At 36.7% G+C, this 144,179-nt stretch overlaps 5 protein-coding genes across 8 annotated transcripts in view; 2 read left to right on the forward strand and 3 right to left on the reverse strand.

The window, feature by feature from the left end:
- Window positions 1–1,240: 1,240 nt before the first annotated feature.
- On the reverse strand, window positions 1,241–78,348 carry LOC117414986 (protein NEL-like). Of its 3 annotated transcripts, XM_034024880.3 has the most exons (20): window positions 77,788–78,343; window positions 77,400–77,522; window positions 69,076–69,226; window positions 65,002–65,175; window positions 64,811–64,907; window positions 61,164–61,236; window positions 60,973–61,055; window positions 59,766–59,894; window positions 58,467–58,569; window positions 56,863–56,954; window positions 55,023–55,125; window positions 53,657–53,785; window positions 43,344–43,469; window positions 27,879–28,001; window positions 27,004–27,099; window positions 12,316–12,456; window positions 10,858–11,051; window positions 9,280–9,456; window positions 4,786–5,010; window positions 1,241–4,005 (listed from the first exon to the last, which is right to left on the reverse strand). In XM_034024880.3, exons 1-20 carry the CDS (start codon window positions 77,837–77,839, stop codon window positions 3,964–3,966), a joined length of 2,433 nt encoding a protein of 810 aa, XP_033880771.3. In that variant the 5' UTR covers window positions 77,840–78,343; the 3' UTR covers window positions 1,241–3,963. The 3 variants fall into 3 exon arrangements, with proteins under 3 accessions (XP_033880771.3, XP_058883491.1, XP_058883490.1); XM_059027508.1 differs by lacking the exon at window positions 12,316–12,456 and having other exon boundaries at window positions 77,788–78,348; XM_059027507.1 differs by lacking the exon at window positions 27,004–27,099 and having other exon boundaries at window positions 77,788–78,345.
- An 18,346-nt stretch (window positions 78,349–96,694) lies between these two features.
- prl2 (prolactin 2) lies at window positions 96,695–99,870 on the forward strand. The gene is made up of 5 exons (XM_059027510.1): window positions 96,695–96,823; window positions 96,928–97,106; window positions 97,754–97,861; window positions 98,125–98,304; window positions 99,408–99,870. Exons 1-5 carry the CDS (start codon window positions 96,814–96,816, stop codon window positions 99,603–99,605), a joined length of 675 nt encoding a protein of 224 aa, XP_058883493.1. The 5' UTR covers window positions 96,695–96,813; the 3' UTR covers window positions 99,606–99,870.
- A 2,647-nt stretch (window positions 99,871–102,517) lies between these two features.
- LOC131737651 (homeobox protein DBX2-like) lies at window positions 102,518–104,889 on the reverse strand. The gene is made up of 2 exons (XM_059027894.1): window positions 104,248–104,889; window positions 102,518–103,133 (listed from the first exon to the last, which is right to left on the reverse strand). Exons 1-2 carry the CDS (start codon window positions 104,500–104,502, stop codon window positions 102,816–102,818), a joined length of 573 nt encoding a protein of 190 aa, XP_058883877.1. The 5' UTR covers window positions 104,503–104,889; the 3' UTR covers window positions 102,518–102,815.
- Window positions 104,890–106,311: 1,422 nt separating this feature from the next.
- On the reverse strand, window positions 106,312–109,782 carry LOC117414799 (homeobox protein DBX2-like). The gene is made up of 3 exons (XM_059027875.1): window positions 109,336–109,782; window positions 106,980–107,075; window positions 106,312–106,349 (listed from the first exon to the last, which is right to left on the reverse strand). The coding sequence occupies exons 1-3, from the start codon at window positions 109,661–109,663 to the stop codon at window positions 106,312–106,314; spliced, it is 462 nt and encodes a 153-aa protein (XP_058883858.1). The 5' UTR covers window positions 109,664–109,782.
- Window positions 109,783–121,041: 11,259 nt separating this feature from the next.
- Window positions 121,042–144,179, forward strand: part of LOC117415412 (anoctamin-6-like) — a 33,846-nt gene continuing 10,708 nt past the window's right edge. Inside the window, exons 1-10 of one of the 2 annotated variants that reach the window (XM_034025720.3) lie at window positions 121,042–121,293; window positions 133,103–133,182; window positions 137,423–137,551; window positions 139,023–139,088; window positions 140,345–140,623; window positions 140,893–141,006; window positions 141,484–141,599; window positions 142,708–142,842; window positions 143,325–143,430; window positions 143,984–144,044. In XM_034025720.3, the coding sequence (XP_033881611.3) occupies window positions 121,239–121,293; window positions 133,103–133,182; window positions 137,423–137,551; window positions 139,023–139,088; window positions 140,345–140,623; window positions 140,893–141,006; window positions 141,484–141,599; window positions 142,708–142,842; window positions 143,325–143,430; window positions 143,984–144,044 (1,141 nt within the window). In that variant the 5' untranslated portion in view covers window positions 121,042–121,238. Of the gene's footprint in view, window positions 121,294–133,102; window positions 133,183–135,765; window positions 135,998–137,422; window positions 137,552–139,022; window positions 139,089–140,344; window positions 140,624–140,892; window positions 141,007–141,483; window positions 141,600–142,707; window positions 142,843–143,324; window positions 143,431–143,983; window positions 144,045–144,179 lie in introns of those variants that run through there. The other variant, XM_059027511.1, reaches the window with a different exon arrangement.

A 144,179-nucleotide genomic window follows, 5' to 3' on the forward strand; every position in this document is an offset into this window, starting at 1 on the left:
CAGAAATGTAACCCATCAAAATAACTGTTTATTTTCAAAAAACGCTGCTTCAGGATGTTATGTGTGTTGGAAGAAAGGAAGTGTAATGCCAGATCTGTTCATGTCAACACTTTATTTTCATTGGATTCTGCTACTTGCAATCGAGGACGTCATTTCTAATGCTGTGGATCCATTGACTGGAAGATGCTGCTCAGCAGGCATTCTGGCTTGATGGCACCTATTACACAAAGCTCTAAAGCAAGACATAATTACATGTCTAGAGTGAAGGACAAGGGGCATTAGTAATGCTGCTTCTATTTTAAACCCTTTATGCGAAGAATCAAGGACATTCTCTATAGGTTTGGCACTTCTTATTGAAGATGCATTTATTATGTTCTGATTGACACAAACTAGAAAGATAAGGGCAAATAGAAAGTGGGCGGATTGTCTAATAAAAAATTTAAATCTTGTGGAAGACAGAAATGCAATTAACATTAGTTTATTGTGTTACAATGTTTGCTACGTTTGAATCATTTTGAAACTAATTTCACTTATAAAAAATGTACTGTAGTCAAAGCATAGCAAAGAGTAATAACGCATAGTAAAGCCCAGAGCGTTAAAGTAAAGCACATTAAAACATGGCAAAAGACGGTAAGCTATGGTAAATGCTTAGTATAGCCATGGAAAAAGCATTGTAAAAGTGCAAAACTACAATAGTAAACGTATAAGGGTTACTAGAGTGGTTGAAATGGTAGAAAAGGCAAATGTTTGTATCTGTGCACAATATATTGACTAAGTGTGCAGCGCGGCCATGAAATAGCTTGGTTTTTTGAGCAGGATAACAAATGCCTATATAATTTGATAATCAGGGTTAAGTGTATTTGCAAAATGTGAATGAAGTGAAAAGCCGTCTCTGGAATTCAAGAATAATTATGAATCACTGAATCATGGACAGTGACACAGGTGGCAGTAGGAAAATCATGTTCCTACATGGTGATTAGGTGTTACATGAACATGTTGCAGACAGACAAGATCTGTTTTTTTTTTCAGAAAGATCTTAGCTCCCTTCGCATTGAGTTACTCAAAAGTAATGTTTTATTTTGGACATATGGTGCAGCATAATGAGAAAATGTGGTGCTAGTGGCAGACAAAATCCCTGTTTCTGCAGATGAATTATTGAGTTGCATGCTGTTGAATCTTGAGTCTTTGTGTTTCCATGACCACTCACATTTAAAGTCAATATAATTGGGCAACAGGAGTGTTTATGGTACAAATGGGAAATTGAATGGGTTTTATTAGAATGAACATCATAACAGACACAGCAAAACATTACATGAGCAATAGGTCACTGTAGTTAAAATGTCAAAGCAGTAGATCAAAAAAAGGGTTTCAAATATACAATATGAACACACACATCGTCTACCAGAAAGGAACTAGTGCATTCAATTACTTGAGTTCAATTTACCTCAGTAGCCTTGTTTAAAAAACAAATGAGCTAATATATACACACCATCAGTGGTCATGTCTTAAGGAATATAGAAGAGTTTTTAGAGTGCGTGACCAGTCTCGACTCAATATCAACAATTAAGCGAGGTATGCATGGATGGTTAGTTAAGAACTGTTTTATGACTTTGTGGAGACATTCTTTAGTGTATAAAGTGCCTTATATTGGTCAGCACCATTTTTTATAAAAAAGCTTTGATGTGCACAAATGTATTCATGATTAGATATCTACATACACACACACAATTAATATTGCATAATGTTGGCTATTACCTAGTGGCACAAGGTTTTATTGGTCCAACATTGAGTTATATTTATTTTTTCTATAAAATTTGCCTTTACCAGGCTTTGAGCTTGTCTGGAAAATCCTTTGTGTGTAGACTGAACAGCCTTCCATTCAAATCATGACAATGTGACTTTTAAACTCTGCTTTGCCCAGCCTACCCTTTGTCTATATACAGTAAATGTGGTGCTGGCAGAGATGAAAGGTCATATAGTCACATGATTTGAATAGAATCAAGTCTGCTGAGTTTCAGCAGGATTCTCCAGAAGCTCAAATGCCAAGTAAAGGCAGATTTAGAAGAAAACTGATAATAATTTTAGAGCAACGAAACCTGGAGCCACCCAAATTGACATCAAACATCATAGAACAGTAGAGAAATGCAAATAAACAATTATAATTACATTTTAAGTTAATTGCTCTATAACCATTTGGGCCCTGTTAAAAACGTGTGTACAGTCCTTTAACACTACTAAATTAATGCCAAACAGAGCAAATTAGAGGTAGGCGTAGATAGAAAATCTGAACAGGAAAAGAATAAAAAAGGACTTGAGTTAAATTAATTACAAATATGTATCTTTTTATAGGCATACAATCTGTAGACTTGTACAGCCTCTTTAAGTACTTACAGCTAAGAAATAACTGAAAAAAAATTATACTGGATTGAATAAAGCTAATTGCAAGCAGAAATGAGCTGTCAGATAAACTGAAATGCTTCAACAAATGAAAACAGTAATAGGTATGCTTATAATAAGTATCAACTAATCCCTATTCAAACTATTGTTTTGCTTGGTAACTGTTTTGTATTCAAGTATAATAAAACATGTGTTTGTAGGATTTGGCTTATTTTTCTTCTTTGTATTATTTGTAAAAGGATTTACAGTAAATATCAATTGGAACACACTGTAAAAATCCAGACGAGAGGATTAATAAATATGTTGGCTTTTTTTGTGATAAGCAGTAGTGAAAGAATGTAACCATCTTCTGTTGTACTGCAAACTCTGCACAAGTTTAATATTTGTTGTAAATTATTTAGTAAACTAATGAAAAAGGCGCCTTTTAAGAATTTTAAAATAAATACTTTGCTAAAGATGCTTGTAAATATGCCATGCTAAAACCTCTAAATATATTTAAAAAAACCAAAAAACATTATATTCCTCAGATTATGATTGTATTGCCTGATAGTTCTTCAACGCCACTAAAAGGAGTTCAGATTTAATCCAAGCCCATTTTTCTGTCACTGTTCATGAGTTATTAATGTTAGTTTTGGGGTTTATGTTGAATGGTGTAGTATGTACCATTAATTATTGTGTACTTTCTATGAAATCCAGAATAATACCTTAGTACTTATATTACATGTAATATTGTTGAACTTCATGTAAAGCTTAACCAATATTTCTAACAATGTATTAAAATTGTGCAAATTGTACATATAGATCTGGCCACACATCACAAAACTTTGTTACTGTACAGAATGGTTTGTTCGGTAGCACTGCAGATTACCTTGCATGAATAACCATGTAATTACATTGTAACAACGTGGTTATCAACAGTTCTCTGCTCTCACACAGTAAATACAGTATAATTACATGGGCATGTTTATCTATCCATGTAATCTAAAGTGCTGCCATTTCATTTATCCTTATATGGGTTTAGCAACAGAATAAAAAACAGAGCCAACATAGCCTGTCAATAGTAAGAATCTTTCTTAGGCCTCTCAAGGATTACTGGTCTGAATGAAAGCAAACAATTGGCAATGTGAATGAAAAGGTTTATTTCACAGTCGCACAATAACAAGCCATTAAGTAACACATTAGAAATCCAGAAATTAAGTTAGTGCTACCAAAGAACCAAATATAGAAGGTTTTTTTTCTGGAAATGTAAAACACAAGTTTCTTCCCCTTTCACAATAACATGATCATTTAGCATTTAAATTAATAAAAGTAAGTTAATGATAACACTGATTACAGTCATGCCAGTATATTTATGTTTTACAGTATTAATGTTTAAAACCCATTTACTGTCCTTAATGAACACAATAATCTGTTGAATGTTTACAAATATTTAGGGGTTTGTCAGACAGTCCATGTTCTGTTTGGTATAACACAAGTTTGTATTTGGTATAAAGTAGTTTCTGGAAAGGATATTGTAGTTCTTGCAGAGATCTCTGTACAAATACCTTTAGAGAGAGCTAACCGTTCCTAAAGGCACATGGGATCCACTAAGCAGCAGACATGTCCATTCTAAAAAAAAAAAAGAGAGAGAGAGATGACCTTTATTAGTACTATGTAGTAGAGGTCTTCACGGGTCTACCCGGACCCAAGGACCCGAGACCTGACCAGTACCGAACGGGTTTTCGGGTGCAAATATGTCACGCAACATGCGGATTAGGTTGGGTCCGATTTTGTTTACTCAGTAATACACAAACTGTCGATTACTATTGAAAAGGCTCTCTTTGGTACTAAAAATCATTGTTTATAATTCCTGTTGCATAGATTGGCTTCCCCCAGTAGCACATTACACGGCTTGCAGAGCACAGCAGCAGACACGTGACCCATATCGAAGGAGTTTCTTTTAGATCATTCTTAAAAGTCAGAGTAATGGATTTGTCTATGAAGGACGTGAAAGAAAAACTTAAGAAAAATGAATTCCAGGAAATATATATATATATATATATATATATATATATATATATATATATATATATATATATCTTCCAATGAAATAAGGAAACATTTGGAAGCAACTGAATAAAAAACACATCTGGGAAATGGAACTCCATAATATGGCTGTTTTGATTTAGAGTTTAATGTTGAAGAAAGTCAGTCTTTTTTTGCTGTTTGTGTTTCTTCCCTGGTCATCAATTTGGCTCTTTTAGTTTAAAGGAACTATATATTTTGTTTTGTCATAGCTGCCCCAAAAATATATAAGATAACACACTGAATTCCATCTTTCTTTGTGCATGAAATATAACAAAAATTGTCATAGCCGCCACATAAATCTATAAAAAGCTTTCCCCTTACCTTGCACTGACAGAGGGTGCACTCTGTGCCATGTTTGATCCATGAGGAGCCGGTGAAGCGAACCATGTTGTGCTCATCGGTGCACGTCTTGGTGATGTCATTGCGCACTGTGTCTGCCTGACAGGGGTCACTGACACACCGCGGGCAGCACTCTCCTTCGGGGATCACAGTGAACTCACATTCAATTTTAGGGCAAGAGAGGGGCCAGCAATCCACTTCTCCTTGCTGGAAACCAAACAACACATTTAATCAGAGAAGAGCCAATACCACTGTCTTTGTAAACTCGACGGATGAATGGGTGTAATCCCATCTCCGTTTTAGCTTTATTACTTGCTTGATTTAAACTCCTGTTTTCTAGACCCCTGAATTATTTTCATATTATTTCTTTGCTCCATGTTATTCTCAACACACAAACACACACACACACACACACACACACACACACACACACGCACATTCTGCTGTGATTGCCTTATTGGATTTCACAGACTATATCAATACTTCTGAAGGCAAGGGCCATATATTTTGGACCGCTTTTATAGATCTTCGCTAGGCTTTTGATTTAGTTCACCGTGACCTACTTTTGCTAACATTTTCATCTCTAGCTGTTAATGCACCTGTCTTAGTGTGGTTTAGGCTGCGTGTTACAGAGACTGGGAACAGCTTTACTAAATACGAAATGCACCATTACAGATCCAAGTCAGGATTTAACTTGAAAATATATTTGTGTTAATAATCTTCACTTTATCTCTAAGACGATTTCAACAATATATTTATTTACAATGCTAATTTGGTTGTACAGTAATTGGTTGCGTATCAGCCTGTCACATATTATCTGCCATGATCAAGCTCTTCAGCAATGTTAGTTTATTATTGAATAGAGAAGATTAGTTCAGCAATTGTAGATCCTACCACAGTTTTCGTACACTGTGTTGTATGTGCTCCCATTGCTGGTAGTGTCAGGTGAGCGGATTAGTGTGTTGATAAGTAAATAAATCCTGTTCGCCTGCGGGGCGTATCAACTTAAACCTCCGTCTCGATCTCCTACCTGTCGCTCAGCAGCGAATGCACACAGCTGTGTATAATGGTATTTAAAACAGGATTCATTCATCCACCTTTTTACATATCCGCCCTTACTCTGGTCCCACGGCAGTCGGATATGCGACGGATTACTGTATAATTAATCAGAGTTATAAGAACTTTTAATTAACACTGTCTGAGGAAAAAGAAATTATCATAAAAGTCAGTGTCATTTTTTTATCCCTCCAAAGTCTTAGACCACCAATTAATCATGTCTGTGTTATGCAGGAGTTGACAAACGTATTCAGGTCAAAGATATTAAACTCATTTGGATAACCATCTGGAGTATGACAAACATATTGATTACTTTTCAAACAATACTGCTATCAGGCCAAGTCTTCAGTCAGTCAGACTGAAGAACTAATTTGAGTGTTGCAATCAGTTAATTACTTAATTATTTTTCTTTTGGACTTTACAGTGTCATTATAAACCTTTCAAATCTCATTAACCTTCAGAAAGTGAATGTTATTTACAAACATTTCATAAGATTTGCCCTAAATTCAATCATATCTAGATGTCGAAATGGTGAACCTAATTTAATTTGAACAGTTCACTGTATTTTCTATAGTACATCATTAAATAGTGAGCATAGTTCTGAATGAAATCATTATTTTATGCCACCAGCAACATTGTGGAATGTCCAACAAGACATGTAATGAATACACTCTTGTCAGTAACCCCTATTACTCTTCACTTGTACTTCAGCTTTTGCACGCTCAGCTTCCAGTCATTGCAAGACTATTGTAGAGGGTCTGTGTCTGCATAATATACAAAGCAAGCTAACCTAAATACTGATGCAGCATAGCTGTCAAATAGCTCCCACTGTAAAGCAAGCAGGAAAAGTAACTACAGTTTGGTTTGCTCTTTTGTTTTCACCCAATCTTCATAAAGTTTGTTTTGGATCATATTTATCTCTGTGACTTTGTTGTCATAACTTTGGTATTTTCACAGTCCTAGTGGAACAGCTGTCTTTTGAGGAAGATGTGTATAGGTGTAAAGTGGAGCTACCCCCAGTTCTAATATGATGTAGTAAAAAATGAGCTTGAATAAGTGGGTTATTGTAAACTAATATAATATATAAAATGAAGACGCGATAATGCATGGATCTATTGATACTACCGTAATGCTCACAATATAAAAGCATCTCGGTGTTATATCCAGGATACATGTTATATACAAGATATGAGTGCACATGTGTATCATATGTTTTTCTTAAAGTGAAGCCTTTAATTATGTTACAGAAAAAAAAGTTTTTTATAACAAGTGTACAGTTTAAGTTTAATATGATCAGAGCTTCTGATTTTCAGTTCTAACCGATACAAACCCATGAAACACACCGATACAAAAAAAAAAATTAAATCAGTGTATGGCCAATAAACACTGGAAAAACACTGGAAAGGTTTACTCAATTAACATTGACTTCACCCCTTTCCCATTTAAAAAAACAAAAACCTACTACAAAAAAACAAAAACAGTGCAGTTGGGCAATGTCCCTCCTTCCTGACTTGTATCTATCATTGATTCATTCTGAATACTTTAAACCCACCACAACTACTGAGTGGCAGCAAATTCCTACATTTCTGTTGGAGACTCTGCCTGCATTTAAAATGAGATTACAATTAGAAGGCTTGTTCACAGGATTTAAAGCTATATTAGAGTTAGATAAAATACCTCGACACACAAAACCCCCAGAAGAATGTGCCCGTGACCATAAGGATTTCGTTGTGGATGACAGCAAAGGAAAGAAGGTACTACTTAAGTGTGCAAGTACTGTCGAGTTACTATACATATTGTGACAGAAAAAAACGCCTAAGCATTTTGGAAAGTAACCGAAAACAATAATTTCCTACAGTACATAAAAAGTGAAAGCCCCCCCAAAAAAAAAAGATTTACATAAAACTCGAATATAGCTAAAAATAAGCACTGAAAAATTAAATTAATAAAAAACAAAAAAAGAATCCCTAATTATGATACATTGTTAACATATTAGGTATATGTTGCGGACAAACCCCGAAACTGGGGAATTGTGTATAATAATAATTTCTCTACAGTACATCTCTTCCTACCTGCATCACCCCCCTCCCCCACCCAACTGCGTCTCACGTAAACAACTCTGTGCTATCCAATTTGATATTCCCAATGTTGTTTTATTTATTTACCCTCACCTTGAAAAAAACCAAGTGATCTAAATGAATGTGAATACATTCCCATCTCATCTCTGTTTAATAGCAATGAGAGGCACTGGGGAGGGCCCTGGTCATGCCTCTCATTAGCTTTCCTCAGTAAGGATAATAGTTCCTTCTCAAGTACTTTCTCAAGTGTAGATTCCATTATTTGCAGCATCTGGCAGTTTTAGAATCGTCTGCTGTATAAGACTGCATTCCTTTGAGATATGCATTGTGTGTGTTGTTTTCCACAAACATTATTATCAGGCTGTTTTAGCCTCTCCCCATTTATAACCACTATTGTAATGCCTTTTTAAAACTTTTTACTGTTTTTTTCTAAAGGATTTTCTTTTATTTCCCATGGAGCAATCTCATTAAAACCAAATAGATCAATTGCAGATCAAGCAGATTTTGGGCACAATCCACACTTCATGTACCAAGCTGTATAAAACTGGTATACTTAAGTAACCCAACTATATACAGTTCTGTTTCAGTTCCTTGTCATAAAGATTTCAGAGGAGCATGGATGTCACAGACAGCATTAAAATGATGTACAAAAACTGACCTCATATCATCAACTGTAGGAATCTGATCCAGATCAACCTGAAGAAGGTCAGCTAGGAATGCCTGAATATGAACACTTTTAAAGGATCTGTATCTTATAGTCCTTGGAGGTAGTTTTACTCTAGGTGCCTTCCTAATACTAAAATTAATACAACGATCACTCAGCAAATTTGCAATTACCCTTTTGGAGGCATAGCAAGAGAAATTTTTGGTTAAAAAAAATATCAATTGTGGTAGCAGATTAATTATTCCTAGTATAATGAGTGAGTTAATTTATTAACTGAGTTAAATAATATTGACTAATGAGATCTCTTAATTTGTTACTGCTAGAAGAATTCCAATCTATATTTATATCTCCCATTATAATTACTTCCTGAGTTGGAATTACTGCATCTAAAAGTGTGGAAAATGCATCCAGTGCAGTAATAGATGCATTGAGGAAACTTTATTACAAAGTACGGTCATTTATTTTTCATTAGATTCTGCCATTTCTCATCACAAAACAAATACAAATATTTAGTCTTGCAAAACATGTATTCATGGGTAGCTAGCTACGGAAGACTCCAGGACTGGATGTTGAGTTGCAAAAAAATAGCCATGGCAATCAATAATCGATTAATCAATGAATCGCTGTAAATCCATATTTCTAATGCCCCCTCGACTAATGTTGTTGTGTGTGTCTTACCAGGCATTGACACTGTTGACAGTTCTGAACCCAAGTGTCTCCACTGCTATAAGCCATCTGTCCACTTTGATGAAGACACTGACTGCTCAGCCGCGGGTCGCACTCAGGGCAACAGAACAGATCAACGGTTGGATTCTCACAGTCACACACCATCCTCCGGCACATCACCAACCCACTCTGAAACAAACAGAGACCAGGACTGAAACTCAGTACAGTATCGTGCGCCATGACAGCAGAGCATCAGAGGGTGTCCAAGTGAATTTTTAATTTCCAGCCATGCACTTCTGACAAAAGAGGCTAGGATAAACAAATCACTGTCATCATCTCAGGGGACCACTGATACGATACACCACCACTCTGTCACTGCAAGTGCAGGCCTCATGAATCTCTGTGGCGTATCTATTAGCACTGCCTTCTGCACGTGGGGTTGGGCTGTTCTTCCACCCAGGAATAACTCCTCTACCGACATTACATCCCGGAACACATTCTCGCAGTGGAACAATAGCTCTTCTGAATCAGCGTTGTGTTGCAATTGAGAATGTGGGTCCTGCCTCAGGTACTGTTATTGACATTTCTTCTGGACAATAAGATGGTGGTACATGACGACGAGTTTTCATTTTCAGTCCTAAACTAAACAGTTTCCTCTTTCTTTGTTTTGACATCCTACCTTCTTAACGTATCCAATATTATACATTTTATAAAACAAAGAACATGAATGTACAACATGATAATTTTTATATATATATATATATATATATATATATATATATATATATATATATATATATATATATATATATAGCTAAATAACATATATTTTTTTATATTGCAGGCCCTTTAAACTGGGATATGTAACTTAAATTAAGTACATTTCAGCACTTAATATGTCAACAACATGACCTACATGTACAATTACATACAAGAAGTTCCTATGCATTTTCATCCAATTCATGCATGAGGTTACAAATAAATACTGTTTTCAATAGCTCAGTTATTAGGGTGTGACAAAGTATGTCCTCAAAATGTACAGAATATGCAACAACTTTAACAAATGTACATGTAAAGTTTCATTACATTTGGGATAACTGTCTATTTCAAGATGTAGCTAAACATGTTTTGCTATTCAGAATAGGAATAAGCTTGGCACAAAATAACATGATCTCTCTAAGACTGCATAAGCATTATGAATTGCCTTCTAATGGTTCTAGCCTGTTAATATGCTAGAGCCCATCCTTGCTAGATAATTTTAAACATTTAAAAACTATTAAAATAACTTTAAAGAAGGTGGCTTTAAACAAATGTAACTCCTGTTTCAATGATATAATCAACTTGATAATCGACTTACTACGTTTTCTAACTCAATTATGTAGATCAGTTGTCTTCGTCAATGTCTATAAAAAAAAAGTTCAACATACAAACTATTTTAACAAAAGTCCTTGTAAAAATCATTCAGACTAGACTGTGTTTAAAGAAGCTCTTACCAAGTGTCCCTGGCACAGTCTTGGCAATGAGCTGCAACAAAAAGTCTGGCTTCAAGCTGTGTGAAACATTTACAATATTTACTGTTGTAACACTCACCTGACATGAACAGACAGTGCACCTGTCATTCTCTAAGACCCAGATCTGGCCATTATGCTTTATTTTGCTTTCATGGATACAGTCCCCAGTACAGTTTTTTCCATGAGGACACCTGCAGTCATATCCGCCATCCAAATTGAAGCAAACAGTGTCACTGGCACAGCCGTGCCTCCCAGTCGCGCATTCATCAATGTCTGTAGAAAGAAAATGTAATAAATAAAACTTTAACAGCACATTTAATTAACAAAATGCTCTCCCGAGTTGGCATAAATTATTCTCTTCATAAAAACCTGACGCACTAAAATAAATATCTGTCTTCATCTGTTAACCTTGCTAGCCCTTTACAGGATTTCTGGGAAATGGCTTATTTTCATTTCTTTAAATTTATCTTTTAGAGAACCATTTAATTCAGAATGTGGAATCATGTAATCTAACCAATTTTTCTCCCCAATTGTACAAGGAAACTAAAGTAGCGGTGCTTTAAACCGTGGAGGTGAAAGTTCAGCTTGATTGGTCTCCGTCTTGCCTCGCCTAGCGCCTGACCAGCAGGGGTCGCTGTGTTTTTCCCTCCCCAGTCTGCATGAGTGTAGAGGCCAATGCAGAACCCCCGATAGGATCCTAGATTGGATCATGACACTGCCTTTACTGGGAGCACCCCCTGTTGATTAACCTAAACATTTTGACACAGGGGTGAAAATAGTAAGATAAGGAAAAGAAACTAAAAAATTGAAAATATACCCTTATAATGGCAAAAAATGGTAAAACCTGAAATAAAGTTAGAGGAAACCAAAAATAATATATGTTTTTTAAATTTAAAATACCTTGTGTGTCTTTTTTGTACTATAAACTGTATACAGGAAAAAAAGTTACAGATATTGTATTTTTCTACAGTAGACGGAAAAGTTAGGAACATTGAAAAGCAACTTGACTGGGACAAACGTACTGTTTGTTTCAATTTTTTTAATTTTTTTTTTTATACAAAGCAATATATTGCTTGTGATTGCACTTAAAAATATATATTATTATTAGTTTTACAGCACATTTTCTGAAACTAAAATAACTGAATATACAAAATATAGGTAGTTTTGAAGAAACTGTCAACACAAAATCTCTGAATCAAGCTAGAATGAACACAAAATCCTTGCCTTTTTGTTTACTTGGTTTAGTAATTGCAAGGAACCACTTTGTCATTTTGAATGCCTGCTAATGCATTTGAAAATACCATTAAGCAAAACATTCACAAACTGTACCTGCTAAATTGAACATTTAAAGCTTAATTTAAAAATGACACTAGCTGAGCTGATTCACCAACACTATCATGCCCCTAGAAGTGTGTTTCCTGTATTTAATGTCTCTGGCTACTTTGATGAGAGAGAGAGAGAGAGAGAGAGAGAGAGAGAGAGATAGAGAGAGAGAGAGAGAGAGAGAGAGAGAGAGATAAAAAGACTGAAAAGCGACCTTCACATGACTCTCCATTTGGTGAAAGCATCCCGTTGTCGTGGTAGCCGTCCCTGCACTCGCAGTGGTACCATCCAGGCAAGTTGATGCAATTAGCGCGGCTGTCACACTCAACAAAGCCATCCGAGCATTCGTCAATGTCTTTTTATCAGCCAAAAAAGGAAAACATAATGAAATGCTGTCAGTGGAAAGGACTGCATGTTCTTAAGGAAAATAGATTGCTGAAATGCTGCCGCAGCCCTAATACCTCAGTGGCATTTTCAGTGTATTTAAGTCTTGTAGCTGCAAGGAACACTTCTCTTTAAAAAAGAAAAACAAATATGCTAATATTTTTAAATAATAATGCCCTTTGGCAAGCTACATTTACTAAGTGATTATACTTATACATTTGTATCGACTCTCCACTGGCAGCTATAGGATAGATTAGCAAAGCATGGCACCACATTTACTGTATTACAGACAATACTATTATGTAGGCCACACTCCACACAGGTGACCAGGGTACTGATTCTACTTATTTGGTAGCAATAGACGGGGGACAAACCTATCATTGATTATGGTGACCTAGGTTAAATAAATTATTGCAGAAGTGTGGATGTTCTTTACAAGTTCGTCCCCTTATAGGACCATTGTTTAAGGTACAACACATGTGATTAGCTGTATATCCACGGCAACTGGGACTCTGTATCTTAATCCCTAATTTCAGTCACTCTTTATCTGAATTTGCAGCAGTTACTAAGGTACCATCCTGAACAAAGAAAGAATTTGGTTAACGTGTTTCCCCAAAACTTTACACCAGTTTGGTCTTTATACATTTATTTTTAAAACTGCAGTAGTTGACAACTGAGGACTCTGTGTTGCAAATGATATAATACAGCTTATTTGCAGTCTTGTATTCTTTTGAGATATATGGAGGCCTATATGTGTATGTTGTGAGGCACGAGGCAAAACCAAACCAAGAGAATCGTGTATATCTCATACCCCTGGAGTGTGTTACCTTACTATATGTCAACAAATATGAGAAGCATCAGTGACCAGACCAATAATGTATATTAATAAGGAAATAATCGCACACCAGTGGAATGGTGCTAGCCAACAAGGCCATTTTATAATTGTAATGAATATTATAAATATAAAAAAAAAATACCAAAAAAATTGGCCAGATGAAAGATAGTCCATGATTAAAATAATAATAATAATATAGGTTTTTAGAATGATTAACCAGCTCCATTAAGTCACGGAGAGCTGCTCTACAATAGTATTAAGGTCTCCACACACCAGATGCGATGCGATTGGTCCTGCGATAAAATGGTACTTTCGCTGTGACACTACCTTTCACACCAGTGGTGACAGGCACACGTGATGTGATAGCTGACTCTCCTCTGATTGTATCATCAGCTGTAAAAAAGTATGATAGTCCTGTTATACAGCTAATAGAAATGTAGAATACATAATAGCTTTTCAGAATACTTATTTCAGTAAAGGTAAACGAATCATATACACCCGCTATATCCAGTTCCCTGGAAATGAACTGCCAGTTGTTCTCCCTCATTGCCGTGTCTTTATAATTTTCGGGTCCTTTATTGTACAGCTCTGGGTATTTTGATACTGCAAAAATGATCTTTTCTTCCAATCATTGTTTACTGACGGCGCGCAAGGGAAGCTGTTCCTCATTGGTCAGTTCCCCATCTGCCGCACGACACATTTTTCGCAATGCTTCAGTGTCGCATCAGTGTCGCCCATCATATCGCAAGCAGTGTATACATGTTTTTTTTTTGGTGCGTTGTGTTGTACGACACATTCGCTTGTCACATCGTTTATGCAGTATTTTCAAAGCCTTCAAAATACAAATTGGTTTGTGCAGTCACTGACCTTCTCCTACCTCTACAAATTGTCGTTTTAAAGCAGAACATTGATTGTAAATGGCTATATAGTAATGGGATTAACATCTAATGCCTAGTGAATCATCCAAATTTCACTCAAATTATCCAGATAAATGGTAATCATATTTTCTTGTGATTAGTAAAAAGTGATCCTGGGATCCACACCCTCATTTATAAATCTATTTGCAAGGAGTGCCCATAAGTACTGACACCCTCTACTTATTTTCAAATAATTTCCTTGAGTTTCTGAATCCAAAGAGCACCATTGGATCCAGTTGAAGAGTGGTTATAGATAGGCTTGATCCTTTTCGATGTTTATCACAAGATACTGTAATAAACCACTCACATTTTAGAGTACCTACAGTATCTGACTGGGGTTCTTCATTGGAACACCATAAAACCTTTTATTTTATACAACGTCGAGATGGAGATACTCTCATCCAAAGTCCAACAATAGGAAAGTGTCAGGTATGATTGACACCCATTTCATTTGCTGTGATTTTAGTTAGCTTGGAAATCACCGCCCTGACCACATTCGGTAATATGCTAGTCAGAAGCAAAGAATAAACTGAAAAGTCTTGCATTAGATAGTAAAGACCCTGCAACGTACTGCACAATTACCAGAGTTATTGCAAGGACCAGAATTGCGCGCCCCTGGTGTATTGTATTGGGGCCCAGGTGCTGGTTCAGCATGCAGGGTGCTTTAACCCTATACGGACAGCCCATTACAATTTCAATCGAATTAGATCGATGACGTGATTGCATGCAACGCAGTGACAAGGGTGCTATTCGTTTTCTTCACATTAGCATAAACACCTTCGTCAGACTTCAGACAATCAACCAAAAAGCAGCTACCGAAGAAGTTGATGGGTTCACAGATCACTCGGAAGACAAACTTCTTCACACTGATTCACATTGTTTTCTAATAATCTTCAGACCTTTAGCATTTTAGAAAGGTATAATACTGTATATACTTTAGGTGGCTATTTGCACTGAATCAAGTCCTACAGTCGTCTTGTCAGGCACACCTGAAAAGGGTAGAATTTTCAGTCTGCAAAGGGTTAAGCCTAAAATGCAGCTTCTTGTAATGTCATCTATTTTTTATGAGGATCAGCTGGATAGAAAGAGATTAGAAGGTGTCAATTGTGCCCCGAGCAGGATTTCACATTGTGATATTCTGACCCTCAGTAAAATTCACATTGTTCAGATCTGTACATACTAGCAGTTGTTTTAAATAATAAACCACTAGCTATAAAAAAGAAAGTACCGAGGACCACAAATTACAGAATCACCCACAACTGGAGCCCTGGAGCTCACCTTACTCTGCACATACAAAATCATACATTTATATTCATTACAGTACTATTGTCTGTCTGTAGCAGATTCATGCTCCATCTGCTCATTATGGCTTCTGATTTCTTGGTAACTCAAGTTGCAGGCTTAATGATGAAAAGTGACCTACAGCCTTTATTGTAGCCCTTTACTGCATGACATTTGAAATTAACTGTAATACTGTTTCAAGCTTTTCTGGAAACAAAGAGAGATTAACTCTTTCAAGCACCAAATAAATACACTTTACAGAGAATTTAAACCACATTATATTTTAGGTTATAAAGAATAAGTCTGCTTTGTGTCATTGGAAGTCAAAGTAAATTAAGGGAAATTAGTTGAACACTCAAAAATAAAATCATATCCATGATTTAATTTGCATATTAATTGAATTCAATTCTTCCAGAGCTGCTGAAAGAAAATAAATACACACTAATGTTTCCTGACCATTGAATACAAATCACCGAGGCTGGTTTAAGAAAGAATTAATGTTTTTCTCACATATCCAAAGTAAAAATCTGCTGACAGAAGTCAAGTAAAGAAGGATTTTTAAGACGCAAAACATTATTTTCTCTGAGTGACGTACCAAAAAATTCCAATGGATTCCTTTCCGTCTTGTTACAAGCTTTGGAATTAGTGATACTCTTCATTTCTGTGCCATATTGGTCAAGAACGTACTATTTTGAAAACAAAATCTTAACTTAAAAATAACTACTCAAAATGAGACCAGATCCAGTCATTCTAGGCTGTCTGAATGCTCAGGCATTCATTTCCAAAATCAAGCTATACTTTGCAATTTAAACATTTTAGATTTCTGACTGTGCACCTGGTGTGCTGTGCAGAAAGGATGGGCAACAATATTTGCTATGTGTTTTCATCTGTTTTATACACCAATTTTGAGACAAGCAGATTAAAATAGATTATCTATAATAGTTATACGAGAGGTGTATTGTAACTATGACCACTATTAATATAATTCTAAAGCACAGTTTTTGTATTCCTTCCCTGAGCTACAGCAGATCTTTCAAGTGGCATTTATAACTGCCTCCTGTTGTATAAACATAATAGAGACATAATGGTAGTAAATCAAGGCGTGAGGAAACTTGTGTGCCTGCAATTAAAACAATTGCTAGGAGACGTAAGCAAACCTGAAACAAGGCATGGAAAAGAATGCAGAGAAGGCTAAACTCAGACTGTGTCTAAAAAACAGAAGATTTCAATTTGAAAAATGAACAAGACTGTGGTACATGGCAGCTTTTAATCTTTTATGTGATCCCGTAGTCTTCCCACATTTTGTTCAATAACATTCAATTGACTTTGCTCATTTTTTTCATAAAAGCATTATTTCAGGATCAAAAATAGATTTTAAGCAACACATTTTAAAATGAAGGCCTATCTGGTCAAATGTTTTCCATCAATCCCATGTTTAATGATTGAACACCATATTGATCCAAAGACAAGAAAATTCTTCTGTTGAAACACTACAGTACCTAGATCTAGAGCTCTACAGTGGAATTTAGAGATAATTGATAAGGCATATTAAAAAACATGTCAAGCCATGGTAAATGTAAATGAAAGCATGCATATTTTAACATAACTGCAAAATGGCTGCACATGTGCTGTGTTAAAGCATTCTAAGGGGGAGGCCAAAAATATGTGAAATATGTTTGTATATATATATATATATTTTTAAAATACATTTAAATAATGTTAATTGTTGAATAGCAAAACTGTGTACACTAGAGGGAGCCAAACTTTCTTAGGTTAACTTAGTTCAGATGACCTTAAAACAAATGTTTTACTGTAATTATCAACAGACATGGAGGAACTTACATCAGCTTAAAAAAACCAGACCTGTCAACTCTCCCGTATTCACTGGGAGTCTCCCATATTTTGGACCCTACTCCTAGACATCTCCTGGGCCAGATTTTTTCCTGTATTTTGCTCAAAACTCTACTGTTAAACCCCTTATGTCAGCAAACCTTTAATGTCTGCAAAAGTCATGGCTGGTTTGTGGTTACTGCAATCCCCGTGTGGCAGGGTTTAGGACCCAGGGCAGCCCTTTGGCAGGCCGCCGCTCTACAGGGGAAACAGTAAAAAAGGTATCACGGATTCCACCTATTAGCACCGTTGTCAGGTTTTATAATAGATGCATGTAAGAGCTTGTTTCAACATTACCAAAAGGTATCATTGATGATTGTATTATTCTGTTAAAAATTGGTACTGTAGTAATGCTTTTAATCTATACAATATTAAAAAGTAGGTGGCAATAATATAAAACACTATACATAGATGTTTTACAGAGCTGGAGCTAAATTAAAAGCTAATAAGATTTGTTAATGCGGAATTATAGCTGCTGATGTCTCAAATGATGCAATTTTCCAGAGCAAGTTGCTCGTTGGTTTTTACATGTACCCCCGATGGAACTGTTAACTGGCAGATGAAGGAAATTCAACAGTGCAGGGAGTGCATGCGTGACTGAGCCGCTGCTTAGATAAAGGGGGCTTGGAAGTGAATTTTCATTGACCTCGCTGACATTCCTGATGACATTTCATTGTTGTCACTGTTCTCATCCATCACAGAGACACCAGTTCCTTATTATGAAACAGTTCCTCATTATGCATCCCCTACCACTGGAGCCAATGGCTGCTCCAACAATCAAAGGTGATAATTCAGCAACAGCTAATTAAGTATGATGAATTGCATTCATGGCTCGGCAGTAAAAAACACATACACACACACACACACACACAAACACACACAAAAACTACTGATTCAAATATTAGAAAACCTTAAGGCTAGATTATTAATCATGGATGAATAATATTTTGAGGTTATGAACAAAAACAAAGAAGCCCCGGGAGCATAATGTGATCTCTGATGGAATAGTTTGTAATCATGATATAAAATGGATATGAATAAATAGCTGAAGAAGAAGATCTTTGTAGTTTGTGATTATGGCGTCTGTACCGTGTGATTTTGACGTCATGCAGCATGGCCGCCATACCACACAACCTATCAGCTTCTTACGAATACCAGTTAATATTGGACTATCCCTCAACAACTATACCAACTTTCAGCACTCTGCAATAAGTCGTTTTTTGAAAGACACATTTTTACATTTAGGCAATTTTTCAATCCAATATGGCGGCCAAACCATGTGACTTACGACATACGTTCTTTAGCATTTTCCATCTTCCCATAAGCATCTACCAACCTACCGAATCTGGTGAGTTTTCAAGCAACTCTGGCAGAAAGAAAAATAATTATAAGAATAATCCCAGCAATAACAATAGGCTTCCCAGCCTATGGCCTGGAAGCCTAATAACATCAATAACACAGGCTAACCCAGATGACATGTCAAATGTTATTTCCAGTGGGAAGGTGCTTGTCGCCAGTATTCCTTCTGTGTGGCCTGGAGCACAAACAAGTGAACCAAGAGCTCCCCTGGGGTCATATAGTAATGCAATGGCTGAGCTTGTATTTAAAAACACGATTCCATGCTGGCTCACTGGTAAGCTTCTGTGTTATCAAATAATATTATATACTGTTAAAACCCTAACCTACTTTTAATAGTACACTGCTGAAAAAAACAAAAAAACTTGAAGCTGCTAATGAAAGGTCCAAAGATTTACTTGGGAATATTCTTTGGTCTTTTAATGGGTTCGTTTTAAAAAGGAGCTCAAATTAGATGCAGCTGCAGGTCGCAAGTGAAATACATTGAGACCTTTTTGGTAAATTAGACATGGGTTTAGGTCATAGATTTAAAGTCAAGTGAAAAATGTCACATATATAACTGGGAGTTAAATTGAGTTCAAAATGGTAACAGTGTATGGAACATGATCTGTATGTTGATTTGATATCAGCTCAACTGATCTGAATAAGACTATTGACAGTTTATAATATAAGGAATTTCTGGACAAACCTTTATGTGTTTTGGATTTTATAAAACCACTACTTCTTTTAACATTACTGTATACTGCCTAATATGACTACACTTTTGTACCTAGAACAGATCATTGCACCCACAAACCTACAATATTGCAACTTCCAAAGAGGGTATACTAAAAACTGGTCTTTGTTTTGCTTCATGCATTGTGGCCTGGGTGGAAGGCTTGCTAGCAGAGATAACACCAGTGTAATAGCTAGTGCTGTTGCAATGGCCTTACTACACTAACATGGAGTTTTTTTTTTATTATTTTCTTTTAATTTGGTCTGTCTTCAATAACTAGAAGAAAGTAATTTGAAAATATCATCAAACTGGGAATAGAAAATAATTAAAATGATATTCATAAAAACTTACTACGACCACCCTAAAATGTATAAAGCATTTTTTTGTGTTACTTCACATTTGTTGTAGGAATGTTAATAAATGGCTGTATTAATATACAGTAGTTGAAGAGTGGCGATACTACCTTATTAAAAAACAAAACAAAAAAAAACCTTGACTTAATGACATAATTGCATACTTAAATTTCATGACATATAAATCCTGTACTAATCACTGGAAAATGCAACAAACTAATATTCTTTCCTTTTTCCCGACATGTACTTATTATATAAACAGTACTTTTTAGCATTGTTGTGTTAATACAATCCAGTATTTTGGAACTGCTTTTGTAGTGAGAAATGATTTTCTGAATCAATGATATGATCGTGTTGAACAACACAGTCTATACAGGATCCATGCACATGCGCACAATGAGTAGATGACATAATCGCACAAGAGCCTTGAGTGCCATCTGCTCCAGTTGCAGTAGGGTGTTACTGTAGGTCGTCAATGCCTTTTGGAGGCTTCACTTAGTTTTCTAATTGTCACCAGCTGCCTTCCAATCTTTTAGTGAATTTTCAGTGGCTGTGGCAATATAAAAATAAAAAACCTGCATGCATGCGCTGCGGCATTCGTCAGTCTGCCACTTTATCAAAGAGTGGGTCCATTATAAAGTGAAAGCTTTTCTGTGTTCAGAAACACATATAAACCTGCATCAACATCAAGCCATTGCTGCTTTCACTACAAATGAAGCCAATATCGTTTAAATTCGTGTACTTCAGATTACTTTTGGGCAATACCAGAACGAGCAGGTCAATTAACTTTTCAGCAGTATAAACAATAAAAATCTGACAAACGTCGATTTTTGACGATCTACAAAAAGCCTGAAAATTTCTAAAAATAAACATGACAATATGAAAAACAGAAACCCTAATTATACATAACTTGTTAATGTCTTTCTATGTTTGCAATTGAACATAACTAGGCACCTTATATAAACCATGTTCAGCAACAGGACACCTGATTAACTGAAGTATGCATTTTTTTTCACTGCTGAAGGGCCTCATTTATTGAGTTTGCTTGAGGTACTGTCACAGCACAATGTTTTGATACATTTTTAAAACCAGGCTGTCAGGGACAACACATTGTACGATATAAGGTCTCAGACCATTTTATTTAATTTTTTTCAAAAAGGACACTATGCTCAGTAATGTGTTTGACTTTAATTAACAATTAGCTCATTAGGAATGCAACCTTTCATCACCCTTTGCTGAGTGTTTTGTAGGCACACTAAGCCTGAAACTTGATGATGACTTTTATGTCCCTTCACTGCAGCAATTCCCCACAGCTCAGGAGAAGTGAAGGTTGTTTTCACTGCAGTCCCTGCCAGTTTTCCCTCCCTTTCCCGTGGGAGCGCCAGGGCCTCAGCGAAGACCGCCGACTTCACACAGCCAGGATGCAAACCTGCGCCTCCCTGACTGTATGACTCACCCTGCACACCACATGGCTGTGCTTTTACCAGTTGAGCCACAGGGTATGACTTTTCAAAGCTACCAAGCAAATGTTCAGTAGAAATTCAGTATGAAAAAATACAGCATGAAGAGTAGGCCACTATACATCTTGTACATTTACAAAATAACTGCTTATTTAATGGATTGCCACTTTAAGTACAAGTTCTCTCTGTCTGAATAAATAAACAATGTAGTGCTTTCTCTACTGGTTGATTATGTTTTCATTGTGACATTGTGACTCAAGTTTCAATTTTGTTTAGAAACTGCAGTTAAAATTCACAAGTAAAAACCACAATGATGATAACTGCTGTTCTTTTAGTGTTTAGTGAATCATACTGTATATAATACTGTATGACATACAGTATGTGTAGGAAGACTACCTGTTCAAAAACTAAGATACAGCTGGTTTAAAAAAATAGCCTTCAATGGACAGTTTGTACACATTAGGAAATCTCCACACTATGCTGCACAAATTGGCTTTGAAGAGGCCCAGGACTGAATGGCACAAGGTTTTCAGGCCAAGATAGGTGGACCAAGGCAATACACATTTTAATCCAACAGTCCCAGTTTACAATGGCCAATGTAAACCGTAACTATTGATAGTCAAATGTGACAGACGGATTCTGATCCCTGTCGGTGAGATGAGGTTAAAGGCTCTATAACCACAGAAGAGCCTGGCTATTTTGCATAGAAGTCGCACACTGGAGCCATGACCCAGACCCAATACTTGATTTTCTTTTAGATTAAAGGTTAAAGGAGCATATGCATTGGTGTTACAGATTCGGGTCCCTTAACAAAATAATACTACTACTGCTGCTACTACGACTACGACTACTACTACTGATTGTACTCCCCGCTGGTCTCCAGGGGAGCTGGGGACTTGGGATGGAGGGTCCTGCACGGAGCGCTCGCGTCAGGAGAGATCCTGCGTCACTTTACCGACTCGGACGCCGCGTGCCCTTTCTGCGGTCAGTCTGAGTCGGTAGCTCATATTTATTTTTGTGTGCCAGGCTGCAGCCATTTTTTCTTTTATTGAAGAACCTCTTGCTGCAGTTCTGGCTGCATTTCTCCCCCACCCTCCTCATTTTCGGGCACCCTGTTCGTGGCTCCACCAGGAAGAGGGACCTCCTCGTGAATCTGCTCCTGGCTCTTGCTAAACTCGTCATTTACAAGACCAGGAAGCGTAAGATGATCAGGGAGGGTCTCTTTGACTGTGAGGCCATGTTCAGGGCCCTTCTCCGTTCAAGGATTAAGTTAGAGCACGCCCACGCGGAGTCCGCCGGCGACATGACCACCTTTGTCGACCAGTGGGCTCTAGGGGACGCGCTCTGTACCACCTCCCCTTTTGTTCTCAATATTTAATTTACAGCTCTTTTGACCGGTTCTTCAGTTAATTTAGTTAAGGCTCATTCCTGTTAGCACTCTTGAAAAGGGTGCTAAGTAGAATTTTTTTCCAGCAGTCCTTTGACAGCTGGTGTAGTTCCCATTTTATGTGCCTTAAATAGGACTACTACTACTGATAATAATAATAATGTGGTAACTAAATAAAAAAAAGAGTGTGCTCCTTCAGCCTTAACACTACAAACTAAGAAGTCTACTTGCACCATAAAAAGAATATCCCCCACGGCTTTGAAAACCTTTCAATTAATGAACTGAGCCTGTTAGATCAATCAGTAAGTCAACAGGAGCTGGTATTGATATCTTTACATTAATCTGATATCTCTAGTCATGTATACTTTACTACAAGATGACTTACAATAGCTCTAGTAGCAGTCCTTTCACGAGAGAATGTGTGAGACATAACTTTATTTGTGGATAGAGGTAGCCTTCCAACACATACTGTATACTCAGGGCTTCTGTTTTTCGGGTTTTATTAATTGTATTTTTCGTTGCTAATTTTTAGCTGTTATCGAGTTTTTTTTCAGGGCTTTAGTTTTTGATATACTGTATGAAATTGGTGTTTTTGGTTACTTCCAGCTTCCTTTGGGGGTATTAAAGATCCCATGGTGTCACCTAAGACATCTATTATATAGCAAACAAGGTTAATCTAGCTTTTATATGGATATTAACCCAACTCAGTTAGAAAACTGTTTAATGAATACTCATAGTACTGATAAATTGTTGTCTCTGACCGATGTGCTTTACTAATTGACTTAAAGAGTGTGGGATTTAATAACATCATTTAAACTGTCCTGTTTTATCAGTGTGTTTTGTTTGGCTCCTGAATCTCAGGTTTTGACACATGGGTTTGTTGCAGTTACCAATATGATATAGTGGAAGAGATATGAGGGAATCATTATCCAGAGTTATCTTATTTCTAAGAAAAATAAACAAAATTGATCTGAACATCACAATCATCGGCATTAACCTTCCTGACCTGAGACGATTTATTTATATACCGGGCCTTACTTTAAAATGATTTCCTAATGTATCAGCGTTTTAGCATGGTAGAGGTAGAGGTCGTATTTCATCCTTTATTAAATATACAATACGTGTGGAATGGATCTGGGTCAGTTCTTACTGACTGATAAGCTCTTCAATCCAACGGTACCCTTTACTTTGATGTCTGACCTAATATGGCTGACATATTGAGATAATGTGGCTTTTGAAGCTACAGCTTCATAGAGACAGTACATGTTTTGTGTCATTTTCTTAATGTTTGGTACACAGGTATATTCTTAGATTTTATATTATTTACTGTTGTTCCATTACCAGTGTTGTCTAGTAAGAATGAACAGTGCCACATTGCTTTAACCTCGGGAAAAAAATGTATTTCCATTTTATTTCATGTCTACAAACCATTCGATGTGATATGAAATACCCCTTATATTATGCTACTGGGGATCCCATTTCTAGCTTTGAGAATTTTTTTTTTAAAAAACAATTTCTCTAAACTTTCTGATATAAAAGAGTGTGTTAAAACCCAATAATAAACTACAAAACCTTTTGCTAAATACAGTACACTAAACACCAAAACATATTTAAAGCAACAAAACAGGCTTTTTGATGAACGGTTTGTTATGGGATTGTTCACCCTTTAAGTCACACAAGGAATGCGGCTGCTGTTCAAACAGTTTCTTCTTAAAATACATTTGGGAGTGACTCAGTTATCACAAGGAAACTGATCATTTGGATGACCAGATCCAACCTGTCAGTATATTTTAAACCCTGTTTATCGCACCTCATTGAAAACATAAGAAAGTTGGCATCCTTTTATTTGTAGGACACATATGTCACTTGTATTTGAAAGGGCTTACTCCACTGTCTGGTTTAGCCTCGGATTTACAAACAGGAAGCAACAAAGCAAAAGAAAATCCAAGTGGGTTCACTCTTCACAGATATACAAGATTTAAGCTTGCGGATAAAGTTTAGATTGAACACAAAGCAAGCAGAAAACAAATGTCGGAGTGCATGATCTAATGGCTACTAAAACATTGTGGCTCTCTTAAAATCTAATAGCACAGGACAGATGGAAGATGTAGCCTGGCTTTGACAAAATAAAGTGATACCATCTTCATCATGGAGTAATATGGTGTAAGCAAAAGTAAAGCGTATGAAACTCTTTTGAAAGAAGCAATAAATGGCAGTCAATCCTGTTAAATAGGACGTGTATAATCAATAACTCTGGAAGTCAGAATGACACAGTTGAATAAGGAGACTATGCTGCCTCACTTTATGGAGAACCTCTCTTGTCAGGGATGGACAGAGCCTCTCAATTATGTTTAATTTGAACACAGAATGTAAGAGTCTGATGAAGTGATTCCAGCTGCTAGTTTTTTTGTTTGTTTGTTTTTTAAAAAGGAGACTCAGCAAACATAAGCCTCTGGAAACCATTTTTGGACTGCACCCATTGTAGCTGTAACATGCAACTAAACAATTCTTGGCAGTAAATCAACATCTTTAACTTTGTTTCACCTTGCTTTTCAATCCAAGAAATCAAGGATTGTTCAGTCTGCTTTAAAGTAAATCTCAACATTTCTCCAATAACTATTGATGAGCTCACTGTTTTGTTATTAAGGTGGTTTGAAGTTGAAAAAATGTATGAGTAAAGCTGCCTGCGTTAGTCTGTCACTGTGTGGGTATGTGCTCAAGCAATTAATGGGAATTGGGAGGAATGTGCAAGCCAATTATTACAGCGTCGATATAAAATGGAGAACAGTTATGTTTTATTATTTTCTTGGATCATTTTTTTTTTATCAATTGTACTCCACAATTCTCTGTCAAATTCGAATGTCGTTTCACCACTGCAACCCTCTGACCAATCAAGAGGACTGAAGATCTGTGATTTCTGCTCTCCAGTTGTCAAACTAATCGACTCATTTCATCTGGCAAACCTGAGTCACAGATGTTACCAAGCTACTGCATGGAACATGAAAGTAAGGGCACAGTCTGGAAGACTATTCAGGTGTCTCAACAGTTTGCTGCAGCGTGATGAGATGATCTCTTTGCCGATTTTCCACTCTAACTGTTTTCATCCTTATCTGATTTTCCTCTAATCCCAGCAGGGGGCTTTGTGTGTCCCTGGTCAAGATTGGCACCATGGTGCAAAGACATTTTTAATGAAACTGCAATGCAACATACAGGCACAGAGTTATCACAAAAAGAAATATGGGCTAGGCTACCAGGCATTAATAACACTTCAATGACTTACACCAAACATTTATGAGAAATAGAGATATGATATATATTATATTGTGCCTTACAGTATTTGTCCTTCAATGACTCTCCGTTCTCACAGCCTTAGCCCCTGCATAATCCTTTATTTATCCTCCAAGGTGGATGCATTTCAATTAAGTGACGTTCCTTGCACACCATAAAAAGTGGGAAGATATCCTTATGGTTAATAGTATTTAAGGCTTTTAGCTCAGATATGCTGAGCTGGCAGAAGGTTCAGGCATTGTTATGCTCTACTGAGCACCTCTTTGAATGTGCTTGGAATTTTTCTTTCCCTTTAGAAACTGATGCAACCCAAGGTCCTGCTTCTTGGAAATAATAATTGTTTACATTTGCATGCCAGTAAATAACTATAAGAAGTCATCGTTTTAAATTATGTTATTTTGATATTTTACTTGGGTATATATTTGTTTATGTATAAGAAGGAATTATTATAAAAATAATGTATATTCTTACCTAGTGCTGGGACAAATATTCGAATATTCGAACAAATATTTTTTGACATGTATTCGGATACAAAAATCATATGTTAGTATTCGCTACAAATGACAAAATACCTTATTTACCACCTCACCAGAAGATGTTTTTTTGTTATGTGGAATGTAACAAACGAGAACCAAAACTGTGATTTTTTCCCCCTTCATTTTACAACGCCATTTCCACGTTTGTTTTATTTGAAGTGTTTCAAGTTAAATTTCAGTCACAAGTAACCTCATGTTATTACTTTATGAAAATATGTCTATGGTCACTGTTTACTGTGGAGAAATAGCAATGGCAAGGAATAAAAAAAAGTAAAAAAAATAAATCAAATGCAGTGTAAACTTTATGTACTATTTATTTTTCGGGAATAAACAAAATAATGTTTAACTTGAACTGCTATTTGGCATCCTTTGTTTTGTAGTTAATTCACTGGGGTAAAGTAAGTCCTACACAGCTTATTCTTTACTCCTGGGATATTTTTCTACTATAACGTGTTACATATTGTAATGTCTTGCTGTGTTCGTCCCAGCACAATTCTTACCTGTTTCACACCCAGGGCCAGTAAAACCTTGAGGACACAAACACATGCTTGGAGTGATACAAGTACCTCCATTTTGACAACCGTCTTCACAAAAAGCTGAGGATTTCATAAAAAAAAAAAAAAAAAAACAATGGTATTATCTATTAAAGTACAGCAAATATATACACGAGTACTACAATCCTGATAAGCAGCTTAAGAGCTTATAATATTAAATATTACAAATATTGAATACAACGGTTTTCTTCAATGATTCCCACTAATCACCAAGAACACCAAATATGTCCTTAATGTTTTTTAAGAATATGAATAATTTTGATTAATCTATTGTTTTACAGTTATTTTAGTATGTCATTAGTGTAAATTTTCAGTCACCATTACAGTTCTGCTTACTTTTTTTTCAAACTTCTTATCTCAAGTCGTACATACAGATATTTCTCACATTTGTTCTGTGAAATGTAAGGATGCTTCAATAAATGCAGAACACCTGAGTATGAGTTTGCAATACCGTTAATTAAATCTCAACCCTATAATTACGAAATATATATATATATATATATATATATATATATATATATATATATATATATATATATATATATATAACCCTAATATTTAGCAGTATGGTATTTATTGTATCCCAGAGATGATGAGAGTTGCTATGCTATTACTGAGACAATAACTTAAATATTTAGAAATTGGTTGTGGTCAGTAGGTTAGTAGGCTTAATAAAACAAGGGATCAAATGTACCTTGTTTTGTGTGGTATTATAAAAAATATATATATATACAAAAAGCAACAAAAAACAATTTGTATTTAATGAACGACAAACCATTACAATGTAAGTGGATCCCTGAATTACAATTCAGTACTCTTACCTTTACAAAATGTGCCATTCCCTGTGTAGCCAGGTTTACACATACAGTTATGCCCTCCCACTGTATTAAAACACAGAGCATTTTCATCACAGCTGTGTTGTCCTGTCATACATTCATCATGCTCTGCAGGAAAAGAAAAGAAAAATAGCATCTTTAATCATGCATGAATCATGGTTTTGAATTAACTACAGACTTTAGAAGATATGCCCCCCACCACCACAACCACAACCACAAAAACCACAACTACCCACAAGCCTGCCCTGGATGGACCACCCTCCCAGTGAGTAGTTCGTTCCCCAAGCATGTCCAATCCCTGGTATATCTTTTTGAAACTACCTGAAAAGCAGCCCAGTGCCTTATCCTATTGTGTGAGTGGTGTGTGACGTGTACAACAGTCTATCAAGCTGAGACCATTTGTTATTTTAACACAGCGTTTATAATGCTGAATAATGTAATGCCTATTTAAATTTGTGGCCTCACTTCCATATAATGATTTGACATATAACTCCTGCCCATACTTAATGGTCAGCCACAGATAGAAACATGTGCAGTGGGAAAAGGCACTTGTATAGCACCTAAAGTTTAGCTGCTGTTTATGTTTTGTATATACTTCCACTTTGTGAGATGTTTGTTCGAAATAAAAGTGTGACCCCCCTTGGTCCCCCTACTTTCAGAAAGGCTCCGGCGCCATTGTCTGAGTAATCGGGGAAGCACTTAGTCAATGTCTGCAATAACCCCAGTATAACAGAACAGCTGTCAAGTAACGTTGCTGTAGTGCAAGATTATCCAAAAACAAGTACTAAGCATCCTGATCCAGGTCAAAGAGTGAAGCTGCTTACTTATTTAGCAGTGCAGCACTTTTCTGGACTCCTTTTAACCTCCTACACATTTTCTACTGGAGTCTGACATCTGAAAAGTTTAACTTGCAATTTCTGAATGCCTTCCAAATGACCATGATTTCAAAGCAGGATCCTAATCCCACAAAGGAGGTAACATCAATCAGGTTTGGTTGGTGCTGTGCACATGCTTTCATCAATACTGCTGTTTGAATTTTGAGCCGAATAGCCTGCAGTCAATTTATTTTAGATTTCAAGACAGTATATTGTATATATTTTTTTGTTCATAAATGTTAAATATATGTAGGGCTTCTGTTTTTCGGATTTATTAATTGTATTTTTCGGTGCTTCTTTTTAGCTATTTTCGAGTTTTATGTAAATCGTTTTTTTTTTCTGGGCTTTCGGTTTTGATATACTGTATGAAATTAGTGTTTTCGGTTACTTTTCAAAATGCGTGAGCGTTTGTTTTTTTTCTGTCAAAATATGTATAGTAATTCGACAGTAATTATACCTTCTTTCCATTGCTGTCTTCCACAATGAAATCCCTACGGGCATGGGCACATTCTTCTGGGGTTTTTGTGTGTAGGCATTTTTGTACATTTCGCCACAATTCTGTTTTAAATCCTCCGTACCTTAACTGTAATACGCTTGAAATCCAGTAACAAGCCTCCTGATTGTGATCTCATTTTAAATCTCGCAAGTGGAGTATCCAATAGAAATGTAGGACTGTGCTGTCCTTCAGTAGTTGGGGCGGGTTTAAAGTATTGAGAACGAATCAACGATAGATGCAAGTCAGGAAGGCGGAACATTGCCCAGCAGCACTGGGAAATGTATTTATTATTATTTTTGTAGTAGGTTTTATTTTTTAATGGGAATAGGGTAAAGTCAACATGAATTGATTAACTATTTCCACAGTTTTCCCAGTGCTTTCCGGTGTTTATTGGCTATCCACCGATTTCATTTTTTTTGTATCAGGGGTGTTTCATCAGGTTTTATCGGTTAAAACCGAAAATCAGAAGCCCTAAATATATGGCTTCACAAGTAATATGGAGCAACCTAAAAACTGTGGACTTCATTCATAAAGCTTTAAGGTTATTTTGTAGAGTTTTTTTTTTTTTTTATGTAAATGTAACATTATTTAATCTATCAAAACTGACGTTATAGTATGTAGTGATGCGTCAAATCTCTGTGAATGACTCTGATAGTGATACAGGCAGTTCAGTAGATGCCATTTTCCTTGTTAAAATAAAAGCTAAAATGTTTATATTCCAGGTTCCATCTCTTCTATCTATATAGTCATGAGTGTTGTTGCGTGTGGCAATCGCATGGCAAGTCATCATTGACTTAAAAACAACCTATTTGCTGTCTTTTAAATCAAACTCATAGATCCATTGGCTAAATACCAATGAAGAAACTCCCTCAGGACTTTATAAAGCTGTCCTACCTGGAGGCCAGAGATTTAATTGTCTTCGTGTAATGAAATTCAAAGCAGCAAATTACTTAATTAACCTTACAGAATGGTTGACAATCTCATTGAGGAGTCTTTTAACACAATAACACATTATTTTAACATAATGTAATCATGTTTATACAGACATTATGAATATCTAGCAAGCACCTAAAGAACAGGAAGCACCTAGCTATTGACAAAAGCAAAGGGTTAACAGAACAATGACACATTAAAATTTTCTGAATAGCACTTTGTAATCAAAGTGCATGACATGATATATATTTTCAAGGTTGTGGTAAATTTTATTATTTCTCTAAGTGTACAGATATGAGTATAATGAATTACAGATAATCATTTCAGTGTTCCCACATCACAATGTTCTTAACATTAAACTCAAGTTTTATTTAAACATCTTTTTTTAAAGTCTATTCTGAATAAGGTCTGACATTATGCATATGTTATTGCAAAATAAATAACAGTCTATGTTTTAAATTTCGTGATTCTACCTTGTCTCTTTTGATTGTAAACCAGCAAGCAATCAGCATTCGAAAATTGAGCCGACCCATCCATGAATCATAAACCGCATGCTTTACAATCCAATTGCCTCGGACAGTAAAAAATACAACTCATCTTCCATCAGCTGAGCCCATGGAAGAACATACTTGATTAAACCCATCCCTCATGTGCATCCTGCTGACCAGATAGCTTCTCGTTTATGCAGATTATAACACTTCAGAACCTCTATTCACTTTTTAATTGTATCTTTTCTGTTATCATATCACATGCTGGAAACCTCTTGTGTTTCTGTGAGCCGTGGCACTTCAAAGCTAACAATATAAGACAGGCAGTGTGTCCTGCGTCCATCACAGTCACCAGGCTGTGATGGGGTAAATGACACCAATTACCTGCTGTAATTACTGCTTTTGACAGGATATCATCCCTTGTGAACACCTCATGGGTTTTCCAGATGCTTGTTCTGTCAGCTGTGCCACCATCTTGGGATCCATGTTGTCTCCCTTCATTGATTACATTAGCTTGTTTCTTGACAGATAAGCAATAGACCCCAACACTAAAGAGAACCCTGTGGCAGGAGGATGAGCCTCGCATTTTGTTATGTTAAGATGCATGGGATCTGTAGCTCTGAATCAACAACAGATTGAAGATCTTCATACATAACCAACCAGAACTGGTTAAATCATAGATATTTCATGTGTGGGCAGACCATGTCATCTGTTTGTCGCTGTTGGTTTTGTTTTGTTTTTCTGTTTAGCTGCTATCATGTGTAGGTGTATTTTTTTTTCCTTCTGATGATCTAAGAAGTAACAGAACACAGGGAAGCAAATGATATTGCATAGCTTTGGCAGATGCAGAATAAAAACAGTGCTTGGTTGCCTTGAAATAAATCCCTTATCGCTTGCATAAACAGTTTTTGCCCTTTCTTTTCTTTTTGTGGAAAGAAGTTATTGAGCCATGTGGAATCTACTTTTACAATGGCTTATAAACACTGTAGCTGGGGGTTTGTGGGATTTATCAAAAAGGTCTTAGCTTCCTGGTGGCCATCAGGGACCTTTAATGTTTTTGGTATTAGGATTTTGAAATCAACACGCTACCCTTAATTAGCTTCAATAGCTTCTTGGCTGTTCCCTATCAATATTTTGTTCAATGTTATACTTAATTTGTTTTCACTCTGATGGCACTACAATATTGAGCAGAAATACGATCTTGATAAAATAGAAGCTTTTTTTGTTGTTTTTTAATTAACAATCTACAGTCTTCCGTGACATTCGAATATCCTTATAAAATTATCAACCTACCTGGACCAGTTCAATAAGTAGACACCTGCTAGGCTCTCAGAAACAAGGGAGCAAAAATAGGAACAACCAATATAAGAACGGTATTAAGAAAAGAGCTGTTCAATCTATATGACTGATGGTTGATGTTATTGGTCATTGCTGTATCACTGGAACTGCTCATTGTATTGATTTGAAACCTAAAAGGTCGAGCAACCACCAAGGGGTCTGTTGAGTGCCCTTGACCTCCTGACTAATACCACGATTATTCCAAAATGGCAGAATAACATTTGAATAAGTAAGGATGGCCCTTCATTTAAACGTGTGCTGTTCAGATGATCACAGGTAACTTACTAGTAACCTTAGAGTTTTTATTTGTCAGATGGGTTTGTAACTTTGTATCCTACTGTATATAATCTCAAATAATTGATCAAACAAGGAAGTAACGTGACTCTTTCCTTTAGTTGTTGGAAGCAATGTCATAAAAACTCTCATCTCCGATACACTCTTTTTAGAAAACAAAACAGACAATAATTGAACATCATGTCAAAACCAAAAACAAAATTCCTTCGTTTGTGAACATTTTAATGCAGTTTCAGCTTTGATTTGTTCCACAACACCATTTTAACAGCTGTGAAAACCATTAGCATTCTTTTGGAATGAAAACTTCTCTGGCACTCATCAGCAAATCCTTTCTCAATCAAAAAACATTGCAATATTTTAAACAGCAAATACTTTTTCTCTTTGGGATTTGGTAAATTATTATTTAATGAACAGTCCTTACAGAAATGAGGAAACAGTAGTGGCAGACAGGCAGCCTTCATATACACCAAGATAACGATAAAAAATGTCCTTACCAAGAGTATTCACAATAAGACATTCTCTATATACATTGGCAGGGTGTAAAACAATAAGCACTCATTTCTGTCTGATAAAATGATGTATGAGGATGTTGTTTCAGGGACTCTCTGTCCTGATTCCTTTACTTAATGTCACTTTGTAAGTCCCTTTAAATGGTTCTGGGCTGGCTGCTACAGTTCAGTTCAGTATGACAGAGTGAGAGCTGGGATACAGTAAGGACCGAGTAGGTGAAACATAACAAGCTTTGTTAGGCTAAGGCTTATGTGCCATATGTTTGTTGTATGAAACCAGAAACTATGTTGGACTATGCATAGTTCGGAAGGAACTAAAATGTTTGTACTGAGAATTGCTGTGCAGTCAAAGCCTACCCTTGCACCTCTACAAAAGAATATCAGACCTTACATGTCCTTGTGGTCTATTCTTTTAATAATTTTGTGACTAGGACCTGTAGACTACTGGCCATGGAAACCACCGGAACTGAAAAGGAATCCTACTCTCAATGATCTAACCCCAGTCAAGATGTAAGCTTGCTTCCTGCGGGTGAAAGGCAAGTGTTCTCATCAAAGGATTACAACAACTGCACCACCCAGTATTCTGAAGCAAACCATTCGAATAAAAAACAGATCATAGAAATACTTTTAAAAGCCCTTTTAATGGATTTTTTAGAGACAGTAATCTCAGCAGGCTGCGAGCTCCAAAGGCGCATTTCTAAACCGGAAAATAAAGCCTGATATTCTGGAAGAGGGAAAAATGAGATCTGGTGATGACATCCTCCACGTTCTCTGATGAAACTGCATCAGTCAGCCATTGCACATGCAGTTTACCCCAGCCTCTATAATTGATCATCGCACCAGTGCTTTCCTTTAGATTACATAAATAATGGAATATTAAGTGACTGTAAACCCAGTATTATGTGACTGCTTAAACAAAGATTTTAATAGAATAACATAAAGTTGCCATTTTGACCATGGCACAGCACAGGAGAGGTTGCTTTCTATTTAGCGTTGCAAAGAGAAGGTTAAATCGGCATTATCCCTTTCAGTCAACTAAAACTGTTGCTTTTAAATGTCACTTCACATATTGGTAGCCCTTGGACAGATGCTGACTATATCAGATAGTAATATTATGGATACTGGTACTATAATAATTGATCAAGTCTATATCACCCTAATAAAGCCTTTGGGAATGGGCAATTCTGTAGGATTATGCGACAAACTAAGCAGATGTCACATTGCGTTTAAGTTATGTGTGGCTCTTTAATCTATTCTACTAATGCTGACAGGATGTATGTTCCAAATCTTCACTGGGAAATAAAACTGTTTTATCCTCACAAAGTAGAAAAGCAAAAAAAGAGGTGCACAAGAAGTGACGTTACAATGCTGCATAGGTGCCCAAGACTTATGTACCATTATTTACAGTTGCAGCTGCCTGTAGTTGCAATAGCTAAAAACTAAAGTTGCCTATAAGCCGTCATGCGCTGCTCCCATTAAAAAATGAGAAACCTAAATCCCCTAAACTAAAACCACTATTCATTGACCCTGGTTATGCACACAGTGGCCGGTACTCACAATGGTTTGTAGTTTTTTGTCACACAGACCGTCATGCTCTGGCTCATGAGCCCTGAGGTGCATCAACAGCTCCCTTTTATAGTGAGACCGGGACATGCCCACCTGCCACTCATGGATCTGCAGCTGACCGATCCCTGGCTGCCATTCTCTTTAAACACAGCTGTCAGCGCGTCTCAAACAGAGCGTCTATCTCTTTCCTGCAGACAAGCGTGCCCGAGAAGCCGGTGACGGTGTCTCTGTTACAAATTCCCTTACAAAGTTTATTAACAATTGGAGACGTGGTCTCCAGACACCTGGGAGACCGCACTTTGGAACAGATTCAATTCTTGACATAATGTTGAGTTGACACTTTTTGTTCCTAGTTCATGTCCTCATTACTTAACTGACGTCTAATTGGTCTCTGAGCCATTAAATTTACTTCTGGTCATTGTGACTATTTAAAAAAAAAAAAAAAAGACATTTCACAAAACTCAGTTTGGAGTGGGTCTAATTAATGATTGTATGAACCCTCCTTTTGTCATGCCTCATTTTCCACAGGTTAAACTATATTAACCCAATCTGTCATTCAATGAATGGCACTGTATGACTGTAGTCCTCTATGTTGAAAAGCCTTGGTCAGCATATAAGCACATCCATGGTTGAAGATGAGTAGAAATGCAAGAAATTGGGGCTAACATGTCAACTTTCTAAAATAGTCTTGCATACAAGCCTTACCTCGCATACTGTACAGAAGCACATACTATTAAAAGTATTGTATTCCTCTCTGAAAATGTACTTTTGGCTTTATACCTGCATCAACTTTATCTTCACACTGGGTACTATAAATTATACAAATTAATATCTGGCTGGACCCTTATAAAAAATGTCCTGGTGTGTATAGAAGAACGTGTATATGTTAAATATAAAATAAAACAATGAGTCTTGACAATTATGTGTTTAAAAGGCAATAATAAATTCTACATTAAAACAAGTGTCCAGTAAAAAAAAAAAAAAAAAATCTAGTAAAAAAGGTACCAAACTCTGTTTCGTCTGCCAATCCATTTAATTGGGCCTGAGGGCCTAAAATCAATTTTAAAAACACACATCTCATGTTAAACAAGTCTTAACATTGCATTGACACTTCTGCTAATTAACTACTCACACTTGTCTCAAACTTCTTTCACATTGCTTGGATGAGCAAGCCTCATTCAGCTTCAAAAACATCGATTTAGAGTTCTGGATTGTGTACAAACAAGACAGTAATAGCTAATAAAACATGTAGGTTTTGCCACCGTTTTTTTTTCTTCATGACTTTAAGGATTATGTTTCAAGATTGGTGATCAAGCTGTGATCAAACAGTTATGAAGCAATCAAGTTTACAAAGATATTGGGGCTGCTTATATATAAAGTTTAGATCTAAGCATCGTCCTTTGTTTAAGCTGCTTATAGAATGCTTAATGTGTTAACCCTTTATGGTACAAGGGACATCTGAGTCCCACAAATAAAAAAAAAATCCTGCTAACTTTCTTATTTTTGTAATGAGGTGCACGGAACAGGGTTAAAAATGTACTGAAAGGCTGGATCTGGTCATCCAAATGATCAGTTTCCTCTTGATACTTGAATCACTCTTAAATGTATTTTAAGAAATCATGCTCAATTCCTTGTGTACCTTAAGGGGTTAAACGTAATGCCATTCTGAGAGCGAGACACCACTCTGGAAATTATAAAACGAGTTGCTAGTAACAGGTTCCAATGGGGATGTGACATATACAAGGCAACAAAGTGTTCTATACAACAGGTTTAAAAGGAAACTATTATGAAGCAAGGTACATTATGTCAGATAAGGAACCAAAATGGTTCTAAAAGAACACCAAGGAAACATTTCTATGGGAACCCAGTGAGTATTTCTCAAAAAGCAGATCTCAATCCTTCATCAGTGTGTTCCAATGTCAGAGCCCCTATTTAAAAACACCAGCTAATCAATCTAATAACTAATTCAAGTGATGCCTACAGATGAAGAATAAATTCATTTGGAAAGGAAATTACTACATAATTAAAGGATGAAAGAGGGTTGAAGCGGAACATAAAAGATAAATGAATTCCAAGGATAATGAGTACAAAAATAATGAAGTAAAATGCCAAGTACGCCTACAAAAAAAAAAAAAAAAAAATGACTGGCTTACTGATAGATATAACCAGATGTACATGGATATATGTACATGCGTAACGCGTTCAGTGTCTGTTACTGGGATGAGAAGCTGCTTGATCAGACTATTTATATATATACCACCAGGGATGCTCATGGACTATAAAACGCAATCTGAATTGGCTTCATGAGCTAAAGCACCTCCATCACTAAATATTACCATTACTGCTCATATAATAAAATAGGCTTTACTTTTTTTTATTTGTGTTGTGTTTAAATTACTAAGGATTTCAGTAAATATCCCAGTTTAAAGATCATGCAATAAGAAACCAAATGCAATTTAAGAGAAACGGGGAAAAAAATCAAACAGGAGTAATTATAATTATTATTGGTGTAACTTTTTGACTTTACTCAAAGTCGTCATGCCTTTTCATTACAACACAGTAGAAAATAGAGGCTATCGTTCCCCTGGCTTAGTCCGTATTTGTTTTTATCTCCCTGCTATGCCTCTGTTCTGTGTGCCAATGTAGTTCAACCCCAGAAGAAGAAAAAAATAATTCCAGCCTAGTATGACTCAGCAATAATGTGTCATACTGTCACTTACGTGAGCATATATTCACAACAGACAACGGCCCTTGTATTGGACTCATTTTGAAGGCAGAACTTGCCAGCTGAGTTCAAATGTCCAAACATATCCTGAAAACAAATGCTTCTAAGACTTGAAAACTGCTTTTATATCAAGATTTCAGGTACGTTCTACCATAGTCACCATGGGTATAAAGAAATTCCATTCCAGCTACTTTCATTCATAAGCATCCAAAAATAATTGTGCCAAGTTTTCACACAAAGTGCACAATTGTTCCTCTTAGCTGATGGGGATTGCTAAACAGAACATTGTGGGAGAACAGAAACAGAACAGTTTGTGATAACAAACAGTACAATGGTGTAATTTCTTACAGCACACACAGCTAGAACTTCTTATTAAGGTAGACTGGGTATAGTATTATTAGTCTTAAGTATTAATGACTCAATCCACAGAAAATCCGATTTATACATTTTAAGGTGGCGGTATTAAGATCTGCCACTGTTTTGATTATTAAAATAGGCCCCACGTACTCTCAAAGTTGTTTGTTTTTCATTGAGCATGGAATTAACGTGGAATTTTCTTGGTTAAAAAAATAAAAGCTTCTAAATCATGCTTTATTTGCATTGCTGCAGCTCACCGTGTGAAGATCACTTGAGTTAAATAAACATTACATTAATTTTAAAGTCTACATTTATTAAAGGTTTATTGTTATAATGTTGTATACGGCTACTTTTCCAATTCTCCCATCACAATGAATACCAATTACAATCACCTTCATTATAAAGTCCACCTCACTTTAGCACCCGCAATGATTGTTTCCTAATTAGACTGTTATAATGAAGATGGTAATTATTTTCAGTATGCTACAGACATATTGTAACAAAGATATACATACTGTAGGTATTTATATGCGCTGATATTTTTTAAGCAGATTTTTTATATAAAACGTTTCCATGATCATTCAGTAGCGTTATTAAATTGTATTGTTATCATGTAATAAGTAGTGTGTTTACTAAACATACAAATATTACCTGGCCATCAATCTTGAAAGGGAACACAGCTGTTGTACATTCCACTGCATGTACTCTGAGATGTACTCTTTACTCTGCCATCCCATAGACTCACAAAGCTTTAATCATGAGTTAATTCAATTCAGTTTTTTTCCGGTCAATTTTTATGAATAAAGTTAGATATTCCCAAAACCTTCCAAAATTGTTGTTAAAAAGAGCCAATGACTGAACAGTTTCATGAATATCACTGAAAAGGCATTCTTTAAATAACTCATGAGTTTTGTGAATAAAAGCTATTCATACATATATGGGTAAGGGGACCGAATGAACCTTTATAAGTGTTATATATAGCAGATTGTGTTCTTCTTCTTATTATTATTATTATTATTAGTAGTAGTAGTATGTCACAAAGACGGCCAGAGTGGGTTGCGTCAGACCAGAAAGGATTTCAAACACAGAGACGGTGGTTGTGATGAGCTGAGTGCAATGGCTGCACTCAGCGTTTAATAACAAAATAAAAGGTTTAAACAACGGAATACAAAACAGGACACGGCACTTGATGCCAAAATAAACACACAGACAAAACGACTGACACTTAACAAACGGTGCACGGAGACAAACAAACACGGTGAGAACAAACACTTATATTTACGATCTTTCGCTTTTAATTACTCCTCTCTCTCTCACCCGTTCTCCTCTTCCGAACACCCAACCCCCGACTGAGTGCTACGTGTCTATATATACTGTTGTGCTGGGATTCAATTACTAATTAATTATTCACTTGAATCCCAGCACGTGAATTAATTCTGTGCAACCCCGTGCTCACATATTACATTTAACCAGCACGTGAAGTGATTTGTGCTCTCCTCGTGCCTAAATACAAATCTACACTTTTTAAACACACGTGAAACACAGACCCGTTTATATCCCGTGTACCAATCTATACACCAACATTAACACACGCACGCAACATACAACACAGATCACACAAATGCACACAGGGGCGGGGCACTTTGCCACATATACCCCCCCTTGTGCGCAGCACACATGGCCTCAACGGCCACCTCCCCCCTTAAAAACCCAGCAGTCCAGAACAAAGTCTCGGGCTGGGAAGGGAGGCTTCAGTGGGCCCTTGGCTGGCAATGCTGTCAGCACCCCTGCCGGTAGTGGCACGGCTGACAGCCTGTTGGTCCCGTACTGCAGCGAAAAAGCTGCGGGGGCAGGTGGTCCCCCGACCTCCCCCTTCTTCGTAGCCGGCAGCTCCCTCCTGTGGGGCTCCGGCCACAAGAACTCCTGCAGCGAAACTGCTGCTGGGGAAAGTGGTCTCCAGACCTCCTCCCCCTTCTTCGTGGCCGGCAGCTCCCCTTTCTGGGGCTCCGGCCACCGTACTCCCTGCGGAGGTACGGGCAGCAGAGGCAGCTCCTGCTCCTCTGCTCCGGGCGGTGGTGGAGGCAGAGGCAGCTCCAGCTCCTCTGCTCCTTGCGGTGGTGGTGGCGGAGGCAGAGGCAGCTCCTGCTCCTCTGCTCCTTGCGGTGGTGGTGGCGGAGGCAGAGGCAGCTCCTGCTCCTCTGCTCCTTGCGGTGGTGGTGGCGGAGGCAGAGGCAGCTCCTGCTCCTCTGCTCCTGGCGGTGGTGGTGGCGGAGGCAGAGGCAGCTCCTGCTCCTCTGCTCCTGGCGGTGGTGGTGGCGGAGGCAGAGGCAGCTCCTGCTCCTCTGCTCCTGGCGGTGCTGGAGGCAGAGGCAGCTCCTGCTCCTCTGCTTCTGGCGGTGCTGGCTCCCTCTGCTGTGGCGGCTGGGCATGTGCGCGCCGTGCTGCCTTCAGCAGCATAGCGAGAGGCTGCTGGGGGACACCAGCATCCTGCCCTTCTCCCCCCCAAAAATTTTCAGGGGGTTGAGCCTGTAACCCCTCCCCTTCTGGCTCTTGGGGCTGAACCAGCAGGCATTTTCCCTCTGCTGGTGGCTTGGGTCCCAGGGCTGTGGAAGCCCCGACTTGCCTCCCTTTGGGCTGTGGACGCCCCGACTCCTCCCTGTTGGGCTGTGGACGCCCCGACTCCTCCCTGTTGGGCTGTGGACGCCCCGACTCCTCCCTGTTGGGCTGTGGACGCCCCGACTCCTCCCTGTTGGGCTGTGGACGCCCCGACTCCTCCCTGTTGGGCTGTGGACGTTCGGGCTCCCCCCACTCAGGCGTAGGACGTTCGGGTTCCTCCCACTCAGGCGTAGGACGTTCGGGCTCCTCCCACTCAGGCGTAGGACGTTCGGGCTCCTTCCGCTTGGGCTCCTCCCATTTGGGCTGTGGATGCTCAGGCTCCTCCCATTTGGGCTGTGGACGCTCAGGCTCCTCCCGCTTGGGCTGTGGACGCTCAGGCTCCTCCCACTTGGGCTGTGGAGGCAAAACCAGCAGGCATTCACCCTCTGCTGGTGGAGATGGGGACAGCAGGTACTCACCCTCTGCTGGTGGAGATGGGGACAGCAGGTACTCACCCTCTGCTGGTGGTCCTGCTACCTGGGCTGCTGTTCCGTTGATGGTTGCCTCCAGGTAGCTGAGGACAAACTCCACACCTTCCTCCAAGGTGTTTGGGGTGTGTTCCTCCTGAAAGGCCTCCCATCTCTCACTGTCCATCATCCACAGGGCCCGGACGACCATGGGCAGAGACTGGGCCTCCCGCCCAGCATTCTCCAGGAACCAGCACCGCAGTTTGATGGCGTCTTCTGCCATAATATAATTTTTTTTTTTTTTTTTTTTAATCCAGACCCCTCCTGGTCTGACGCTTGGAGGCGCGGCTATCCCACGATGACACCACGTGTCACAAAGACGGCCAGAGTGGGTTGCGTCAGACCAGAAAGGATTTCAAACACAGAGACGGTGGTTGTGATGAGCTGAGTGCAATGGCTGCACTCAGCGTTTAATAACAAAATAAAAGGTTTAAACAACGGAATACAAAACAGGACACGGCACTTGACGCCAAAATAAACACACAGACAAAACGACTGACACTTAACAAACGGTGCACGGAGACAAACAAACACGGTGAGAACAAACACTTATATTTACGATCTTTCGCTTTTAATTACTCCTCTCTCTCTCACCCGTTCTCCTCTTCCGAACACCCAACCCCCGACTGAGTGCTACGTGTCTATATATACTGTTGTGCTGGGATTCAATTACTAATTAATTATTCACTTGAATCCCAGCACGTGAATTAATTCTGTGCAACCCCGTGCTCACATATTACATTTAACCAGCACGTGAAGTGATTTGTGCTCTCCTCGTGCCTAAATACAAATCTACACTTTTTAAACACACGTGAAACACAGACCCGTTTATATCCCGTGTACCAATCTATACACCAACATTAACACACGCACGCAACATACAACACAGATCACACAAATGCACACAGGGGCGGGGCACTTTGCCACATAGTAGTATTCGTGTTATTTATTTGTTTAAATGTAATCTGAATAAAAAAACAAAAAACACCTTGTACAGTATATGAATGAATAATGAATGGGATGTAGCTTATTACATTTGTTAAATTAAATAGTCTTTGCTGCCTGTGTCCCATTTTGGATATAATCAATATCTTCAATAGCTCAGCAAATCAGTGTTGTTACATTAAAAATGTACATTATAGTGTACTATGTTTACAGTACCTTTCAGTATATTTTACAGAAAAATATCCAAGCAAAGTGGCATCAGATTTGCATGAGCCTTTGTTATCCCAATCAATCAGATTCATGCAAAAGTAGGTCATAATGACCTACATTCAGACACCCTAAAAATCTGAATTTCCATGTAATTCCATGATGTGAGAGACACATACTAAGTGATGTCTTTCAGCACATCTTGATTAATTGAATTTACAATAATAAAGAAATGATTAAACAGGTTTGCAAACTTCACCCGAGCCTTTAGCGATGCTGGTGAACACAACAAAGAGCACAGACCTCTCCCTCAGTACTGAGGAGGTATGTCTCAGCTTCTCCTTTATTCATGTGGTCAGGCTGAATTGGCATTTCAGTTCAGCCTGACCACATTCTCACAGGGTATTCCCCAGGAAAAGAGAATTTTAGCCCTTTCCCTGTCAAATAAAATACAAAGTTTAATATTTACTGCTCTTTACCCCGTCACACATGGATAAAATATTCACTGGACCTCACTGTTGAAAGTAACTGTAAAGGGTGATCGAGGGGGGATCTCTGCTGATAGTGATCTCTATGGCATCAAATGTATAGTAGATGGTTTTATACTGTATTACATCAAAATGTTGATTTGTTGTATTAGTTTTACTCTGTACACTCATAAGGTAAGGTGGCTATAAGAGATGTATAAGGATGGTCGACATTAAGTTTCAGCAAAATTGAATGAGCAGTTCTCAAGATGTTGTTATAAATCTATGAATGACATACATAAGGACGGCTCCTCAATATTCCTCATGCGGGACATGTCGTTCCCTTTCTGGGGATAGTTGGGGGTAACATAATGTAAAAGAATACACAAATAGTAAAAATGATTCCTATAACAACGCAATGTAAAGAACCACATTTAAACTGTGTTAAATATTTATAGCCTTTCATGGAAATGGTTGCCACAATCTTCAGTTTGACCCTCAAGGAAAATCTTCCCCCTGGTGAACTGCTTAACTTAAACATAAATGAATTGGGGCTCCTGAGTGGCGCATCTGGTAAAGGCGCTCCGCGTGGAGTGCAGGATGCACCCTATAGCCTGGACGTCGCTGGTTCGAGACCAGGCTATTCCACTGCCGACCATGGACTGGAGCTCCCAGGGGGCGGCGCACAATTGGCCGAGCTCTGCCTGGGGGGGGGGGGGGGGGCTTAGGTTGGCCAGGGTGTCCTTGGCTCACCGCGACGCCTGTAGTCTGGCTGGGCGCCTGCGGGCTTGCCTGTAAGCTGCCCAGAGCTGCATTGTCCTCCGACACTGTAGCTCTGAGGTGGCTGCATAGTGGGTCTGCAGTGTGAAAAGAAGCGGTCGGCTGATGTATATATACATATATAGTTTACTACATAAAAAGACGTGTGATGTTTCTTTCTTTCATTGAACTTATCGCGGTGACCAGTCGCAACTTACTCGTGAGTTGATAGGTCATCTTTACCGGTGAGATAAAACAGTATCATGCAGGCAGTGGTACGCAGACAAAGGGTTTAACAAAAAGGCAGACACTAATGCATTTTTTACGATTTTACAGTTTTATGGAGGATTTAGAGTTATCACTGCTTACCTGTACATGAGTAGTCATCAATTCGAATGTATCCAGTGTTGCAGATGCATAAAAAAGATCCAGCGGTATTCACACACATGGTGTTTTCTCGACAATAGTGACGCCCTTCTGCACACTCATCTATGTCTGCAAGTAAAGGAAATGCATACATCATGGTTTGACACACCTAATAATGTCTAAACACAAAAGGATACAGTTAAGTTAGGATAATGAAATGTTTAGTTTCAAAACAGTTTCATACTTTTAAGGAACAAAAGAGTGAATCGCATTACTATACATTGTTCCATTTATGTTGTTCTTATATATTTACTTTTTTCCATAATCAGTGATTAAGGCAAGATGCTGCATTTGGCATATTTGTGGTGGGACTGAGAGCGAGCTCCCTGTGTAGGACAGATAACAGCAGATTGAAACTCACTGCAAGCCCAACATTTGCGGTATGTCATCTTTCACAGTTGTGAAACTAGGTCAACAAGCCCAGGAAGGCTATACTTCTCAAACTGACTCTGCTTCACAGTGAAAGTAGATGGTTGCATCATATGAACATCAATTAATGTAATAAATATCAGCTGGATGTTTACAGAATGGAGGAATGTTAAAAAAAATTACAGAACCTGCCTGTTTTTGTATTTTTGTTTTCATATTGAGCTATTTTAAAGCTTAATCCCACAAGTAGCTAGGTCTTCCTCTGTGGTTAATTGAAGTGTACTGAGAACTAGATTAATGCGCCAGGTTTACCTGCTTAGCTCTTTTAGAAAACAGCATATTTATGTATATGGAGTATATACCATGGCCTATCGGAAAATATTTGATTCATTTTAGCCAGCCTTGACCTTGTGACATTCATAGGTTTAAGCGATAACTATTGGTCACATTCAGTGTACAAACAGAAAACAGTCTCCTGAGTGGAAAAGATATGTGACAAAGCAGAGGATTTTATACTTGCCATGAAGTACACCAGATGCACCCTGTAGTTATAAGTACTACTGTATATTAAAATTGCTTTGTTCTCTTTTTGTTGTTTACTCAGACTGTATCGTTTAATCTTGGGTAACATGTAATCACAATCGAAGTAGATGGCTATGAGATCTTTCATACAATGTGCATTAATGCCCTCTTCCTTTGACATTGTGCATTATCTTACAATGACAGTGACATTTGTAAATCATTTTTTTCTCAATGATTTTGTGCTTGGCTTAATGTGCTTGGTTTTCAGGCTGTTATTAAACATGTATTTTTGTCAGATGCAAATTATCCTAATTTTCACTGCAAGTAAATAATGTAAAATGCAAGTATATTTTAAAAAGTATTTGTTTTGCAGGACAACCTGCCATATGTCAATACTCCTTGGCACCAGTTTCTCTGATATATATTCAACTAAAGAGTTGATCGCAGATTAATTTTTTTGTAACCAGAGCTGTGGTGGACACTGTGGTAAAATCCAGCTTGGCGCATGTATCCAACATAATAAACTGCAGGTTTAGTTATAAACCTTGGAATGTTTTTTTGTTTCCGTGTTGGTGCATTTTTAATAATTTTGCTGTTTTAATGGGTTAAACAGCACGCTTATAACTGTGCTGCTCTGGCCCTTGGGGCTTGTGTGACTGAGTTATGAGGTGCCTAAATCTTTAGGGTAATAGGACAGAAAGGTAACATTTGTTACATTTACTAACATAAAAATAATAATAAAAATAGTTTTAAAAAGACCAAATTATTCTAATTGATTTAAGTACTGTATTATTATGCAGGACAGCTGCAATAAGATAGTTACCTTTATTCAAAATGTGCACGGATTAACCTACTGATTAATCTACCGGTTAATCAACTAATGCCCGTAAAATATATATATATATGAGTTGCTAAACACACTTTACACAATTAGGACAAAGCTGAAAGACGAGCTCCGAAGGATGCTATTGTATTAATATTGCACTGATCTGAAATTCACACTGACTGGTACTGGTGAGTTGATTTAGGAGCTATTAACTCCAAGTACCATCGGTTACCAGTGACAGTTAGTCAGACTAGTTGAGGCTATACATTATAACTTGTCACTATTTGGATTACAGGCTTCTGAATTTAAATGGCTTGTAATGATGGTGAGGTGATTTTCATCTCCATTAACGGACTGCATTTGTGTGATTGCTCTGCCACATAGCAGCACATGATAAAGCACCACAAAAGAAAAAAAAAAAAAACGACGTCTGCTTTAATCTTCAAATAAAAAAAAAACTTCTCAAGCCTTATATAAAGCATATTAAGAAAGACTTGAGCATATTGAGTCCTACCTACCCAATGGACACCACTCAATGCAACAGTAATTTATTTGTGTACTTATTTATTAGAAATTCACTTATTTAATAGTCAATTAAAATAAGACAATTTGTTTTACAGAGCACTAACTGAGCCACTATCATTAATACATCTTAAAGGTATCATTATAAAAATCGAAGAAGATACAGCAAAGTACAAGACATGATTTCCAATTCAAACAGCTGATTTACTGACTGAATTTACTGAAAGGACTGAACGGACAAGCTAGGCAAGGCTAAAATAAGTGTGTTACATTTGCCATTTAAAAATCTGTTCTGTTCCTTCTAACTACTGGATCTGTTTCCTCAACAAAGAGAATTGAAATACTGCTGGTGTACCGTTGCTGGTGAAAGGTAATAACTAATTCTGGTACTGTACCTCTGTTTAAGCTATGTCTCTTGCACACAAGACTATACATCTCAGCAGGTCTGACTCTATGAATCAGCAGGGTACAGTTTGGAGAATGTGAATGTGCAGCTGAAATCTGTAGGGTACTGTCCTTAAGTTAGGACTAAGCTGATGGATAAAATCCTCGCTTTAGAAGCCCCATGCCAGACCTTACAATGAAAGACAGCTGGAAGGTACACACAAATCCATAACAATCACTGGCACTGCAATGTTTCTGTTGTGTGAAAATGGGTGATTATAAATTTACTTTGCTTGTGTTGCTGCAGGAAAAAAAAATCCTAACAAACAGAAAGAATGATTGATATCTGTCTTTGTGTGTACACCCTTATAAAAGTTTACCACAGTTAAGGCATTGCATAGTGCATGGTAAAGCCTAGGTAAACATTGTAAAGAGTAGTGAGGTGTGGTAAAGCATTCTGCTGTTTAATGCTTGCCAGGCGATGTAATTAAGTAATTAACACATTATCTTCTGGTTATGAGGGACAATTGTGACTATTATGCCATTGATGTGTAGTGCAGGCTTCAAGCTTCTTGAATACTAATCTTTACCTCTTTACTTTTTTATTTTTAATACTACTACCCCTTTCCTTTTCTGTAAACTAAAGGCCAATTACATATTTCTAAAGTGTAATTATGCCAGTAGCCATCTAAAGCATTCCATAGTTCAATGACCAATTCACAAAATGGTGGTCCTTAAGTAATGGGATGAAGTATTAAATTGACATTGTGTGCCTGTAGGACTAAAAAGTGCTCTTTTAAAAATGCACTGTTATTCTGTTATGTCTACGTAATCCTCTGAGACCTCCGCTGACTGAAATGTTCAAGCATACCAAAGGTCTCAAAGCACAGTTTAACTACAGTGTATGGAGCACTGTTGCAACACAGATAATATACCATTGCTTTCATGTGCCTTCCTGGCACTCTGCAGGATTATTGTTATTAACACATGACTCATAAAACAAGGACATCATTGAACAAACAGGGAATATAATGTTGTATTCTTTATGACAATAATGGATAGATGTTTCAAGGAGAAGCAAAGTAATACTTTGACAAGGATATAAGCCGTCACCAGAGATTGTTTTCAATGTGCGTATCTGAAATTATTAACAGCCCTCTCAACATTTTTAAAAGATAGATTTTATATTCTTAGCCTCTATATGAATCTCTGAAATAACATACCAATTATTTACTAGTTTATTATATGTTAATAATTAATTAACAGAACAATCATTATTATTATTATTTCAAAACATTTCGATTTTAATTAAGCGTGTGTCTTGGCGAGAATACAGATACTGGTTATTCTGCATGCATCTGACCAGTCTGCAAGCATTTCACCAAAAACTACATTTCTCAAACACAACAGCAGACACTTGTATTTATATTAGAAAGTCAATTAACTATATCTGATTATTTGTTCACTTCATAAAAAAAAGCATTTGTCCTAATGTGCTTTATACAAAACTAGTATTCTTGTTTTAAGGCTGTAAGTAAACACTGTGCATGTTACAATTCAACTACTACCTTTTCAGAATGTATAGATCACCCAATTTTCTTTCAATAACATTGGAAGGTCATAGAAGCTGGATTCTAAACTGAGTTGCTCTGCTTTTTTTTGGAGCCCACAATGCAATTCTTGACACTGGACTGCTTGATGCATTTTTTATTTAGTTTTTACTTAGCAAATCTTACACAGTCCTTTTTTTGCTTTAAGGGTAGTTTGCCGTTACTCTGCCATTAGCTTTATCTGTTTTGACAGTGAAACCCAAAGTAGGTGCTACACCTGACCTTCTTTTGACATTGATTAATTGTCTGTAATGTGCAAATATATCTGTGCTTTATAACAATTCAGCCTATAACAATTCAACTTTAGACCAGACCTTTTTATGAACAGTAAACAAAAAACAGCAGTAGGTAAGATAATGAACAGCCTTTATTTTTACAATAAACATGCTTTTTAAAAGCAGAAGCCTTTATACCAGTATTCACCTATACCAGTATACACTTGATAGCTATGCTAAACCAGGAAGGTTTGACCTGCCAAACACAGGGTCAAATCTATGAATTTCTCATGCTTGGAGGCAGACTCACTTTGTGGAGCAGTAGGATGACTTAATGCCATACTCCTCAAATGACACATACATACACTGGAAATCGTGACAACCATTGGTCCTCAGGGTTAGAATCTCAGTTCATAACATTCACTTCGGGTGCTTTGGTCAAAGAGAAATATTACATGTTACAAGAAGAAGACCAGCACTCACTTCCCAGCTTTTAAAAAAAGATGACTTTATTTATTTATTCATTTTAATTTTTTTTTTTTAAACGGCAGACACGCAAGCAGAACCGTGATGTGAAGGGAGTGGTGTTTGTCTTCTTGTAACATGGACCAAAGTCCATACCTAAAGTATTAGTCCTACAGTATTGCACTGAAATACACTTTAACTAAGCATAAGTGATCAACCAATAACTTTGATCAGATAGGTGACTAAAACTCAATCATATCCTGTCAGTTTCATTCAGCTTCATCTATGATTGCTTGGGGCCCGAAAGGATTAGTGTGTGTCAGGTATTTCTGGTCTACTTGGGGCTTTATCCATTTCCTACTATAGAAAATCTATTGTTGGAAAACCAACACATCGAGGGTCAGAACTGCTATTCTATAGAGAGATAAAATATCAAATCTAGAAAGAAATCATCTCTAAAAGAAGGTTAACAAAGCAACAAAGGAGGGATAAAGTGAAAAGCTGAAAATATTAAAAGGGGAAATGGCAACAAGGATATACACTAGCAAATAAAGGTCAGTACGCAAAAAAACCCCATACATGGTCAGATAATTTAAGGATTCTGATTGTGTTTTTGCAGTCTATTTTTATTCCTATTTTATCTCCAAGTGCTTTTACCACTTAATCAATCACAAAACAGTAACTAATAACACAATTAAGGCTAGGCAGAAAATGAACAGTAATGTAAAAAATGGTTTAGTGGAAGGTGGATGTTGCACTGTGATCATGTTAGGAATATTAATAATAAAGATTTTGGAAGAACAATGAAATTTGTTTTTCTCAAGCAGGCTCTGATTTACTGCAAAAGAAGTACAGTGTTCCCCAGAGCCTCATGTCATCCTTTGCTTTCATAAAAAATTGAACACAGATGATTTCATTTTCTATATTTAGTTCTGAGAGTACTTGTGCTTTTAAAAAAAAAATACCAGAAGCTTTAAGTATGTCCCTGGTTTTAATTCCTCTATCCAGTGCATATGCCTTAAGAGTTTATTTATTATTTTTTTCAGTTATTATCAGAAATGTTGTGATGTCATTTCTACCTAGCTGGTTCTGCGTTTATACTTCCTGCAGGGATTTGATATATATTTATACAATAACATTGTCATTAATTCCTTCAAAACCAAGATACAAGGTTATTTGAAATACCACTTAGAGGTAAACATTGACAGTGTTTATTGTTGGTGCATTGCTTTTCTTTAAAAATAAATAAATAAATAAATAAATAAATAATTAAACCACCAGCTTCGAAAGGAGATGAACAGGTGTTGTTTCAATTTATGTTTGTTCAGCATCATTCTGATAGGAAGTTAATTTACTAAGAAAACATACAGCAACAAACAGAGCAGCTGCAGTTTTAAAGCAGTACATTGAAGCAGCGTCCTGAACAAACCTTGCTCTGCAGTGTACCCGCACTGTGGCAGTTTGATTACTTAACACACAATATTGGTCCATAATGTCTCGCCAAGAGTATGTCTGCATTTCTTTACAGTGTATTTCTTTACAGGCGCAATCGACATTGGCAACGACTTCCTGTCCAAACCGTTATCTAATTGTATAACTATGTTTCTATTAAACTCTTCTGGGTAGTATTTCAGAGTAGCATTTAACTTGAATTATTCACAGTTTTAAACAAAGAGGCCAAAACAAATGGACAGGGATAAGCAGCTTGTAGGATGTGAAGCTTGTATTTATTTTATATATATATATATATATATATATATATATATATATATATATATATATATATATATATATATATATATATATATGTATATCTATATATATATATATATATATATATATATATATTTTTTCTTTCTTTGTTATTGCTGCTTCTGCTGCTGTTGTTTCAACGGACTGGTTTATATTCATAGTGGTTGATGAAGTTTTTATGTAGCACTAACTCATCCTCTGCAGAAAGGGATTATGTTGTGTAAATCTACATGAATGTGCTTTTTGAAGCATTTTAATAAGAACACATTTAGCTTATCCTGTCTACTCTTGTTTGTGCTTACGTGATGTGTAATACACACAGTTCAGAGAGTGACATTATAGGGTGTGATAGGCATTGCAATATATATATATATATATATATATATATATATATATATATGGTAGCAAGATAATACCGAAAGTAATGCACTGTCGCCACTTAAAAATATACATTTCTGACCACATAGTATACCTAAAGGTGACATACAGGGTCAAAATCTAGTACAATGAATTTGTGCCATTTGATAGTTGCTTAGCCTTGATAATAAAAGTACTGGACAAGGTGCCCTATCAATGCAAGCACAGGGAATGACAGCATCTTTAATTTAACTGATGTTCTACAGCTCTGTAATTGCCTGGGGCAAGTGTTGACCAAGGCATGTTAAAAACTCCCTGTGTTTAAGATAAACAGTCTTTCATGTTACCCAGCCCCCTTTCATTTTGGAGAACAGCAGTTAGAAAGTTTGCAAGAATCTATTGATCTGCTCAAGGACAACTGCAGAGTTTTTAGTGCGGCATCTTTAATGACAGCAGGACTGGCAGCTTTACTGCCTTTCGAACTGTATTCTGAATGTAAGAACCTAAAGATATGAAGGTTAACTGAATGACCTTCAGTGCTGGATTTGCTGTAATCCAAAAGAATCAAGACAATTTGAGCTGCCATTGAGTTTTATGAGCTTGCTCATGTTAAAAAAAAAAAAAAAAAAACTTTTCAGCAAATTGTTAATGTATAAAACCTCTGTCATCCCTGTAGCACCCATCAGACATTTTAGTCCTTCCAACTTTTGAGCAGAAACAGAAGGCTGCCACACATATTTTACCCCATATATTTAAGAGTAAGAAATTGAGATATTGAAAATAACCATGGCAACTCAATATTGGAGTAAGAGACCTCAGAACCTCTCAGAATGATTGCATTCTACATACAAAAAAAAAATAATTGAAGCTACTTATTCTTTAACTTATCACTTTTTGGTTGTATTCTTGTATTTATTTTCCTACCCTAATCTGCCTGACCAGTAGTGGTTGCTAAAGCAACGCGCAGGAGCAAATTTTGCCTGTAGGCCCATACTAGTATGATTAACCCAACACTCAAAGCAGCAGTGCTTTTACTAGGTGAGCCACTGGGAAATAATTAAATACAAATGTAAATATATCTATAAAATTAATATTGTGACAAACTTTCTAATGGTAAAAACTTAACAAGCAAGGGCCAAATTGATGAAAGCAGTGTGGGGGGGGGGGGATCAAAATATTACAGAATATGGAAACAATGGGAACGGACATATATGGTTATAACCACTGGGTCACGAGCATTGATGTAGAACAATCCAATTCTAAAATCTATCTAACAAAGTAAAACATGGTTACTGTATGTTATACACTGCAGTCTAGTTTCCTTATATAATGCTTTACATTGCCACTCACCAAGTATGTGCCCTAGGGGTTCAAGGATGGCATATTCACTTTGGATGGAAAGGCAGATGTCAAGTGTCCTCAATATCCCTGTCCTGAATGATCTAGTAACAGCAGCCATTTAATACTTCAGGTTCAATCATGTTTCTTGGTTGGTTCCCATTCTGACATGGAAAGTATAGGTCCCCCGTTATGGGGGAAGACGGCTCAATGGGCAAACCCCATTGCCACAAGACATGCCTGGAACATCGACGTTTTGATTGGCAAAAGCAGGTATTGTCCAGTGGAACATGGTCACGCAAGGTCTGAGACAAGATTTTATAGAAAGTGAAGGTCGTGCAAGTACAAGTTTTGATAGGAAATATTATGGATCAACTTCCAGACCTTGTCAAACAGTGTATATGTTTAAACAGCCAACATAGATATTAATTCATTTTATACTTATTATTGTAATGTACAGATACTGGATAGAAATGTGTACAGTCTGCTCTATTAAAGAATCGCAATTACATTTAAGTGCATACTTTACATGTATAGTAAGTAAAAGTATATGGTATAGTATAGCAAAAGAAGGAAGGAAATATTGATTTTCATTATATAACATCCTTTTTAAGATTCATATTAAACACAGTACATGTGAATAAGCTTCCCAGGGGAACGAGGACTAGCTGTGCAGGAACAGATCAGAAATACCTGTCAGGCAGAGGCTGGATAAAATATATGCTCACAATCAGGTGTTCAATTTACCCTATGCAAGTGACTGCATTATTGTACGAGTTATGACTGTAAAATGAGTTACAATGGCAAAACGATGGCTTCCGCCATTCCCTCAGGGTTTTGTGCACGAGAAAAAGAGAGATTTGTGAAAGAGGCTGCTTGTATAACTATAATATTCAGAACATGATTGTGGACTGTTCTAATCCTCATATACATGCCTGTATTAAACATGTCACAATAAATCACAGGACTATTCGTTTTCTCTTTATATTACTGTCTTTTTGTTACTATGTACATTAGAGATGGTAACAGTTTAAAGATTAAACATTTAAACATTTTCCATTTTTTTTTCCTAAATGTTCAACTATTGTGAAAGATATACATGTTATCTATGGAGGTCAACTGTAGTGTTTATATAGTTCAATGTGGACAATGTAAGGTTATTTATTCAATATTTAAGTATTTTCCAAATGCACGTTGTTGTAGTATATAATGAAGGCAGCACTCTAATGGAGGGCTCAGGATGGCAATCCCAACATGTTCACTAATCCGTAGTTCACTGCCATACATACTGAACCTAAGGCAGCAGTGTGGAGTAGTGGTTAGGGCTCTGGACTCTTGACAGGAGGGTCATGGGTTCAATCCCAGGTGGGGGACACTGCTGCTGTACCCTTGAGCAAGGTACTTTACCTAGATTGCTCCAGTAAAAACCCAACTGTATAAATGAGTAATTGTATGTAAAAATAATGTGTAAAAAAATAATGTCATTGTATGTAAAAATAACGTGATATCTTGTAACAATTGTAAGTAGCCCTGGATAAGGGCGTCTGCTAAAAAATTAATAATAATAAGACAAACAGATATATGTTTAACCCGGTCTAAGTCATTTTATTATAGAGAGCATCCAAATTCACATATTGGCTACCACTATACAGCATTATGCACCCTGTGGTCACAAAAACCTTACTAGGGGCCCTGCACCCACCAATAAATAGTACAGTATGTTATACACAGATATACTGAATAACATCCAAATGGGTTACATTATGGGTTGCAGTTACTAATTACTTACTTAGTTCATCAAAACCATCTATTTGTGACAATATGTCTGGCCCATGACTTGCCATGTCATTTCTAAAGGTGTCCCATGGCTCTCATTAAGATTTCAAATTGGCTTACCTTCACAGTAGGCATTGTCTTCACGAAGGGCCCGGAATCCATCTCTGCAGCTGCAGCAGGCTCCAGCCTCCAAGTTCACGCATTCAGAGTGATCCATACAGCGGTGTCCATCAGCGCAAAAGTCATACCCTTTGAATGGGGGGGAGGTGTAGGAATAGCTTTTAAGAACCTGATTAACCACACTGAAATACAGGTGTTTATGGGTAACATGAAATGATGTGATCTAATAATACAAAGATGAGTGTGTGAGGATGGTTTGGCTTTCCCACATTTCGCTGGGACCACCCTCGAGAGGGCAAGGAAACACTTCAGTCTCCATGCCCAGATATAGCTTTGGCTACTGTGTGTCGGTGGGGATAATGAAACCAATATAAGAGAGGGATTTTTCAGAAATCCCTAGCATTGATGCTTCATCCTTGGAGGAGCTTGTAATTATTTACAATAAATGGTTATACACAGCTAACAAGCTGGAAGGAGCATCTTTATTTTCTGCATTATTGAGTATTTTGAAGAACCACAAATAGTCTGATTAATAATGTGTAATGCTAAAAAGCAGTTCTGAGTCAGTAATCAAAAAATGTTTTTACTCCTCATCCACAAATAGTAATGAAGCCTCTTGACCAGACAAAAAAAGAGTACGATACATAGATCCTAATTAACAACAGTTCAAATTGTCACTCTTTTATAAGTAGAGGCCAAGACTAAAATACAGTAGCATGGAGAATGGATTGCTTAATTAGCATGGCAATGCCTGGAGGAAGGTTAAAGCAATCCACTGGGCACTGTGGAGAAGTTACTGTCAGGCTACTTTTGAAAAAATATGTAGCTAAGGCTGATTATAAAAAAGGGCATATATTGTTGTGACTTTGTGAGTGCATGTGTCCCATATTGTCTTTAAGGATTTTTTCTTTTTTTTTTTTTAAGAAAAATAGTGTGATACAAGAAACATGTATTAAAGCTTTTTACTTTTGTAATATTGTTACTATGAAAAATTATCTTGATTGTAATGAATACTTGTACCATCGGACAACTCTGCACACTCCTATTAAACACTTTACATCATAATCATGTTTAATTGTAAGAAACAAGTAAAAGGCTGTTACCAGAAAAAGTCATGCTTAGCATTTTGGATCTAAAGACATGTATCATTTACCCTCCAAACAAAATCACTTGCAGTGCAGTTTTCAACAGATATATATAAAAAAAACAGATTTAAAGGAAATGGTTGTCAATATACTGTATACTTTAAATATACTATCTGCCAAGACATATATTCGCTGAAATAACAGTATTGGATGATTCTCCAAGTCTCTAATTTATAGGTCTATGAATTTGATTTTATACAAGAGGCTTCAGTGTGTCCTACCTTTGCAAACCTTGCAGCAGCTGTTGCCTAGTGTAATTTGCTGAGATGTTGCGCAGTTAAGTTCTGGACAACTTGGATATGTTATACGACGCATGGTCCTATCCTGTTAATGAAATAATATTTCTTATATTGTTATATGATTAATGAAAAATAAAACTTAAAAAGAACATCGACAAATTAATTTCCTTAGACTTCTTAGGATAAAAACACAAAACAGCCTGTTTTATTTCTGCCAATGACAAATTAAAAAGAAAAAAATAATAATAATAACCTTGCAAATATTATTTTGAAATTGGAAAAAAGTGAAATAAATGGCAGCTACTGTATAACAACAATTAATTCATTGCAGTATTTTATACAAATCTCAATAACGAAAATCCTTTTTTGGTTTCCCAGTTTTCATTTTTGCAGTCACTGTACACACAGGTGTTTGTAATTGTGAATTCCCACAGAGATAAATAGTGTTATACTCAAATCCCAACATGATCGTTCAGGGTACAACACTGCTGATCTTGAAGCTTCAGGCAGTATCTGATTTCTCATTACACACCATGGTTTCTAAACATGATTTTATTTAGAGAGCCACAGTTGTTTTGTTTGTCTTTTTGTGTGATTTTTTTTTACAGTATATATGTAGGACTGTCTGACATACAGTACTTTCTCATGTTCTCATGTATTTAATAAAACAATTAATATATTAGCTGTATGGGTCCAAACCAAAGAAGCAATGCTGAAATTGATACATTTTACTGGGCCAACATGAAGTACAAGCTTTCAAGACCATACTGGTACCTTCGCTAGTTAAAAAGACAATTTAGGATTTTGTTTTTAAGACAATGTAGTTTTAGGTGGTTTTTTTTTTCTTCTTCTTCTAATGTTTCATTATAATGAACTGGAATTTCAGTAAACATGCAAATCTTATTGAAAACACGGTTGATAAATTAAAAATTATTGATCACCTACGTGAATTGGATTTCACAAGACAGTTCCAGGCAGCGAACAAGGCACAGGGAGATACAGCAAGACTCCCAAAAGAGACACATTTAAAATCAATGTGTTCATACAAAACTATATATATATAGGTAATTAAAATAACTGGCACTTTGAAAGTCAGGTTTTCAACCAGCCTTGAAATGTTAACTTTAATTCCAGTTTTAGTTTAGCCTGTGCTTTTCTGCCTGAGATTTAATAAAAGCTGCAGCTAATCTGAGTCAGTCTGGCCCTGTCATATTTTAACCTTGCTGGCCATTCGGTTTCTATCTTGTCATTTCATAACACAGTGAATGACAGTTCCAGTTAAATAAATAAATGGTATAAATTCAGCTACCTTCCTGAGTTTCTTGCTGACTTTGGGCTCTTCATCTCAGGAAAAAAAATACTGTTTTCATTTAAATAAAAATATGCATATTAAAAAATATTCTGCCAATTTGAGAAATGAATAGTGTACTTGGGTGTTGGGTAGCATTATGGATTACACATTGGCAGGGACCAAATCAAAACTCTGACAACCCGCTAATCGCACTTAACAAAAATGTATTTAATAGTGTTTTCTTTTTTTTTGTATCTTATTTCTTCTACTCATAAAAAGAAAACACTATTAAATACAGTTTTGTTAAGTGAGATTAGCGGGTTGTCAAAGTTTTGATTTGGCCCCAGCCATTGTCTGCTAGAATTAATAATTGCACTTCAAGATTGTGATCAGATTTATGCCTGGCAACATTTTTTACATTTGAAAAACATCATTCCCCAAGAAAGATTCTTCCCCTAAGTAAAGAAAGCATATATATAGAAAAGATTCCACTGAAAGGAAAAGCACTTGCATTTAATAAGAAATACTTACCCTGCATTCATGGAGAAGGCAGACTCCAGAGGATGTGAACATTGCCTGTCTTTCTTCATCTAGATAAACCCTGCCACTGAATATGCACATCGCTGGTAACAGAAAAGAACACGGCTAAATAAACACCACTGCAAATAACAGATAGGAGACACATAACTTGTATCAGAGGGATCACAAAGTGAACTGTTTGATATGGCATTACTACATACAGAGGCATGCTGGGAGTAAATTGACACCTAGAACCTAGAAGACGTATGATATGTTTATTCTGCCTGAAACCGAGCAACGAAGGCTACACCTCTCATATTTGTTAATATCTGCAGATCCAACCTTAAGTAAAACATGGACCCATTTGGGTGACACCTGAATGAGACAGGCAATCTTCTCCTGGGACATTTGAGTGCTGGGCCATTGCTGGGACAGGTAAACGTTCTCGAAGGTTGACATCCATCTAGTATCTAACATCAGTGATCAGATTTATATCCTGTGATTGACTTGGCGACAACTGAATGTTAAGTACATGGAAAACTACAAAGCAGTATGTATGTAATTCATATGTATGTTGATGTAACATTATTCAGCAGGTTTCATTCTATAGGGTGATGCAAAACTTTGAGTCATAGTTGTATTCATTCAAACCCAATGACAGAATGACTAGGTGAATCACAAATTACGTGAAGTTGCTAAGGTGTGGCAGTGTGGAGTAGTGGTTAGGGCTCTGGACTCTTGACCGGAGGGTTGTGGGTTCAATCCCCAGTGGGGGACACTGCTGTTGTACCCTTGAGCAAAGTACTTTACCTAGATTGCTCCAGTAAAAACCCAACTGTATAAATGGGTAATTGTATGTAAAAATAATGTGATATCTGTATAATGTGATATGTTGTAACAATTGTAAGTCGCCCTGGATAAGGGCGTCTGCTAAGAAATAAATAATAATAATAAGGGTTTAAATTTGACTTTAAACATGCTTTCCATACATTGTACTTGCTATATAAAGATAATACGCCAATAAGGTTTATGGAGTGCTGTGTTTATTTCACTCACAAGGATGGACGAATAACTGTCGAGCCCCCAGAGGGCTGACAGAGTATCCTCTATTTATAACAATACCAGAAGTTTTGACAGGTCTCTCTGGAATGATATGTATAATAACTCACAACTGTACAAATGTGTGACAGTATAACAACAATTAATAACAGGTATAACACTATGACTTTGTTTTACATTTTAAAGCTGCAAAAATCTGTACATTTGCTCATTGCTTAAGTATACAAATTTCTTCAGATTAAACAAAAGAAAGCCCCCTTTATAGAACCATAAGAAGCAGATCATGCAGAGTACAATGCAAGCTTGTACTGAGTAAAGACTTCGATCTTACCAGCAAAATCAACCATCTACAAATAATCTGAGCCAGGAACTGATGCATAATATATAAAAATAGTATAGATTATTGACAAACATCATTTTTTAAAACTGCTGTTTTCCTTGACTGACAGATGTACCAGACGGTGCTGTATGTTGGATGGTTAAATAAAAAAAAAACACCCAGTTCCAATCAGTTGAAGAGATTGATCTTTTTTCTTTTAATGGATTGATGTACTTACGCTGACATTCCTTGCAGCATGCTCCATTTACATAAGCCAGCACAGAATCAGGAGCACATTGTAAAGGTGGACAGATTAGAGTCTCACACTGAACAGTACCATTCTAAGAGAAAACACATAAGCTTAGTTACTTACAGTAGCACATGTAGAGAGGCCATTCATTAACGCTTCACATTGTAAAGGCTGGTTCCACAGACTCGGATTAGCATCTTGGACGTTAATATGACACAACAGACTGCAGAGGATCTTTCAACCAATCAGAGTGCCAGTTTAGCCCTCAATATTGGCACAGTTTACATCACCAGCTGTAAAATCCTACCTGAGGCACCTCCTGGAATTCAACTGTAAAGTCAATACAGAAATCACAATCTCTCTTTTCAACCTTTTTCCCTTTTTTGAAAGAAAGATATATATAGTTGGATTTTGTGACATATACAGTATGTTAGAAGTAAAGCAGTATATAATGGGAGTTATAGACGGTAAGCGTCTAAGTATGGGTTATACTGACACTCATCAGGCTGAGCGGAATCTGTGAAACCAGCATGTAATGTTGTTGAAAGGAAATACTTGATCAGAATTATTTTGTTCCCGATAACCTTGCAATGCAGCACATTTTATTTATCCCTTCAACTGTTTCAGCTTTTTTTGAAATACTTCAAAAGAGCTTAAAATGGAGCTAATGAATGCTAGTGTGCATTTTCAATATTATTTTAGGGAAGTTATGTGAAATACCAAAACGAGGATTTGAATGAAATAATACTAATCTTTGTTAATTTTCAACCTGGGTGAGACTTGCAACTTTTAACATGTTCTTTTGTCAGCAGAGTTCAACAGACTTAGTAATATACTACCATATGACAGAAATTTGACTTCCCCTATGTGGTCATCACTATTAGTGAATAGTCCCAACTCCAATTCTGTACAACAGTTGAGACAGGCATGGGCTATATGTAGTCATGGAGTCTATAACACTTTGGAAGGTCTCCTGAGGTATCAGGGACCATTTATCTTAACACTTACAATAGAGCACACACTGTGGTAAGATGGAGTTGAGACGTTCATTCCATATGGCCATGTGTATAAAGACATAGCCCACCAAATGTACAGGTGCAGGAGCTTGCTAATTGTATCCTCTAATCTAGGCATAATGTGTGAATGTGATCGAAAGGGGTTCTGCATTATTCATCTTATTGCCCTAAGGAAATACTTAATGAATCTGTGGTTCTGCATTGTGCCATTCAATTAAACATTTACACAAAGAGGGGATTTAAATCAAATCTACACAGAGGAGGCACATACCATGCAAGTGCAGTTCTTACAGCCATCTGTCCATGATTCAAACGCTCTGTAGACATTTCCCTTTGCATTGCAGGTCCTCTCACAATAGCACTGATCCAAGCTATTCATCTTCTCCTCTGCTCGGGACAGCTGTGTGTACATTTTATAAAGAAGGGGCGCTTTTATACTTCTGAATGTAGCATTATCTTAATGAATAATCATATTAGGAACAATATCTATAGCACACGACTTCAGTGCCCTGCAGGTGAAGAGATTTTCTGTAAATGACGCTTGTGCAAATCAACCGATAAAACCAATTAGGCGCAGTTTTAATCCCTGCATGTTTTATTTAGCACTCATTTCAACCAAAGAACTTATTATTATTATTATTATTATTATTTCTTATCAGACGCCCTTATCCAGGGCGACTTACAATTGTTACAAGATATCACATTATACATTATTTCACATTATACAGGTATCACATTATTTTTACATACAATTACCCATTTATACAGTTGGGTTTTTACTGGAGCAATCTAGGTAAAGTACCTTGCTCAAGGGTACAGCAGCAGTGTCCCCCACTGGGGATTGAATCCACAACCCTCTGGTCAAGAGTCCAGAGCCCTAACCACTACTCCACACTGCTGCCCCATCTGCGTTAACCCATAAAATGGTTGTATTCCAACGAACTATGTTCGTTTTTTTATATATAAAATGCATTTTTTATGTTATTTCTACGTAAGAAAAACATTTAAAACCAAAGACACACACACACACATACACACACAACATAACACCCAACAAAAGCACCAAAAATACCAAAATACTGAATTTAAAATGATTTCATTCTAATTTCTTTATTTTACAGTGTGCCAACCTCTAAACACTAAAACCATTATTAGTGTGAAGACAGATACATATTGTGTAGCACTCTATCTTTTATACTTTAGGTAAGGCATCATTTTCTCTAAAAAACAAAAACAAAAAAAACTAATGAGTGACTGAGCACAATGTCCTGTGAGCTACCTGTATATGTATCTTTTCCAATCAACAACTCCTAATTACTGAATTTCATTACACCTGTAGACACCCTCAGTGAGACTGCAAACATGACTTAAAAAGAATGCAATCCACACATGTTGAGAATATAATTGTGAATAAAAAAAATATATGTATTTTGATGATAGAAATCAATGAAGAGATGGATACTTTGCTGACGGGTTACCTTAGCTGAAGTTTTAGCCAATATATCTTGTAGTTCCATTATTTTTTGTACGAGGCCATGAAAATCATTGCAGGTGGGGCACGCTAAATACAATCAAACATGTAATATATTAAAAACATTGTAAACATCTGAAATGATATAGCATGCTGTACAATATAGTATTATGTACAGTGATACATGTAAAAACTTACTGCGGTTGAGATCTGGACACTGAGAAATAAATCCTTGTGGCATCACGAGCAACTGAACGTCTTGCATTATACCCTGGGAACAAGGAGAAGCAGTCATTGCAATTTGTATCTTATTATTATTATTATTATTATTATTATTATTATTATTATTATTATTATTATCTACTGTACTTTAAAGAACAAGAAGTTTTTAATGACATTTTAACAAATTTGCTTGAATAGTGATTTATTTTCATCAGAGCTGGGTTGGAGCTTTAAACAGTTTTGAAAAGCATATCAACTTATTGAAGTGCCAGAACTTCTACACTATTTGTCTTTCAATTCCTCATTCCTCACTCCCCTGCTTTTTTGTTTCTGAGTTTTCTACATTACTGTTGAATTTTCATCTTTAAAAAAAGTTAATTAAAGACTGGAGTAAATGCTTTAAAAATATGGCGCTTGCTTTTCAACCCTACTGGACTCTACATGAGTGCTATTTTTAAAAAGGAATAGTAATACACCAGCACTATTTTTGAAAAACAACGACTGCATGCAACAGAAAAATACATTTGGAAAGCATCCTGGAATTTTTAGAATTAGAGAGTCTTGAAATTTACTGGAAACAAATGTTAGGCCCCTGGCTGTTTGATTTGCTCTAACTGCTTTCATGTGTTAATCATCCGCTGCAATCTGTTCCACAGATAAAACACTGAAAAACATGAAATTCAATCATCCACTGCTGTTGTGAATATTAAACAAGCATTTACAAGTTTTGCTGGTTGTTACCCTTCGACAAGACTATCATTTATGTAATTTAATATAGATTTTTGTGCGAGATTCTCAAAGCTTTATGTCAACAATACAACAGCTAATGTCAACTTATAGATTAATAGTTTTGAAAATAATATAACATGGAACATGGAAAATGAAAATGCCATGTAAGAAATTGTGTTCAATGAGCCAATTGCAGTTGGTATTTGGGAATTTCCCAGGTACCAAAAGTAGAAGCAAACAAATATTATATTAAAAACTATTTTGCTGTTAAGACTCTTATGTTTGGCACCTTCAGTTCAGATTGTTTTCTTTATGATGAGAAAACCCATGCACGATGTGATCTCATGTGTGACCCCAGGGCATGAAGGGGATATAAAACCCATGCATGATGTGATCTCATGTGGGACCCCAGGGCATGAAGGGGATATAAAACCCATGCATGATGTGATCTCATGTGTGACCCCAGGGCATTAAGGGGATATAAAACCCATGCGTGATGTGATCTCATGTGGGACCCCAGGGCATGAAGGGGATATAAAACCCATGCGTGATGTGATCTCATGTGGGACCCCAGGGCATGAAGGGGATATAAAACCCATGCGTGATGTGATCTCATGTGGGACCCCAGGGCATGAAGGGGATATAAAACCCATGCGTGACGTGATCTCATGTGGGACCCCAGGGCATGAAGGGGATATAAAACCCATGCGTGATGTGATCTCATGTGGGACCCCAGGGCATGAAGGGGATATAAAACCCATGCGTGATGTGATCTCATGTGGGACCCCAGGGCATGAAGGGGACATAAAACCCATGCGTGATGTGATCTCATGTGGGACCCCAGGGCATGAAGGGGATATAAAACCCATGCATGATGTGATCTCATGTGGGACCCCAGGGCATGAAGGGGATATAAAACCCATGCATGATGTGATCTCATGTGGGACCCCAGGGCATGAAGGGGATATAAAACTTTTCTCAATATAAAGCTCTCATTATTCTTTACATAATTCAGATTTTATTGTTTTGTTTTTTTTGTGCTTGTCTGTGGTTGCTGTCTACTAATGTCCTGTTTCAGCTACTAAACAATATTAACTGCAGTTTTATTAGTTCAAAAACCTAGATTTAAAAACCAGAAACCAGTAATGTTTCATTTTCTTTTTCCTTTACCTTCCCATTTATGCATTCCACTAAAAATCACATAAATAAAGTTCATGATGCCACTACTAATATGCTTCTTATGGTGCTAACAAAGATACAGGAGTAGTGGTAGCAATGCATATTAAGTATGGTCATCAGAATAGATGACACCTGTAATAGATGAAATACATACTTCTATACTATTACAAAGATAAGAAGCAACCCCTTTCCAAAGTCTTTACTGCAGTACACTAGACAAGGCTTTGAGCTGGAAAAGCTGTCAGAAGTCACCATTAGTAACAGGGGAGACTGCTTTATAGCTGCCTTCCCTGGCAGTACTGTTGCTTATTATATTCTTCCTGCATATCTACTGAGAATCCAGTGTGTGACTTTTGATAAGTGCTGAGATTAGGCTGTTCAAAGTCTCCTCATCCTAAAAATGAAATTAACAACATGAAAGGGCATCTAGGCATTTAGTTCACATTTTATACGCAATTCTTAAGGGTTATTATTATTATTATTATTATTATTATTATTTTTTTTTTTTTTTTTTTTATTATTATTATTATTGGTACTATCAGTTGTAGTAGTCGTTGTCGTAGTGGAGTAGTTAAAAATAAACCTGAATCTCATGTTACATGTATTCAGTCAGGACAATCTTGCGTTAAATAACCACCTTTATTATAATACAAAATCTTACAGATTTCCAAAAACATTGAACCCAAACAATGGTTGAAGAAAAATAAAAAAGTAGAATAAAAATAGTTGGCGCACAGCCTCATCCTTCGGAGCTTTACGGTGCTGCCTGCTAAAAAACAAAGAATAAAATAATAAAGGTAATTCAAAGCACAGCAGCGAAGTAGGTTTATAAACCTAATAGGTAATTGGCTTGTAGATTGAATAAATCCGATGTACTAGGAACTAGGAACTGTATTAATGATACTATAGATTTCCTGCCGGAAAACCTTGCAAGCTTTATATTATTTGCTGTGAATATTAAGGTTGCTGGGAGACAGCCAAGTGCCTAACTTCTAGGCACCAGCACATTCGCTGTTCTGTTGCCAGCACACATGCAGTATAGCAGGTTTACCTGATTCAAGGGAGTACCTGACGTCTAGAAGATAATGCTTCAGGCTGTATAACAGAAGCCCTGAAAAATGCTCAGCAAATTCAGCAACTATACTGACTTTTTTGCAGCAACTAATATATTTAAAGAGCAAGCCGGTTCAAATTACATGTTAACTGTTTTAAAAAGCCCTGCCACCTTTCTAAGTTGCTAGGACTTCTATTTTGACTTATTCCGGTAATGCTTTCTCCACGGCTACCAGTAATGTATCTTTAGTTTGACCCCTCCTTTTTTTTCGAAAATGAGTAGTCGTCCCACTTTGTTTAGACAATCTAGTTTGGTGTCCACTCTGCATTGTGCTTGTTGAATTAGATACATGAAACTGAAAGAATCTGATTGGTTAGGTGTTTTGGAGCAGCATCATTGGTTGCAATAGCATTATACATGAGGAAGTGCAAGAGAAACTAGTTCCGGCAACTTGGAAAAGGAGCTCTTTTCCAGGCTATATTGAAAAATAAATAAATAAATAAATAGAATAGAATATCTGAGCAATGGTACTTACACCTACATCCTTTTTAAACACATACACACACACACGCACACACACGTTATACCCAATTTTAAGTATACATTTCACAACACTAAAACAGAAAAAAAAAAACATGCATTCTGTTTTTCATATTCTTACCTTGAAAGAGCCGTGTGCATTATTCCTTTGCCCAAGCCAAACGGTGGTGTCGCCAGGCATATTCATCGAGGGGGTTTCCACAACCCTTTCATATATCCTAAAACAAATTGTTAAATAATGTTCTAAAAATGTTTACATGGCATTTATTAGCAAAATGAAATAGTCTCCAAACTGTTTCTTGGTTTCCTTACCTGTTGCAGTCTACATGTAAGATCACATGAGATGCACTGACAGCTATTGACACTTTATGCCACTGATTATCAGCCAAAATGTACGGAAACACCTCTGTGTGAGCCTGCTGGCTCTTCGTACGGTAATGCAATCTGATTTCATTCCGATGGCCACTACTTTCCAACTCCAGAAACCTATGAAACATAGAAAAACATGTTTTTAAAAGTCGTTAGTATGGAAGAAACAGCCATCAGGGAAACAAAGAGACTGTCGAAACCAAACATCTCAATCTGTGCACTTACTGGGAGAGGTGCACAGTCAAAAAGTGGGAAAAAAAACTTTATAGTAAATGAAGACAGATATTCATGAAACTTAGCATACTTGTAGGACATATAAAGATGTGATATCTACAAAGAGGGCCATGTGATATACAAAAACTGGTAAAGATGCAATGATGTAATAGTTAAACCAGGGGCAAACCTGCACCCCACTTTTTATTCATGTTGATACTAGTTCCTACTGCAGTAAAAGTTTGCCCCAGTTGTTTCTTGTTGTAGCCACTTTTAGATGGTAATGCCCTCTTGGGTTCTATTGCTTAAATAGTACCACATTACCAGATTGAGATCCAATATTAAGAATATTTCAAGCAAACAGTATCTATCCTTCATGTTCAGCACACTCGTTTTAAAGAATGCTTATCTTTAAGTGCAAGTCCATTAGCTTAATTTAATGCTGGCACTGGTATTGCTTTTGATAAGCTCAAGTCTTGTGTTATATACCACCTGTGACTGCAACAAGTTTCAATGCATTTTCTTCCTATGAATGTGAAAAATATAATTATACCGAAGGAGAATCTTCAGCAGGGTGCTGTTGCTCATATTGTAGGCTACATGAGGTTTTATATAATCATGCATCTTTTTAGCAGATAAGTATGCAGCACATGTGGTTTAGTATTGCTCCATTAAAGTGAAGGCATATCCTTTAGCATTCCTCTGTGCTGAATACTGAACAACAGAGAGTCATTTTGTTATTAATGCAGAAGAAGGCTCCCATATGGCAGCTTTCAAATTGCAAATCTGCCAACTTTAAAAAAAAAAAAAAAGACTTCAAAATGACTTCACAGGAATCAGAATAACAGGTGGGTCCTAAGAGTTTAATTTCGCTTTCATGTAAATTCTCACTCAACAAAGTCACAATCACAGGCAATGTAAAACTTGACTTATGACAAATTCCAGAGTTCCAGAACGAGTGAAACTGCTTGTGCGGTATCAGCTTGGTTGTCTAAACATGCATTTTAAATTGGTATGCTATACATTATATTTATATAAACGTAATATTCCACACATGAGGACATTACATTTGCTAGGTGGTTTGTGCCAGTAGCATGCGGAATACCCATGTATTGGAATACTCAGTACTGCGTGTACAGTAGCATGCAGATGGAATGCCAGAAGACTGTGTGACAGACATGCTCACTGGATTTTTGCCAATACATGCAAATTACCGGTACTCAGTAAACAGCATAGGGCCTACTAACAAAGATAAGAGGTCATGAAATCAGGGAAAAATGGTGTGGTGATAAATTGTATCTCTATAGATGGCTCCACTTTAATGACAAAGTAGAACAAAAAAAAAAAAATCAGGAATGGAATTACGGTGTTGTTGAAGCAGGTAATCAGATGCACAAAGTCTGTGAATACTCCTTTCTCTACTGTACTTAACTGCAGAGCTCGCTCCAAACCAGGCATAATGACATTTAGTGCAGGTGTTCTTAACACAAATGATATGATTACTGTGAAGATCACAAGAACTCACTGAGTACTCATTGATTCACAGTGCAATTAAGATAAAGAACCCTAATGGTACCCCTTGAAGTAATGTCCACTTCTCTTACGCAAAAGAGTAGGATGACATTTCTTTCAAAGCAATCTATAATGATATTTTAAAATTCAGTTCAGATTTTATTCTCTACACGATTATGCTTTGGATACTGAAGTAAAAGCCACTGTTCTCTGATTTGGTGTGTTTTCCTAAAACAAAAAAAAAATGCAAATAAGTGAATCGTTGTAATTTAGCAAGAACTTGTGAAAAAGATGGGGATGTAGCCAAAATGAGTCCCATATTGCACCTCCACAAATCTGACAAAAAGCTGACAAGGTACACTTAATAACACCTTCCGTGATTTAAATATGCTGGTAGTTCTCCTTTAAATCAATTAAGCATGCTAAAGAAAATGTTTCTGCTTTCGTCAGTGCTTTCTCAACAATCCCTCAAAATCAGCCTCACTTATGTTCAGTAAGAAGCAATTTTGAAAGCTAAAGGATCTGGGATGAATTGATTTATGTAAACTTCATTGAAACAAAACTGAAGCATTCATGTTAAATAGTATTTACACTTTGTAAATACTTTATGAATCCTGGAATGGTTCCTGGATCTAGATCTGAACGATTCAATGAATTGAATGTTGGTGATATTCTGCAAGAACCAATCAGTATTATTGAGTAATTATCATTAAGCAAGTTTACCATTTATTTAAAAAAATAATAATTAAAACTTGAGCCAATTTGCCTTGGCTCAGCAGTTATGTCAAATAAAGTTGCCCATTTTCATCTGAAGGTGGAAAGCTTATGTTAAGTATCTGAAAAAGATAAAGCTAGTTCATGGACCTCAGCAGTTTATTCTGTAGCATTCTTTTGACTGGTGAAAGGGGTATGTGTGTAATCATACATTCTTACTAATTAATATTACTATCTGTAATTTCTGATACAAAATAACTGGTGAAAATGTCATGTTTTTTTGGGTTTTTTTTTTACCATACTTTGAATATGCAAAGTATGGTATGGAATATGCAAAGTATGAGCTAAATACCTAAAGTCCATGAAACAGCAAGATTGACGGTCTCTCATTGAAAGTGAAACAGTTATCAGTTCTACCAGTTAGTAATCATATGTCATTACCAGAAATCATTCTTACGTTATTTAGGTTGGGTCAGAATCCAAATACATATTCATGTTTGTTACAAACTGTACCTTTCTTTTGACTTTCAACGTTCATTTTGGTTGATTTTAGCAAACACTGGCCCTTTAAACAAAAAATAAAGTCTTCAAGGAGGGGAAGGGTGCTGCCAGAGAGCAACACTTGCAATGTAGTAATGAGCTTAGGGTGGGTCCCCCGACTTCTTTAAGAAAACACAGGTGCATGATTCAAATTGCATGGTTCAACAGGACATCTTAGGAAACGGAATGATAATAATTATTCACACAGCTGTCGTCAAAGGCAATGTAAACTGCATGTTCCTATTCTCTTTGCCAACATATATAGTACATTTTATGCTAATGCCTACCCACGCTTGTGCAGTCCTGAGCTGTGTATGGAATGACACCCTCTCATTGGGCTTTTTAATTGCCTGACACTTATGCTTCTGTTATTTCAGCAAGGAATCAGAAATGACAAAAGGAGATTGCAATAGAGGGAAAACACCCCTTTCTCCCAATCCACTTATTAAACCATTTCCACGACTGTGCTTGTAAATACAAAGTTAGAACCATCAGGACTGTGAAAAACTAGATACAGTACAACTACTGAACTGAAAGCCACATCTGTGGTCAAAGCTGTGACATATGCACAAATAGAGAGGATCAGGCACCTCCAGGCCCTAGATTGCAATACTCGATTTCCCTAACCATGCTTCATCATCTCTAGATATATATAGGCAGATCATGTAAGATGAATAGAAAAGAGCAAACTCAATCCTAGAATCATTCTTTGATTAACCTATGCACTGGGAACATAACCTTTGACCCACTGCGTTCTATATAACAAATCGCCTTGTATCGGTGACCTTGGTGGAACAGTTTAGTGCAACATGGTATGTTGGGGTCAGAACAGGTGTGCTTGTGAGTGGGTTGGGGGAAGGGAGATGGTCATCATTCTCAGTCATGCAGAACAAACACCTAGAGACACTGTCTGTGAGCAGTAAGGGGGGGGGGGGGGGGGTTCATCAGCTCCAATCTACGACTTTCACAGCAGAGGGGTTACTGAAAAAGTGAGATTTTTGTAACAAAAAGATAACACTGTAACTGCCACTTGCTTACCTTTGATCTGCATGATGGATGGATAAAATGACCCCTGAATTGAGCCGCTCTTGCTTCAGTGTTACTAGAATTGTAAACTCCTGTTTGTTCCTTAATTTCTGTAAAACACGCTCAGCTACATCTGGAGATGCTTGTATGCTTCTTGAGTTATCTGAAAATAAATAAATAAAGGGATTACTTTCAGAATCATAGTTAATCCTTAATAAGACTGTTATTTTAAGGACTATATTTAAAGTGTCTCTATACAAAATATCTTACATTATATGAACAAAATGAACTTCAAACCCTCTCACATTTTTGTGAAAAGCTTTCACGAACTGCAAATGTGACTTAAATATTCAAAATAATCTTTAAAAAATATATATGTTGTGTTATAACACAAAGACACCAATAAAGACATTTGTCTGACTTTTAAAAACTACTGAGGTTAAAATGTTTTATTCTGAATTGGACAATTTATGAATGCCAAATATGTAAGTTTGTTCATCTCAATCTGAACCACTTAAATTTCATGTAGCAGTGTAGCTTTTTACTGCATTTACTTATATTGCATTATTATGATCCAAATACTGGGCTCTAGATATGAGAATTGTATTTATATATATATATATATATATATATATATATATATATATATATATATATATATATATATATTAAAGATGTTCAATGTTTTATCTTCTATTTTCCCCACCAGTTCTTAGCCTCGATGCATACATTTATGGTATTTTAAATTGAACTATCAATAAATGATGAAGCTTCTCAAAAGCCATCACATCAAAGTGTTCATTTTCAGCTATGGGATGCATGCACAATGACACGACACAGTTTTGCATTTAAGCAGTAGGCAAGAACATATTTCATTGGTATAAACATTTCAATCCCAGCAGCAGGAAAAATAAAATTGACACAATAAAATGTGCCCTTTTCTTTTATCTATAAATAAAAGCCTGAAACAAAAGCCAGGAAGGTGCAGTACTGAGTATTACAGGAGCTCTGGAAATATCAGCTACATCTGCTGAAAAGGATCAGGGCCTAGATCTGTCTGATCTGATCTGCTCCTCTGGGAACAGAGACACAGTTTCCTTCTTTCCCTGTCAAAACATTGCTGTTAGTCCAGTTTCACATGCTTCCTTCTTAACTGCTGACATCTCTAACACCGGAAAACATGTTTGCTTGAATTCAATTTGAAACATTATTATAATGACCCCTTTTCGTTAAAACTCAGTCCTCAACGTGCAATATATATGGGGGTTCTCAGGTTAAGATTTTTATGAAATGGGTATAACAAGGTGTGACAGGGTAGCGTCGTGGGCCCAGATAGTATTCGGCAGGCAGAGAGAGACTCAGAGACAAGGAACTGCAGTTAACGCGCTTCTGCGCTGTTTAATCACAAAAAGAAATCAAAAAGTCAAACAAAACACTGCTCACAGAGCAAAAATAAAACAGTTAAACAAAACAGAACTTTCACAATAAAACAAATCACAAAATAACTGGCGCAAGGGCCAAAACAAAAGGTTTAAACAAAATACACAAAGGTAGGCTGGGCATTAGCCTTTAATGCACTTCTTTTTTTTCCCAAAAATAAACACAGCACAACCAACCAACCAACCAACCAACCAACCAACCAACCAACCAACCAACCAACCAACCAACCAACCAACCAACCAACCACTCACCCAAAACACCTCCACCAAACAAAGGATTTTCCCCTTTTTTATAGCATGTGGCTGGAGCCTAATTATCAATGATTCAATTAGCTCCAGCCACATTCTCACATGTATTTTGGCAGGGATAGGAAATTAACCCCATCCCTGCCAACCACCACCAAATCCCCACACAACAATATTATTTACAGGCAGGGCCATGCCCTGCTACATTTCCCCCCCTTTGTGCGCAGCACACATGGCCCCACGGCCACCTCCCCCCCCCTTTGAAAGCCATCCACCCTCCCTCAAGTCCCCTATTGTCCTTCCTCTCCCATCCTTGAGGGAGGGTTAGTCCATAGTCCGGCGCCTTCCTGGCGGGGCCGAGACCCGGCGACAGGGGACCCAGGCGTAGTGGATGGGGCGTCAGGAGCGCAGGCAGGCGAGCAGTCGGCTGCAGCCCCAGGCAGAGGTGCGAGCCCAGGCGACTGTGGAGCGACGTCTGGGCAACCAGGGGGAGCGGAGCAGGAGACCAGGCGACCTCCTGTGCCTGGTGGTGCTGCGACCTGGGAGTCAGGCCCAGCGACCAGAGGTCCAGACATGCAGCCTGGGTGTCTGGGAGCCAGGCGCCGGGCTATGGCACAGGGGTGGTGGTCGGGGTTGTGGTGGTTGTGGTCTCCTCACCTCCCCCCCCCCTTCTTCGTAGCTGGTAGCTCCCCTTTGTGCGGCTCTGGCCACAGTATTCCCTGCTGCCATGAAGGGCTGGCAGGGACCCCAAGCAAAGCTAAGCCTGTAGTGACCACAGGCAACGGCGGCAGCGGACCCACGGGAGGCGACGGCGGCGGCAGCGGACCCTCGGGAGGCGACACAGGACCAGCAGCAACCCTAGGAGAAGCAAGGGAGACACAAGCAACCCCAGGCGATGCAGAGCAGCAGGCAGGCCCAGGCGATGGCGAACTGGCATCCCCAGGCGATGGCGACGGCGGGAGGGGAGCCCCTGGCCATGAAGGTGGCAGCAGGAGCTCCACTTCTCCCAATGGTGGTATTTGTGGAGGTAGAGGTAGCTTCTGCTCCTCTCCTCTTGATGGCAAAGGCGGCAGGGGCTCCTCTCCTTCTGGCTGCGAAGGCGGCAGGGGCTCCTCCCCTTCTGGCTGCAAAGGCGGCAGGGGCTCCTCCCCTTCTGGCTGCAAAGGCGGCAGGGGCTCCTCCCCTTCTGGCTGCAAAGGCGGCAGGGGCTCCTCCCCTTCTGGCTGCAAAGGCGGCAGGGGCTCCTCCCCTTCTGGCTGCAAAGGCGGCAGGGGCTCCTCCCCTTCTGGCTGCAAAGGCGGCAGGGGCTCCTCCCCTTCTGGCTGTGGACGCTCAGTCTCCCTCTCCAGGTCTCCTCTCTCAGGTGGTGATGGGACCAGCAGGCACTCTCCCTCTGCTGGTGGGAATGGGCATAGCAGGCACCCCTCTGACAGGAGAGGGCAGTTGAGTGGAGAATGCCCCCGCTCACCACAGATGGAGCACCAGCAGTCATGCATGACCGCCCGGAGGATGGCATCCCAGCTGCTCTCCCGCTTGGTGGCCGCGGCTGGTAGCTCCCGCTTCTGGGGTCTCCCCCGGGGGGATCTGGTCCTGGCTCGCTTGGGCAGCCCACTCCTCTCCCTGGTATTGGGTGGGGTAGATGGCCACGGTGTGCCCAAACTCCCCACAACCAGGGCACCACTCCTCCACCACAACAACCCATGGTGGCCGCTGTTGCAGCTGCTTTTGCTGTTTTTTGCAGCTTTTCCTTCCCATTTTTTTTTTTTTTTTAAACTACAATCCCGCTCCGAGTCTCTAGGGGGCGCTATCCCACTTCTAAACCATATGTGACAGGGTAGCGTCGTGGGCCCAGATGGTATTCGGCAGGCAGAGAGACTCAGAGACAAGGAACTGCAGTTAATGCGCTTCTGCGCTGTTTAATCACAAAAAGAAATCAAAAAGTCAAACAAAACACTGCTCACAGAGCAAAAATAAAACAGTTAAACAAAACAGAACTTTCACAATAAAATAAATCACAAAATAACTGGCGCAAGGGCCAAAACAAAAGGTTTAAACAAAATACACAAAGGTAGGCTGGGCATTAGCCTTTACTACACTTCTTTTTTTCCCCCAAAATAAACACAGCACAGCACAGCACAGCACAGCACAGCACAAACAAACAAACAAACAAACAAACAAACAAACAAACAAACAAACAAACAAACAAACAAACAAACAAACAAACAAACAAACAAACACTCACCCAAAACACCTCCACCAAACAAAGGATTTTCCCCTTTTTTATAGCATGTGGCTGGAGCCTAATTATCAATGATTCAATTAGCTCCAGCCACATTCTCACATGTATTTTGGCAGGGATAGGAAATTAACCCCATCCCTGCCAACCACCACCAAATCCCCACACAACAATATTATTTACAGGCAGGGCCATGCCCTGCTACACAAGGCTTCATTTCCACACATTACCACAGAGATGGGAGAGAACTGGGTACGATTTAATCATACTGACTTGCATTTTAACATGTAATAAAACAGAAAATACCTTTACTTTCTATACAAAAAGGACTCATTGGTTAAGCATATTGATATATTATTATTATTATTATTTATTTCTTAGCAGACACCCTTATCCAGTTATTTTGCATCTCCATACTTGAATATGTAGAATATCTCTTCCATATTCGTATGTGGATTTATTGATTTACCATGTCGCAACGTTTCACCCATGTGGATTCACTTACATACATTACCAAGCCATACCTATTTCACGGCCGTGAAAAACGTGACACAGACCGTGAAATTCATTCTTCACTGTAACGTTAGACAAAGAGAAGGAGATGTGATATCTTGTATTGGACTAACTAAATAATAATTAATCACAAGCTTTCGAGACCTCAAGGTCTCTTCTTCAGGTGAAAGTAGGAAAGAAAGCTTGATGTTTACATTCAAAATGTTTACATAAAAAATCATTTTTGAATGTAAACATCAATCTCTCTTTACTACGTGACAACGTAGTAATGTTAAATATTATTAGTTTTATAACAAAATAATATGTATAAAATTAATTAATAAAGCAGGTTACTCTTGATCTCTGCATCATCATCCTGTATTTGTTCACAGACGCATATTCTCAGTAACTTTTAGAAGCAGCAACACAGATTACGTTCTTGACAGTAAGTTAATATATACAAGACATGTTTTTAATTTCATGGAATATTCGATTTCATTAAAATATTATCGATTTGTTATCGTGGGGTCCCAATCATTAGATAATTAGATTATTATCATTATCGTTACAAGCCTAATATATATATATATATATATATATATATATATATATATATATATATATATACATACATACACATTATATATATATATATATATATATATATATATATATATATATATATATATATATATATATATATAAAAGTCCTCAGCATGATGAACTGAAAGCAGCTTTTCTGTGATTTCATTAATTTCACATCTGCCAGGTTGTATTATTCTTCTGTTCTTTCTACTCTGCTCACACAGGCTCTCTTTCCTGGGCTGAGCTGAGCTGAGCTGAAGGCAGGCTGGCAGCAGCATGGGTTTTCTGATCACTTTATTCTGGAGAGGCACAGCACTGAGCTGGAGCAGCAAAGCACGGACTGTCAAGCCATCCTGCAGCTCAATCGGCTTGAACAGAAAACTGCTGTGAGCTCCAGCTGGTGGAATCCTTTTATCTCGACAGCGCTCTGCACCACCAGTCTGTTGCACAGTCCCACGTTAACACGGCAGTGAGCTGCAGCGTCTCCAAAGAGAATGGGATTTCAGCAGACTAGTGGATTTAGCACAGATTACAATAATATCCATAAAAACGACTACAACCAAGTGTACATGATTATGGAACAAATTTAAAAAAAAAACAAAAAAAAAAAACTGTATGATATTTTCAGCGGCCAGCACCTGTAGCGCAAACCACAGGGAAGCAACACATCCAAATTGTGCCTATCAATACTAACAAATTTAAGAATCCTCATAACGTTCATCCACCAATCAAGAAGCTCCACTGCAGGGCACTACCACACAATAGATGATTGCGTAACATTAAAAATGAAGCGGAACGAAAGCAAATTATTTAAATGTTAAATTAAAACTAAATAGGGCACTGTGTACCGCTGCAATAAATCCATGATTATTATCTTGGTAGTTAACTTTTGTATGTATGGTAGAAATCTGGTGGTACAACTACCAGATGGTAATGCACTCTAATTAGGGGTCTATGTTTAAATATTGATTTAGAAATCTGTAGTGTGCAACAAACCTTAGTACAAAATGCAATCATACCCGACATACTGTGTTTAGAAATTATGGAGAAGAATCAAACTGCTGAGAAATCCTGTGCTTAACCTAAAAAAGAATATTGATTGCTGAGAGTCAGACTATATAGATGTATCACAAGGATTCTAACAATGACACCTGGCCAGACCGGCTTCCCTAAACTCACAACAGAGGATCTAAAAGAGCAGCACACTCCCCCCCCCCCCCGCCCCCCCCCCTCCCCCCCCCCCCCCCCCCGAACACCAGTGGGCATAACCTTCTTTCTTTTTAAGGGCATTTTCTTTTTTTTTGTTTGTTTGTTTTTTTTCCCTGTCTTTTTATCACTAGCATCTTTGCATTATTGACTCTTTTTACCCAGATGGCTCCCTTCATTGATAGATGGCTCCCTTCAATGATAGATGGCCTCCAAGCACACAAGCACAGAAAATATCTATAGCTTGCTTGACAGTAAGAAGTTGAGTTAAGCACAGAATTACTATCTACAGTTCTCAAAAAAAGGACTTCATGCTTTCATATCTACAGCTGTGGCCAAAAGTTTTGAATAACCTATAATTGTAAAAACAAATCTCTATATATGAACATAATTTAGATCTTTTATTTAATATCATGTAATCAAATAAACTACAAAATAATATTGCAATGTCACATTTTTTAATTTGTTTAAGTTTTTCGTTAAGTATATGGACAACTACAAAGTGGTATGCAATTCAATATGTTAACGTAACATTATTCAATTCATTCGACTATGAAGCAAAATTAGTTAATTAGGGTGATACAAAACTGATTTTGGCAAAACTTTGACAGCAAATTATGTCTATGCTTTTTTTGCTTTTTAACATTAACATAGCACATGGGCAGAAGTTCAAACTTGGTGGTACTGCATGCTTGCAGATGCAGTCTTTTTACTATATTCCATTTAGGCTGTTTTCTGATTAAAATAGGGCAAGAGGTGCTTATAAGGACTACAGAGTAATTTAAAAATATTCCCCAGTATTTTCTCCCCCCAGACCATTCCTACACAAACTGGGAGTTCAGAGAATCTATGGTCATCGGCCTTTTCTTCTCAGGAGCCATTCTTCTGGTACAAACTTAATCATACTCTGTGTTCATCTCTACTGTCACCCTGACTGCACTTTAATTCCAAAATGTATGATAAGCTCCTGGGTGAGTCAATTTGCTTTCAGAGATTATCTGATGACATCAACTGAGATTTTGCCAGTATGTGAGTCACGCCTTTATGTGTTTTTCTTTTATTTTTTTATGCAATATAGTACATTGCTTTTGATATCATAATTTAATGGATTTTTTTTTTTTTAATATGCTACACTGTATGACAAAAGTGGTCAAAACCCTAAAAGCCTTAACATCTAAGTCGCAAACAAAGACAGACTCAAATTGGAGAAGTCTGTGGGATCTCCACAACAAGACAGACTTAAGGGTGAGTTGAATAATCGAGTAGCAGTATTCGCGTACTTCGATAAATATGAGTTACTCAAAAAAAAAAAAATCTCGAATACATTACTTTAAACCCCTGGCTTTGATGCCCACCTAGTCCTGCTTACAAGCACCTGTACCTTAGTTCACATCATTCTTCATTACATTCATAACCACACTTCCTAACATAATTTACTTGGGCTACTCCTTCCCTTTACACATTACATAATGCAGTTGTGCACAGATCTCTTTGCCATTAAGCGATGCAGTGGAGGAGAATTTTAATCAGGTGTGTTCTGAACTTGTAAAGGGGGCTTTTGACAAGATATTCCTGGTTATATAACAGTTTACAGAAACATGTTCAACTCCCCCTCCTTATTAACGTATATTCCACTTTATTTTGTGCACAAAATGCACTGGTGCCACCCACCCCAATACAGTATTAAAACTATACTGTACAATGCAGTATGGTAGTGAGTTCATTCCAAATGTACCATATCTGTCACAATTGAAAGCGTATATTGTAAACTTATTTTGCACTGTTAAAGAAAACTACTGTTACTATTCCAAGCTTTAAAAAAAAATCCAGTGCCCCAAAACGAAAGATTATCTCTACTTTCCAATGATCAGTATTTTTTTTTTCAGTTATTTAATTGTTATAATATGTATCTTATTATGGAACCAGAAGTATCCACGCTGACTGAATACGCACATTACTTCACACATTACACATTTTACTTTTTTTTTATTTAAACGATCAATATTGTAGGTATATTTTTTAATATATAACATCAGTTGGGTTGGACTGCAAAACAATACAAATAAAAGAAAGAAAAACCTTTCTCGCTCTGTTCATGTTTATACCGAAATGACACCCATTGCACTGCCTACCTTGAAAGAGAAATGCTTTGCTTCCATTGTGAAATCCGTGGACCTGTGAAACTCCATCAAAAGACTCCCCGAGCTGAAATTCATTGAAAAAATTGGTCTGCAAAGCCGGATCGACCCCGAAACCTAAAATTGAAAAACATGCGGGAGAAAAAAAAGGTTAGTGAATTATGTCAAAATTAGCAGTGTATGTATTTTATTACTTTGATACATATCCATAGGTGCAGAGTATGACTAAGGCCATAGGAATTCATACCGTTCAGTTTGAAGAATGACAGCCTTTATATTAAAAATAACGTAGTTTCTAGAAATTCACACATGGATATAACAAGGTATGCTGATTTGACTGTATGTCTTTTTAAGTATTTTTTAAATCTTCAGAAACTCTTACCTGAACAGATGCATACAATAGACAGCGCAATGCTAAGTTTTATTAATCCCATTGTGAAAGAAAATTTAGTCCATGTTCTTCTGGCCAAGTCTTTGTAAATTCAGAATACACTCTAGCAAGATTCACATAGGCGCGGAGGAGGTGATAACATAAGCAACTGTTTAGTTTACTCCCCAAATGTAGGCATCACCATCTGCAGAAGTTCAAACAGCAATTGAAAAAAATAATAATAACTAAAGACTAGTCCATTAAAATGCGAGAATCTGTTGTCTGAGCCACGAATAGAAAATGAATCTGTTGTTGTCAGATGATAAATATAGCATCGGGATAATGGGAAAGAAAAAGAACCTCTGGAGATGTATTGAGGCTCCGCTTTCAGCAGCCTGACCAAGTGATACACTATACAATGACTGAGCAAGTGAGTGAGAGAGAGTGGATCGACACCAGCCGCAGCCCCCTTGTGGTTCCTGCCGAGCAAGCACCTCGTTCTGTCAGTGCATTTATACACAGCTGCTGTTTACACGTTTTTGCACGTAGCGTGTTAAATTATATAGGAACCCGCATATAATACACTGACCCACAGCTGATTACTTCAAATATGTGATTTCAAGAAACTGGTATTTCTGATATGGAATTGTAGTTTTTATTTTATTTGATTTCCATGTACATAAATGCGGAGTTCTGTGGCCACCCTTGCCATGAGCAAATGATAGGATTTGCAAATTCAAATTGCACTTGCATGTGCGGTTGTTGCATTTTATAAAATGGCTTGGAAAAATTAAGTGCAGTGATTGGCTTAACAAGATCACAAGACCATGCGGTAAGAATTGTCTTACCGCACGGCTATGACATCACAGACCAACTTGCTTACCTGATCTATTAATATTACTACGCCTTAATAGTAACAATTATCTAAACAGTGTTTCTGTAGGTAAAAATGTCAACATACAACTGAAACAGTATTTAAATCACCACAATCACTAAAATTACAGAAAGAATGGCAAATATACTGTGGTATTTAGTCAGAGAACTGCAGTACTGCAGTAGCAGTAACACTATTCAAAAGCCATCTGAGAAATCACCACGCAAGTCTCACTCAACATGTAATATATATGCAGCAGCGGCATCTACTTATTAAACTAAATATCACCTTATAAAAATCATTCATTTTGACAACATGGTATGAATCTTAAAGTACAGTATCTGTATTTCACTGTTGGCCCTAAAACTATCATTGACAATGTATGTGCCATATACCCCACACCTTCTCTTTCCCCCACTCTGACCTCATGGGGTTTCGAACATTACCATGGTGAGGAAGAGCTCAGTGGGTGGGGAGGTCTGGCTCATTTGATATCTATCATAATTTGATTGAGCCCTTGCAAAACTAGCCCCATTTTAGAAAATCACAATGTATTTTCTACACAAATTAAATGTTTACATGAACCATTGCCCATTGGATATAGTCTAATTTGAGAAGGGTCAAGTGAGCACATCTCCCAAAGGGTAAAGCTAAAGTGGCATTTATTAATTTACATCTCCATTTTTGTCTCTCATGTTATTATTTTGTGCACTTCTAGGCTACTCATGCATAAAGTATACTAAAATGAAAATGATTGGCATATGATATGTGATTACTCATTGAAGTGCATTAGCACAACACAAGCATTAGACCTATCTAGTTTCAACACGTCTTTCTACATATCTACAAATCCTCATCTAACTGAATTTGTTTATCCACACCATGACGCAAAGGAGGTAGCTTGTCTGACTGCCTTAATGTGGGGAAATTTGGTTGAAAACCACATGAGATGGACTTGTTTTTGGTATCTTGCATTTTATGACAATTGGGGAGGTCGGTTGTTATCTTGTGTTTATATATGGAGCACCGTTATACATTATTTCTTTATCGATTTCTTCAAAAATATATAATCCACCATATTTTCCCATGATGGTCCATAGGATGTAGAATCAAATTTAAGCCTGTGTATATCTGAAAGGAGATCTTTGTTTTTAAATTTAAGTATATTGACCAGGAATGAATTGCAAATATATTGTAGCAGACTTGGACTTGGTGCCCCCTGTTGGCGGCTGTGGGAAACTGCAGCCTTGCAGGCTTCTCCCAGAGGAGGGCCGGGTGGTAGAGGCGGGGGTATGTAAATAGGTGCACAGGGCGTTGGGACTATGGGGTTTTGGAGAAAAGTGGAAATGATCACTGTATTTATGTTCAAATTTGTTATTTGCTGATGTATTTGGTTGTTTTCAGTTATTTTAATGCTGGATATTTCATCCATTTTTCATTATAATGACCGCCAGTTAAGCAGATCATTTTTTGGAAAGGCTTTTACTTCCACTAAGCAGGCCTAAATGACCTAACACCTGATAATCAGAATTATACTGTTGGTTGAACTGTTATTCTTCTGTTTATTGGATGCCAGTCTGCTTACAATCACTGTAGTTTGGCTCAAGTCCCAGGATGGCAGGGATTTTGGTTTGTATGCCCTTAAAGTCACTTTTCAGCCTCCAGCTTACAGTACAGTACATCTCAAATTAAAACCGATTTCTTTGAACAGCATTTTCTGTGTTTTTACTCCCACATACAGATACTTTCTCATGAAAGGCACCATATTCTAATTTACATTACAATGTATTATATTTTATTATGTAGTTTTCATATATATATATATATATATATATATATATATATATATATATATATATATATATATATACTGACAAACTGTCTGGCAAGATTTACAAAATGTTTACAGTTACTGGCAGATGTTTTTTGTTTTTTTTAAATGTTCAGATACAATCCAAAATACAGGTAATTTACATGTAGTTATACTGTACTTACCATTTGCTAGTATTTACTATTTGTACTTAGCACATAATTATGTTATTGTGAGGACGGAACATGTATCCATGTATCAGAGGATTCACCAGCTCAAAGCAGCTTACAGCCAGATAAAGACTAACACAGGGAAAGATGATAATAACTCAATGTTGGAGCAGCAGAACCCACTCGCAATGATTGCAAGCACATACAGTAATAATGGTAATGTAAACAGAGGATTACGATTACATTTAAAGCTACTTGCACTTTAATGTGCTTGTGTTTAATTAGATTTTTCTTTTAAAATGGATGCAGCTTATGGCAGCCATGGTACAACCTTGGCCATAAGTACAGTAGCTTGTTTATACAAATGGCACCTATTTCTAGTCATAACTGTATACTTTCTAATGAAAAATAGTTACTGAATCAAATGGAAGCCATCTATTCGCACAACTAATTTGAAAGACTCCTAGTCCACTTCCACATTTATTAGCTTACACTTAATTTCATCTAATTTTGCCATCACCATTTTATTTAAAAAAAAGAGGTTGAGGTCATTAAGGGGTTTGCAGTATGCATAGAGATTAGATATAGTAGAGAAATGATGTATTACATTGTAATAGCATAAAATATAACTCTGTGTATTAACCACCCACTATATCCCTGGGAATGATACAATCTGAAAATGAAGAGATGACTCGAGTCCTGAGATGATATGCTAACATTTTGTAGATGACAACAAGGTCAGCCTTGTCAGGGGATCAAGGGTATCACACAGCTTTTCTCTGCCCTTTTCATATTCTCCTGGGTCATGATGGCCTTTGTTACTCTTTCTTTTCAATGGTAAAACATGATCCTGTAGTCAGTGGCGCTTATTTATTCCGTGGGTCATTGCGTACTCTAGTGAAAAATAAATTGCATTTTGATTTTCTTTAACCCTTTAAGAACTGATACAACATATAGCCTATGCTGGTTGCACCTGGGGGGGTTGTTGCCCTCGTAGGGGTGCTCAACCTGGAAAGATGGAATCATAATGATTCATTTAAATTAATTTAAAGGGTTAATATAAATGGGCTGGAAATAGTTATTAAATATCTGTAGTGTAACAACAATTACCATCAAAGTAGCAGGTTACCTCTGGATTATCTATATATTTGTTTTACCTTTATCATGTTTATCCATATGTTTGAACACTCAATTATGAATTCTGAGATAAAAATAATAGAAACTAGGTCAAGCAGGCAAACTTAGCCGCTAATGCATTCATAAGTGTGGAGAGTTTACCACGTCCCTGGTATAATGGTCAGTGAATGCCCAAACAATGCTTGAATTCAATAAGCAATGCAGTATTTTCTTTCGTAATCAAACGTAAACCTTTCAGTTACTGTTGAAATTAAACCTTCTAGCTCATACTGTATATTTACAATACCTGAAATACTGTACCATGTTTAATAATTTACACTCTTTGCTAAATCATGCTTTTAACATGCTTACATAATGCTATGCTTTTACCTTGGTATACTGCAGTAAGCTTTTCGAAGTCAGTCAGTCACAGCCACATTGACTAGCACCCACTACTGCAGGTCCTGCCTGAGGTGTCCCAAATTAGAAACTACATTTGTGGGTAATTATCTATTCAAGGATACCACGATTTTCCAGTAAAAATAGGTCATAGGTATTGTAGGATTAATTCAGGTAATAAATGTCTATCCCAATTGTTTATCATTCCTTGTAAATGGATACATTTTTTGGGGGTACCAAATTTCTATAATTTGCATATCCAAAGGGATAGCTAAATATTTAACAAGCAAGATATCTGAGTAGGGGAAAAGGGGCAAACATGTCCAACCCAAGCACTGACACCACCAGCAAGTCAGCAACTTGCTTGGCAACAGATCAGAATGCCACACATGGTCAAAAGCTTATGCCAATCATTCCAGCAGGATTTCCTGTCTGTATTTCTCAGCACTTGCTTGACATATGTTAATACATCTGTTGTTTAATGACAGTCTGAACTCGAACATATATGAAAGGCCAATATTAAACTGTGTTCTCGAAACAACGTACATGTTTATCAATGTTGACCTGTATATGAGCTTTTCTAGTTTGCAAATAAGGAAACACAATTGATAAAATCTGGATTCATGTCAGAAGTCATGATTTGTCATCAGTTACTGTTGTTTACTTATGATTTTTGATTTGTTAGGATCGTCTCAGAATTAAATATAGAACCAACAGCAGCTCCTATTGTAACCAGAACAATAGTTTTTCTTTTTTTATTACATTTTATTTGGGGCCAATAAATATACATTAAAGTCCCAGAATAACCATATGCTGTGTTAGTAATTTTCCATAAATCCTATGCAGCCAATTCCAATAAACTGCGGAGCTGCTCCATCAAGGCAATTAATATGAATGGTCTAATATTGCTTGTCACTATTTTTTTGTAACATTGGCAGTTTTCTCCTGCTCGAGCCCGAAGGCCATCTGGAATCATAGGTAGAACAAATGGAAGAGCAGGGTGGCAGTTACAGTAGCTCAGAGACATTTGTCTTTGGCACACAGACAGTAAACTGAATCACTACTCTGTGACCAAACAGTGATCTCTTGAATATGGTAACTGTCTTCATGAGAATTAAAGTAACGTTTTAAGCTGTTCCCAGTGGTATTTGAGATGTTGACTCTAATCAAGCGGTTCAACCATATCACTGAGGAGGATCTATAGGACAGGAGGACCCCATGGTATTGTGTTACTAGCATGCCAGGTGTCTGATTTGTGATCATTGTTAACTGAAATTAGTTAAAAGGTAACATTATCATATTATTTCCAAACCAAAGTGTTTGTGCTTTTATAAAAAGTTCAGGAAGCAAAAAGAAAATAAAGCATGGCTAAATCACACAGGCTGTTACTTTAGCAATATGTCAGCTAGTTAGAGTGAGTAAAAGAGAAGCACAACCAATTCTGAATGATTTTAAACACCATACAAAGTTAATGGATGGAGATTTATAAATGGAATTTGTAGCAACGTTTATTTTAAAGATCACTAAGCTATGATGTTGCCAAAGAGCAATGTAGAGAATGAAAAGGTTAACTTGGGGGGTGAATCTTTTAAACTCTGTTTCGATCCTTGGAGAGCAGCGGTGAGGCTCTTTTGAGCATTAGTACTTCTTGCTGCTTTTTGTGGGACGAGACAGGAGACACACAGGAAGCGATGTTGACATGCATGATTTATTTACACAAATACAAAATCACGTGACACTACCAGCAATGGTTGCTCACGGCAGACATACAATAGAACAAAAACGCAAAAATAAAACACCTTACAAAACAAACTACAAACAAAAGTTTCCGCCAATGCGGCTAGTGCTACTCTCTATACAGGAGGCCCCGTTTACACATCTATACTTGTGGGATCTCAATCCGAAACGAATCATTGTTCCAACACTAATTAAACTACCCCTGTCACACACACGGTGGTCGGAGTGTTTGGCTTCTGTCTTCTGGGGTTCCGATCCCAGTTACACACACAGTGATTGGCAGATTCTTTTTTTCTTTATTTATATTCGTAGTCCAAGTAGCGTGGGCCATTTTAATCCTTTGATTGTGGCCTTATAATTATTTAGAACAATATTTATATGATACTATTTACAGAAAACAAGCACAATATCCCTGAACGAAAAATAAACAAATCAAAAACACAGCTTTTCTCATGTGCAGGGATTGAGCCCTGCCACAGTCATTAAAAACGTTAAACTTTTCACCCTTCAAATGCTTTTGGTCTTTGTGCCATTTCACCAAGACAGGTGTACAGTAAGATGAATAAAGTCAATTGTGTGGCCATCCTAACAAGACCCACCACCATAATTCTAGTGTCATCTTAAATTGATTAGAGCCTGTGTGGCCCTGTAAATATTTTAAATGTGTTTTCCAGAACATTTTGTGACTAGGTCATACTCATAAATAGCCTGAAACAAAACAAATGTCTCATAAATGTCAGTCTAATGAGGCAGCACTCGATGTTCAAGGCAAGGGTGCAATTTGTTTAGAATGAAAAAAACACATCTAAAAAAAAAACATGATAGACTATTAAACTGAAGGATTATTTCTACATCTCACTGTTCAAAACCTAGATTTGTGGTGTTTATAGTTCGAAACACACATTACAATAAAGAAAATACCAAGATTAAATAAAAATGAAATACAAAATATAAATCCCTGGCACTGCATTGTGTCACATTCTGAAAGCATCTCTGACAGTCAATACATTATTAATAGTGTTTCATCTGGAAACTGACTTAGAAAATATCATTATATTATATTATTTTTAAGTGCCGTGAGGAAAATAAAATAACTTGAATGCACACCAGGCAACACATGTAATGTGATTCTGAATGTAATCTAAACCATATTACTCACTCCCACTGCCAATGTCATGACTGAGAGTCCTGGTCAGACAGATAAAAACCATTGCCCTGGGGAATACATTTTCAGTTTACCGCAAACCCTACCATGATTTGATACTGATATTGAAGTTGCACAATATGCAAGGTCTGAATAAATTCCCCCTTGGAATCCAGCATTAAAATGAAAAAAAAAACACTTGTGTTCAACCATCCAGCCTCCTTTAGCCCTATATGTATGTCTTTACGTTCTGCCAAGTGCTGAAACAGTAATAAATGATGATTAATAACACACATAATAGGATAATAAATACTACGGAAGTGGGAATTGTGAATCAGTATCCTACCTATGCCCTTGTATCTTTGCAACACAATCATTCTAGCTGGTTATTCAAGGAAAAATATGTTTTCTAGCTTTATTAAGCTGTTGAATAGTTAATCATGTTTTTTAAGTGTAAGTTGCCTGTTAGGTTACAACAGGTTTTTCCAAGCTGCTGTTCTGGGTGATGTGCAGTACAGAAAGAACTGAGAAGGACAGAGAGAAAAGCAGTTACAGTAAGTGGAGGTGTTAGCTAAAAATAATCTACAGTGGAAGTGCAGTATATAAAGATATACATCTAATGGAACGAATGGTGAGTAACACTTATTGGCTTGAGAGATCCCTATTGAAATCAATTTCAAAAAAGAGAATGAATGACAAACAGAAATTTGTCCAAAATAAATACTGATATTGTGAGAGATGATTCTGGCAATGTCAATTGTACAGATGGAAATTTAAGGCTATATTAACAATTTATGAAAAACTATAAATTTCACAGACCAATTTATTCCCGGTTTAACTTTTCCCTTTGTTATATTTTTCAGCCAGGTGGCTTCTATCATTTTAATGTCAGGTTAACAAGTTTATGTAAAATGGATATGTGGGAACGTATAGCTTTACAGAATACTATAACAACAGCTTTCCTTTCAGTTTAAAACATTTTATAACAAGATGTCCTCTGATAATGAACAATGAAGAAAAATGATTGGTTCCTTGTAGAAATCTACTTGAATTCTGTATGTAACTGAACAATAACAAGGCAGAACAAAATAGTATCCACTGTATTCTACTGATAAGAGCCAGAGATAAAGACAGAACACCATTGTCTACAACACCAATGGAAACATCAGGGTGTCCATATTTTTAAGATGTGCAAATCATCCAGTCATTCACCAATGGCTTTTGCCTTCTTTCTCCACTGTTGTAATTTATAATTGAGAAGAAAAAAAAGTCATAAAATAGAGCTATCTGTATCAACTTTAAACTGATTAGCTGGCCTTGTAATGTATACTATACTGGCTAGTAACTATCATGAAACAGGTACATAAGAACATAAGAACATAAGAAAGTTTACAAACGAGAGGCCATTCAGCCCATCTTGCTTGTGTGGTTGTTGGTGTAACTTATTGATCCCAGAATTTCATCAAGCAGCTTGAAGGATCCCAGGGTGTCAGCTTCAACAACATTATAGGGGAGTTGGTTCCAGACCCTCACAATTCTCTGTGTAAAAAAGTGCCTCCTATTTTCTGTTCTGAATGCCCCTTTATCTAATCTCCATTTGTGATCCCTTTTCAGGTGGAAAAAGTCCCTTGGGTTAACATTGTCAATACCTTTTAGAATTTTGAATGCTTGAATCAGATCGCCGCGTAGTCTTCTTTGTTCAAGACTATAGATTCATGCCTTTTAAACCCAGAATAATTCTGGTCGGTCTTTTTTGCACTCTTTCTAGAGCAGCAATATTCTTTTTGTAGCGAGGTGACCAGAACTGAACACAATATTCTAGATGAGGTCTTACTAATGCATTGTAAAGTTTTAACATTACTTCCCTTGATTTCAATTCAACACTTTTCATTATATATCCGGCATCTTGTTGGCCTTTTTTATAGCTTTTTGAGTCAACATAAACTCCTAGGTCTTTTTCATAGATTCATTTTTCAATTTCAGTATCTCCCATATGATATTTATAATTCACATTTTTATTGCCTGCGTGCAGTACCTTACACTTTTCTCTATTAAATGTCATTTGCCATGTGTCTGCCCAGTTCTGAATGCTGTCTAGATCATTTTGAATGACTTTTGCTGCTGCAACAGTGTTTGCCACTCCTCCTATTTTTGTGTCGTCTGCACATTTAACAAGTTTGCTTAATATACCAGAATCTAAGTTATTAATGTAGATTAGGAATGGCAGAGGACCTAATACTGATCCCTGTGGTACACCATTGGTTACCTCACTCCATTTTGAGGTTTCTCCTCTAATCAGTACTTTCTGTTTAAATACATGTTAACCACTCCCTAATCCATGTGCATGCATTTCCTTGAATCCCTACTGCATTCAGTTTGAGAATTAATCTTTAATGCAGGACTTTGTCAAAAGCTTTCTGGAAATCTAAATAAACCATATCATATGCTTTGCAGTTATCCATTGTCGATGTTGCATCCTCAAAACAGTTAAGAGGTTAATTAGACATGATCTCCCTTTCCTAAAACCACGCTGACTGTCTCCCAGGATACTGTTACCATATAGGTCATTTTCCATTTTGGATCTTATTATAGTTTCCATAAGTTTACATATAATAGAAGTCAGGCTTATTGGTCTGTAGTTACCTGGTTTGGTTTTTTCTCCCTTTTTGTGGATCGGTATTACATTTGCAATTCTCCAGTCTGTCAGTACAACCACTGCTTGGTCATTTTGCTTTCATACAGTATACAAGATTTTCTTTCAGTATTGTAATTACAATAATCTGATTCCCTGGAATATATTTTTTGTATGATATCTAATGCGTGGTTGACTTAAATGTCAATCAATGTCAAAGTGCTCCTCATCAAGTAGACATCCAAAGAGACTCCAGGCTTCCGTTAATGACTTGATTTGCCCTGCTTTTGTTTTTATCTCTGTTCTTCAGCATCATCTGCTGGCAGCAAGTGGTCAAGTCCTCTTTTTTTAACCTTTTGGTGTTTGTGTTCTGTTATGGGGCCACCTGCACATTCCATCAATATATCAAGTATTGTGTTATTTATAAAGTGTCTGGTATAAAGTTTTTATAAAGTGTCTCAATACTTCTGTGTACAAAGAATCGGCAGTCTTGGATACTGAACATGGTGGGATTGCACTTCAGTTCCAAGGCAGTCTGTGGTAATGTGTAACTAAGTTATTTAAACAAAGCTTTTTAACATGAATATCAAAAGAAATGTATCACTTATATTTGGATAAAATTCACTAGATGTGGTGCAGTTACTTTTTATTGTTAGGAGGCTGTGTGGTCCAGTGGTTAAAGAAAAGGGCTTGTAACCAGGAGGTCCCCGGTTTAAATCCCACCTCAGCCACTGACTCATTGCGTGACCCTGAGCAAGTCACTTAACCTCCTTGTGCTCCGTCTTTTGGGTGAGATGTAATTGTAAGTGACTCTGCAGCTGATGCATAGTTCATACACCCTAGTCTCTGTAAGTCGCCTTGGATAAAGGCGTCTGCTAAATAAACAAATAATAATAATAATATTGTGCTGATTAACAATTGACATCACGAAGATCCTGCAAAATGATCTATCGATCTTGGGCAGGTGTTGCAACCCTTGGTCTCCCAGTTCATGGCCTGTCATTGACAGAGTGTGTCTGGTTATACCGTCTCGCCAGGTTTGAAATTGCTGGCTGTGAGCACCCAAGACAGCGAGTATGCTGCCCTAGTCCAGCCTCCAACATGCCAATTGCTTAAAGGCGCTGCTCTCTTGACAGACGTGGCATATTATTTTATTTTCTTTGATTTTCTTTATTGCTTTTATTCAAGCTTGCAATTCAACAGCTGAAATCCCTCCATACCCAGTGTCCAAACAACTGTCTCACTAATTGCATATGCTTCAGTCACAGTCACTCAAGCGTGTCATGGTCAAGGATGAATGATCGAGTGATTCATTTATATACCTTTTTTATTCGAAAATAAATGTGTTATAATAGTGATAAGTTTGTTCTGATGCTCGGTATAGTTTGATTTAGAAAAACAACTGGTATAAAATTAGTAATGGCCCGTAATGTCTACATGTATTTATGAAAACATATTGAAACTAATAAAGTATATTCAGAAAATCTGGACTATGATACTTTTTTTTTGTTTCTGGAAGTACTCCCAAACAATCAAATTAGCAAAAAAAAAAGTTAAGAGAAGTGCACATTTGCTGTATGTATTTTACAGAACAACTGTGCTGCCATCTAGTGAAAATAACAAACTAGTACAGTTTGCAGTCTACCAGTGAATTCTATAAAGCAGTACAAAGTGGGGTTTCAGGTGATCTGGCTGAGCAGACCTCCCATTCTAAGAAAATCACCATAAGGTTTTAACTCCCAAATGGATGTATAGCTTCTATAAACTAGCAGAAGGAAATTCCTGATAATAGAGAAGATAGATTTTATTAGATATAATTTAACTTAATCATACAGCATGTAGAGTAGTCAAGTGTGAAAGGGAAATACAGTCTATACAATTAATATTTACATAAACCACGTGTACAACAGTGCAGAATTCCTGCTTTTATTATTCAGACAGTTTGGAAAAGGCAATGACATTATTTTAACAACACCATCGTTTACTATGAACATATTGTAATGAAATTATTGTTGTTTCATGTTCATCCTCATCTTCAATTATTCAGAAAGATTTTCCGGTTGCTATGTATTGTTCCCTAAAATTTTCGTTGCAAAAATGCTCTTTGCATGAATTTCATTCCTTATTAATGTCAAGTTCTTAAATTAATGTCAAAGTCTTACAGAGACACTACTGTACTTGATAGTCAATCAATAATCTTTTTATTTAGTATAATTTCTATTGGATACACTTCACATTACAGGTATATCAGTGATACTGTGGTTACACTGTACTTTCAAATGTGTTATATTATTTAATGTATTTACAGAACAACAAAATTAAATATAGCCCATCAACTCTAGACAAGAAAATCTTATTTGACACTTGGGTACCTTGGAATAAGAGTTTTAAATGATTATTGACTATTAGGGCTGACAGGTCTAGTCATACGCTTCTCATACATTTGTTACATGGAGACACTTTCAGTAGTCTTGACGCAATATACAGAAAACAAAACAAATAAACATGTCATAAATTTAATCAGATCATGTTAAAAAAATTGAAAATAACATATTTCAATAAAGAAGTGGAAAGAAGTGGTGTGGAAAGTGCATCACCAAACAGGAAAGACGTAACTTTCTGCTCCACTTATTATTGTCTGCAGGCCTCAAGGGCTGGGTATTCAGGTCACTGGAGGTAAAACTGAAACATTTGTTTGTACCAAAACAGAAGGCGCATCCAGTGAGAAGCAACATAAATGGAATGCCAACTAATGAAAGTTACAAAGTTTTCTTTTTTGTGTGTGTAATGTGTGAACATAGTTTTGACTTGATGGTAAGACAGTCAAATCCAGCAGTTCTGATGTTTGGGGGCCTGTGTTCAGCTGAGCCCTGAATGTTCTCATCAAATCCTCTGTTTTTTTAAACATCGACACTGCTCTTTGTTACCAGGCCTTTCCGCTTTACCACTTGACTACCACTGAATGTACCTGTTATGTCCAGCTGAAGTCATGTAAAAATATAGGAATTTCTGCTTCAAAATGTAATTATACAACTCAACTGTAGCCAATTTTCAACAAAGAAGAGTTCTATACTATGCTGAGATGAGATCCTCCATATGATAGTGAGACTTTATTTTGGTTGATGACAATGCCCACCCACATCAAGCAAGGCTTATCACTGATTATCAATCAAGAGAATGGATTGGCCAGTGAGATCACCTGACCTAAATCCTATTGAGCTAGTGACAAATTGCTTTTATGAATCTTAAAAAAAAAAAAATAGAAACAAGGTGGTAATTTAAGCATTATCAACAAAATGCAATGATCCTCAACTAAAGTTGATTTTACAAGATTTTACACAAAGTGAAAAGGCAGTTTCTTTCATCCTGCAAAACCTCTCAAGCCAACTGAGATTGAACTAGGAGAACAGGTCAGCCTTGACCTGCATAAATGTACCATCATTTTTGAGAATATAACCCTGCATGTGTGTAATGCCCATTCTGTGTTTCATACACGTGACGAAATTGAATAATTCATACAGGGACATTATAGCAATGTTATTACCTTATTTAGCTACTTTACCTACCTCTGCTATGATTGTTAACTGTTACCCAATGATTAAGCATGCCATTACTTGAATCTGTGCTCCATTGGCAACCCCAAGATCAAGGTACCACTAAAACTGTAAAACAGATAGCAAACAGATGTACAATCTGCCGTCAAAGGCCATCTTATAGCCTAATTATTATGCAAGGATAGGCATAAAGTTGCGAGAAGACACAGCCCACAAAAGTAAAGCACAAATGGCAGTTTCCTGCCATTTAATTACATTTGAATCTTGTACATGGTCACTTTATCCAATGCATGTATTTACAGTTTTGGGTTCAATTTGTTTTGAATTTAGATTTGGTTAAAAGAAGCATGTTACAGACATAGGCCTCAGCTATTGACCTGGAATTGTTTTCCCTTGGGGTATAGGCCCTTGTTGCACCCCAGCAGTTTACGTAGTTAAGTTGGTGATGCAGAAACATTTCTCTGTCCTTCAGGGTTGTTTAATGAGAGTCATGCAAGTACGATCTGAAAGTTAAGAGCTTGCAGAAAGTGATCTTTGCCTCTGTCGCACGTGTTTATACAATACAGCAGACAGAAGCTGATGTCAGTACTGAATTGGAAATGTGGATAATTGGAGGGACATGATTTTTGCGCACATGTTAGATCTGTTACGCTTGTGATATAACTTTTTTTTATTTTTTTTATCACAACTAACACATAAAAGTTAGCAGAACATGTACAGTATCCTGAACAGTTTACCTCAATTCAACCTCTAGGTGTTATGTTTAATATACTGTAATGGACCATACCAATATAACAATTATATTTCAAATAAATCCCAAAAGATAGGAATTCTTTAGTCAAAAATATGTATACTGTTATAATATTTCAGGAAACAGAGGCAATACTGACAGTGTTGTAAAATTCCTCTTTTGGTTAGAAAGTAGTTTTGTGTTTTTAGGTGTTTGATCCGTCAGGGCAAGTGAATCAGCAACGAAGCACACTGGTTGCAGACGTTTTTCTCTGTCCATATCTTATCTACTTGTCTATAATATAATCTCCAGTGTGAGTCAGTAAGTCCCATTCCGTACACCATTATTCACCATAAAGTTGTATTAATATGGTGATGCCTAGATGCCATTAGGCAGGCAAACAAGTGTGCAGAGGTTATACGGACAGAGAATCCCTTCCAAATCCCCACAATTTCATAACAATAACTTAAGATAAATAATGGTAATACCAGGTATTTTGTTTACACAATTTTATAAGCAGTTCTCAGTGGTGTGGGAAGCTTTTTATGATGGGGGGGGGGGGGGGGGGGGGTAACTTCCTCGTGCTATTTTTAGTTCCCACTAGAAAACAATTCGTGAGTTAATATTGAAAATAATTAAGGCCCTACATAAACTGAGGCAAGATCTTCAAAATAAGCAGCTCAGTTGTGACCAAAGCATAAAGAATCGAAGACATGTAGTTCTAGTGCCTTAATTATGAAGATTAAGAAAAACATACAAACAGCGTTTCATTTTCTTATTTCATAAAAATACAGATCTGAAATGGCATAATTCATTATTAAGACAATAGCTATGTTCTTCCTTTTGTGTGACCAGAACAGAACAAGTTTGGGTCATATTACTTTGGGTCACAGCCTCACTGCTGTGGGGACCAATGTGAACAGCCTCAGTCTCATCTAATATTTCAAAGAAGCTGTGAGTCATCCAACTATGAATATCTGTCATTCTGAGAACTCCAGAAAGGGTTGGTTTTAGAGGTCGCACGAAGGAAAGTATTGAACCCTGGAACAGTTTCAAGGGCAGAAAGATCAAGTTCACAGCTTACACAAAGTGCATTTTATACAGCTATGAAAATGAATGTTAAAACACAAAACTGTACCTTTTTTTAGAAGCCAGGACTCTTACAAAAGAGGAATTTTACAGGACATTAAAAAAATGATTTTTTTTTTTATAGTAGTAGTTTGTATGTTTATTTATGTGGGACTTAAGACTGCTGTACCCTATCCACACATTAGCAGTTGCTTTTATGTACTGTGGAAAAACACGCTGAAAAGAACGGACAGTTTCATGATCTGAATCTGGGTTCAGCTCTACTTCCCATCAAGCAAATAGTTCTGAAAACGTGTGCCTGTTGCTGGGAACACACCCTGCACATGTACATTTCTATATATCTATATATCTTTATACTGTTTAATTATTTGATCATGCACAAAGGAGGAGCTGGGAGAAAGCTCTTCTGCACAGCACTACATGCAAGAGCAGTAGGTTGTGCACTTCGTCCTTTATTTTTTAGTGATTTTATTATTTGTTTTTCAAAACCTTTTGCTTGTTATAATTTTTGTAAATTAAAGTGTGCATCAAAGTACAGTACTTAACTTCAGCTCGTGTTTCCTGCATATGCTATTCCCTCCACTAACCAGCCTGACTGCAACGCTACTCTTCCACAGTGCCTAAAATACATTGTCAGCTTTAACTTATAAGATTATCAGGTGCCAGTTAAGTTGAACCCTACATTTCTAATACACACCCTTAAGCCTGGACTGCCAACAAATACAACATTCTCACCCAAAGGAAGATCTAGAGATATCATTGGAGGGAAGATAGCTTAAGCTACAAGAAAAATTGTCAAGAAGGGCTGTCAGACTGTATATAATTTTTCAGTTGATAACCGGAAGGTATTGTTCAATCTTCATCTTAGAACAGATCCCTGAGGCACCCAATGCGTCAGCATGCTTTCAAGCATTCAGAATCTAGTTTCTAGGCTTTAATAGTACGTTTACACTTAAAATTCTGAACTGAGCTGACTTATGATAAAAGATTCTTATCATATGAGTCACCCGTTTACACTGACACAAGTCAACTCTGAATCTGCGTGGACGCCCCTAGCCCCTGAAATAACATGCGTAACTTCAGACGTCATATCTCCATGGCAACCTCACTATACACAGGACGAAAAGTTATTACAGACAAAGAGTGCATTTATTAAAATTTTGCAATTAAGTACTTTTATCTTAACAAGTATTGTTAAGTATGCCAGACACATTTCAAGTAATCATAGATGGCAATAGAGAATGAAACAAATTCATATCATATGAACTCAAATGTATTTTGTTGGTTCTCTGTTTTCATGTCATATTATCAGACAAGTGTACTTTTCGTGCCTCTTATTAGTGGTTACCAAGATAAATGTCCAGGATCCTGTGCATGAGTGAAACTGTCCAGAAAAGACAATTAAAAAAAATAGTAGCAAGCAGTGGCTCTGATAACTCCGGTCTGTCATGACTGCGGCTGCAGCTGAGTGTGTCTATGCGTCCTGTTCCCAAGGAGAGGGCTGTCACACTGACACTGGGGGCGTTGCTCACAACGTGCCTCTGTGTGACCGACTCAAGGACTGATGCGTTCACAGCAGAGGGAAAAACAGATCAAAGCCATGGCAAAGCTGCCCTCTAGAGCAGGTCACTTTTGTGCACATGTTTGAAATGATTTTTTAAAACGCATTGCGGCAGGCTTTAAAGGTCATGGTGTATTGGAATATAAAGTCATTCAAGGGTATTTGTTACTTTGTGTCTGTCTGGTATGATTGGTCTATAAAAATGAAATTAATTAGCAACAGTTTTCAGAATCACTTTTGGGAGCCATTCTGTATTCCCTAAAGGCTGAAGCACTCTGCACCTGTCTGACTATCTCCGCCCCAGTTGAAAGTTTGGTAAATATTTAAAACTGACTGCTCATTGTCTATTACTTTAACATACAGAGAAATACAGTGGACCATAAGAACATAAGAACATAAGAAAGTTTACAAACGAGAGGAGGCCATTCAGCCCATCTTGCTTGTTTGGTTGTTAGTAGCTTATTGATCCCAGAATCTCATCAAGCAGCTTCTTGAAGGATCCCAGGGTTTCAGCTTCAACAACATTACTAGAAATCCAACCATGCAAAGAAGGGTAAATTACTGACTAATCCCCTGGAATCGTGCCTCATTATTAGATTGAGAGTGATTGTGAGATACAGCAGCTATAATGATCCAAAACAAAAGCACTTAGATCAGCTCCTCTTTTGTATGAAGGTACTGTAAGGACACAACTAGATTAAAAAGAAAAAATGAGTTCATCATAAGAGTTCATCATCATCCAACTTCAGGGGTACCAGTGAGGCCTTATGGTGAACTATATATATATATATATATATATATATATATATATATATATATATATATATGTTTATACAATGCATTGCATTTTGAAATGTTGAAATTAATTTCATAGACATTGCCCCCACAAACATATATGCACACATGACTGATAACAGAAATCCTTGCAAACACGCACACTGTGGCCATTGGCAGTACACATTGCGTTTACAATAATAATTAGATTGATGCTATAGTTATACATTATTTGCCCTAGAGGTTGTGTCATTCCTTCTTTTTTGTTTTGTCTTAAAGAGAAATACACTGACACACTCTACACTGAACAACATCTTTTGAAATATGTTACCCAAACCCTTTGTATATTTAAAACAAAAATGTAAAAATGTTGTATTTTAAAGTGAAACCATTTGTCTATAGGTCTATCTATACATTAATGACATGTATCTAAATTCCTAGACCAGGTATTAAATGGACTTCCCAGCTGTTGGAATGTATTTTTTCAAAAGCTTCTAATTATAATACTTATTTAGATCTTGTTGCCCTTTGTCTAGATCTGTGGTGCTCATTATAGATCAAACTGTACAGGCTTTTATTGTGTTCCTTTTAGACTAAATATTAATTTTACAAATCCATTTCTTCTGTCATTCCTTAAATGCAATTCTACTTTGGAGTTCTCTATTGGAGTTTTCTATTAGACATTAGTTTTAGTTATTTTCTGTATTTCAGTTATTGCCCAGTGTGTTTCTTTTATTCCTGTAAGTCATCTGGTTTATAAAACAACAATGTATGTCAGTAACATTATGCCCTGCCATGGCTCTAAGTTTAAAATTAGAGTTGATGACCATGACACATATCAGCAGTTTGTACAGAACAGTACAGAATAAGGATTAGCAATTCATTGTTTAATCACAATTTTATATGCAATTCTCCAGATGTATGTAAAAATGGCATACAAGCAGATGGATGAACAGACAGACACCATCATATATTCAATTGAATTTTGTTTTAATTTAACCCGATACTAGCAATATAAAGCATTAACATGGCATAATAATAAGCCAAATCCTATGTCGTTGTATTTGCAAGATAGCATGAGAATCTTCCTTTTATTTCTTTTCTTAAAGAATATATATAGATATGAACACACCACAGCGAGTTTGTCAGCAGCATCCTGAAGTTTCTGGTCCACTATTTCTGCTGATTCCATCAAATTACGCCTGATTTGTCAAGGCAGCTTTGAACCATGAAAACTTGACTCATGATTCAAGGGGCAAACCATGATTTCAGGATCAAAATGACAAACAGAAACACGTGCATCTTGCCTTGCTCTTTATTTTATCTCTGGTTTAATGGATGTCATCACAGATGTCTATAAAGCTTTCTTACCCGGATCCTTGGACATATAAATAGCAAGCTTATATCAAAGAGCAACTATCAGCAAGATTTGAAGCAAGTCCAGCAAAATGAGGCAAGGTATTACTGCAACTGTGGAGGATGGGGTTTGATCATGTTATATTTTGTTCAATGTTGATGTCAGTATATTATTATAATGGAATTTGATTCTTTTTTATTTCCAGTGTCTGTGTTGTTTCTAGTCCTTGTGTGCCTAGATTTGGAGTACAGAATAACTTCAGCGCCTATCTGTGCTCATGGGGATGCTGGGTGTCATTTGCTATCAGTCTCGGATCTCTTTGATAGAGTTATCCAGCACTCAAACAGAATGCACAGTCTTTCAAGTGATCTCCACTCTGAGTTTGTAAGTGGCATCATTCTACTTAACAATCTTAATTTCTCGCAGGTATAATTGACCAGGTTTAATAATCTTAATTATTCCTTTAGATCAGATGTAGGAAATGTATATGTTATATATCTAATGCTGTTTTTTTATCCAAATTAGTCTAGTCTATTAGTCTATTTTCTATCTTGATTGCTTTATTTCATTATCAAATTATAGTGCTTTTATTTCTACCAGATTCAAAATGTAATATTAAGGAATATATTATTAGCATGTAATACCTGTCATTTCAATGCAGATAGCTTAAACCAATTCAGAATGTACTGGAAGTTATTTTTGGATTTCATGCTCTATCACAGGGCTCTCCAACCCTGGTCCTGGAGAGCCCCGATCCTGCAGGTTTTATAGGTGTCTTTACATCATCAGTGGCTAAAGATCCGGAACACATGTTAATCTTGACTAATTAAGCCAGTAATTGTTTCAATTAAGTAACTGTGAGCTTGGTTGAAATGAAAACCAGAAGACCCTGTAGCTCACCAGGAACCAGGGTTGGAGACCCCTGCTTTATCGGTAGTAAAACTGGATTATAAATCCAATCATTTATTCTCTCTCTCTCTCTCTCTCTCTCTCTCTCTCTCTCTCCCCCACCAACCCCCCCCCACACACAGGAGAAATACTTTTTACCAGTCAGAAATCAAATAGGCAGAGCAACACGCAAATGTCATACTTCCAGGATTCTAACTCCTAATGGCAAAGAAAATGCTCAGAGAACTGATGTAGGTGCATTCTTCTTGCTTTTCCTTCTGTAATTCCTGCAAGTGTTTTTAGGTGATTAGAAATCTGAACGTCACTTTGATCTGCTTTTGACAGTTGGTTTGTGAAGTTGTTCTGAAGTGAAGCTGTTTGTGTTTTTTTGCTGCAGGTGGTACATGCAGTCTTGTTATCTAACAAGGGTTCATCAATAGTCAGGCTGTAAGCTCCTATAGTTTATAGAGATGTATATATTTAGTACTAATTGTAATATTTTTGTGGTTATCAGAGAGAAGAACTCACTCAAGTGATTTTGAGGCTTTTGGTTTCTTGGATGGACCCTCTTTTGCAGTTCCACCAGAGTGTAGCTCACAATGAGGAATTATCCAACTTCAGCAGAAACAAAGCACTGGAACTGAGTGACATGGTTCACGAGCTGAAGAACGGGGTGGAGAAAATGGCAGAAAAAGTATGATTTCTACAATCAACTCTTGTCCTTATTATTACCATAGGCTGATATCCAACCATCTCGAAACAGATATGAAACTACTGCTTAATAGTTATACATAGGCAGTATCCAGCAGTGGCATAGCAATGTGAACTTCAAATGTGGGAAGAAAGTTATTAAATTAACTGGGTTTTCAGGCATGGCCATAACTGACTGCTTATAGCTTCATTTGTCATCATGCATTTAGAATATTTAAGAATACTAATGTAGTGAGGCATTAGTAGAATAAGGCAGCGGCGAGAAACTTTATGTGTAATTTCATAAGATAACTATCATTGAACTACCAAGCGGATATTTACTTATTTCTAAATGTTCTGAAAAGGCACAGTGCCTAAAATAGCACGTCACTGAGCCTCTGCCTAATCTACATATGGTAAGAATCTGCTCCTTATAGTGAATAATAAACCGTGGTTACATTGTGTTGTACCAAAATCAGCTAAATTGACCAAAGTCTACTGCTCCTGGGGCTAGGTGTCAATCTATTTCTTACAGAGGTCTTTGAAGTGTAAAACTCAGTAAGAGAGTCAGTCAGTCTATATAAATATGTACTCCAAGTGTTGGGCAGTGGGACTGATGCTTAAGCACACTAATGAGCTCAGAAGCAATGAAAAAACATACATGATCTTTTCAATCTTTGTGTACCTAAAGGAATAATTAGAGAAAGGGTAAACTGAGATAATTTGCAGTTCATTGAAGACCAGTAAAGCATGCAGGCTTATCAGTGTCATGCTCAATAGTACAACTGTAAACATGCACCAATAAATATAATAATAGGGTGCTGACTTTTACTTGAGGGTATGGGACCTATTTATATTGATCCCTGTAGTGCGGCTCCATGTCATCCCATACATTCTGTGGGACTCCTCCCCTTCCCCCATCATGCAACACCATTCTCTTTTTTCTTTTTCAAAAAAAGTGTACATTTTAAGCAAGAAGTACCTTTTAGCTAAAAATGACATTTTCTCAATTACTCTTTGGAGCTTGGAATGTAAACTGTATGCAACTGTATTGGCTTTATTGTATTTTTCCTTCTTCAGTCTTACAGTGAGTTCTCTGTCTTTCAGATGCAGTTGCTGGGAATAATCAGCAATTCCTTAAATGGACTGTTTCCTGCTGAAGCAAGTTTATCTTCGTCTGCCAGCAATGAAGCAAGGCATATGAGAGACTATGAATTGCTTCGTTGCTTCCAGAGGGATTCCGATAAAGTCCAAAACTACTTGAAAATTCTCAAGTGCAGAATTGTTCCTGAGCATGGATGCTAGGATTGTGAGTGAGACCACACTTGAAGTTAGGACCTGATTTGCCGCTAGCGGTTTAAGGGTTAGTAGATTTGGCCATTTGTTTTAAGGTATTTAATGCGTCTGGTAAATCAAGCTAATAACACAGTAAATATGTCATATTGTTTAGCAACAAATGTAGTATGTTATTGTAAGCTAGCATTTTGCAATTAAAATATATAAAAAAGAAATGTATTTCATTCAAATCTGTTTGCATTTGTTTAAAAGTACTCAACAATATTAAAGATACAGAGCATTATCAGTGGTCGTTGATTTTTTAAGTTCCAGCAACAGAACTCACAGCTTTCTATTTTCTACAAACTAAACCTCTTTGCAGGAACATTTTATGTCAATAGTCAAGAGGAAACTTAACATATTTATCAAACACATACTAAAGAAAATATGGTAAAACAGAGTCAAGCTCTTGTTAGGGTGTTACTTATAAAGAAAAAAACTTTGGTCAACCATATTGTACATGGTATTATATGACAAGTGAAAATTCACTGGCATTCTTGTTCAATGGGATTCTAAATTTTGTTCTCCAGCGATAACAGGACCCTCTGCAGTTTTGATGAACAAATGTCACAAAGGGTCCTATTCACAGCGCAGCATAGCACAGCAGCTGAAGGATTGATTTTGTTCCAGTCAGACCTTTAATTCAATTAGAATTATGGTGCTGCTATCCTTATAGCGGCTTTTAAAAAGCACCTAATAGCACAACAAACAGCTGCAATAAAGATGACTGATGGTTTTTGTGTGCACATTTTGAATAACGCTCCACAAAATGCCACAATCAGATTAGTTACTAGTTTTGTTACTTGGTAATTTTTTTTTAAAAAACCGCTGTAAAGATAGGATAGTGCTGGAATTATGATTGGCATGTAGAACTGACTTATGTCATTCAGAAATCTAAACTGTGATTGCTCGAATGAAAACTGTGATGTTACTGGCCATAGCTACAGTACTTTTAAAGATTGAAAATGACCATTTTAGGTTTGCGAATGGCTTTGGCAGGATTTTGTGGCACTGTTTTGTTTCGTGCTGAACGTTGCTTGTTAAGCCTGTTCTAAAACTAGCCAAGATGAACTTGGACACAATGTTTTTTTTTAATACCCACCGTTCTCCATGAGTGGATGTTTGAAATGAATCAAACACTGTTGTGCATCCTGCCTTGTGTGGACACATCACAGAAGCTACCAGACTACTGCCTAGGAGCAGAGGACAGTAGTTCAAACAGAGGTGAGCCAGATGGCTAAGGTCATTTCAACCACAATGGAATATTGCTTTTAATTTGTATTGAGCATGTAGTTTTATTAACACTTCAAACCGACAGTCAACCTACACACTTTCTATCCACAGTGACAAGGTTATCATGGAAGGATCCGATGCATATGTGTATGTGTCACAAAATCAATATCTAGAAAACAGCTTGCCCAATTGGGATGAAACTTGCTAAGGGCATACTTTAATACGTTCATATAAATTATTATGCGTATGATAATCAGGTTTTATTGGAGGCTGTCTGTCGGCCTGTATGTCAATAATAAATGTTGGCATATATCTAGCGAACCTCTTCCTATTACGATGAAACTTGCTACAATAATTTTACAAAAAAACTACAATAATTTTGTTTTTACAGCTGTGGAGGGGAGCATATGTCACTAGGTGTGTTTATTTACTTCCTTTAAATGTACATATGCATGTTTATTTATTAATCATTTGTTTGTGGTTGGCTCAGATGTGGTGCAATGAAGGACACTAATGATCGTTGTATTTATAAATGTATTGTTTACTTAATTAAACAATCTAGTACATTTCATCTTCCAAACAGATAATAATGTATAACACATCCAATTTTCAAACTATATTTTTTCCAAATGAGTATGTTCAAGATATTTACAGATAGATTAAAGGCAATACAATCTAAATTTAAAAAAAAAAGATATATCCAGTATATATATATATAAAAATACAGTGAAACTAACAATAATGGCATACCAATCACTAAAAAGTCTACATTTATTTTGATATGGCCTGACAGTCCCCTCAGATTTTCAAGAAATATTGGGGAATATTTCGAGAGACATACTCCAGTTTTTAATTGAAAGGAGAAAATGTAATGTTAATGATATAAAAGTGAGAAGCACAGTGCTTCAGAGGGTCTGTATGTTAATGATATAAAAGTGAGAAGCACCGTACTTCAGAGGGTCTGTATGTTAATGATATTAAAGTGAGAAGCGCAGTGCTTCAGAGGGTCTGTATGTTAATGTTATTAAAGTGAGAAGCGCAGTGCTTCAGAGGGTCTGTATGTTAATGTTATTAAAGTGAGAAGCGCAGTGCTTCAGAGGGACTGTATGTTAATGTTATTAAAGTGAGAAGCGCAGTGCTTCAGAGGGTCTGTATGTTAATGTTATTAAAGTGAGAAGCGCAGTGCTTCAGAGGGTCTGTATGTTAATGATATAAAAGTGAGAAGCGCAGTGCTTCAGAGGGTCTGTATGTTAATGATATAAAAGTGAGAAGCTCACTATTAACTCCCAAGTCGATCATATAATTGAAATGGGGTAAAACATATTCAGAAAAACTTTTAAAGATGTTACTGTACACATACTTTTATATTTGTTTATAAATAGGCTACTATATAAAACAACATCTGGTAACTTGGAAGCTAGAACAGTTAATAAACTAAAAAAGTGCCCATGAAAATTAAATGTAATCAACTGATTTGTTGAAATGTACGTAACATTCAGCAGAACTGTCACCTCTTTTATTATATTGTTATTGTTTTATTTATTTATTGCACAACGGCTTACCTACAACTTGAAGAAGAACACTAAATATATATATATATATATATATATATATATATATATATATATATATATATATATACTGTGGTCTCAGGGCAATGTTCACAACAAAAACCTTTTCAATATTTTTTTTCAGGTCTGCCAGCAGAGGTCAGTAAAGAGCTATACCTAAAGCTTTACATCTCAAAGAATAAAAAAGAAGATAACGTCATTGTGAATTACCGCACTGTTCCTTATGTTGAAACGACATCTTGCTTGAAATGTTAAGCTGAAGTAAAGGGAGAGGTAACACAGTAAAATCTGTCTTCATGTGTAAACTGTTTATTAGTTAGGTTTCCTTTTTGATCTAATGAAGTGCTTCAGAAAGCCATTCTTTTTCCTGTCAGTTTTAATCAGATGGTAGGATGTTCATGTCTTGGTGTTGAGCAGGGATAAACAGAACTCTTTCTCTGATGGCTCTGTTTTCAGAGCTGCATCCTTGCTGGAGTCCTTGCTGGAATGCAAACGAGTTCCCTTTGGTGCAATGGACTGTGATTTGTGAGTCTTCAGCTTCCGCAGCTGCTGCTGCACAAATGGTGAATTCATTGAGTAATTCACTCTCCAGCAAATTATCTTCTTCTTCTTCTTCACAAGATTTATGGCAGAAGGTTTCTTTTTCTTTAGAGTTTCTCCACTTCATCCTTCGGTTCTGGAACCAGATCTTCACCTATTGAAAGAGTCGTGGATGACATCAGCACAAAATGCATACTGTATTTCAAATGCAGAGTTAGTGTAATGGCAAGTGTTGTGTGATGCAGACTTCTGACCTCATTTGGTGAGATGAGGTTAACAATATCATTTATTTATCTAATACTGAATTGCTTACCCGTTTAATATCTTACTGTATGTGTTCTCTGTGATTCTCTATTGTTGTTTCTGTTTAGACCAATCTTGCAAACTATTCAAGCAAAAACTGCTTTTGACAAGTCTCCTTAAGAGTGAGGTGTTACACATGCTTCAGCGCACAATGCTTCACCGACTGTACAATGTAGGGTTCACTGCATAGTGCATCGTTAATATACTTCCCCACCTCACTTCCCTTGTGCAGTCTTTTTTTAAATGCAATATTGGTAAAAAAAAAAAAAAATCACACACTATTGTGTATGGACTGTACTGTGCATGACTGATTAATGTGTTATGCAAATCGGGTTCCACAAAAGCTTATCTTTTTTTGATCACACAATAGACAAGAAAGCCGCTCCACAAACTAGTGGATGGTTTGTAGGTGTACAATGGTGCTTCCCTATCTAAGACTGCAATGCTTGATTCTCTTTTCTTTTATCATGCACAAACCCTTCAAGAAATGTTGGGATGCAGGATGTTAATGGAAGTATTTCCTCTTCATAACTCCCCCATGCACTGTACTTCACAATATAAAATGCATACCATAGGACCCTGAAGTCTGATGTGCTGGGTTTATTATTATGTATTTCTTAGCAGATGCCCTTATTCAGGGCGACTTACAATTGTTACAAGATATCACATTATTTTTACATACAATTACACTATTTTTTACACACAATTACCCATTTATACAGTTCGGTTTTTACTGGAGCAGTCTAGGTAAAGTACCTTGCTCAAGGGTACAGCAGCAGTGTCCCCACATGGGATTGAACCCATGACCCTCTGGTGAAGAATCCAGAGCCCAGAGCCCAGAGCCCTAACCATTACTCCACACTGCTCACTCATGAGGAAGGCCATAGACAACCCACATGCATGGTGTATACTCTATATATTTACATAAATCTATTTATATAAATACATAAAAAAATGTCCAGTACCTGTGACTCCTTCAGTCCGAGGTGTTCTGCAAGTTTGTTTCTATCTGTTTTGCTGATGTATTTCTGCTTGTGAAAGGTTTTCTCCAGGTCTTTTCTCTGTTCCTCTGAAAAGACAGCTCTTTTTAGAATCCCTCTCCTTGTCTTGGTATTCACTTCTTGGGACCATCGTGCAAAGCTATTACTGCCTTCTGAGTTAAATATAAGAAACAGAATATAATAAATGATTGTACCATAGTAGACAAAAATCACTTTCATCTGTACAATATCTAAAAAGGATGAGGTATTTTCTACTATGTCAGCTAATTAAATCTTATAAGTTAATCCATGGCCTTGGACCTGTTTATGTAAGTGAGTTTCTTACTCACAATGTCCTTGGCCGCAGACCTTTTGGTAGTCCCTATGTTCCTCAATGCTCCCCAGTTCTGGAGTTCTCTCCCCAGTACAGTGCAGAAAGAGATGATATTTCCACGGCTCCACTGAAGACTTTTCTTTTTGATTAGGTTATTGCTTTAATCTAGTCCTGTAGGATCAATTTATGCAAAGCGCTCCGGGATGCTTGCTCATTAATTGATAATAGGATAACATCCTACTGTATGTTACTTCAATCAGATTATTGCAATTCATTTAATTATAATTATTATAGTAATTTTACAATGTACTAAATATACACTTTTTTTACATCCTTGAAAATAAGATGAACTTTGTTTTACTTTTATGATGTAAACTACTGTGCACAAGGCTTAATGAACTAGCCTTTCACCTTGACTCCATTTTAGGTCACAAATTAAATTAGCCAAATAACAAAACCATCAACTGCATAATTAACACTATGCCTGCCAGAGATTGGACATGCATAGAAACTGGCCTGTATATTCACCCCCTGAGGGGACATTATGTGAGGAAACTCAATATATTGTCAATGCTGTTAATCCAGGCTGTGAACTATTTTTGAGCACCAACAAGTAATTACATGCAATCGTCTCTTGCTTCAGCACACTTATTCCCCATAGTATCATTGAGATTACCCAATTCATATTATTGATGTTATCCTATTAGGAATCCAAAAACAAATAGAAAGGTATTTTTGATCAATTATTATTATTATTATTATTATTATTATTATTATTATTATTATTATTATTATTATTATTAGTAGTAGTAGTAGTAGTAGTCATAGTATAATGCTTATATATTTGAATTCTCAAAATTGTGCTTTTAGATGGTTCATGCAATTATGTTTTTTAGTGTTTTAAAATAAAAACTAAAATCTATGTTCTTTTTTGTATTGAGTTTGAAGTGCATGTTACATAAACAAATTCCAATTCACAATGATAAATGTCTTCTTAATCTGTAGGACAAATCTGTATTTTGCTGGTATGCAGACCACCTGGAAGGAGCGTGTAAGGTGGTTAGTCACAGTCTCTATTTCATCATTTAAGTTCAATACATTCTAGATAAATGGACAATTAATAGGTCACTTCCAAAATACTAGTGTATCTGCCCTTCTTAATAAGCAATCGAAACAGTCAGTAATAGCTTAGCGTATTCAGCGAGGCCCCTTCTGAACTCAGCTCTGCCACTAAATCTTTTTATTTTCAGGTAGACAGGGCTGTATGGGAAGAGGAGCTAGAATAAGTCTATAAAAGTCACTTTCATTCACTGCTTTATGTTGTAGTCAAGGGGTTTAAATGGTGTTCAGGAACCCAGTTGGAATGTGAGAGACAGCAGAAAAGACTGACACACAGAGCTTTGCTTTTCGATCATACAAAAGGGTAACTGATCCCTGCCCAAGCCTTTTTAGAACGCAATAGTTTTTAAAGTTCATCGCTGCAGTGAAAAATGGTGGCGAGGTCGCGTGTGGATGAGTATAGTGAAAGTGGTGATTGGTCACGGTGCTGTCGTGCATTGTTAGGCAACCCTGGCCATGTAAAGTGCTCTGTGGGAAAGTGTCAGCCCCCTAAAAAGTGTTTAGGGACTCACAGCTCATTAAACTGCTAGCATTTGCTACCTCACTTGTCAAGAATCACTTGACTTAGCAACCTTCCTTAGAGCCTTAACATATTCCTAAAAATGGCAGCTGGGTAGTCCTGACACAGACCAGCCTTAGAACAAAAAATTTAAAAAAAGCTCTTCTGTAATTCTATTAGCTATAGGAGGGCAATACCAAAATATGTAAGATCATTAAAATGTCATGCTGCTAATTAGAAATATACAACAAGAAAAAAATAAAATACAATGTAAGTTACTGGTAATCAAATTTGTACTAAAAACAAATGTGACAGGCCATGTTTTAATAAACAGTTTATGGTAGTAAATATGTAATTCCCAGATGGGCATTTCACTAAATGATTATCAGCTGCCTCCCTCCCAATGATATTTTCAAAGTTACTAAAACAAAGTTGTATTTCATGGACTGTGATGGACATTTACACTTTGTACTGTGTCCTTTAAAAGGCTGTCTTTACTAATTATAGAAATATATAATGAACGGTATAAACATGCATCCTTTGTGCTATTGTTGCATTCTTCTTGGAAGAAAACAACTTTCATGGTACTAGAAGCACCCACATTTGATTAATCACTGTGAATCTTATGAATAGCACCGCTGAGGGTTTATTTGAGAATCAGCTCATTGGCATTGCATCTGTAATTAGTTTTTCAGACCACATTAAATCCTGCTGCTCTGGTTTACAGATGAAGTCAAGCATTACAGATGAAGCATAACAACTTACTTGAAAAAGCAGTAGGGGGGGCAGGGAGAGGACAAGACCCACCACAGCAGGCCACAAGAAACTGTGGAGCCCTTGGAAAGACATTCTTCAAGAAAACTGTGAGAAGGGACACACATTTCAATTATTCAGGGGAATCTCGTCTGCCAGTTACCTCTTTGCACAACTTTGCACTCACTTTTTTGACATGTAGAGGTCTATTAGAAGCACCGTAAACTAACATACAAGGAAATAAAGTCAACAATATACGTTTAATCTGGAAGTATCTGCGTGAAATAAGCAGTAGACTTAAACTTTGTTTTGTAACTGATTTGAATAAATTTTCTATTTTCATTATTTACAGACTAGATAACTCAGCCAAAAGCCCATGCTTTTATATCTATATGAAGTGGACATTATATTCAGGAAAAAAAAGAGTATATCAGTCCCAATACATATTCTGCTGGGTTTGTAAGTTAATGTATGTACTCTATAATTTTAAATACAGTACATAGATTGCTTCATTCTCAAAACATTTTTTTTCTTTAAGGAAGAAACACAATTACAGTTCTAAACAAAATCATTTTTAAATGACTATGCACCATTTAAGAAGCTGAATTCTGTTATTTATAGCAGTTCTACAGTATTGTAGTTTCTGAGAGCCAGTGCTATCTACAGAAAAAAAAGTCAATTCCAGTATGAATTATGTGACAAGAAAATACTAAATGTGCAGGGTTATTGTCAAAGCTTAATGCTAGGTGTTAACACCTGTTAATATTATGCAATTCTAAACCACAACTGAATACTTAAAAGCCCTTTGATTCAATTAAATTGAATTTCTGAATACTCTTTTCATTTACATAATTTAATAACTTATAAAGGGCCCAACTCTAAGTTGACCACATCTTTGAAACTTGTTTTTAAAGACGTAACTGTATATAGGGGCAATATAAAAAAAATTGCCACTACAATATGTTTGCTTATATTTTCTAGTTTATTGACATACTATACATTGTTTTGTACATATAATTTGTCCAATATATTTGATAAATCACAATGGGGTCTGTTCAGTCATTAAAATATGAATCTTCCTTTCTCATACTTTTACAGACAGAAATAAACGACACTAGCATGGACTGTTGGTTGTTTATTTTTCATAACCTTAGGCCCTTTTTTAATTTTTTAAATAGTGGAGGTATTTTTTATCTACTCTCATTTAGATCAACTGAATATACCCCAATTTATGTTACATTTATATATATATATATATATATATATATATATATATATATATATATATATATATATATATATATATTACCATGGCCGTCACTAACTATGAGGATATGTCCTTGGTTGTTTTTTTGCATAATCAATGCTGATCCTCATGTAAAAATTCTGCTAAAGTACAAAAGAGTCCTTAATTTGGTTTGCTGTGTAACATAGATTTGTTGGTTGAATAGTAAATACCAAGCAGTCATATAAATACTGCCAGCTGTAGCTTCAAACCTGAGTTTGACCTCGGTAGAATGTCAGCTCTGGTTACGACACTGTATATTACCACAATATCTTTTGGTATAGAGCAATATATTTTGTTTCTTTAAGGGCTACAAATTGCCTTCAGATTAACAGAAGCATAACTTTCAACTATATTTCAGTTTGATGCATACATTGAGTCTGTTCCAAGAATAAGGTGCCTCCAGGGCAAAATAATTAATACCACCACTGGCAGTCTTCATAAATGATACTTTAAATTTGATACAATCATTTGAGTGACGCAAGAGCTGGTTACATGACTCAGTTTAATAACTGGTCAGATCCAGCTTTTGAGTGTAAATTGAGTTCCAATAAAGATAAAACATTTTTTTTAAAAATCAATACAACAGCTTCCACTAAACAATCTCTCTACTGAGAGTACAAGAAAACAGTACACATAAATACTGAAACTACCATCTATAATATATATATGTGTTTTACTACTCTAGCTAAACCCAACATGAGCCAGATATTCATTTGATGCTCACACAAAGCACTGTTCACGGGCTGAACATACCTGCTTATCACTTTTTTGTGTGCATTCCCTGCATTTCAATATTTTTTTTCACTGTCAATTATACCTCTAACACTAGCTGTGATATATGTATATATAACCTCTACATTAACTAATTAATTGGGTGAGACATTTTATAGGCTATTAAGTTTAGTGTAAGTTTTGCACCACTTCTTGGAATTTGTTATAAAAACAAAGAAAATACAGAATGCATGTAAAAGGGCCCCTGCATGTCTCTTTGGGTTTGTTTATTTTTTAACAAATTGGGAACATAAGTCAACGTGACCATGCATAGTCTGTTTTAAGAAGAAAGAAAGACGGTTGTCTTACCTGGTTGAGGCTGCAGGAGCAGTTCCCTGTTTGGAGACTGGGCACGCTGTCTGTCTGAGGGGTTAACAAGCTGAAAACCCCATCTTGTACTATATGGACCTCCTGAGGGGCTGATTTGTTCCGCAGTTGGACACAGTTTAACTGGTATGGGACTCACAGGGACCCAGGGGGCTGAAGAGTCCTGCGAATCCCCAGCCTTCAACAGATTGTCAATAAGAAAACTCTTCCCCGAATTTCCGAATCCTGGAGGTTTGGGAGCGTGTAGAAATGGATGGGAGCCTGCCATCTCCCAATAGAAATTCTGAGCTGGAAGAGAACTGGGGACCATTGTGTCAGACAGCCTGCTTCAAGGGAGGGTTACAAATCAAGGTTTCTCTTCTGTTGCTGTGGTTGTAGTTAAATGAACTTGCATCTGCAGTGTAGTGCTGTTTTCTCCTTCAAGGGAAGTTAGCGAAAAGTTTGATAAAATCTAAAGATGTTTTTTTTTTTTTGGAGGGTTTCTTAAGTTCTGGGTGTTCTCTGATTGGCTCCGAGGTCTTAATGTGATTTTCAATTCAGATAAGGAGACTGCTATTCTGATGGGCAGAAGGTGTGTCCAACTCATTCATTATGTCAAATTGACTATAAAATGATAGACATCAGAGACAATTAACTGCTGGCCAGAGTTAACTTCTGGACCAAACTGACTTCTTTTAGCGGTAAATAAAGTCTTATTTAACTGTTTAAGATTATTATTTTATTTAAAAAAGAGAACTTTTGAAATAAATAAAAGTTTTAGAAGCAATTGAATTACTAGTGGAACCAAATTAGACTAAAAAATGTAAATATATATATATATATATATATATATATATATATATATATATATATATATATATATATATATATATATATATATATATATATAAACAGTAATTAACTATGACAAAAATATTTATAAAAAAATTTATTTAAATATATTGAAATTTCTTAATGAACAAACATGCAAAAATTCTATAATAATAATAATTTTTAGTTTACTTAAATTACACATACTAGGGCAACCTATGCCTTGTCTGTTTCTTATAAATACACATACATGTATGGTAAAACTACAGTATTAAACAAATAATGCAAAGAAAACATGTATGATCAGGTTAAATGAAATCCAGTAATATTTTGATACATTTCTGTATCTTTTCAAATCTATATCCTGCCCTGCTTGCATGTCCAGCATCCTCAATCAGAGATCACAGCTTTTAGTGTGTGAGTAAACCCAAGGGAACTGGGGGATGTATTGTAAACAGATAAGGTTCTGTTTTTCTGTTTGGGGAAACAAAGCAAGAACATTAGTATAGAAGAGCTTGAAGTAGATTGTCTTCATCACTAGTAACTGGTGTGGCTTAATATCTAGTTAAACACACATGCTAGGAGCCAGGCGTCATGAATTTCTACAAAGTCAGCGGGTTGATGGTGACCATAGCAACCAACCCAAATATGTTGACAATATGTTTACATTGTAGGATGTCAGGTCTGGCTGCAAGGTAACATAGGTCTGTGCTGAAATCTTAATCTAATGGAAGTCTTTTCTGCACCCCAAATCATCTCTAAACAACTTGACTGGTGGCATCAGGAAAATAAAGGATCTTGAATGGGCCCAATTTGAAAATCCCCACAAAGATTTTATGGAGAGTTCTAGGATTCTAGTCCCTGATGTCTAAATACTTTTTAATTTTGTCATTTTGTCTCCACTGAAGCTGTTTATAGAATAGGATTGTTTGTGTGCTAAATTGAGAGATAATCATTCCATATTGGCTACAATTTCCAGTTGAACTGAAGAAATACATTTAGCTAGATACTGTATATTATTGAATAACTTATTCACTGATGCGGCTATCCTTGTGAGTGAAACAATACTGGTACTTCATAAACTTTAATGGTGTTTTCTCTATTTAAATAAATATACTTGAAATACTTTTGTAACAAGGCAATAGCAGTGGGTTGAAAACATTTCAAATCTGATATCTAAGAATATATATATATATATATATATATATATATATATATATATATATATATATATATATACTCTCGACATTGGACAACAAAGATTGCATAATAGATTCGAAAATGTCTTCTCAATTGTGGAAAAGTGGAATAAATGTGTACAAGCTAAAAGGAAGAGCATTTCTTAATTTTGCAAACGATATAACTGTATTTACAGTGGGTAAGTTCAACATGCTGTCATGTTTCTGGTTACATAATATGGCTGACAGGGAGTGTTGGGGAGTAACGCTTTACACAAAACACCATTACTGTCATTTTATTACATTTTTTAGTAACTATTAACTGTAATGTTTCCTTTTTCAGACAGGTAATGAAATGTGATAACGCAGTACAATGTATGTGAAAAAATAACATACTTACTTTTAGTTTCATTTTAAAACAAGGACCACAACTTATGCATAATGCTTCAACAGTTAAAGTCAAACCTTACATGTCACAAGAACGTGCTTTTTATATCATCTTGCTAGAAAATGGCATCAGAGAAGGGAATGAGTGGGTTCGATAGCTGGATCTTTAAAGAATATTCCGAGCTGCAGCCTGACAAAACCAAAATAAAATATCTCTGTACAATATAAACTGTGCCTGAGAAGTAACTATTTATAACTATAACTGTAAGTTACATTTTCTAAAGTAATAAGTTACTATAACTAGTTACACTTGTGTTCTATTTATTTTGAAAAGTAATTTCCCCCACTATAAATCCAGTAGTATATTTCACTGTGGTCACAAATGTATTCTGTTTTAAATGAATGTGTATATTTGTAAATTATTTATAAAGGTTACCTGATACAATAAGCCCTTGTAGTGATCAGAAAGCAGGTATCTGGGCTTTTCTTAACCCTTTTGACTTGGAGAGCTCACATACAATGCTGTTAACAGCCCCTTTGTTTGTGGTTCCTTTAATTATACTATTGTCTGCCCACGATAAAATAATGCCTGCGAGGCTGTATAACTCAGAATGCAAACTGCTGTTTGCTAATACTCTGTGGCTCTGTAAATGCTACGGCTAACAACGCAGTGATTAATAATGGAACAACTGAATAAAGTTGATTGAAATGCAACAACATTTGTGAGCAGCAAACACCCATGTCCAGGAATGAAAAAATGGGACCCACATGCTGTGCATGGAAATTGCCCTAGACAGCACTGCCCATTGTTTGAGTGATAAAAAGGCAAAGGTTGCTTGTAATCAAATTTGAGTTTCTGGTGCTAGTAAAGAAATGTTTCCCTGTCCTCGTGTGAAGATTAGTTCCTCTGTTCTTCCCTTGTTTTCTCTTAGTGTATTTTTAATGCCGTTTATTTCTAACAAATTACTCTTCAGCAGGCACTTCAAGAGCTTTGTTGTGATTATTTTCAAAAAGTGAGACGTGCACGTTTGTCTTGAATCTTGCAGATCTTTGAAACACAAGCAACTGTATCCTTTAAATGATTTCACCACAAAATATTGCTTTGTATCATGTTGGGTTTTTTTAAAGTACGTTTTGTATTTTGCTTTGTTTTTTTATTTCAAAGATAAAATAAAATGTATTGTAAAACCTTAGCTTCAACTTTTAGCTTCAACTATTTAATCAATTGTCAAACAACTAACTTTTACAATCAGTAGCTTTTATATTTTTAATAATGGTTACCTTCTGGGTGGTAACTGCAAGTCATTGTTAGTGTCAATGTATTGTAGGTGCTAGAAATATAGTTTTTAAAATGTTGTTTTGAATTAACAAAAGAAAATCTAACTAACTGTGGCTGGCATGACCTAGAAACTGAATATATATACAGTATTCAGCTATGGCGAAAGTTTTGCATCACCTAGAATTTTAGGATTGACACATATTTAAAAAAAAAATCTATATGAACATAATTTAAATCTTTTATTTAACACCATGTTATCAAATAAACTACAAAATGATACAGGAAGCCTTAATAGTAGTACAGTATTTGATGTTAAATTTCCAATTTTTTTTTTTTTTTTTAATTTTTGGTCATTTTTTCATTAGGTATATGGAAAACTACAAAGCAGTATGTAATTCAATATGGTAACATAATAAAGGTAATTTGACTATTAATTTATGATTTTAATTGAAACTGACAAACTGTAGAACTGCAAGAACTGGCTTTCAAATTCTTTCATATGTATTTGTTTAATGTTTATTTTGAGCAGAGGTATATAACAAAAAGGCTTGTACTAAAAGCAACAGAAAAATAGAATTATAGGCAGACATTATAACACATGTTTTATGTATTTCGGATATCATGCTAAAATCCTCAAAATAATAGATGCAACACTACAATGCTACTAAAAACTCTAAAATGATTTAAGGTGCCCCACATACTCAGCCTAACTGAGAATACAAACCAGGGAAGTCAGGAATGACCACCTCGACCCACAACAGGCTGTTTATGTGGTGACTGTGCTGTAGTGTATCTGCTGATCTGTGGGTAGTTATTGTGTTTCTATAGAGTGCTAATGAGCTCCCATGATGGGACTGAATACCTTTGGCTATTCACACTATGTTCCAGTGCCTGAACTTTATACACATTCAGCTCTCAACAATGGGTAATGGAGCATGGGAGTTACTTAAAGGGAGGGACACCATATTACCATGATAGTAAACACTGTGCTGAAATGCAAAGTAGAAAAAAACTAAACAACAATTCTAATAAAAATAATAGATAAAAAACGCCTTAAATAGATCAAATAATTTCTCAAAGCAACCGTTCACAGAAATAACAGTAATGGTTCTAAGAGGCACTTGTTTTAGTTTATTATCTGTGTTCATTAACACATTAAGAAATGTTGTTCACTTTTAATTTTTTTAGTTAGCTGAAATATAATAAACTCTTTATAAACTAATTTTAAAATATATCATTAAAAAAATAATTTCCTATACATAAATAAACTAAAAACATTCTCCTTAAATAAAAAGTGACTGAATATTTTAATACATCGACAGTCCTAAAAATGGTAATATCTGAAAAATAATAAATCAGCGAGAGACGGGAAACAATCCAAAGGGAAAGCAAATAGGAATACACAGTAGTACACTATAATGCAAATTATCAGATGGTGAAAGTGATACAATGCAGCACATTTTCATAGCTGTAATACAGTAACCTTTAAACAAGTTCTAGCATGCCAGAATTCCTATCCTGGTGAGGATGAGTTTTATTAGATAATGTGATGTCTGACATGAAAAACATTTCTCCCTTATTATGAGATTCAATTCTTCTTGATGATATATATTTACTGATATTCCATTATGATTCATAATACATTCTTCACATAAACTGGTAAAATTAGCAGTCATCATTCAGTAGTCTGCTTTAAAAAAACATCTGTTACAAAGTCACTAGGTTTATGAAGAAGTTTTTTTTAAGTAGCATAGCTGATTCTTTTTACATTTTTCTCCACTCATGAAAGTCTGTAAATAAAATTTTAATAGTCCATTCCCATTTTAATCATCATCCATCATGTGTACCTACAGCATATCCTATTAGTGCTACTACATAACTTGTAAACAAGATACAAGGATGGTGTTGATCATGGTGCATTAGCTGTTTTTATGATCACAAATCTCAAGCCATGTCTACTTGTATAGCTGGAAGGGTTAATTGAGAGATGAGATTGTATTGCGTTCCTGCCAGCAGACAACAGGAAGAGTCAAATTTATTAGGTTTAGCTTCGTTTCATTGATATTTTGAGACCCAGCTGTGCCATGCAGTGGCCTGGAACCAAGTTCCAAACCACAAAGTGGCTTTGTGTTCCCTCAGTTTAGGATTTGGGTGCCCTTTCCTCGTTATACTTCTGGATTATCGGCAGCATCCAATACTGTGGATATGGTCCATATTGAGTGAGATCCTTAGGGCTCCATTTTCTCAATTTCTGCCTTTTATGGTAGCATTTTGGAAGCTGTGTTGTCTTTTGATATCAACTTGCTTGTGATTTCTTACAAGGACTGATGAGGCCAGTGCTATCTCAGTCAGACACTGAAATATTAGGTCATGCTTTCATCACATCAACAGTTGACTTGCAATTTTCTGTTTGCTGACCTCTTGGATGCATCATTGATTAAATACTGTTGCCAGGATATGTACTAATAATAAATCATTCCTTCATATCACTCCAGAACCCTTAAGAAGTAGAGTCTATTAAATTGATAAAAATGGAGACATATAAAAAGAAAACCCCTCCATTTAAACCATTACAATAGAGCCACACTCCTGTTATTTTTACAGACACAAACTTTTTCATAGACTTGGTTCAGAAAGGGCCCCGTTTTAAAGATATCAGCAGTAGTGGTATTTTGATCCAACTTTGTTAAGATTCATTGAATAGACACCAGGCTTTTGAGATGAGATTGGAAATGAGTTGTGAGGGTTTTTAAATGAAATAAAATTGTTAAAAGTTTTATATGATTCCACCTGGTGAAAATGGTAGTGCATACAGTACAGGAGAACTTTGCAGCGCAACACAGCTAAGAGATGTATCTTTTTTTTTTTTTTTTCAGCTGCGTGAACTTTAAAGAAGCAGCTTTGATGAGTTATGTTCTTATGTTCTTAAGAAAGAATGTTTCTTATGTGAAAACTTTGTGTGATAAGATTTTTGGTATGGGAACATGGGATGGGTGAAGTTCCTAACAACACTGATACTTCATCAAAACCACTTCTCAGGTATAAAATGTTTCATTTTGCATGTAATTCAAAAGTTCAATGCAATATTATTTATTTGTTTATTTATTTATTTATTTGGCAGACACATTTATACAAGAAGACTTAATGTATTACAGGTCATTACAGGGTTACAATGCAAGATTAATATTTAGATACAGTATATTTACAGTGAGTGCAGTAATACTAATAGAATATAATATGAAATATGATGCAACCATTTAGGATTACAACAAGTTATAAGTACAATGACATAATAGTGCAATAATACATTAGCTGAGGCTCCAATAACTTGGTGCTGAGGTCAGACAAGTACAGTGCATAGTAGGAGATCAAGAGATCTACAAGCAGTCTAAACAGGTGGGTCTTGAGGAGGTTACAGAAGGCAATGAGGGGCGGAGCAGTCCTGAAGTTCTCCGGTAGCTGGTTCCACCACAGAGGGGCTAGGAAAGAGAAGGAGCGGGCACGGGCGGATGGAGAGTGGAGGGAAGACGTGACCAGTCAGCTAGTAGAGGAGTGGAGAGGGTGAGAGGTGTGTAGGGAGACAAGTGGGATTGGAGGTAGGAGGGGAGGGTGGTGAAGAGAGCGTTAGGCAAGAACAAGGGTCTTGAACTGAATGCAAGCAGATAGGAAGCCAGTGGAAGGTGCGAAGCAGAGCCCATGAGTAGCGAGGTTGAGAGAAGACGAGCAGCAGAATTGTGAATGCCAAATACCTGCAGTAAAGCAAATAGCTATCAGAACATGCAAACAGCTATAACAAGTACAGGCAAGCGCAGATTTCACAGATTTCATTTGAGGTCTGGCATGTTGTACAATTCATCCTTAAAGGGGAGATTTCTCCTTTAATAGTTTCAACCCTTTCTTTCTTTTACATTTGACTACAAAATCCTTACATGTCACCCTGTTTGAATATCCCTTCTATCCACACATAGGCAAAAATCCAGTGGGAGGATGTTTTATTTTCTCTCGGTGTAACACCACTGCTTGGACACTGCTGCTGCAGCAGCACACTACCAGCTCTCTTTCATTCAGATACAGTAGCATGACCACAATGGGGAATGCTCCAATGCACATCCCTCAGTGATTCTTCCTGCTTCCTACCCAGTACTCTAATAGACAATCAACTTCTGCCCTCACATTAAGGGCTAGACATTACATCCAGTGAATTTAAGCATTCTTTTCTTCTTAAAAATGCACAGCTGTGGAGTTCCTCACACTCCTCCATATATCTGGAACGCTGTTTCTCCAATTGTGTTTAACGTTATTTATTCTAAGTTATTGAGAGCATTGTTTTCTGGGTATACGTGGGGGTGTCCATCTGTATCACACTGTAAAACCCCTGATTATTTTACACTAGGTATTAAGAGTAGAAGTTTGTGGGGATATATGTGTCTTTATACATCAGTCCGTCTGCAGTAATTCCATTGAACCCGTTTTAAGTTGTTGGCTAATAATTACAATGGAATAAAACCGAATAAAACCACTCAAATGTTATATGCAATTCTTTATCTAACTTTTTTTGCTTGTTTCCATATAAACACGTCACTCTCCCAATGTGAGCAAACCTCTGCAGTGAATGTGGGTTGGTTGGTTGTCTTGGGCAAAATTTATCTTTCTAACCTCTGCTATAACTCGACAAACAAATACATCTTCCCATATACAACACGATTAGCTCTTAAGATAGGACTAAGGAAAGATATTTGGTTGGTTTGTGTTTTGTGTTAGTTTGCAGCAGTAACATTTTCAGAGCTCCGGGTGAAAGGAAAATTCGCATCCAAATGGGCTTTGAATCACTCAGTGCAATAGTTTATTGCCATTGATTGGAACTCAATTGCATAGATGAAGGAAATGAAGCTTTTCTTGATGTTGAAATGAACACTTTTAATAGTATTCATTTAATACATGTCAGTAAAAGTATTTGCATAGCCCTAATACTAACACCTCACCTAGGTGTTAAATACTCCTTCTCCAACAAAGATACAATAAAGTATCTATGACTTTGTGTTTGTGTTATTGTTGTTGTAGCCAGCATGCAGGTTCTGTAGATGTCCTCATTGGCCAAAGAAGATAATTAAAATAACCAATAAAAGTGTTAAGGGGGTGCATGGACTTGTGTCCATGGAGTACAGCGAGTTGTTCCTGCTGCTGCAATTTAGATTATTGTAAAAACCGCCGGGTGGCATTGTTAAATAAAATTAATTGTTCTGACTCATACTGCCATCCTGTGGTTGAATTATATGTATAGTATATTTTTATGACATGATTTTTAACAACTTTTTCAAGATTGTTACTATTATTAATGTTAATATATTGAGCATATCAGTTATAGTACAGTATTTTTAAAGAAATGAAATACATGTTTTTCTTAAAAACTGTGCAATTCTTGTTATGATGCTGATTTTCACCCTTTCGGGGAAAAAAAATGTAGGCTGCAGTGAAATGCTTTAGGGAAAGTCATGTCTAAACTAGGTCATTAACATTTTCATGATTTGTTTGGGTATGATTGGACAAGTAAAGGTGGGAAGAGATAAGTTAATGTAATTGCTGTTGTGTGTTTTCAAGTGCAGTAACTACTGCCTAAAAACTTACTTTGGAAGTAAACTTACTTTGGGAAGTTAGAAGAGGCTGTGTGATCCAGTGGTTAAAGAAACAGCCTTGTAAACAGGAGGTTCCCGGTTCAAATCCCAGCTCAGCCACTGACTCATTGTGTGACCCTGAGCAAGTCAATTAACCTCCTCATGCTCCCTCTTTCAGGTGAGGCATTGTTCACACACCCTAGTCTCGATAAGTCGCCTTAGATAAAGACGTCTGCTAAATAAACAAACAGAAACAAAGTGAAAATGATGGGTGTCCTAGAAACATCTCATTTTACTTAATACAAACAGGATTTAAATGAAATTAAAAGGATTTAAATGAAAATTAAAATATATATATATGGTGGAAGAACTTAATAACCCACAAACATTTACATTTTCAGAAAACTGTATTTTATTAGCAAGAAGCAAAGTGTGGTTATCTAAAGAAATGAATTTGTGGGTTATGTTTTTCCAGAATTTATGGCTTACGCCCAGCCACAGATGGTCTTTTTCTTTTTGGTATACTGATATATTGTTATTTAATCTTATTACCTCATAACAATGTTATAACTGCAATCTGATATGTCATGGTAGAATATAATTTGACGAATGTTGAATTACTGTTTACCATACTTTTAGTTGTACTACACGTGTAACATATACCTTTGAATAAAAATCTACACATTTCAAAATTGAATAATTATTACTGAGAATAAGAACTATTGATCATATTAGTAACAATCCAATACATTCTAACAGAATGTCATATGAATGCAAATGAATAGCGTCTGAATAATGTTTTCTAGTTCTACTGATAATAGCCACATATTCAGTACATTCAAGTGGCACACCTTAGGAATAACAACTGTTTCAATGGAATATATAGGAATGTGCAGCCATTATTTTATAGTGTAACCAATACTTTATGACTGCTCTATTTCTAAAATGTGATCTCCTTCTTGGAATGTATTACTGTGTTTTAGCTACTAATGTATCTACTAACAATGGTGTACTGGTTTTGTTAAATTTGTTTTAAATGTATGCAGTGCAATATGATCTATTTAGTCTTGTTTGACCACTAGGTTTATGTTTAATAGTTTATTTATTTGCTGTTGGGTTGGTTGATAGTGTAGTGATCCGTGCATCTATGTAATTGTGTCTTGTGTACTGTACTGTTCTTCCCGTTGTATTGTGTTCCTTTCCCCCTCTGTATTCCCTGCAGTTGCTGGTCGACTGTCTGTGTCTGTGTGTAAATGTAGCCTGCGTGTGGTGCTTTCTGTGTCCCCCTGTTATTGACTGTTGTTTGTCTGTGCCCATTGGTCCCGCCAATTGTGTGTGTGTTCTGAAAGCCGGTTACTGTTGTAGGATTTAAGCAGACAGGGCAGTGCTGTCTGAGTAATTAAAGCAAATGAACTTGAATCAAGCGTGTTGTCTCCTTCCTTTCTACTGCCTGCGAAACGCTACAATAGTATTCTTCGCATGTTTTATAGTTATTGTGATTCCTTATTGTTTGAAGTTGCATTTAGTTCATTACTTCAAATACTGTACAATACTGGTAGTAGTGGGCTCTGCTTCTGTTGATAAACTAATCCAAAACACATTCCCACATTTCAAATTGAATAATGTAATGTGTGTGTGTTTAACAAACACAACAAAGAGGCTGGAGAGCATTGCGTTGCTTTTTACAAACTTGCTGAACTTGACCCTAAACTTATCTCTAAAGGTAAATCTTCAGTTGTAATTAAGAACAGTGTACATTTGCATATAATCCCTTCAAACACTGTACTAACAAAAACCCCACTTTTGTCTCTGGTCACTTTATACTTTACTGGGAGCAAATAAGTTAGGAATGCCTATCTACCCTTTCAATCCACCTTTCTATTAAACATTGCAATACCTTTTGAATACTACAGATGTCGATATAACATTACTAACATCAATTATTTGTTAAAACCTTTTTTTAAAAATATTCTATACTCAACAATTAACTAATGCAACTCTTGCGTGATTTTAAATTAGCACTTCAACTTTTATGTTTGCTTCGAGAACATATTCCAACTGTCTCCGTGCAAATAAAAAAATACTGTAATTACGTCTGCTCGATTTTAATTTAAAGAAGTACTCTGTTAAACATGAATTAAGAAATGTAAACTGGAGTCACGGAAGTCATCTATATCTATCTCTCTCTCTCTCTCTCTCTCTCTCTCTCTCTCTCTCTCTCTCTATATATATATATATATTATAACGATTATATATTGTAGCACACATAAATGTACTTTTCCTAACTTTTCTTAAACTGTTTTCTTACGTCTCCTCGAGAGATGGGCTGGTCAACGCAAAACAGAGACTGGTAGTTTTGGGGAGGGGACAGAATGAGTACCCAGTTCCTGTTCAACAATAGCATCATTTCCAATCTGTTTAGATTTCTTCAAGAAAAAAAAAAACTGTTGAGGCGTTTCGCTGGCCAAGTAAACGCCCTCATCTAGCCTTCATGTTGTGTCGACTACATGGCAGTCATTCGCTGAACTTTAACAATTTAGATCCACTGTTTGCTTTAGATTAGTTTAGTTTAGTTTTTTTTTTCCCCTCATCGTTTTATTTGTCTGCAAAGTTTTCAGAATGAGTACCGATGACTGTAGCGGTTTGGCGATGGAAGGGGTATTTGAAGACGATGGTGAGTTCTCGATTACGTGTTATAAAGTATGTCAGTTGTTGCTGGTTTGATATAGCGTGGGGTGGTGGGTTAAAAGTATCAAAACATATTCTTATATTGTCATACGACACGCGTTGAAATAGCACATTTCTAAAATAAAATAACATCGTTCTGTGGCTTTTCCTGCAGTTCCAGTTAAGTGGAAGTGGAGGCAAATTTTCAATAAAAACGAGAGTAGCCTAACTTTTTTGTAATACGTTTTATATGTGTGTAAACCGTAACTGCACTGTGAACGGAACCCCAGGAGATTCCAATAATCATTCCTTTTCAGATATTCCAGACCTGCATATTATACCCCTCCTTTAAGCACCGATTCCAAAAACTACAAAGCGTAGGTTATATATATATATATATATATATATATATATATATATATATATATATATATATATATTGTTATCCCAGTGAAGGACAATAGTGAATTGTGTAAGGGCTGCATATTAATTTGTCATTTAGCATATCCTTTTTGTGTTTTAGTTTTGTGTTCTTCATTGGGCCTACAATGAATTTGCATCCACAGAACACATGCAAATGAAACCAAGACAAATGCAAAAAAAACAAAACAAAAGCGAATTGCCTTTATATAAGTTTCAGCCCCCTGGCGTCATTTGCCTTTGTGTTAGTGCGCAGTAAGTACTGTCTTGACAAGCAGCTGTAGATCAGGTTTATAAGAATTTCATCATAAAAGACTTTGGAGACGGTCTCAGGGCTATACCTGTTAGGCAAGATTGGCACTTGATATTAGCGACTAAACACCACACTATCTATGCAATACACCTCCACTCAAACATGCTTTCGGATTTTGGGGGCACCTGTATTAGAATCCATTAATTGATCATGATTGCAGTGTGCTCTACATTGTGTGCAGTCTTGAGGTCCCCCTGTACTAGCTGTGTTGTCTTCTTTGAAGAATCATAATTGTGTTTATAATTATATATAATTTACTAGACGTCCTCTGCTTTTGACCAACTCTGAGGACACCTAGTTTTTAGTCCCTTGCGAATCATGCTTTAGTATAATTTTGTTAACCATAAAAGTCAAGTCTAAATGTAAGGTATCAGATGACATAAATACAGGTTGTCTTCTGATTTTTTCAAAGATAAATGAATTTGGTACTTAACAGGTTCATTTGAAAGGTCTTCAATTCGCTGTCCTCTAAATGTCAGGAGGACATATTTGAAAAGAAGATGCATATGTTTGAATTTATACTGAATAAATAGCATTTAAATCTAGATATAAAGAAAGCTGTGTGTAAGACATTGCAGACTGGTGTAAACTGACATTATAGGCCTCTGACTCTGTTCTGACTTTGCCCACCTGATGACACATTTCCTGATTTTTACACATCCGGTGTTAATCTTTGAAGCAAAAGAATAGTAATATGTCCTGGCAGTGTTAACACGAAGCTGAAGCATAATCTGAAAAAAAAAGATAACTTTAAAGTATTACTTTGTTTAAAATCTCTTGCTGAGTGTGTGGTTCTTTCAGTGAAGGGATTCATCTGACACAGGCATTGCCAGTAACTTCGTAAACCTAAGTTGTTGTGACACATGTGTTGATCTGCAGTGTGTTGATCTACAGTTAATGTATGTCGTCTATTTCCCTTGATGGCTGCATGTAAACCATATTGAATTATTTTGGAGTCTCCCAGGGATGAAAATTTGAATAAAACAGATCGCCCTCATTGGAACAGCTGAGTGTAAAGCATATTGTGAAATGTATTAACTTGAATCCAGATTAGCACCGCCGTACTGTATTTTAGTGTTGTTTTGGTTACTTCTGATCCTGCGATGCATTTCAAGTTACCATAGTGCTCATGGATCAATTCCATTTCTATGAAGCATAAAAATTAGTCACCAGTGCAAAAAAAACTTATTTGCAGACAAACTTGGAGGCGTTGAAAGCAGTGAATAATGCACCACTGTATATTCAGAAAGGAGACATCCACAAGATTTGAAATGAACAATTCTTTATTGCATTTTGACAAATGACCATGCCCATGGGCTTGTCCATTGGTGCTCGATAGCTGCCCCTATACGCTGGCCGAACTATGATGTAATGTATATTGATTGATGATAACTAATGCCAGCGGACAGGACAAGTGGCACTCTGGGCCACCTTCCCCCTGGATAAGGCGTGCTGCGAGGTGGAGGCAGGGGAGGAGGACCAAACAAAGAAACGACAAGGAGGCCTAGACGAGAGAACTATTTAAAGGAGCAGTTTGATTATGATTAGTGGGTGGATTCCCATTTCAGAAACAGAACATAGTTTCCAAAGAAAAATAAAGATGCTGCTGCAGATTTCAACATTCCCTCAAACATTTTCTCAACCAATCTGAAAAACCAGGACATAATAATAATATACAGGGCTATGAACAGCAGAACTGTGGCTGCGTCAGTGTTTCAGATTTGCTTAAAAATACCTTGATGTTCTGGATGCCTTGCTTTGGTGTTTTAAAAAACAGAATGGGACATGCAGATATCAAGTTGCAATGTACTTTTTAAAAGAACTCTTACTACTGTATTTTCAGTAAAATGCACAGTACTTTTGAATTTATAATACTTTTCTGTGGACTGTAATTGAAATTTAATTTCAGCGCTACTGTAACTTTAATGAAAACTGACTCCTGATAATAAGAAACATTTTTTACTATTTTTTTTTTAATGCGTGAGATAAGCAAGGCTTTGTGAGAGAGAGTAAGATAACATGCAAATGAGTGAGTCTCACGGTGAGTACATGAGACGTGACATGTCTGCTAATGTTTCTTTTCTCAGTGAGACTTTTAATTAATCTAGTAGGAACATGTTGACTTCGTGTTTATGTTGTGCAAGCATGTTAGGGTTGCCATGTCCATTTTGCAGATGCCTGCAATTTGTGGTTCACCCTACATTTGACACCACTCCTTCTGAAGCAAGAAAAATAGGTTATATGAACATGTACAGTGGGATCCCTGCATTCCTACAGAGAGCTGGTGCAGGACCATAATAGCACAGGAGGTGGAAGAATTTCAACACTATCCCACATGGAAAATTGTGCGGAAAAAACCTACAATTGTTTGGCAGCAGTGAGTTTTAGAACAAGCCTTGCTAGAGCCTTTTTTCCATTTTCTGTGAGGACAAACAGTGGACAAGAAGAGCTGTTTGCTGTAATAGAAAGACAAGCAGGTCCTTTGTGTCAGTTTTGTGTTGTTCATTATTTTTCTTCTAAATACATGCAGTGTTTTTACTTTGCCAACTCATTATCACTTTTTATTTGTATTTACTGGGCCATAAAAGAAAAGATGTTGGTTTGCTGTAACCCATCTTACCTATCATTTTGACCTCTAACAAAATATTTTCTCATCCACTTCAGAGTATAGATTATTATTATTATTATTATCATTATTATTTCTTTCTTAGCAGACACCCTTATACGGGTGACTTACAATTGTTACAAAATATCACATTATAAAGTACTACATAAAAAATATCACATAAAAAAATATCACATTACAAGTTATCACATTATAAAATATCACATTACAGAATATCATAATACAGATAAGAGCAGTTATGAAAGTACAATAAGATCAAATTCAAGTAAGAGCAACATAGAGAATACAGTAAATTATAAGGAAGCGCGAGTATGACTAAGAGCAGTTACAACTTATAGTAAATATTTGCTTATGTGAGTGAAGTCCAGTAAGAACACGTAGTATGATAAATGGATGAGAATGATTTCAAATAAGAGCAATTACAAAAACATGAGTTACCTATAAGAGTAAAATCAAATACAAGATACAGCAGGGGTGCCCAATCCTGGTCCTGGAGGGCTGGTGTCCTCCTGGCTTTTGTTCCAACTGTCCCCTAAATTACTTAATTGGACCAATCAAGCACTTATTAGTAGCTTAATTGGTCCAATTAATCAATTTAGTGTACAGTTAGAACAAAAACCAGGAGGGCATCGGCCCTCCAGGACCAGGATTGGGCACCCCTGAGATACAGTAAGTAGTTATAGTTAGGAGCAGTAGTTGAATTTGGCAAGGCATAGAGCAGTTCATTGCACGTACAAGCTGATGCAAGTACTGTACAAATGGGTGCCATATAGTCCAGTATGGTCGAGAGATGTGATGTTTACAGATGCTGTCTAAACAGGTATGTCTTGAGGAGGTGCCCGAAGGTGGTCAGGGACTGAGCAGTTCTGATATCCATGGGTAGGTCATTCCAGGACAGTACCAGGGCCTGAACTAGGAGCTGTGTGGAGTAGTCGGTGAGGAAGAGGTGAATTCTGCATATGTTGCTGAGGAAGAAGCGAAAGGAGTGTGCCAGAGTACAGATGTGCTGAGAGTAGGAGAGGGAGGGATCAAGGGTGACACCAAGGTTCTTGGTGGATGAGGAGGGAGAGAGGACGGTGGATTCAAGCGGAATAGAGTTAGAAAGATCAGCAGTGGAGGAGGAAGAGGGGGAAGAAAAGGAGATCAGATTTGGAGAGGTTGAGTTATATAATATATATTATAACACAGCAGGGAGGGGGTTAATCCTCCCTGCATGAAAAACATGTGCAAATGCACATTGGTTTAATTTAATTGTTTTGTTTTATTGTTTAATAATTTCTGTTAATTGTTTAATTTGTCATTGGTGATTATCCCCTGCATCTGGGCTGCTGTGTGTATAGCCCGCTTGCGAGTGTGTGCAGGCGTACCAAGTGAGTGAAGGTTTGTTTGTGGAAAAACTGTGTGTTTTGTTTTGTTACAGGTAAACGGCTTAGCCGTCCTGTTTATAGTTTAGGTGTTTCAGTTATTGCTCGAATAAAGCTAGGTGTTTGTTTTTGTTTATTTTGTTTATTAAAAAAATAGCATGTCAGCGCTTTCAAAACCTCTATTTCTGTGTCTGGGTCAGTGTTTTAAAGGGGCGACGAACCCGAGTGAGTTGGAGTCTTATCACAATATATATATATATATATATTTTTTTAATAACAGTAAGCAACCTGTGCAGGTAGTTTCACTCTGAATCATTCTCAGATTTTAAACCCGACACCTAGAATAACAGTATTTTAACCAGGAAGTATTTGTAACTGAAAAATGTCAATTTTTAGGGAATGGAATGTGATAGCACATTCAAATAATGGCCACTAACCATATGAATGCTAATGGAATAGCTGTTATTCATATATTATTAAATTTATATTTAAGTTTCAAGATAACTAGAAAATCCATTAGAAGAGCTATTCAGCTATTGTTAAGCGTAGTACTTTTAAAACTGGTGCTCTTTTGTTTGTTTGTTTCCTAGATAAATACACCACAAAAATAGGAAGTTTGCTTTGAAGTTTCCTCTCACAGATACTGTTACAACAGGCTGAGATTTAACACACTCCTGTGTTCAAAATAAATACAGCCGTTTCCATGGTGGTAAACATATTTAGCATATTCTGAATGGTAACAATAGGAGACAATTATTATTATTATTATTATTATTATTATTTATTTCTTAGCAGACGCCCTTATCCAGGGCGACTTACAATTGTTACAAGATATCACATTATACATTATTTCACATTATACAGATATCACATTATTTTTACATGCAATTACCCAATTAGCAGTCAGGGATACTAAGATAGTTAGTAAGTAAGAGCTGTGAGTGAGGAGAAATGAAAAGTAAAATCCTCACCCCCAGTTCTTCTGTAAATCATTTTTTGTTTCCATAATTTGTGTCGGTATTGTACATCCATAAAAATTTTAATTAATTCTTTTTTTGGAGGAAGTCTAAGATGCTTACCTCAAATGCAGCTGTTATTTTCAGGAAATCTGTTACTGTTTCACTTCCTGTGTCAATGTCTTTGGGGACAAATCATGTTATTGGCTGTAAAGTTTGTCAATCAATAGGGTAAACAGCTGGTGGGTTAACAGGGAAGGAGGTGTTTAAGTGGCCGAGACAATTTCAATGTCCAGGTGATTGTGTCCACCTGTTTTTTTGCCTCAGGGGCGGCCAAACTTCCTGACCCTACGAGCCGCATGCCAAAATGACCACATGGCCGAGAGCCATAAGACACGTACTGTAAAACATGAAATGTTTGCGAGCAAGACATTTTGAATACTACCTTTTTGTTTTAAAGATTTTATTTTTTAATTCTCTCCAAAAATAACGGATAATTGCACTACTTGTTATCTCTTCTTGATGGTAGCAAAATACAGAAGAACAAGGGATAGAATATTGCAGAGCTGTGCACAGTTTATTCAACTGTAAATGTAACACACTGGTGTTTTTCCATTATTTCTGTTTATACTGTATGTATTACACAATTAAAATATATTGAGTTATTGTGAAGCAAAATATGATAACTGACCTGATTTCACCAAAAACACCACATGAGACAAGCTCTTCTCTTGAAGATCTGAATGGTGGTCATAAAAAGTTGTATGACTGTTGCATGTGTTAAGTATAATACTTTTGACAGCTTTGTGGATAACAAATGCACTGTATTTATTTTGAAAGGGATTACAGTACCTGCTCATGACGAGACATAAGATGTGTAAATATAATATTAATTTTAGACCTGCAATATAACATTTACACATGCATTTAAGTCTAATCTAGTGCCAACACTTCAATTTTATAAGATTCATTCATAAGGACGTTTGGCACGAGCGATAGCCTATGCTTGCCATACAAAACTTGCGTGAGTCGTTAAGTCGGTTTCTTTACTGAACGCCGAAAGGAGCATCTGCCTTGTCTGATCCAGGAGGATATTGAGATGACAATTTGTTGTGATTTGTTTCATAATGACATTTGTGCCTGCTCGCCTTGTACAGACTACAGTGTTTAAGCGATTTGTTGCAGGTGAGACACAGGTTTACCACTGTTTTCAGTGAAAGCAAACTCTTTCTCTCAGTCTGGTTTTAAAGCCTTATACTTTCATTTATTACTCATGGAAGGTCAATTGTGTCCACGAAACGAACAAGCACTGAATTAAAAATTATGAAATTTACTTTCAACTACACACATCCGGCTTTTACTCTGTGATTGAAATACGCATGCGCGGTGTGGCCACCTCTGCTCTATTTACATGTTGAACATGTCATCTGTCTTAACATTTTCACAAATCTTCACCAAACCTTTATCATAAACTGCTAACCTCCTACATGCCTTGAATACAGAAATCCAATAAACTGTTTCTATACATTTTAACCTATAATTAATGTAGTCCAAGATTATGAGGACGTTCTGCATGTGCCTTGGTTTGCTATAATCCTACATTCTGAAGGGTATGTTTGTGGAATGTATGCTCATTTTCATTCAAAAAGGTTACAGGCTGCAAAGATGTAGTAAAAATGTAGTCAGGCATCCTATTAGGAAATGCGATTGCAATATTGATCTCAGGAATGTAATCCTGGAACAACGTTTTTCACTACAAACAAAAGTGTGTGGTTAATAATTGAGAATATCTGCTTTAATACATGTGTCGTCAATGAGGAATTGCCATCTATCTGGTTTATCAGAGAAAAAAATAGCTTTTGAAGAAGTTTAGATCTTACATTTTATCTGTTATACATTGCAAATTATGTTTTCTATAAGGAGGCTTGCACTGAAAAACAAATAGAACAACTTTCTTGAATCTTTTTTCTGTAACTCGAAGTAAATAAATGACAGCATTTGATTTAAATATTTTGTAAAGCACTTGAGTACTCAACAGTTTCAGTGTAGTGCTTCAGTTTTCTAAATTTGTAGTGCTTGAGTACTCTCAAATAAAATCTGCTGCCCCTTTAACTGAGAGGCTGATTGAGGAGGAGAACATCTGCTCTTGATTAAGATGCAGCTCATGAGTGAATCTTGGCAGTTGGTCACTTAGAAACGTTGTTTTGAAAACATTTCCATCCATATGACTTTAATTAAGTTTCCTAAACAGATTTCCTCATAAATACATGTTGTTCTTGAGAGAACTGGGGACTTATATACCAGATAATATAACAGGCAAACACAGTACCGCCCTTTATTGGCCTGCCTCAAAAACCTGGAAATGCAGTGTACTGTATTTCTCCAAGCTATTTGTTTTTACATGATTAATAGTTGATACATTTATTTGTAAAGTCTAAGGTAAATTCCATACTGTATAATAATAATTTGAAAAAACGTTTGACATTTTTGTTTTTGAGAATAGACTAGAACCACTTCAAAGATATTCTTTAAATAACTAAACACTTTGTAAATAGGACACACCATTTTTAAACAAACCTGTTTAAAACAGGGGTGGGTGTGGAACAAGTTCCTAACTCCTATGAAGTTAATAACTTGGGCCATATACCAAAGTATTATGAATGTGTGTTTTTTTTTTTTGTCTGGTTTGTTTTTTTAACCTATCATGTACTGAGCGAAATTATTTTAGGCATAGTACATACAATTTAGAATTTGAGTTTAGCTTGATATAAGAACAATGATTTCATAATTCACAGAATGGTATTTGTTGGTCAGTTCTGGTTTGCTTGGAATAATATTACTTTAGTAGGACCAGTGGTTTATCGAGGGTATACGCAGGTAAACAACGTTTACCCACTTTTAATAGGCACGCTTGCATTAAAAAATATATATTATAATAAATAAATAAACTAGCCATTTAGAAAGGAATACTATTTAATCCAGTGGCGGAACTTTGGTTTCAAAAGTTGGGGGGGACAGTTTCTGTAGCTGGGGCATGCATGTAGATTAGATCCCTTTACAACCTGCCCTTGCGGCAGTCTTGAATGCTGGAGCGAGTGTGGCATCATTCAGATTTAATGAGAGGGATTAGAATTGCCCTATTTAAAGAAATGTTGAGTTTTCCCCACAATTTAAATACAGTTCTGCTATTACAATTATGCTAGTACTATATTGGTATAAGAAAAGGGTGTTTTCTCAGCTTTCATCGACTTAAAATATGCAGATGTCGCTTGAACCTCAAACCACGGTGTATCAACAATAATGTAAATAATACCAAGCTCCAGACAACAAGTTTCAAACTTTTAATGTGTTCCTGTTTACAGGTAAGAACTCAGCTTTACTATGATGAATATGATAATGTTTGTTATGGTAATTGTTTATTTATTAGTTTTAAAATGTGACCAAGAGTGAGTTTTTGAAACATTGATAAGTAGAGATGCGAGAGTTACTAATTTAGAGTCAGTAATATATCGTGATTAATTTGGTATAATAATTGTGTAAAAAGTTCTTGGTAATGTATTTCGTTTTTATTGATGTCTGTATTTGTTTGCAAAAAGCACAAAGGTAATTGTGCTGTTTTAAGTTTACTCTTTCAATTTAAAATGACAAGTTGACAGAAAACTCAGTGTGATAACATTAGTAAATAACACAAGCTGTGGTGAATTACAAACTTAAACCATTTCCTGTGTTTTGGATACAGCAACGTAGTGCATCCTCCTCTTTCTTTGTCCATCCGTTTGCCATTTTCCCAACATTACTGTGATCTCGGGCTGTATACAAATTTGTCAGCCGGGGTCTTTAAACTACGCTTCACGTATGTTCACTTCTCATTGGTCAGTTTCCCTAATTAAGGAGTGTGCAGCTCCAAGATTGGATCAACATTACGGATCAGTGGAGCCCTATCCAGATCCTTGTAGTAAAACACCATCTTAAGGTCAGGCTCCAGTGATCCCAGATCCAATATATTTTTTCTTCCCATTAACTTCTATACTGACTAGTGATTACACCAATAAATTATTGTGAAATAAAAGTTTTGCTACTGCAATGTCAGGGGGACATTTCCCTATCACTGAAAAAGAGAGGGGGACATGTCAACCACATCCCCCATGTAAATGATGCCTGCAAAAAATTCCCAGCTACGATCAGCAAAGAAAAAAGCCTACATAAACTGCTCAGAGAAGTTATCTAATTCAATTCAAAGACGCTTTCTCATTATTCTTGTTGGCTGAGGGCCAATAGCAACATACTTGTTCATGTTTATCTGCTCAATCTGTCTGTTCAACTCCACCAAACAGAGGAGTGCCGTTAACCGACTTTTTTTATTTACCACTACACCACTGAGTAGGACTGCTGCTAACACAGCTGGGTGACCCTTAGTAGGACGGTATTTCTGTTCAAAAGCATTCACCTGTACCAGAACGTTAATAACTGACCAGGGGAGCTTGCAGGCATTCATTAGTCTTGTTAATGGTCTGTGTGAGCTGCAGTGACTGGATTGTTGTTGTCAATTCTGGTTCAGTTTTGTTTTAACCCAGGCTGTATTTAGTCAGAGAGTACAATCATACTGTAGGCTCCTTTCAATTACTGTCATTGTTTTACAGATGAATGCTCCAAAATTTTACTAACTAGCTTTTTCTTTTCAAATCCTTTACATCTGTGTTGCTTTACTGGTTTATTTATTCCCAAGAGTAACTGTTGCAAGTCACATTGTCAGTGTTTAATCTCAATTAATGTAAAATAAAAAACCTAAAATGTATAATATAATATAGCGAATAATTAAATTCACCAACTTCAGTGCTGCAGTTTGGATTTCCAACGCGTGACCTGAATAGACATGTGTGAATAGGGCACTTCTCCCCATACAGAACCAACAGAACATTACAGCGTTAGAACACTTAGGGGTAGATGTACTAAAGTGTTGCGTCTGTCGCAAACGTTGCAAACCAGTCGGCAGTGTAGCGTGAGATGTACTAAACAAACGCAACGCTGTCAGCATCATTTTAATGAAAGCTTTGCAGCCGCAGTTCTTATTTGCGCTTTAGCCTTAAATGAATATGTAATTCTGGGCGTTCTTGCAGAAATCGCAAAAACAGGGTGGAGATGAGAGTGCAAATGAGGGATCAAAAATATTGTAATGAGATGTACTAAAGCTGCGGACAATTGCATCAATTTGTTAAGAACTTCTGAAAGCATGTTTTAAACAGTCGCAATTGTTGCTGGCATTCCCCGGTCCGCTTTTTTTTGTGCTCAATGTGTTTTTGAGACGAACACCCAAGTATCAAATTTTCAATGAAGTCAGGGTGTACTTAAAAGCCTTGAAAACAAATTTCTATGACATTTCTGGTTTTCTCAGCGTGTTGGGAGCAATAGACTGCACACATGTGCCACTAACCCCTCCAGCTCATTCTGAGCATCTGTATAGGACCTTGATCTATTGTGTCTTAATTGCCTAGGCTACTAGACCAAGTTAAAAATAATAGTACTTAAAATAAAATAAACAATCCTAAAATAATTTTGTTTCAATTTAAAATAATCTTTTATTCGCATTGTACACCAATGTGTACAATGCAGCAGCATGATTTAGTTTGTGTTACCAGTAGGCCAATGTTATTTTGATTCTTGCACCCTTGCATGTATAGACGTTATCTATCGGGCACTCTCTGCTGCAGCAAAGCACAACTCAACTGCCGCTATTTTATTTGAAAAAATGTTGCACAACTCTCGCTAGAGATCTCGCTAAGATGACACAAATAATATTTAAATTAGTATATTGCAGCTCTCTTCATTAACATATTTTTTCTTGGTACAAAATGTGTACTTTGCGAATTGTCGTAACGAAAATGCAAATTGCGGTATGTTTGCACTGAGACTGGCCCATCTTAATACATCTACCCCATAGTTTTATAACAGCCTCTCAACATTTTACAATTAAACAGCTGACTCCGGCTGATGTAAATTCAGCAACTCGAGGAGTGACATAAGCAAAACAAACTTGTTTGAGAGTGAGATGCTGTTTATTTGTTTAACAGAATGGTTATCTTGACTAATATTGATTGACAAATCTGACTCATTTTTTTTTTTTTTGGTTTTCTTTCCAGCCTGTGGTGAAACCGACCAGACATTTATCGAAAGCTGTGATGCCTCTATTGAGGGAAAGGACATGCCTATACCAGACTTGGTAAGCTCCACAAAACCATAGAAAAGCAGGCCCATTTCGCAATGAAATAGAATCCTCTATGCATATTGTTAGTGTTATTGAACAGTCTGCAGGGTCTAAAACAAAACCATTGCTTTCCTTAACTTTATGCTTTGCTGTGTGTATTCCTGCAATATCTTTTTCAACATAATCATGATTGTTTTGATATTTTTATAAACATATCCCTGGTCATTGTGAGTAGTTATTTTAGTTTTACATCGGTTATGCATCAGATCTTCCTGTTAAAATACCTTCTGAATTAACAACATCAGCTGGTTGAATCCAACCTGTTCAATCAGAAACTTTTCATTGGTTCCCGATTCCTCTTACAAACTTCAGCATTTTGATTGGTTAATTTGTCCATTGTCTCTGCCAGGATCCTACCTGCTTGCTCCAGCACAGGTTGAGGGACGGTAACAGGCTTATGAATGTGCCTGACAAGGCCCATATAATGGCAATAAATAAATAAATGTATTATTTTGGTGGCTTAATGCGGAATAAGAACCAGTAATAAAATCTTAAGCGATAACTGTACACGCTAAGCAACACGACAGCGTTTAGAGGGTCAGCAGGTTTCACTGCCTAGGTTATAAAGTGTTCTGTGTGACCATGTCTTATGCACATTTTGAGTACAAGCATAAATATTTATATAGTTGAAGGTACGCACCCTGTACAATTTGCATCTTTGCTCTAACCGAGTGGGCGTCTGTAAAGCTGATTAGACAGGCTTGTCATGGATATTCATGAACCTGTTCCCACCCCACTAAACCTGTGCCAGGGCAAGCAGGTAGGATCCTGGTAGAGGTGATGGACAGATGAACCAATCAAATGTTTCGGATGTTGTGAATTCAGAAGACATCTTGATGCATAAGCGATGTAAAACGAAAATAACTGGTCAAATATGTTAATAAAAATATCAAAACAATCACAATTATTTTGATAAATATATTGCAGGAATAGGTACAACAGAGCAGGAAGCTAGGGAAAGTTATGTGTTGTGCTGTAAACCCCAAAGCCTGGTCAGCAACAATTTAAGGACCAATGGGCCCTTTGTCCAGTTGACTATGTAATCTATTGAATATAAAATATCTATCACTGTTAAAAATGAATATTTCTCTGGGTAGGTTAAAATCTTTTGAAAATATTTGTGTGATGTCATTCCTCATGCAACACAGCTGCCAGCCTAGCTTTGGGCAGCTACATTTCCTTTCATACTGTATGCTTTCTATATGGAGCTTAAAGACAGGTACAATGCAGACCCAGCACATTAGTAGTTTTCTAAATTCTATTTTTCACAAAAATGATTATTATTCCAGTGTGGTGAGATCATTCTAGGTGTCACACAAATATGGTAGAAATATGGTTACCGGTATTTAGGTTGTTTGCACAAATCCAGTCTGCACTTTCCGTATTTAGAGATTGGGCCCATGGTGGTTTCAGCCAAGCCTATTTCTAACCTTTATTTGCATATAAACATGTGGACAAGAAATTCAGCCATGCAGTGTATGTCCTTGACAGGGAGTCTGTTGCTGGTATGTCTTTTCTGTCATATCAAAAAACACAGACTAACCCTGTTGTTCAATACTTTTGGTTAGGCAGGTTAAGCAGGTTAATAAATAGTGTTGTTAAAAAAATGAACTGGTTTTTATTTGTATATATTAATGCAGAACTTCTCATTTGTTAGTGAAATATAGTACTAACTCCTTCAGATTAGACTTTTGATTTCAGTTTTGATTTTTGTTTGTCAGTATTAACTTTTAAAATGTCAGTTTCTTTCACTGTACTGTACATCATTTTGAAAAGTTTGTAGACATCATTATTGACATAAATCTTGTCAATCAGAAACCATCATTTGAATGGTATGCACATTTATCACTGCAGCCCTGAAGTTTAAGGTGCTTTTGCTGGCTAGGACCATACATCATATGTATAGTGATTACAGTATTTTTACACTATTGGTATGTTTGTGGTCAAATCTGAAATGAAAGGTAAGGTTTGCTATATGTTAGCTTTAGTGTGGTTCCAAAATAGCAACAGAATTTGCTGGGTTGAATTTGACCATACTTTTCCAAATTTAGACACTTGAAATACCTCACAATAAATCAGACAACTCACTTTAACACACATCTGACTTGCAATCAACAGAGTTTCCGGTTGTTAACCTCAGTTAACTGTTAAGTAAGCAGAGAATAAAACATGTTACTGGTTAGATAAGTGTGAGAGCATTACAGTAAAAAAAACAACTTATTTCAATATAAATATTTCAATATTATTGCAAAGGCAAACGTTCTGTGCTTTCTTTTCGTTTCTGAAAATGTGCCTTTGTGCGCCAATTGCTAAATAATGCCTTAGATGTTGTTATGCTAGAGGGTTGCAACAAAATTGAAACTCATTCTTTAAAAAAAAAAAAAAAACAACAACAACAAAGAAGCACTGTAAAATGTACCTAGCAGCCTCCTCCTCTGTTTAGTTTTGAGCTGACTGCCCCACCCATAGGCTAAGACAGACATCCACAGTATCTGTTGTATCAGTTTTGGGACCTACTGGGAAAAAAGGAAGGAATGCTAACTCACACTGAGTCATCGTTTCTTCTTGATAAGCTCTTTTGGTTGCTCACTGTCTGCCTCACACATAGAGCATACGTTTGATAAATTAAACAACTTATTTGATCAGGTCTTTGGGCCCAATTTAGGGTGTTACAAAAACAATTTACAAGCACTAAAAGCACAGAACAATGTTGCCCATGAGTTCTGTGAAAAAAGATGAATTAGAAGACTGTGTTAATGACTACAGCATGGTGAGTAATCACTCTTTTTCAAATATGTTGTGAATATGTTTCTTTTTATTTTTTTTAAACAAGATGATATATTGATCTCCAGAAAAACATAATTTTAGTACAACTGTAGTACATATTGAAATCTGAATAGACCATGAGTAGACAAGCTTCATCTTAAAGACCTCAGAGTGGTATGCAGTTAAAATCTGAACCATGCACAGGCTGGACCATTGCATCTAACCAAATCTTCATGTGTTTGGTAGAGGTTGTGTATTTTTTGTCAATTAAAGTGGTCATTATTCATAGTTTATCTTGAAGAGAATGTATTTTAAGTGGGTGGAATTGTACATTTAGAGAGATTAGAAAGAAAGACTTTTCTATAATTGATGAGTAATATCCTAAGAACAGCATGGCTTGCAAAGTTGGGTGTAAGTGACAAATGTTCACTTCATGTCCAATTACAGTTTGGAGTTCTGGTAATGTTTGGTTTTTACTAAATTATACAACCTGATTATCTCAGTCGTTTTTTGTCTCTTGTACCGTTATTGTTTTTTTTTTTTTTTTTTATCAACCTCAACCATCTTTGCTCATGCGTTTGTGTTTGTTTTTACATATTTCACATTAAATGGATAGTTTTTACAGATATAACCCCTTTATAATCAGACCTTACATATGAAATATGTTGTTCGTGATAGTGTGGATTCTCACTGTAAAGTCATAACCAGTTTTATAAGGATTATAATGAAAAATTGTGATCCAACTGATACACAGCCACCAAAAACCTCCCCACTCTTTTGTAATTCTGCTTGCAGAATGATACGGTCAAATACAGGTCACCTTGGCAAACAGCCATTTACAGGGTCTTGGGTTTTCACAGGTACCTCCCCTTGCATGTTCAAGCTCACTAAAATAACCACACCTCTCATTTGGAATAACAACTACAGTTTGTGTGGCTCTGAACCAGATACGAAATCAACATAATAAGTAAATAAAAGTTGTATTATTGAAGGTTATTAGGATTTAATTATCCTCTACTTTTAAAACATTAGTATATGTCTTTCCATGTAAACATTATGCTAGGATAGTATCTCAGTTTCATTTTGTAATGTTGTATACAATGGATTATTGTAGTATTTTTCAGTAAATGTCACTGTACTTTAAAGTTTTTGTCTATTGTTCTTCACCAATGTTTAGTAATAACTGGGCGTATTGCTTGGATAGTTCCTATTTGTCATCAGAGGTGATTGTTGTGTGGATAAAGGTTATTTCATTTTCCAGAAGTATCAGATCCTGCTCTGACACTGGGTACATTGTTCGGGTTTTACCTGTTATGTGAATTACCTCCAGCTTTCCAAAGCAACTCCTTGATCCCCAGCCATGTACAATATTATGGAAGAAGAGTATGAAAAAGACCCTGACCCTGAAAAAAATCTGTTTTATGAACAGGTGGAGTTTAACAATGATCCTGGTTCCTTATTTTTTAACGATGGTGAACGACGGATCGATTTTGTTTTGGTCTATGAAGATGAGGACACAAAAGACTTTGAGAAAAGGCACCAGTTTCAGAGACGAAAGGTAAGAGAGTCTGTGTAATAATATTAAAGTACAGTGTATGGCAAATTGGAAGATGTTCTGCGTTTGCTTATCTGCAAATTAGATCTTTACATCATTTTCTATTCCTGTTTTTATTTAAAGCATTCATTTGCATACCAAAATTGACAGAAGAAGGGGTGTCATGTTAGGATATGCCACCTTTCTCAGCTTCTAAAGTAACTTTTACATTTCTGATTCAGGTTGAAATTAGGATGCTAACTTCTGTGTTCCTTTAGATATACGTTTATATAAATGTATATATAAAGTTTGATGGGGGGATCTAAAAAAATTAAGTCCAAGGTGCAAAGGGACTGTGAAATAAATTTATTTCTCACCTAAACAAACTTTATTCAATCAATCAATCAATTAATCTTTATTTTATATAGCACCTTTCATAGTGGACCACCATCACAAAGCGCTTTACAAGATGCAGTAACAATAAAATCCATAATACTTTAAATACAGAGAAATACATAATACATGATAAACGGTAAAAAAAAAATGCATATGCAATTAGTTGTAGCTGCAACTAATAGCAGATATCAGGCTTAAATAACATGGAAAGCAAGAGAGAACAGGTGGCTCTTGAGAGTTGATTTAAAGCGAGCGACGGTGGGAGCATCACGCACCAAACCTAGGAGAGAGTTCCAGAGAGATGGAGCCATGAAGCTAAACGAGCGTTCTCCAAGTGTGGTGCACTTTTGCTTGAGGATAACAAGCAGACCAGAGTCGGAGGACCTCGGCTTGCGGGCAGGGACATAGCGGATCAGCAGGTTAAGGAGGTACTCGGGACCTGTGTGATGGACAGGTTGAGAGTGTGCATAATGGAGGGAGCAAGATGAGAAGCACAGAGACGGACAACGTTAGTCAGCCAGGGGTCCAGGTGGCATGTGGCAGTAGGTGATTTCAACAGTAAGCCGGAAACATCAGCAATGGAGAGAGGAGAAGGCAAGAGGGGCAACTGGAGGAGAGTCAAGATGGTCAAGTAGTAAACTGGGTTTTTGGTAGGCGAGCGTAGAATAGATGTTGTCGATTTTGTTCCGAAAGAGGAGAAATCATGACAGGTAAGAGAGGAGAATGAACGGGAGATGGATCTGTCGGTGGCTGGATGTAGGATTTGGTCAATGGTCTTAAGAGAACATTGGGTTTACCGTGTCCCATAGTTATGATTTCAGCGAAGTACTTCACCCTCGCCACATTTTAAGCTACTCTTTAAGATATATTTTTTTCTGTGGTACTATAGAGTGGTAAATATAACTAAATTAATCATGGATGCATCTGGTGAGGGAGCAGTGTAGTCTGTGCCCACCCAACCTCTACTGCCAATGGGGTGTCAATGTTTTGTGTATCAAGAGACTAGCAAGTATATATCTGACACATGTTTTAGTGTTTTATTTCTTTGTGTACTGTCACAGCTGTCTAACCGTCATGTTTTTTATTTCTCTCTAAACAGAGACGAAGACAATATTTTGAAGCTAGTTTGATGAACATGGGCTTAGAACTGGAAGCAACAAAGTCTGTAAGTTGCAAATGTCGGCACTTGACAAAAACTCATATCACCTCTCAACATGCCAATCACCTGGGTCTCCTTATGACAGGAGAGGCATTTCACCAGGAAATCTAGGACTGGTTTTCCAGGACTGGGCTATACTCATCATTTCAAATGTTCTGCCTCATTTGCCTTTTCTGACTGAGGAAGAAGTGCGGCAGTAAAGGTCATAGTGGGGCAGTAAAAGGTCACTTTGGATTGTGGGATTGATTGAATATATGCAAACAATCAAAGATAGACGAAGTTGAACAAACATTTGTGGCTGTTTTTATTCTCGGTCTTTACACAGCTGTCAGCAGTCTTATTAATGAGGTTTAGTCATGCAATAAGAGAAAAGTGGTGGGAAACAACCGCCATTCTGCAATATAGTTTGTCTCTTTAGCACATGCCTTTCAATGACGTACTTCCGTACTGCACAGTTTGGCCCCATTGGGTATGAGATACGAAACTGTACTGTCTCAGGTGTAGTTAAAGTACAGCTGAGCGTCAGTGGAAACGCCCTCCAGCTACACCTCGCCCAGACCATCCAGCTCATCTATACCTAATGGGAACTGATAGGTACTGATAGTTCAGGGAAAAACAGCTGCAGGTGCAGTTTTATTGTTTGTTGGTAGACAACTATGACCCAAACAAACTACTTATAGGTGTCTGTTGTGTCAACTATAGCATGGAATTACAGTCGGTACGATACACAAGGACATGCTATTTGAAACCAGTCTACTAGTTGACTGGTAAACTAGTTCCTATACAGTTTGCAGAAAATAGTTTCCCTTCCTGGCTGTAGAGATCTCTTCCCCTTTATATAATCCCTGCCATTTACATTGCTCACATGATTATACAGAAATTCAGACCAATGCACATCCTGCTTGCATTTGTCTGTGATCTTGTCTCCACATATGGACGTGTACATTTTTAACACAAAATTAATAGCTGATGATTATGTTCCAGATTGTACAGCCCTTACATGATACCCAGACCCTGTCACAGAGCAATTGAATGCATTACAGGGAATTAGATTCTATTTTTTATTTTTTTATCTGCATATTGAATGGCAAGCTCATATACCCAAATCACATCTCCCAGATCAGTACACATGCTAGTAGATTATTATTTTTTTTACATTTTATGTTAATTATTGAGAAACGATTGATGCTTCTTTTTTTAAAATACCAAATAATAGCAGCATATTCAAAGGCATATTTTGTTCATGTGCTCTTTTTTTCAAGGTTTTGAATGAGAAGGTTGTGTTTGTTAAAGGCCACACTCCCTGGGAAGTCCTGTGCACATATGCTGAGGTGATGCACATCAAAATGCCGATACAGCTCAATGATTTAACGAGCAAGACCTCGGCTTTCAACTGCTTCACCAAGCTCTTCAGTCCCAGTGAGGATTTAATTCATCCCGAAACGGAATACTTCACTGCTCCATTTGAGAAGGAAAGGATATCACAATTCTACATCAAGGACCAGGAACAATTCTTTACACCATCTATGCGAAGCAGAATTGTAAGTGATTACAAAAAAAAAATATATATATATATATATATATATACACACACACGTACAAACCTAAAATGTCATTTTTACATTCTTGCTCATTTTTAAGAAAAATAGCAAGAAGGTTGTTTAGAACACAACCTGAAGTACTTGCAGACTCAAATTGTCAGATTTATTTGTTTGTTTGTTTGTTTCTTTTTAATACAATCACAATAGTTCTTTGATGTTTCTCAATTAATCCAAATGTTTAAAATGTTGTTTTTTTTTTCATTTCTTAGGCAAGCTATATACTTACTCGTGCAGATTATGAGACGAGAGACAATGTGAGAAAATTTGGACTCGGCAAGCTTTTGGATAGTGGGGTGTACAAGGCAGCATATCCTCTGCATGATGTAAGTTCAGTTTGATTATTAGTTCAGGTAATATACAAGCAATCTTGTTTTTAATTACAAAATACATTTCAGGAATGCATAACAAATTAATGAGAGAGCTCATGTATTTATGCCAGGGGTGCCCAATTCTGGTCCTGGAGGGCCGGTGTCCCTCCTGGTTTTTGTTCCAACTGTACACTAAATTGCTTAATTGGACCAATTAAGCTTCTAATAAGTGCTTGATTGGTCCACTTAAGTCATTTAGGGGGTAGTTGGTACAAAAGCCAGGAGGACACCGGCCCACCAGGACCAGGATTGGGCACCCCTGATTTACGCCCACGTTTCACGATACAGAAACCAGTAATGCGTTATTAATGTCCTTAGTGATCATTATGTTCCTGAGTCACCTTGTATCTGTCTAACTGCTTTAGCTAACAGTCATACAGTATTTTCTGTATCGATTGCCGTTTAAGATGTTTCTTTTTTTATTCGTTATAGTGCCGATTCAATGTAAAGTCAGAAGACCAAAAATGCCCCAATGAAAGGTACCTCCTGTACAGAGAATGGGCTCACCCTAGGAGCTTTTATAAGTTGCAGCCTCTGGATCTGATAAGGTAAAACCAGGAAAAGAGTGTGTAGCTTCAAATTTGTATTGCTTTTTATATTTCTGTTACTATTTTATTTGGTGTCTGAAATCATACTGGTTGATTCTGGGTTCTGGTGCTTCAATATTGAGTGATTACCATTGTTCTATAGATCTGCCTTATTCCATTCAGATGAAGTCAGCCACACTACAGTATAGTACAGGGGTGCACAATTCCGGTCCTGGAGGGCCGGTGTCCCTCCTGGCTTTTGTTCCAACCTTGCCCTAAATTACTTAATTGGACCAATTATTACCAATTATTGGTCTAATTAAGTAATTTAGAGCACAGTTGGAACAAAAGCCAGGAGGGATCCGGCCCTCTAGGACCGGAATTGTGCACCCCTGGTATAGTAGGTGTGGCTAGGAGAGTTGAAGCCATATTGCCACGTGAATGGAATGAGGAAGACAGTTTACTCCTGGAACTCGGTCTACCTCAGGCAAAGCCCGAAGCATCTGAAAGCCAGGTTGAGGCAGTGTTAGAGAAACATGATCATTTCTCAATATAGATTCCAAGTGCACTATCTTTGTGTTGTGGTATGAAGGCGTGCCTTGTTGCACCACTGAGAGAGTCTGGAGCACTGATGGCCCGGATTTGGAAAATGAATCACAGCTTCTTGGTTTCCATGCCCTTACTCCCTTTAATTGTTTTGATTTTCAGTTACGTGTTGGCAATTTTTCCAAAAAGGGAACTCTGAATGCACCCATCTGTACTTTTGACATCACATTTGGCACAGGACCTTGATGTTTTTAACAGTATTCTTCAGTTAATAGTTTTTTTTTTCTAGCACTCTCAAGCTTTGTCTCTAAATAATAAAAACAGTGAAATGTGAACATAATTTAATTAATATTTCACCATCTTCCAGTCATGTTACAAAAAAGCAGGACTCTATGGCAGCACATATGCTTTAAAATCTGATAACTGATAACACCAAAAAAATATATATATATATAACAAGCCAGCTGTATTATGTATGAGATTATTCAGAGGATAAAGCAATTCAACGTTACAATTGTCAGTGTTGTATTTCACTGTAAATGTGTATTTCTAATAAATTGCAGCCTGTTTTTGTTTCTCACAGAAAGTATTATGGAGAAAAGGTTGGTATCTATTTTGCATGGCTTGCCTTCTACACAAAAATGTTGGCATTTGCAGCAGTGGTGGGATTAGGCTGCTTTATCTTTGGATACCAAACTAAGGAAGCAAGCACATGGAGGTATGTAGGTGCAGAGTCTCAAATAGGGTTTTATCTTATTCTCCAGGGAATGGGGAAATACATGGTGCTTTTAATATATACTGTATGTTACAGTAAAAGTCCAAATCTGGTTCATCTTAAATTTTACCGGTAACTGTCAACATTTACCAAGTCAGGTGATAAATGTCTGGATTTGCCAATATTCAGTCTTTTACCATAACATATACAGCATCTAGAGAACAGCATAATGCAATGGAATGACATTTGCTTAGAACATTCTTTAGCACTAGTTTCTTGGAGTATAATGAGGTGTCTGTCTGTATTTTAAACTTTTTTGCTGATTACTAGTGTCTGGGGTCAGAACATACTGATAATTAGAGTAACACAAAATTATATTTCCAGCTGTGGAAGGCGGCTATAGTTTGTTTGTTTGTTTGTTTGTTTATTTATTTATTTATTTTAAATGAATAAATGTGTATCCTTTTGATATGTTTCTATCAAAGCAAGGAGGTGTGTGATCCCCAAATTGGAGGCAGCATTATCATGTGTCCTCAGTGTGACAGGGAATGCACTTATTGGAGACTCAACAGTACCTGTGAGTCATCTAAGGTAGGTTTCATTATGTGAGTGTTAATGAGTTGGTTAATCAGCTGGAACATCTTGTTAATAAAGCGCCCTGGGTGACACAGGCAAATAAACATGCATTTCAGATAATAATTAGGATTTTGCTGCATGGTTCTCAACCAAACTATGAGGATTCAGAATGAGAGACACCATACACACAATGTATTACAGTCATTATAGAGATTGCATTTTAAAGTCATGGAAACTTTTAGCAGCATTAATGTCAATTGTTCCAGTTGTTTCAAACTATATGTTTTATTTACATTTTCTGGAAAGAATAAAACAACATTTTAAAGAGCATTCATATTTTTGTGTCATTCTTGGTTTCTTTTAGTTTTTGAAAGACAGAATAAATGACAAAAGGTGCCTGATTAATAAAGGCCACTTTAATTCTGTTGCCAGTTAGTGAAAGGAAGTGTATATTGTTGTAGTAGTACGTCTTACAAATAGTTAATGTGAAATGTGAACATATCATATATATATATTAATATATATCTGGTGCATACATGCATTTGAAACTGTTTTATTTGTATTTCAGAAACTCTGCATATTCGACAATTTTGGTACATTAGTATTTGCAGTGTTCATGGCAGTTTGGGGTGAGTTGTTCCATTTATTCATTGCATCATTTTAATATACCATCCATATCTTCAAAGACTCCATCATACATTCTGCGGTAAAACTAACCTTAAGTGTTGATGAAGGTATCAGTCGAAACATGCACTGCCATTGGT

This window comes from Acipenser ruthenus, chromosome 7 (assembly GCF_902713425.1).
Source record: "Acipenser ruthenus chromosome 7, fAciRut3.2 maternal haplotype, whole genome shotgun sequence".
Classification (NCBI taxonomy): domain Eukaryota; kingdom Metazoa; phylum Chordata; class Actinopteri; order Acipenseriformes; family Acipenseridae; genus Acipenser; species Acipenser ruthenus.

Coding starts and splice junctions, on each gene's coding strand:
- LOC117414986 (XM_034024880.3), bottom strand. CDS start 77,839: ATGGGATTAATAAAACTTAGCATTGCGCTGTCTATTGTATGCATCTGT. Junction 77,523..77,787: donor TATTGTATGCATCTGTTCAG/GTAAGAGTTTCT, acceptor TTTCAATTTTAG/GTTTCGGGGTCGATCCGGCT. Junction 28,002..43,343: donor TGATGACTACTCATGTACAG/GTAAGCAGTGAT, acceptor CTTTTCCTGCAG/AGCATGATGAATGTATGACA.
- prl2 (XM_059027510.1), top strand. Junction 97,107..97,753: donor GTGATCTCCACTCTGAGTTT/GTAAGTGGCATC, acceptor CCCCACACACAG/GAGAAATACTTTTTACCAGT. Junction 97,862..98,124: donor AAAATGCTCAGAGAACTGAT/GTAGGTGCATTC, acceptor TGTGGTTATCAG/AGAGAAGAACTCACTCAAGT.
- LOC131737651 (XM_059027894.1), bottom strand. CDS start 104,502: ATGAAAGTGATTTTTGTCTACTATGGTACAATCATTTATTATATTCTG. Junction 103,134..104,247: donor TCGGACTGAAGGAGTCACAG/GTACTGGACATT, acceptor CTCTTTCAATAG/GTGAAGATCTGGTTCCAGAA.
- LOC117414799 (XM_059027875.1), bottom strand. CDS start 109,663: ATGGTCCCCAGTTCTCTTCCAGCTCAGAATTTCTATTGGGAGATGGCA. Junction 107,076..109,335: donor GCTCCTGCAGCCTCAACCAG/GTAAGACAACCG, acceptor CCCTTCTCACAG/TTTTCTTGAAGAATGTCTTT. Junction 106,350..106,979: donor CCCCCCTACTGCTTTTTCAA/GTAAGTTGTTAT, acceptor TTTTGTTCTAAG/GCTGGTCTGTGTCAGGACTA.